Source organism: Schistocerca piceifrons, chromosome 4 (assembly GCF_021461385.2).
Source record: "Schistocerca piceifrons isolate TAMUIC-IGC-003096 chromosome 4, iqSchPice1.1, whole genome shotgun sequence".
NCBI classification, from domain to species: Eukaryota; Metazoa; Arthropoda; class Insecta; order Orthoptera; family Acrididae; genus Schistocerca; species Schistocerca piceifrons.
Window position 1 is genome coordinate 474,195,974 of NC_060141.1, and position 144,179 is coordinate 474,340,152.

The window sequence follows — 144,179 nt, forward strand, 5'->3', positions numbered from 1 at the left end:
TTCTGTCTCTCGGCTAATGAGAGAGAAAGGCTTCGTACAACTGGTCGGTAGTTAGGTTCTCGTACAACTGGGCCGAGTGCTCTCTCGTATCACGAGACCTGCCTTGGTGGTGGCGCTAGGTCTGCGATTACACAGTGGCGACACGCGGGTCCGACATGTACTAAATGGACCGCGGCCGATTTAAGCTACCACCTAGCAAGTGTGGTGTCTGGCGGTGACACCACATTCCTCCCCCGCAAATCGGCGAACGGTCGTGTGATAAGGCTTCCGCCCGCCGTGGGGAGGACCACATGTTGACGTATGCGATGAGGTGGGGAGCCTAACAACAGGCGAGGCTGTGCCACCCGCACCCGGCCATTCGGTCCGAGGGGAGCTAGGAAACGCCTGAAAAACTAGTCCAGGGTGCACGTCAACATGCGGTGTATGCGCCCGTAAAGAGACAGGAGGGACCGAAGGAGCAACCTCCATTGCGTCGGGGTAGCCGACGCGCGATGACGTCATGTGGTCCGGAGCGGGCGGGAGTTCCATGGCGGAGGACAGCTGGTCACGGGAAGCGATCGGCGGCGCGTGACCCTGGGAGGCGCTTGGCGGCTGCAACGAAGCGTCGAATGCGGGCGGCGCCGGCGGGAGAACAAGCGGCGGCGGCGGCGGCGGCTGCTGCTGCTGCAGCGGTGGCGGCGCGTCGCCATGGGGCAAAATGGAAGGCATCGTCGGTAACACCTGGGGATGAGGCAAGCCAGTAGATGGGTCCCCAGGGCGCTGACCGGACGGCACCGTCGCTGAAAGCAGACGGGGAGCGGCAGAACCCGAGCGACGACAGAGGCGCAGCTGATTGAGATGCCGACGCACCTCACCAGAGGCCCCCAAAACCAAATACATCACGCGGCCGAGGCAGCGAAGAATGCGCCCAGCGAGCCAACGCCGTGAACCTCGATAGTTGCGATAAAATACAACGTCGCCTGGAGCAAAAGCAGGAGTCTGCCGCTGCACAGGAACCTGATGCGGCGGATGCAGCAAAGACATCAAGGTGCGATGAGGACGACCGTGGAGCAACTCAGCCGGTGAGCGACCATCTCGGGGCTGAGAGCGATACGAAGACAAAAAGAGCAACAATGCGTCCTCCCGAGAATGCGACTCTTTCAATTTCAACATCTGTGACTTGAAAGTCCGGACCAATCGTTCAGCGGCACCGTTGGACTGAGGCGAAAACGGCGCGGATGTCAGATGTTGAATACCATTGGCCTGGCAGAATGACTGAAATTCTGCGGACATGAATTGTGGGCCATTGTCGGAAACAATAGTCTGCGGAAGACCTTCAATGCAAAAGATAGCAGACAACGCTTGGATGGTGGCGGAGGACGTCGTGGAAGACATCCGGACAACAAAAGGAAAATTACTGAAGGCGTCGACCAGAACCAACCATCGAGCATTCCAGAATGGACCAGCAAAATCAATGTGCAAGCGTTGCCAAGGGGAAGTGGCTTTTGGCCATGCAAAGACTTTCCGCGGCGGTGCGGATTGTTGTTGTTCGGCACACGCCGGGCACGAAGAACACATATTCGTAATCGCAGCATCGATTCCGAACCAAGTACAGTGCTGACGAGCAAGTTGTTTCGTTCGCACTATACCCCAATGTCCTTGGTGAAGAAGCCGTAAAACAGAGGACTGTAACGAACGTGGGACCACGACTCTGGACTGATCATTAACAGAACGCAACAACAAAACACCACGTCGAACAAAAAGTCTCTCCTTGTGAGCAAAAAATCGGCGAACCAACGGATCCTCGATCTGAGACTTTGACAAAGGCCATTGCGTAGCAACAAAACGTAAAACAGTAGCAAGGACAGGGTCAGCAGCTGTGGCTGTAGCGACACGACGAAAATCAATCGGAAACGATTCGACCACTTCATCGGTTTCCGAATCAATGAACATGCAAGCAAGTTCGGAAGAATCGAATGCTTTATCCTCAGCAACAGGCAAACGGGACAACGCATCGGCGTTTCCGTGCTTAGCAGTGGACCGATACAAGATATCATAGTGGTACTGCGAGAGGAAAATAGACCAGCGAATGAATTTCTGCGCTGTACGTGGAGGTACAGGCTTGGTCGGATGAAAAAGCGATGTCAAAGGTTTGTGGTCTGTGATGATGGTAAAGTGACGACCATACAAGAAATCATGGAACTTAGTAACACCAAACACGAGAGCCAAAGCTTCTTTCTCTATCTGAGAATAATTTCTTTGCGCAGACGAGAGCAATTTGGACGCAAAGGCAATAGGGCGATCATGGGAGCCAACTTTGTGCGCAAGCACAGCACCGATCCCGAAATCCGATGCATCTACCATCAACAAAAGGGGTTTCTGGGGATCGAATGGCGTAAGGCAAGTATTAGAAAGCAACGCCGATTTCAACTGGCGAAAGGCGCGTTCGCATTCCGTCGTCCAGACGAACGGAACACCTTTACGGCGTAAGCGATGAAGCGGAGCTGAAATGGAAGAGGCATTGCGCACAAATTTATTGTAATAATTAATTTTACCCAACACACTCTGTAGCTGTTTCACATTTCGAGGGGAAGGCAATTCTTGTATGGCACGGAGGTGCTCTGGACTCGGATGTATGCCTTGGGCATTAATGACATGTCCCAGGTATGGTAAGTCCTTGCAATGTTGCTACCCACTCCCTATTAGTTTGACCGGCCGTACGTTTTGGACGAAAGAACGTATACCGTTTTGCAACCACATTAACTGTTTCTTTGAAATAGGCATCTAATGCAGACAAAATTTCCTCGTAGGACAGAGTTGCTACGTCGCGTCGGGGAAACAATTTCACTATCACACGGTATGTGGACACACCGACACAAGAAAGCAAAAACGGCTGCCGCTCATTACCTTGAATTCTGTAGGCTGCTAGATGAAAGTTGAACTGGCGAGACCACTCGTGCCAGGTCTCATCGGCTGCCACGTATGGTCAAAAGGGAGGTGCAACAGCGTTTAGTGGCAGCGGTAGCGAAGAAGCGGCGGCGGCCGCATCGGTGTGCAGCGCACGTTGACCCTGGACGAGCTGTCCAAGGGCATCCAATAACGCCTGCGTCTGCTGATTCTGCAAGCGATAAAATTCGGACAGTACATCTGGAGAATGTGGCGAAGCCATGACACAATTAAATGTAAGCAATCAGAAAGAACTCTTTTCCCTCGTCGCCAATGTTGTGTCGGTATCTGGGCCGACACCGTGAAGTTGAGATGGCTGAAAAGGCAAGCTAGACTAACGCAGACGGGCGTGAAGTACTGGAACAGGATACGTAATTAATGTTAGGAAGAAAAGTACGGAGCAGGTTTAATACTTAACTTTACTCATTCCTTGTGGTACATCGATCTTGACGATACACAGAAGACTTTAAGTACAATCACTGTATGGCTAATGGCGCCTTGCTAGTTCGTAGCCATTAACTTAGCTGATGGCTATTCTGTCTCTCGGCTAATGAGAGAGAAAGGCTTCGTACAACTGGTCGGTAGTTAGGTTCTCGTACAACTGGGCCGAGTGCTCTCTCGTATCACGAGACCTGCCTTGGTGGTGGCGCTAGGTCTGTGATTACACAGTGGCGACACGCGGGTCCGACATGTACTAAATGGACCGCGGCCGATTTAAGCTACCACCTAGCAAGTGTGGTGTCTGGCGGTGACACCACAGATACACCTATAGTCATTTGCAGATTCTATACCACAAGTAACTTTTTTGCCTCAAAGGAAATGATATGTACAGGTCTGTAGCCTTTTAAAATTATTTCAACCTGACAAATATTATATTAAATGAAGGGTCGAAGGGAGAAGAAGGAAAGGAAAGGAACTATGAATGTCAGCTGCGCCATGTCAGCTGCATCAGGGTATTATGCAGAATCTGCAGTGATGAGTGAAAATGTATGCTGGACCAGGATTTGAATCTGTGCTCTCCTGCTGACTAAGCAGTTGCATTAACCATTGCACTATCCTGACACAGTGTTTATCGCAATCTCGTAGACTATCTCGGCATGCTTCCCAGCTGACCTACATTCCCACCTAGCGCCTTCTATCAGCAGTCCCTGCCCATGTCCTTCGTGCCTGCTATTTTGAGATTCCCACAGGAGCTGGAATGTAATTGTGCACCGCACTGAAGGTGGTGGATTCATTGCTTACTGAGGTGAATCAATTATATGAATTCTTGGTTTCTATTCTTTTGGATATGTCCAAAAGAATGGACACCATGTGTTCATATAACAAATATTACCTGTTTTGCAGGTAGTGTGACTGCATACTGCAAAGTTTATGTCATCTTTGCAATATTAAACTGAGACCAGTACCATTCCATTTTACCCATTATGTTCAAACAAATCCTCAAACCAAAAATTTCCACAGCATTGGACTGAAAAGAGGGTCGACTATCAGGGTCACCCTGTTTCTATGAATTTTTTGTGTTAGGAATTTTTACCGACAGTTGTTTACAGGGTCAGGGCAAGACTGATCAACTATTAACATTTCTACATCACTCCCCCTTTGACATCCTGCACTGTACATGGGTAGGTATGAATTGTTGTCTGGATACTGTGGTGTAACCTGTTGCTTCTATAGAAAACATGTTCCACTTCTAACGAAAGATGTTTGTGCAAACTGGAAACATTGTTTAGGTAGTTGTTAAATGTAAAACATCCCACTGTGCATGCTCTGGTTTGCAATATGTGCAGATTTGGTGTAAAAATTGCCAGGTCGGAACACTGACAAGGTGCAACAGCATTTAATTGTCTCCACCTGCTGTGGAGAACCTCTAATGCTTGGGCTTCGCAACTTGGCAGTGCATTGGAAGTCAAGGAGCAATGGATGGGAGCTATAATGTCAACACCAGAACAACTGAAGAAAACATAAAAAACTGTCATTCTGTAATATCATATCAGTACAAGAATACATGTTCTGATTTATTTCAAGCTACAGGTTAAGAGAGATATGTTCGCCCACAGCTGCAACTGCAGTTGTCTGTTGGAAAGATTGCATTTATGCCACAGAAGAGTTATTGCAAAAGTGACTATGTCATTTTAGTAGCTTGAACAGATGAGAATTCTCTTTCAGCACCCATCCAATGCATAAGGTGTAGTAGTCACACATACTGTATAGTGACACTGCATAGCAGGTTCACTACATCGGATACCGTCAAGAATGGTGACCGCAAGTTATATGTAATGTGAAAGTTCCCACACATATCAGCTGGATAACAGATCATGTGAGGGGTGAAAAACAGAACCACTTCTGTCCCACTCCAGTATCTCCTGAGTAACAGGTGAAATGCATCTGCAGCCATAATCACCACATAGCACAATGACATGTGATATGCCTACAAAATAAAATGTCTTTGGTCTGCTTCATAATTTCTGTGTATAGATAACACAAAAGATTATGCACATTTGATATTAATTTGTACATTACATCATTATCTGTTGCAATTCAGAAATAAAGATCAGTTGTCTAGGAGGTGTAACATCTGCCATGTTTAATTGTCTCATATGCAGTATCTTGCTCAAGAATATCTGAGTGCAGGTATCTGAAACTCATTCTGTAGTTTCTTTCTCTTTGTGTCAATAATAATGGGTGATCTATGTGCAGGTATCTGAAACTAATTCTGTAGTTGCTTTCTCTTTATGCCATTAAAATGAGTGCAAAAATAATCAACTTCAATGTGTTATTTAGAACTGCTCACTTAATTTCTCAAAATAAAATGGTTTAAAATGGTGGAGGAAAGGTAAGGTAATCATGTTGTGCATTTAGAGATGGTCCTGAAAATGTGCACATTGAGGAGAAGCAGGTGTGACGAATTTGTTTTGGAAAACAGTCTCTTGAGAGGCAGTTAGTCAGGTATGGAATTTCTTTAGGAATCACAGATAGTGCTCACACAGAAAGTCAGCTTCTACATGTGTGCATATCAGAGGGAGAACAGTTTTTTTATCATGTCATTATTTGCAACGTAACTTCAAGTTTTTTTAGTTCAGTGTGGAATCCAAACCACATTGTGGTCATTAACATTCACTAAAATAATTCGAGCACAATCTGCACAGAAATTTGAGGGAGCAAAGACTTGTATTGTTGGTGGATTTTGTGGATTTAGAAACACAAGTAATACTTGAAAATGTACTTTCTAGCACTTTCAAAACTTACATGTTCATTCGAAACAGGAAAAATTGAGGTCTAAAATTGTTTTGACTCATGGCCACACACAGCTGCCTGCTTGTCAAGACATTTTGGAATTTTAGAAGGGAAGTTTTGGAAAAGCTTTCTCATTGTACCCAATGACTGTTGTCTCTACCAGCACCAAAAGAAATGACTTACCTCTCAATGTTTTGCAGATAAAATGTGCTGAAACATAACTCCTGAGTGGCAGAAATAGCAAGCTGAGGAATTCAATGCAGGGGGGAAGAAGGAGAGGGGGACTTATTTACTCTACAAAACTACCTGAAAAGTAATTGTGGCAGTAGGACAATATACATATATCATGTGTCTGTGGGTCTCAAAACAATTTTGGTCAGTCCTGTACTGTTACTCACTGAAAGAGCACAGGGGGCAGAAGTTGGCGTCCACTATTGTGATCCTGTGCCAGATTATAAAAGTTGAGATGGTTTGCCCTTACCCTCCTGCAGTCTGTTGTGAAGTGTCAGGTGTCTATATGTATTGTGTGGATGACTGATGGGTTCTTGTTCTGTATAATCATTATGTTGCTGTGTACAAAAAGTCAAGGAAGGGTGAAATCTGAAGTTACCACATAGCCCATATCTCCTGAATAGCACCAAGACTGCTGAACTTTATGTCTTCATGCAGTTGACACATCACCATCAACAATGTTACATGCCCTCACTCTGTAATGGTTCAAACATCAACAGCCAAGACTGCAGCCGACCAACCAAAACCAGGTTGAAGTTACAGGCCAATAGACTAGTAGTTGAGAAGCATCAGTAGATGTGCCTTCTGCAACGGACACTTCCATGTGAGGGACATCACGTGAATCACTATTGTACAGGGTTATTACAAATGATTGAAGCGATTTCACAGCTCTACAATAACTTTATTATTTGAGATATTTTCACAATGCTTTGCACACACATACAAAAACTCAAAAAGTTTTTTTAGGCATTCACAAATGTTCGATATGTGCCCCTTTAGTGATTCGGCAGACATCAAGCCGATAATCAAGTTCCTCCCACACTCAGCGCAGCATGTCCTCATCAATGAGTTCGAAAGCATCGTTGATGCGAGCTCGCAGTTCTGGCACGTTTCTTGGTAGAGGAGGTTTAAACACAATCTTTCACATAACACCACAGAAAGAAATCGCATGGGGTTAAGTCGTGAGAGCGTGGAGGCCATGATATGAATTGCTGATCATGATCTCCACCACGACCGATCCATCGGTTTTCCAATCTCCTGTTTAAGAAATGCCGAACATCATGATGGAAGTGTGGTGGAGCACCATCCTGTTGAAAGATGAAGTTGGCGCTGTCGGTCTCCAGTTGTAGCATGAGCCAATTTTCCAGCATGTCCAGATAAACATGTCCTGTAACGTTTTTTTCGCAGAAGAAAAAGGGGCCGTAAACTTTAAACCGTGAGATTGTACAAAACACGTTAACTTTTGGTGAATTGCGAATTTGTTGCACGAATGCGTGAGGATTCTCTACTGCCCAGATTCGCACATTGTGTCTGTTCACTTCACCATTAAGAAAAAATGTTGCTTCATCACTGAAAACAAGTTTCGCACTGAACGCATCCTCTTCCATGAGCTGTTGCAACCGCGCCGAAAATTCAAAGCGTTTGACTTTGTCATCGGGTGTCAGGGCTTGTAGCAATTGTAAACGGTAAGGCTTCTGCTTTAGCCTTTTCTGTAAGATTTTCCAAACTGTCGGCTGTGGTACATTTAGCTCCCTGCTTGCTTTATTCGTCGACTTCTGCGGGCTACGCGTGAAACTTGCCCGCACGCGTTCAACCATTTCTTCGCTCACTGCAGGCCGACCCACTGATTTCCCCTTACAGAGGCATCCAGAAGCTTTAAGCTTTAAACTGCGCATACCATCGCCAAATGGAGTTAGCAGTTGGTGGATCTTTGTTGAACTTCGTCCTGAAGTGTCCTTGCACTGTTATGACTGACTGATGTGAGTGCATTTCAAGCACGACATACGCTTTCTCGGCTCCTGTCGCCATTTCGTCTCACTGCGCTCTCGAGCGCTCTGGCGGCAGAAACCTGAAGTGCGGCTTCAGCCGAACAAAACTTTATGAGTTTTTCTACGTATCTGTAGTGTGTCGTGACCATATGTCAATGAATGGAGCTACAGTGAATTTATGAAATCGCTTCAATCATTTGTAATAGCCCTGTATGAGTGACTGACCTTTACACTGCCCCAAACCATCGACCCCCCTCCAGATGTTTTGACATGGCCTCAGTGAAGAGTGCCTTTAGCAACTGTCAGCATGTGGAAATTGGATTTAAACTGGCAGGACCAACCCATTAGAAAGTCATCACAGCTGGGTCATCTGATGACACACAGCCTATGTCAGTCATTGCTACTCAAGCACAGAAACATTGCCCCACTGCTACACCATCATCTTGCAGCTGTCAGCCACCATCTGTCATCCATCAGCAGGCTGTGGTAGCTGGGCCATCACTACCATCCACGGGAAACACCTGTGTCGGCATGCTTGAGCAAAAATGGCAATGTTTGCAGATGATACAAGTATTTTGATCAATGGTCCCAACTCTGCAATGCTAGATACAGTTGTAACAGCCACCAACGAAGAGCACAAATGATTCACAGAAAATAACCTAACCCTAAATTTTTCAAAAACTATCATTATACAGTTTCAGACAGTAAATAAAAAGCTCCAAGTTCCCGAAATGGAGATCAACAACCAAAATTTTATGAAACCACAGATACAAAATTCCTAGGCATCTAGATAGACAACCAGCTAAGATGGACAGAGCAAACTGATCACCTGGTCAAAACACGTAGCACAGCATGTTTTGCCCTGAGAGCTATTTCTCACGTTGTTAACAGAGAAATAATGCTTTTGTCAAATTTTGCATATTTCCATTCTATACTCTCCTAAGGTATTATCTTTTGGGAAAATGCTACAGGGGTTGAAAGATTCTTCAAACTACAAAAATGAGCAGTGAGGTTGTTATGTGGGGTCTCTAACAGAACATCCTGCAGAGGTCTCTTTAAGATTCTCAGGATATTTACTGTTAAAAATCAGTATATATACTCACTGATGATGTTTGTAGACAGCAACAATGAATTATTCCACAAAAACTGTGGCGTTCACAAGTGTAACATAATACAGGGGAAAAATTTCCACCAAAGGTCTGCAACTCTGACAAAAGTCCATAGGTTCAGTAATAAAAGTATATAGCAAACTTCCCACCAGTATAAAAAAGGAAACTGATAACATACAGATATTCAAAAGGAAACTAAAAACATTCTTCAGAGAACAAACTTACAAAATGAATGAATTCCTAGAGTAATAAGGCATCCTTTTGAGTAGAAATAGAGGAAAGAAAATCTTTACTTATGTCATGAAGACAAAATTGTGTACTTCTGATATAAATTGTAGTGACAAAGTGTAAATATATTTATATCGTAGTTAAAATGTGTATTACCATTTATTCTTCACTATTAGGTATTCACTTGAATGCACTTATGTGATGAAGATAAAATTTTTGTATTTTAATTTAAATCATAATAAAAAATGTAAATTTCCCTGTTTATTTGTGGCATTGGGATAAAAATGTTTACTTCCATTCATTCAGCTATTTTAAGCATTTACTTGAACTTATACCATTGAAATGCAGGTTGCAATATTGTCCACAATTAATTGTTCATAGAAAATAACTATTTGTATGATAGATGAAATGCTGACACAATTTTTTATTATTTCACGTGACTTGTTCTGTATTACTAGTACACCCTTTATACAATATCTAATCAACAGGACCAAATAAAAAACAACTCAAATCACCTCTTGTTGTCTGCAGCCTGTCTGTTTCAGATGTGCTGAATCATGTGTGGTTGTGCCCATCAATAAAGTGTCCTATCAACTGATTGGCTGTCTCCTTCATCCACTCCATCACCAACCCCCAGCAGAGAACCACTCGCCCACTCTTACCCTGCAGTAAATCCATGCTACAAGTCCATGTGATGCTGTGGAAAGGTCTGATACATAACTTATGATACTGGCTGAAGTATGGTGTTCGGAACTGTATGCCACCACTTCTCCTACCATTGTATCCAAACACTGGCGATGGGACTGCCTTCCCTCTGACTAGGTTTTGGACCAACAGCTCCACTGTTGAGCATCATAACACATGTTTGTGATAATGAGCTACAGTATGTGATGTATATATGTTTATACAGGACGAATCACCCAAGTAGTGCACCTGTTTTATTTTGTAAATTGTTCAAAATATTTAAACGAGATTTTCAGCATTTTTATAGTACACAGAGGGGCACATAAGTTTGTTACATGTTTAATCCACTTAACTCAGTTGTCAGCTGATACATTGAAGCAGTATTTTTTAAAATGGGTTGATATACTTTTTTAATGGCATTCAAAAACTCTTGATAAGATGAGTACAGTAATACTGGTGCTGAAACTTTTCACAAAAATACCCAAAAAATGAAAGATAGAAAGACAAGCTGGTGAGAATTGGCTATTGTGGTGTAAACACTGCCATGTACGGCTCTTTTGTCAGCATGCATTGTTGTCTCAAGCCTTTTGGCTGTTGACTTGTTTCCACAAAATCTGTTCACTGAAACATGTTTGGTGCACATCACACATTTGGAATAGTTTTCCTAAGCCCCTTCTGATGTGTAGAAGCTACCTATCATTTCAGTTGCAACAATCATAAGTGACTTATATCTATTTCATACAAATTAGGGCCAAGAGGAATCATGTTTAATAGTTAGTAGCTTAAGCCTGTCTTTGTGCTGCATATAAAGATGGAGTCTGACATGAGAGCCTCACTTGGCAGTTTATCCTCTTTGCTAGTCATTGGGGTTCAGTTCAAAGCTGGACTCATCACTGAAGACAATTCTACCGCAGTCAATGAGATTCTGCGTAAAAGATGTGTCTGGAGACACCCAGGAGAATGGTGGGATGCTGATCTGACTGGCATCCACCAAACAGTCTGACAACCATCAGTGATGGTCTGAGGTGCCATTTCTTTCATAGCAAGACACCCTCAGTTGTCACCTGCGGCACCCTTAATCACAGTGGTATGTCAACAATAATCTACTTCCCATTTTGTTGCTCTTCATGGCAAGCCATCCTGGGCTTACATTCCAGCAAGACAATGCCCACCTGTACATGGTGAGTGTTTCTACTGATTGTTTTCATGCTTGCCAAACCCTACTTTGACTAACAAGATCTCTAGATCTGTCCCCAACTGAGAACATTTGGAGCATTATGGGGAGGGAGCTTCAATCAGCTCGGGATTCTAACAATCTGATGTGCCAATTGGACAAGATATGATACGATATCACTCAAGAAGCCATCCAGATACTCTAATCAATAACGGTAAGCCAACAAACTTCTTGCTTAAGGGCCAGAGGTGGATAACACATTATTGACTTGTTCAATTTGTGAAGTTCATTCTCTTGAATAAATAACCCAATTTTTCTGAAATTTTAATCATTTGATGTCTGTAGATGTACATCATATCTACCAATTTCGCCGGCCGAAGTGGCCATGTGGTTAAAGGCGCTGCAGTCTGGAACCGCAAGACCGCTACGGTCGCAGGTTCGAATCCTGCCTCGGGCATGGATGTTTGTGATGTCCTTAGGTTAGTTAGGTTTAACTAGTTCAAAGTTCTAGGGGACTAATGACCTCAGCAGTTGAGTCCCATAGTGCTCAGAGCCATTTGAACCATTTTATCTACCAATTTCCTCCCTTTTCAGGTAATTTCTTCATGGTGCATCACTTTATTTCTTTTTCTTTTTGTAGAGTGCATCACATGCCAAAAACCTCGTTTCCATATCTTGAACAGTTCACAAAATTAAAGGACATACAAGCATTAGACTATGCACACTCTAGATTCCACAATAACTGATGTGCATATTTTTAAAGTGGGGCGTAGTGGTGGAGGAATTGGGTGAGAACCACCATAAATATGGTAAATGTTGACCAAGATCTGCTGTCAGATTGGAAATTTACACCTGACGCATAAACACACGGCATTTTTCCTGGCTTGTTGGACACTTAGCATTTTTTCTCACCAAACTTAGAGGCACCGATGTATAGGAATTTATTGACTATTTGTCACTGCAAAATTAGGACCAGATATGGAGTGACAGAGTGCAATTATTTGCATGTGATTCTCAAGACAGGTTAAAAAACCAAAATGACAATGAAGAGCATGCGTTATTGACATAATCATGTAATGAAACAGGAAAATTGGGAAAACCATTTCAAGTTAGAAAGGAAACAGACTTAAAATGCAAACTACTTAGAGATCACACATTGGAATGCAACATAGACAAATCGTTGTTTGGTGTAACACTGTGTTTTTTTTAAAATTTATCATTATTATTTTTAAAAGTAAGAGAAGGAAATGACGTGTTTTGCATTTGACATCTAATTTCATTTGTTTTATTAACAAAACTGGACTAATCACTTTTAGCTACAAAAAACTGAACAAATCATTCATATAATTAAGATAAATATCACTTGTTCATTTTCCTTGTAATACATGTGAAATTCTTATTGTAGGAAAAAACTTTAAACCTTTAGCAACTGTTATAATCCTACTGTTTAATTTCTCTAAATTACATTTGAAAACAGTGCAAACAATATATAATATAGGATAAAAGAAAGAGGAACTAACAATAATTTATGTACTTAAAAAAAAAATGTGCCTGTGGATACAAAACATTCACAGCTATAGTCGACCTTTTTTTTCATAGTCATCATCATCATCATCATCACCATCACCATCATCATCATATTGTTATTATTATTGTTATTACTAATTTCTTGTTTAGTGTAAATAATTTGTAGGCTATACTGATCATGGTTAAGCTATGCATCAACATCTGTAAAAGCATGTAATTCTTGTATTTCAGTTCATAACAGATTAGTTAAAAATGGTAAAACACATGTCTGGAAACCAGAAGGTCATGGGATCCTGGCCAGATGACAGAAACTTTTAGCCTGCCTTCAATCTAGAATTCGCCTCACAATGCCGTGAGTAGGCACCAGGAAAGAAACATAGTTAGGATTCAGCGTGTTACACTACAGGTTCCCTTTACCCAGCTGAATAGCTGGAGTAGATAGGGATACGCAAGTTGTCAAAATGGTGTCCATTTGAAAGACATGCACCTGCCCATTCAGCCACATGAAGTAATTATTATTATTATTATTATTATTGTCTTTTTAAAACTTGTTCTAGTCAGTAAGCCCATTATTGCAAGTGATTCCTCGTATGCTACAGTGGCACTCTAGATAGTGCCAGATTATGAGGGGCAACCAAATAAGAACTGAACACCCACCACAATGGGACCATGGAAGGGTGCCACTCAAAAGTAAGAACCATGCACATTAAGACATTGACCCCACTGAGAGACAAGATGATCAGTTTCTGTGTCATAGAATGCGATTAGCAGCTGGCAGATCCACAATGACTCTTGCATTTTCTCATCTAATTGAAACTGACATCCATGCATGTCTTACTTCAGGTTGCCAACAATGTGGAAATCACATCTGGGCTGTACAGATGTTGCTGCAGTGTTTCGCAACCAGATCAATGAAGTGTAGCCTTCATACAATTGGCAGTGTAAGTGCGACCATTATCGTGCAACAGGCGATTCTGTCTGAGAACATTCCTGGGCGTTTTGACTTCATGGTGCATCACAGTTTCTGCAAAGTGTTTTCATAGTGCTGTGCACTGATTGTGGTTCTGCAGTCGAGGAACTCGGCAACCAGAGGGCCCCGAGAGGTGAGGAAGGAGGTTGTAATGACTTTACTTTGTGCCATCATCTTGAGCCCGAGGGCAAATGGCAAAGCCAGCAGTCTAGACTTTTCACATTTCCCCTGCTAAATAAATCCAAAACTGTTCACACAAGTCCTGGTAAGGTTACAATGATCTACAACTGCAGGGGCCCTGTGCTCATCGAGTACTTTGACTGTGGGACCACGATCGAGGCATAGCGCTATGAAGACAATTACAAAGACTGTGACCTGCCATAAAGTCAAAACGCCCAGGAATGCCATCAGACAGCATCATCGTGTTGCACGATAATTCCGACCCACACATTGCCAATCAGACAAAGGCTACAATTCAGTGATTTGGTTGGGAAACACTGCAGCAGTCTCTGTACAGCCCAGATCGTCCAACGTGTGTTTTTCACATCATTGGCGACCTAAAGAAAGACATGCGTGGATGTCCCGTTTCATTCAGATGAGGAAGTGTAAGAGCAGGTGTGGTCTATCTGTCGGTGGCCAACTGCATGCTACAAAACAGGAACTGATCGTCTTGTCTCTCAGTGGGAATGTCTTAACACGTGTACTGATTACTTTTGAATGGAACCATTCCATGGTCCCATTGTGACTGGTGTTCGGTTTTAATTTGGCAGCCCACTATAGATAATGGGAACAGCAGAGGATACTAAAATAGTTGTATAACAACTTGGAAACTCTGCCTCCTAACGAATCAGTCTCCTCGACTCTGTTCGTATTTCGAGTGATACATAAAATCCATTCACAGTCTGAGGAGGCTGTTAAGTTGTACACGAACTACGGTAAATATTAGGCGTCCACGCTGCCACGGGTGAAGAAGCGGCGGTAGGGCACGCCGGTGCTCGCGCCTTTCCCGTAGCGCCAGCGCCAGAGGCAGGCCAGGGCAGTTACGACGGAGACGATGGCGACGACGCACCAGAGGACGACCAGAAGGCTCGGCGGCCGGCGCAGGCGACTGGCGCGAGCGGCGTCGCACAGCAGTCGGGGCGCCGCCGCGCTGTAGCGCATGCGCTGCCGCAGCTGGCGGCAGTGCGGCCCCGCCGAAGGATTCCCGCGCGTGTCAAGCTCGGCGGACGGAGCCGTGTCCGACAGTACCTCGAGCGCCGCCTCAGGCACCGATGTCAGGCTGCAGTGGCGCACCTACCGGAACAGGGTGCTTGTTTATTTATCGTATGGTGAAAAGGTTTTAAACTGTAAGACATTTCCAGGGGCAGATGTGGACTCTGACCACAATCTATTGGTTATGAACTGTAGATTAAAACTGAAGAAACTGAAAAAAGGTGGGATTTTAAGGAGATGGGACCTGGATGAACTGAAAGAACCAGAGGTTGTACAGTGTTTCAGGGAAGCATAAGGGAACAATTGACAGGAATGGCGGAAAGAAATACAGTAAAAGAAGAATGGGTAGCTTTGAGGAATGAAATAGTGAAGGCAGTAGAGGATCAAGCAGGTAAAAAGACGAGGGCTAGTAGAAATCCTTGGGTAATAGAAGTGATACTGAACTTAATTGATGAAAGGAGAAAATACAAAAATACAGTAAGTGAAGCTGGCAAAAAGGAATACAAACGTCTCAAAAATGAGATCGACAGGAAGCGCAAAATGGCTAAGCAGGGATGGCTAGAGGACAAATGTAAAGATGTAGAGGCTTATCTCACGAGGGGTAAGATAGATACCGCCTACAGGAAAATTAAAGAGACCTTTGGAGAACAGAGAACCACTTGCATGAATATCAAGAGCTCAGATGGAAATCCAGTTCTAAGCAAAGACGGGAAAGCAGAAAGGTGGAAGGAGTATATAGAGGGTCTATACAAGGGCGATGTTCGTGAGGACTATATTATGGAAATGGAAGAGGATGTAGATGAAGATGAAATGGGAGATATGATACTGCGTGAAGAGTTTGACAGAGCACTGAAAGACCTAAGTCTAAACAAGGCCCCGGGAGTAGATAACATTCCATTAGAACTACTGACAGCCTTGGGAGAGTCAGTGCTAACAAAACTCTACCATCTGGTGAGCAAGATGTATGAGACAGGCGAAATTCCCTCAGACTTCAAGAAGAATATAATAATTCCAATCTCACAGGAAGCAGGTGTTGACAGATGTGAAAATTACCGAACTATCAGTTTAATAAGTCACAGATGCAAAATACTAACGCGAATTCTTTACAGACGAATGGAAAAACTTGGAGAAGCCGACGTCGGGGATGATCAGTTTGGATTACATAGAAATGTTGGACACGTGAGGCAATGCTGACCCTACGACTTATCTTAGAAGAAATATTAAGGAAAGGCAAACCTACGTTTCTAGCATTTGTAGACTTAGAGAAAGCTTTTGACAATGTTGACTGGAATACTCTCTTTCAAATTCTGAAGGCGGCAGGAGTAAAATACAGGAAGCGAAAGGCTATTTACAATTTGTACAGAAACCAGATGGCAGTTATAAGAGTCGAGGGACATGAAAGGGAAGCAGTGGTTGGGAAGGGAGTGAGACAGGGTTGTAACCTCTCCCCGATGCTATTCAATTTGTATATTGAGCAAGCAGTAAAGGAAACAAAAGAAAATTTGGAGTAGGTATTAAAATTCATGGAGAAGAAATAAAAACTTTGAGGTTCGCCGATGACATTGTAATTCTGTCAGCGACAGCTAAGGACTTGGAAGAGCAGTTGAACGGAATGGATAGTGTCTTGAAAGGAGGGTATAAGATGAACATCAACAAAAGCAAAACGAGGATAATGGAATGTAGTCGAATTAAGTCGGGTGATGCTGAGGGAATTAGATTAGGAAGTGAGACACTTAAAGTAGTAAAGGAGTTTTGCTATTTGGGGAGCAAAATAACTGATGATGGTCGAAGTAGAGAGGATATAAAATGTAGACTGGCAATGGCAAGGAAAGCGTTTCTGAAGAAGAGAAATTTGTTAACATCGAGTATTGATTTAAGTGTCAGGGAGTCGTTTCTGAAAGTATTTGTATGGAGTGTAGCCATGTATGGAAGTGAAAGATGGACGATAAATAGTTTGGACAAGAAGAGAATAGAAGTTTTCGAAATGTGGTGCTACAGAAGAATGCTGAAGATTAGATGGATAGATCACATAACTAATGAGGAGGTATTGAATAGAATTGAGGAGAAGAGGAGTTTGTGGCACAACATGACTAGAAGAAAGGATCGGTTGGTAGGACATGTTCTGAGGCATCAAGGTATCACCAATTTAGTACTGGAGGGCAGCGTGGAGGGTAAAAATCGTAGAGGGAGACCAAGAGATGAATACCTTAAGCAGATTCAGAAGGATGTAGGCTGCAGAAGGTACTGGGAGATGAAGAAGCTTGCACAGAATAGAGTAGCATGGACAGCTGCATCAAACCAGTCTCAGGACTGAAGACCACAACAACAACAACAACAACAACAACAACACATGGTGAAAAGAATTACAAATAAACAGCATCTGTGGACAAATGTGCACAATCACAAGTGCGTATAATCTTACGTCTCCAGATCTACTTCCACGACCCATTCGATAAGTTGATTCTATGAAGCACGTAGCCAGAATTTTGTCAAAGAGTGGGTCCAATGCAGTATTATACTTGTTTAATACCTCTGATAACGTTTTTAACACCACCTGTAGCAGTTACTGCGTTTAATCCCACGTACACGGCCGCGCTGTGTTCACGGGATCTAGACGTGGTAGAGAAGACCTTAAATAGACTCATGCTTTTCATTTCATTCGAAAACACGTTTATTTATTAATTCCATGTACTTCGACTCAGTCTTCTAATACACTACTGGCCATTAAAATTGCTACACCAAGAAGAAATGCAGATGATAACTCGGTATTCATTGGACAAATATATTATACTAGAACTGACATGTGATTACATTTTCACGCAATATGGGTGCATAGGTCCTGAGAAATCAGTACCCACAAAAACCACCTCTGGCCGTAATAACGGCCTTGATACGCCTGGGCGTTGAGTCAAACAGAGCTTGGATGGCGTGTACAAGTACAGCTGCACATGCAGCTTCAACACAATACCACAGTTCATCAAGAGTAGTGATTGGCGTATTGTGACGAGCCAGTTGCTCGGCCACCATTGACCAGACGTTTTCAATTGGTGAGAGATCTGGAGAATTTACTGGCCAGGGCAGCAGTCGAACATTTTCTGTATCCAGAAAGGCCCTTTCAGGACCTGCAACATGCGGTCGTGCATTATTCTGCAGAAATGTAGTGTTTCGCAGGGATCGAATGAAGGGCAGAGCCACGGGTCGTAGCACATCTGAAATGTAACGTCCACTATTCAAAGTGCTGTCAATGCGAACAAGAGGTGACCGAGACGTGTAACCAGTGGCACCCCATACCATCACGCCGGGTGATACGGCAGTATGGCGATGACGAATACACGCTTCCAATGTGCGTTCACCGCGATGTCGCCAAACACGGATGCGACCATTATGATGCTGTAAAGAGAACCTGGATTCATCCGAAAAAATGACATTTTGCCATTCGTGCACCCAGGTTCGTCGTTGAATACACCATCGCAGGCGCTCCTGTCTGTGATGCAGCGTCAAGAGTAACCGGAGCCATGGTCTCCGAGCTGATAGTCCATGCTGCTGCAAACGTCGTCGAACTGTTCGTGCAGATGGTTGTTGTCTTGCAAACGTCCCCATCTGTTGACTCAGGGATCGAGACGTGGCTGCATGATCCGTTACAGCCATGCGGATAAGATGTCTGTCATCTCGACTGCTAGTGATACGAGGCCGTTGGGATCCAGCACGGCGTTCCCTATTACCCTCCTGAACCCACCGATTCCATATTCTGCTAACAGTCATTGGATCTCGACCAACGCGAGCAGCAATGTCGCGATACGATAAACCGCAATCGCGATAGGCTACAATCGGACCGTTATCAATATCGGAAACGTGATGGTACGCATTTCTCCTTCTTACACGAGGCATCACAACAACGTTTCACCAGGCAACGCCGGTCAGCTGCTGTTTGTGTATGAGAAATCGGTTGGAAACTTTCGTCATGTCACCAACTTGTAGGTGTCGCCACCGGCCTCAACCTTGTGTGAATGCTCTGAAAAGCTAATCATTTGCATATCACAGCATCTTCTTCCTGTCGATTAAATTTCGCGTCTGTAGCACGTCATCTTCGTGGTGTAGCAATTTTAATGGCCAGTAGTGTATAAGTAGAGATATAGGTAGAGGCGACAGCCGACAGTGGTATCGATAGTTCAGGCGTATCGATGGCCTTGTCGACTATCGACAGTGCATATTCCTTTTTCGTTGTACGATTGAAAGTAAGAATATAAGTGCGATCAAAAGTTTCCGTCCGGAGGCCGTACAGTCCAGAACTGGTATGCCACTTAGGAAAAATCACCGTGGGCGTTGAGGCAGTCGTCCGTGAAAACCGTGTCCTGCTGCGTCGGTAAGTCCGTAACTGCTGCTGCACATCCTCTTCCGACAGGAATAGTCGACCCTTCAAGACCTTTTTTAAGGGACCAAAGGCGTGATAATCGTGAGAGGAGCGATGAGGTCAAAAGGACGGCCACTCGACTGTGTTCCACTTGCCGTAACTTTTGCGTTATCACATTAGCGATGTGAGGACGGCATTATCATGAACAGTAGCATTCGACAGACGTGCTGACCCGTACTCATTCCTCGTTCTCCAATTTGAACGCGTTTGTTATAACGCCGCCATAGTTAACGTTTCGGCATTTACTGCACATACGTTGGAAAGGCAGTAATGCCACACTGATCTCTTGCCTTCATGTCGGTGCTCATATACCCACATCGGAGTCACACTACGTTGCATATACGCTGTAGCAACACGCTCAAACGAAAACTCTCCTTATCTTTCAGTTTCACTACACGGCTACTTGGTTATGTGTAATTTCATTTAGATGATACGGGAGCCCCGGACCCCATGCCATTACACCAGGCACAGTTGGGCAACGCTAATCAAAAAGTTAACTTCACTAATCGTTAATCCGTTACCAAAAAATTTAACTTCGTTGAACGTTAAAGTGTTACATTACAGAAGATTTATCCTAAGTTACCGTTAATTTTTAATCATTGACTCGGAATGTTAAACTTTATATTGTGGGTACAGTGAATTGAGCTATGGAATCAAACGCATTACCGTTGCTTAAATAAAAATTTATGGTTGGCAGTCCGCCCCGTTAGCTGAGTGGTCAGCGAGACGGATTGCAGTCCTGTGGGCCCGGGTTCGATTCCCGGCTGGCTCGGGGATTTTATCCGCTCAGAGACTGGGTGTTGTGTTGTCTTCATCATAATTTCATCCCCATCCTGCGCGCAGGTCGCCCAATGTGGCGTCGAATGTGATAAGACCTGCACCAAGGCCACCGGACCTGGCCCATAAGGGGCCTCCCGGCCAATGACACCAAAAGCTCATCTCCATTTTATGGTTGGCAAAGTTTAGATAGAACATCTAAGATAAAAAGAGCAGTTTAATTATTTAATAATTTACTTTTATAATTATTTAGTTATCAACAATAAATCACTGGAGAATCAAAATACGGCAGAATAAGGTAGTATTTGATTCTCGGTGCATATTTCCTTTAATAAGATGTTGCTTTAATCGATTACGCTCACAACGATGCGTCTGCCCAGAATTCTACTCGAAACTGAACTTCAGTTATCAGTCTCAAATGACTTCGATTGCTGGCCGGAGTGGCCGAACGGTTCTAGGCGCTGCAGTCTGGAACCGCGCGACCGCTACGTCGCAAGTTCGAATCCTGCCTCGGGAATGGATGTGTGTTGTCCTTAGGTTACTTAGGTTTAAGTAGTTCTAAGTTCTAGGGGACTGATGACCTCAGAAGTTAAGTCCCATAGTGCTCAGAGCCATTTGAACCATTTTTTTGCTCACAGCGATTTGAACCATTTGACTTCGATTCTGCGACTTGTGAAAGAACAAAGTCTACTATACATTGGTCCACACTAGCTTGGGACACACCGCTGCCATTGCTGCAACGCCAAAAGACTCTCCTGTTTCTCTGTCGTATTCTTTTAACTGGCTCCGCTGTAGATATCTGAATGTCCAACACTGATGTATCTTTTGAGTTTCCTCGACCGGACCCCGCATTCACTGTTTCTTCAAACGTACTGTGATTTTTATGTTCTCGTTATGTGTTGCTTCAAGTTGTTAAGGCTGGAAATGTGAGTCCCGTCTGTTGATTATTTAGGCAAGCACAGACTACAATCGCAAAGTATTTGTTCTCCCGATATGGTTACAAAGTTAACGTAATCTTTTAAGTGCGGCGAAGGATTTTCATTGGTTGTAGAGCTAGAATCCGATTCTATGATTTAGTTTCCACAGTCAGTGCATTGACAAAAATTAGTTTTAATCCCGCACTCAGTTAACAAACAACAATAAACAGCCAACACCTATAATTATTCCCATTCGCGGTGGCGCATCCAGGATTTTGTTTTGGGAGGGGCTTGACCAAACTGAGCGTAATCTTTCTGAAGGTAAAGATAATAGTCTAAAAAACACACTTTTTTTGCTAATTTAACGCATAACGAGTCTCCTCGGATAACGCTTTGCAAATTCTTCAATGACTTCGACAGGTTGTAGGCAGGCTTGACCCAACTGCCAGATATATCTCGGTGAATTTTCCACAAAATACCGCCTTATTACGTTTTATAGCTGCAGTATATTTTGTTCTACGTGTTTTAAGTTTTCTGGTAATATTAATGTCTGTGAATTTACTCTTGCACAAATCAGTTAAGTGATGACATGACGTGATCGATGGACACAAATAATGCAAGGGAGCCCTCAGCTTCATTCACTTCTAAATATTCTTTCACGGTTTTGAAAGGTATTTTCGTTTGTTGACAATGGTGCTGCCGCTGCCCTGTGTTTTTTTTTACGTCACTGTGGCTTATTATTGCGCAGAACACGCTGACAGAATATTATGGCAAAATTTACAACATGCTCTTGTGTCATCGCCTTGAATTCTTTCTAGCCAGCCTGCAAATTTACTATCGCGTAGCGACTCTGTATGAAATTTTTGGGCCTACTGTCCCATTACTTTACATATGTTTAGCACTAATACAACAGCAACTCATTTAAGAACACCACATTACCTTCGGCACTACAGATATGCACTGTGCATGAAATTGCTGATTTATTAATACTAGAGGACATAACAAAACGGGTGCATACGAATACGGCCACAAAACAACACGGGAACGAAGACAAAATACTATATATTAGAAATGTTTAGGTGATATATATTTAAGAGCTATTAGACTTTAGCAAATTAAGTAGAGCTATTTGCTGTATCTAGAATCGAGCAACTGATTTTAAAAATAATTTTACCATGAACCAATCCAATCTTTTTAAAGTCCACCATAATTCACAGCAGTCAGTAGATGCAAAATCTGCACACTAGACAGATACTGAAAAACACCAAATATATTGTGAAAAACCAATAACTTCGCAATACTGATCCAGAGTCCAGTCCACAGCCACCAACACCACACCGACCAAAAGATCAACGAACGCAACCTCATAAAAAGTCACAAATTCGACTAATCGTGTTTGTATGTATTTCATTAAGTACGTACAAAATAATCGGAAAGATGTACCTGCTGGACGTTGAGTCGACAATGATAAGTCACCGACATTGTTTCCAGGTAATACTGGCTCATTTTCTCTCGATTCTACCTCTTCTTTCTTCCTTTTCAGTAAAGAAAAACGAACGAAGATGTCCTTGTCTACGTTTCGATGAAAACTAGTCACATAAGCACGTTCTTAAAGAAATGCAAAATTTGAAAACATACTACGCCTACTTTAAATGGATTACGTAATTAGTGATGGAAATTGTACTGTAGGTAGTATAGTACTAAGACAGTAGGATAGTATCAAGTTTAATTTGAGATTTGTCATGGGTGGACCCAGATGCTTTTTTTGGGGGGGGGGGGGGGGGGCGGGAGGGGGCGGACTGAGCCTCTTAGCCCCCCCCTCCCCGCCCCCTCCCCGCCACACTGAATCCGCTACTGCTCACTCGCACTCGATTGTTTACATTGATCGCGCACACTCCGTCGTAGTCACACTCCTACATGACACGGACTTGTCAGAACATGATTTTCGCGGGCGGTGCTGCGTCATTTTTGCCATAAATAGTAGATATCTGATTCGCGATTAACGGACTATGAGAAATTTAACAGAAATTAAAGAGTGAGTTAACGTTTTTCAAAATTAATTTAAAGGTTTAAAAGTTCAGCTATGATACCACGTCTGACCAAAGAGCACGCCGGACGCTGCTAGAGCTGCACTGTCGCCTTGCCGGACGCCAAGCAGTTTGCCAACAGTACTACTTGCGTTAAATTAGATTTATATTCTACATTGGGAGTACTAAGGTGTCTACGCACTTGTCCATAAAGGAAAAAGTGGAGAATCACTCGTTCAATTCCGAATGTACTTTTACTACCTTTAAAAGACAAGCAAAGGGCCTAATATACCTTCGCTCTATTATGAGCCGGTACAACATTTACTGGAACGTCATTACAACACCAGCTACAAAGACAATACGATGAATTTGTTTTTTGTAGAAAGACGGTGAACGCAGCCATTAGAGAATAAAACTGAGTTCAGGGTAAGTAGAGTAGTGAAAAAAATCTTTTATTATTGGCCTCACAAATTATTTGAATTCTTTAGGTACCTTAATGCAAGAGGAGAATCATTTGGTAACGCATGTGACGGACAAGATATATGCAATCAAACAAAAAATAATCTTGTGGAAAAATCACCTTCAAGTTCCTGATGTGAAACACTTCCCGTAACTCAAGATAGTCATATGTGGATCGGGCATGACCGAATATTTTTCAATAATTGAAATACACTGCATAGCCAAGGAAACTGGTACACCTACCTAACGTCGTGTGCGGGCCCCGCGAGCACGTAGAAGTGCCACAAGACGACATGGAATGGACTCGACTAATGTCTGAAGGGAACTGACACCATGAAACATGCAGGGTTGTCGTTAAATCCGTAAGAGTACGAGGGATGGAGATCTCTTCTGAACAGCACTTTGCAAGGCATAGCAGATAGCTCAACAATGTTCATGTCTGGGGGGTTTAGTAGCCAGCAGAAGAAGTGTTTAAACTGAGAAGAGTGTTCCTGGAGCCACTCTGTTGCAGTTCTGGACGTGGGGTGTCGCATTGTACTGCTGGAATTGCCCATGTCCGTCGGAATGCACAATGAATATGAATGGATGCAGGTGATCAGATAGGATGCTTACGTGCCTGTCACCTGTCAGAGTCGTATCTAGGTGTATCAGGGGTCCCATATCACTCCAACCGCATACGCCGCACACCATTACAGACCCCCCACCAGCTTGAACAGGCCCCTATGCTGACATGCAGGGTCCATGGATTTATGAGGTTGTCTCCATACCCGTACACGTTCATCCGCTCAATACGATTTGAAATGAGACTCATCCGACGAGGCAACATGTTTCTGTCTTCAGTAGCCCAATGTCGGTGTTAACGCGGCCAGGCGAGGCGTAACGCTTTGTGTCGTGCAGTCATTAAGGGTAAACGAGTGGGCCTTCGGCTCCGAAAGCCCATATCAATGATGTTTCGTAGAAAGCTTCGCCCGCTGATACTTGTTGGTGGCCGAGCATAGAAATCTACAGCAATTTGCGGAAGGGTTGCACTTACGTCACGTTGAACGATTCTCTTCAGTCGTGGTTGGTCCCGTTCTTGCAGGATCTTTTTCCGGCCGCAACGATGTCGGATTTGATATTTTACCGGATTCCTGATATTCACGATACACTCGTGAAATGGTCGTACGGGAAAATCCCCACTTCATCGCTACTTCAGAGATGCTGCGTCCCATCGCTCGTGCGCCGACTATAACACCACGTTCAAACTCACTTGAATATTGATAACCAGCCGTTGTAGCAGTAGTAACCGATCTAACAACTGCGGCAGACACTTGTCTTATATATGCGCTGCCGACCGCAGCGCCGTATTCTGCCTGTTTACGTATCTCTGTATTTGAATAGCATGCCTGCACCAGTTTCTTTGGCGCTTCAGTGTATTTCATCAAGAGTTCTCAAAGAAATTCCAAAACATTGCGCGCAAAAAACAAATTTCGATTTATTAGCAAGAAAATTTTCTCTTTTCGCTGCTCATGTACATAGTTTCTTCTGACTTGAGGTGATGGACGTACGGTCGAGCACCCAGCTAAACAACCTGCTTGTCCAATTGAGGAATTTACAAGACTTTTATAAAATGTTACTCCACGAGCCACATGCTCGGCTGCACAGACAAGCCACTAAAGTTAATTCGGTATTTGATGAAGTGCCGGAAACAATTTAATCTGCGTAACTCATGTGTTCAACTGTTTCATGAACGATATTTCCGGACATATTACATATTCTAAAATCGAAATATGTATAAGTTTGTAAACATCACAACGTAATGTTAAATTCCTATCTGTAAAGCTTTTTATAGTCCTGCTATTGGCACTACTTATTATTTTTATTTAATCGAGTAATAACAGTTATTGCTTTGGCAGAAAAATAGAAAGTGGAAAGTAGACAGATATGATAAAATCCTGCTTATAAAAGTGTGCTGTGATATTCACCTCTGAGAAGTAGCTGCACCGAGTTGCAAACACCTCTTGCTAAGGTTCCCGCGTGTGTAGCCTTCAGTGTGTAGCCGTTACACTCACAGCTTCTCGGAATAGCGCAGTGGTGGGGGAGGCGCCAGCCGGTGTGGCCGAGCGGTTCTAGGCCCTACAGTCTGGAACCGTGTGACCGCTTCGGTCGCAGGTTCGAGTCCTGCCTCGGGCATGGATGTGAGTGATGTCATTAGGTTAGTTAGGTTTAAGTAGTTCTAAGTTCTAGGGGACTGATGCCCTCAGAAGTTAAGTCCCATAGTGCTGAGAGCCATTTTTGGTGGGGGAAGCCGAAAAGCTGAGCAGACTCGATCGCACTTGGGGAGCGCTCTGGGAGCGCACATGTTGCCCAGGCGTGCTTTATACGTCAAAGAGGACACCCAGTAACGATATGGTGGACTGACTGTAAGGAGGCACCTCTGTCGCAATTTTCAGAACTAACTTAACCCCATTTGTCAAGTAGATAACCACATGTGCATTGACAGGTTCCAGTCCAGATCAAGGTCCTCCATTGACTTCTGGGGAAATCGAATCCTTGTATCTATATGGAAGGATCCTCAACTGATGTTTCTTGACTATTGATGATTGCTGTTACTGGATTCTCCATGAATGGTTGACACTGAAAGTGGACCCAACAAGGTTGTTTGCTGTGCGCCACGACATTACCTTGTAGTCAAGTGTTGGTATTCTGCTTGTGCAAATCCCGACGAAAGGGTAGCTGAGGGCTGAGGATTCTTCTAAATTTTGTTGTGAACCTTCAGCGTAACTTCTGATGATCTTTGAGCTGGAGGTGGGATATTGCTGAGACCAAGAAGTCATAGGGTATTTGTACTCTGAGAATATCCCGTAAGAATTTGGATTGCTTGATTGAATTGCACAGTAATGTACTTAGTGCGACCACTATTGATGCAGATCAAACAGCAGCATTCAGCAACAGAGTATGATAGGACTAAGGTTGTCGATCATAAAACATGAACATTATCTCACAACGAGGTACGTTGCTTCACATCCGTAGGGATGGGCGTGTGCAGAAATTTCTGCCAGAGGGAGCAAAATTCTAAAACTGACACTTTTTATATGACTAATTAGAATAGTGTGAAAAACGTGACGTCCCACAAGAATTATAGCTGAGAATAAGAACATAAAACGTATTGTATCTCAAATAATTGACAGTCGTCCCCTTAGTACACTGACGGCAAAAAATCGCAACACCAAAAAGTAATGTACAGTAATGAAATTTCTGGAATACGTTTGCCTAGGTAACATTTATTAACATTGCAAGACCACAGGTTAATCTAAATGCGAGATAAGCCATTGTAAATGTGAAATGCTGGTGCATTAATAATCGGTGTAACGGCCAAAATGTTGAAAGTAATCATGCAAATGTGCATGCATTGTGTTGTGAACGCGCTGGATTTCAGTTTGCAGAATGGATTTCAATGCCTGTTGCACTTGGTCGGTCAATACAGGGACTGTTAATGATGTTTGTGGATAACGCTTCAGTTTTCATCCGATGACGTCTTATATGTGATCGACAGGAGACAGGAATGCTGATCGAACGGCAACATGTCGACACTCTAGGGCATGTTGGGTCACAACAGCGCTACATGTGAGCGAGCGTTATCCACTTGTAAAACGCCCCATGAATGCTGTTCATGAGTGACAGTGCAACAGGATGAGTGACCAAAGTGACGTGGTATAACGACGAGAATGCTCCTGCTGTCACATGAAATTGCTCCCCAAATCATAACTCCAGGTTACGTTCAGTGTATCTGGCTTGCAGACAGGTAGGTTGCAGACCCTCAGCTAGCTTCCTTCTAACCAACACTCGACCATCACTGGCACCGAGCAGAACCAGCTTTTATCAGAAAACACAACAGATCTCCACACTGCCCTCGCTTGACACCACTGAGGTCGCAGATATGCTGTGATATTTGGAGAGTCAGTGGAATGCACGCTACAGGGCGTCTGTCTCGGAGCTATTCTTGAAGTAAACGATTTGTAACAGTTCGTTGTGCCAACTACTACTCAGATTGCTGCTGCAGGTGCTGTACGATGCGCCAGAGCCATACCTTGAACGTGATGGTCCTTCCTGTAAGTAATGCCACCTGGCCGTTCGCAGCCCGTTCTTCTTGCGACCGTACATTTTGTTGACTACTGCTGCCAAAGTCATGTGCAGTGGCTACATTCCTGCCAAGTCTTTCTGCAGTGCCGTACGAGGAACATCCAGCTTCTCGTAGCCCGATTACACGACTTCGTTCAAATTCAGTGAGGTGTTGATAAAGGCACCTTTGTCACCTTAAAGGCATTCTTGATCGACATCCCATAAGTGACTAAAGGTCACGATAGTCACTTCTTGTATTTAACGCAAACCTGATTTGCATCCTCGTAGTGGTCCTACTAGCGCCACTCTTATGCGGCTATGGAGATCATCATCAGATGTAGAAACACGCCTACCAACTTAGTTCATGTCACACAACTCCTTCTTGGTGTTAAGATTTTTTGCGTCAGTGTATGTACGCTAGGAATTTTCACGCAGTGGTTTTGGGCCAACTCCTTTCTCCAGCTTGGAAAGTGCTGTAGGAGCAAGTGACAGAGAGAAGACTGAGGACACTATTTTGATACGGTTCTGTAAAGGTTCGCAACCACACTGGATGCGAAAGAGCATCCAAACCGCCGTTGTACCAAGGAATCAGCAAAATTTCGTGTGGACAATGTGGCTACCAAAAAGCCCAAGGGTGTACACTTATTGATAAAGTCACAGTATTTCTTGTGTTACTCAATATTGTTAGACTTGCTCTCCAGTAGAGTCGCAGGCAGTCATTAGTCTAAGTTCCTGAGAATAAAACACCTATACTCAATAATTTTGATGGTTTATTAACAGCAATATCGATTTTCGATCACATAATGATGATCTTCAGTGCTTTAGCGTACAAATTAAAGCTCGTGTCTAGTTAATAGCAGTAACAGAAGCTATGATCGTTTCATAGCTTCTGTTACTGCTAATAGCTAGACACCAGTGCCTACAAACTTTAATTTGTACGCTAAAGCACTGAAGATGATCATTATGTGATGGAAAATCGATTTTGCTGTTAATAAATCATCAAAATTACGGCCAATGCTGACCTTCCTTCTAATTTTATTTATCATATGGTCGTTGTGCACACAGCACTCTATGGAGTCGCCAATCAACCTATACTCAAATCACTGACCTCTTGCCGATAGTTGCGGACACTTAGGTCAGTAGGTATGATCTTTAATTACCTGCACAGGATCTACGGCTGGTGCTAAGAAAGCAACAATGGTGAGACCGAACTGTCTGAAAAGACCTCTCGGCCATAGGACATACAAGAAGACAGAAGATCCTTTTCCAGGCCCAGAAGTTATCATAATTGGACCATCTCTGCACATCAGAAGGGATAAGCGAGCGAAGTGTGAACAGGATGCTTAGTAACAGGGTGTGGGGGAACGTGGTGGTTTCTGCAAAACAGGAAAATAAATTACTAAAAAGTTATAAAACTGAAAAATAGAGCAATAGACATGGACGGTGAATAGTCTGTTATCGTAGCACTACGTACTAAACATACTACCAGATCAAGCAAGCGGCGCCGCCTCATGTTTCCGGCAACTGTTTATAGGTAAATGTTTGAGGGCAGGATGGCAGTTGGTGCTGTTGGGATGGGATAAGAGAGCTGCAACAGCCAGTTTGATCGAATGATGTTTAGACCTCATATTACTGTGGTGAAAGCGTAGTGGCAGATTGGAGGTAGGCACAAAATATTAAACGAACTACTGAACGAAACAAAGGGATATGCTATTCACACATTTACTTCTTTTCTTTTTGCGAACAAATCGCATCGGTACGAATTGTTTCGTTGTTGTTGTAAGTCCTCCTGCGTACACCCATCCAATAAAAAATACACCACGTACGTAGAGCTTGTTGGGCTCCTCGATATGCTGTAGTTCTCCTTTTCAAAGAAGAAAGATGACAGTAAGCTGGAACATAAATTTTATGAACATAGAATCAATTGTATGTTTCTTTTAAGTAATCCCATCAGTGATTACCCTTTTGCAACATTGCGTCTTAGTTTTGTAGCGCACAAAAGACCTATGAAAACAGAGACATCGAAAGCTGGAAACGAACGAGAGGGGGGTGGGTAGCTGAAAAGGCTCTAGCCTAGAGTGCCACACTCTGTAGATCTGGTCCTGAATTTAGGTGAAACACTGAGATTGATGATGGTAGTTAAAAGCTTGTCCTTCTATTGTTTATAGACCATGGCAACTGCCACGAAACACAGCTCTGTAGATCTGGTGTCTATTTAGATCTGTGGAAACGGCGGTTACCGGTGTCGTTTTATTGACGTTTAAAGACATTTATTTTATTTAACAGCATTAGCGTAGTTTTAAATTCTGTACATGTTTTTTATTCGGTGCTTGTTATTTGCTTTGTGCTCCACACCTACCATTTTTCATGCGTCGTTAACAGTGACACAGGGAAAACAGTGTCCAAAGTTTACAAAAGTTTATTGACGAAAGAGAGAAACGTCTGCTTCGATGATAATAACAAAATCATGATTACAGTGTCTGACAGGTATGAAGTCTTGACAGTATGGTGATTCCAGAGTCTGACAAAGTAACACAATTAGCATCTCTATAGGCAAATACACTTGTACGGAAAATATTCTAAGTCGGAATATGCTGTAAATAGTCTTCACGGGTTTGCCGCCGGATCACGCTGTGCAAATTCCACTTTATATTTTCTCGGAGCAACTGTCCGACTTCTTCAAGTGGTTCAACCTTGCTGGTGGCTAGGTACGACTGACGGTATCCGCACGTCGACTACCAGTTTCTAGAACACGCACGCGAAGAATGCGCAGCCGCGGAAATCGCGCATGCGCAATGATTTGCCATATACAAACTCCCTCTGAGGAAAATCGCAGAGCGGCTCTCCTGCGCGTGCGCTGTACACTGCGTTTGTCAACAGTACTGCCGGACGTTACTCACCAACGGCCGTACCAGGCCAATATTATGACAGGCCCGTTATCGAAGAACCTTAATTTTCGCGTCGTGATTTAATAGCAGCCAATGCAGGGAGGCTGTGCTCAGTTGAAATCCCGTATCCTTGTTCATGAGATTATGGGCTGTACGGCTATATATTGCTTCCTTAATGAAGCAGTCCCAGAAAGATGAAGCCAAGGATAAAACTTCTGTCTCTTCATAAATCATACTATGTCCTGTATTCAGACAGTGTTCCGCAGTTGTCGTCTTTTCCGGTTGAAGAAGGCGTTTATGACGCTGATGTTCATCGCAGCGTTCTTGTACTGTGTGGCATGTCTGCCCTATATACGCTGCCTCACACTGAGAAGGAATCTTGTACACACCACATTTCCTCGGGCCAAGGTCATCCTTAACCGAACCCAACAGGTTTCTCAGTTTTGCAGATGGTTGAAAAACACACTTAATTCCGTATCTTCCGAGAACTCTTCCGATTCTTGACGACATGGCACCAAAATATGGCAAAAAGGCCAAAGTTGTGGGTCTCTTCTGCTCCATAGATTGAACTCGCCTGGGCCTGAATGCATTACGTATCTGTCTCTCAGAATAACCGTTTTGTCTTAAAATGTTGTATTTCTCTTGATAGGCTCTCAGGATCAGATACCGCATGTGCTGTATGAACTAACGTACGTCGGCCGGCGTGGCCGAGCGGTTCTAGGCGCTACAGTCTGGAACCGCGCGACCGCTGCGGTCGCAGGTTCGAATCCTGCCTCGGGCATGGATGTGTGTGATGTCCTTAGGTTAGTTAGGTTTCAGTAGTTCTAAGTTCTAGGGGACTGATGACCTCAGAAGTTAAGTCCCATGGTGCTCAGAGCCATTTGAGCCGAACTAACGTATGTAATGCACTACCGCATTGTGCAGGATGATGGCAGCTTGTGGCCTGCAGATATAGATCTGTATGTGTTGGCTTGAGGTAGACACTGTGTTCCAAGGTTCCATCTGCTTTCCTTCGAAACAAGACATCAATAAAAGGTAAAGTGCCATCTTTTTCCACTCCCATTGCGAAGTTTATATTCGGATGGAGCGAATTCAGATTCTGAAGAAACGTAGGTAGAGTATCAAATCCACGTGGCCCCATCACAAATGTATCATCCACATACTGCAGAAAACAAGAGGGTTTGAGAGTGGCTGACTGTAGTGGATTTCTTCGAAGTCCTCCATAAAATAATTGGCCACCACAGGAGACAGAGGGCTTCCCATGGCGACACCGTCCACTTGTTCGAAATATTGTGCATGAAATAAGAAGTATGTTGAAGTAAGCACGTGTTTAAATAATTCTACTATGTCCTCTTCAAACTTGTTGCTAGTGAGCTCCAAAGAGTCCTGCTAGGGCAAACCCTTGAAGACTATTTTCAACACATCCGTCGGGAAAGCTTGAAGAGTCACATCCGAATATGCTGTTCTAAATAACAACAGCATATGAGCAGGAAAGTTTATCCTGGATACAGTGTGATTACGCCAAGGGAACAACAGTGAATACTGAATACAACGGCATCGGTCCCTACAATGGGCTTCGAGGGCGGCCTAAGACGATGGGCTGTGTAGCACCTGCCCGGAGGCTAGGAGAGGCTCTCGAAGCCGGAAGAACTAATTTCTATAGCTTTGGTGCCAATGTTTGTAGCGACCGGCGGTGGAGTACTCGCGGCAATATTCTCTGGTCACGTGTGCGGCGGATGCGAATAGGTTCCTTGGAAGTGGCAGCCTCTGTTAGCGCTCGTACCGCCGCCGTGTTTCCCCCGTTTCTGCGACAGTGCGAGTCCGCCATTCTGAGGCATGCAGGGGCCTTGTAGGCTGCACGCGTGTCCGAAGTGTCCGAAGGATTGCCGATCGCTTTTACGAAGATCGTCGGTATAGCATTTTTTTCCTTATTTTTCATGTTATGCCGAACGTCACTAAAAGGGTGTTCCAATAAAGAGTTAATGTTCACCCAAATCTCCTGTGCTCTGCGTGAACACCTGGGTAGATTATGGTCCTAATCACACAATGTTTAGACCGTATACGGGGTGGTCCATTTATCGTGACCGGGCCAAATAACTCACGAAATAAGCGTGAAACGAAAAAACAACAAAGTACGAAACTTGTATAACTCGAAGGGGGAAACCAGATGGCGCTATGGTTGGCCCTCTAGATGGCGCTGCCATAGATCAAACGGATATCAACTGCGTTTTTAAAAATAGGAACCCCCATTTTGTGTTACATATTCGTGTAGTACGTAAAGAAATAAGAATGTTTTAGTTGGACCACATTTTTCGCTTTGTGATAGATGGCGCTATAATAGTCACAGACATAGGGCTCACAATTTTAGACGAACAGTTGGTAACAGGCAGGTTTTTTAAATTAAAATACAGAACGTAGGTACATTTGAACATTATATTTCGGTTGTTCCAATGTGATACATGTACCTTTGTGAACTTATCATTTCTGAGGACGTATGCTGTTACAGCGTGATTACCTGTAAATACCACGTTAATGCAATAAATGCTCAAAATTATGCCCGTCAACCTCAATGCATTTGGCAATACGCGTAACGACATTCCTCTCAACAGCGAGTAGTTCGCCTTCCGTAATATTCGCACGTGCATTGACAATGAGCTGACGCATGTTGTCAGGCGTCGTCGGTGGATCACGATAGCAAATATCCTTCAACTTTCCCCACAGAAAGAAATCCGGGGACGTCAGATCCGGTGAATGTGCGGGCCATGGTATGGTGCTTCGACGACCAATCCACCTGTCATGAAATATGCTGTTCAATACCACTTCAACCGCACGCGAACTATGTGCCGGACATCCATCATGTTGGAAGTACATCGCCATTCTGCCATGCAGTGAAACATGTTGTAGTAACATCGGTAGAACATTACGTAGGAAATCAGCATACATTGAACCATTTAGATTGCCATCGATAAAATGGGGGTCAATTATCCTTCCTCCCATAATTCCGCACCATACATTAACCCGCCAAGGTCGCTGATGTTTCACTTGTCGCAGCCATCGTGGATTTTCCGTTGCCAAATACTGCATATTATGCCGGTTTACGTTACCGCTGTTGGTGAAGGACGCTTCGTCGCGAAATAGAACGCGTGCAAAAAATCTGTCATCGTCCCGTAATTTCTCTTGTGCCCAGTGGCAGAACTGTACACGACGTTCAAAGTCGTCGCCTTGCAATTCCTGGTGCATAGAAATATGGTACGGCTGCAATCGATGTTGATGTAGCATTCTCAACACCAACGCTTTTGAGATTCCCTATTCTCGCGCAATTTGTCTGCTACTGATGCGCGGATTAGCCGCGACAGCAGCTAAAACACCTACTTGGGCATCATAATTTGTTGCAGGTCGTGGTTGACGTTTCACATGTGGCTGAATGCTTCCTGTCTCCATAAATAACATAGCTATCCGGCGAACGATCCGGATGCTTGGATGATGTCGTCCAGGATACCGAGCAGCATACATAGCACACGCCCGTTGGGCATTTTGACCACAAAAGCCATACATCAACACGATATCGACCTTTTCCGCAATTGTTAAACGGTTCATTTTAACACGGGTAATGTATCACGAAGCAAATACTGTCCGCACTGGCGGATTGTTACGTGATACCACGTACTTATACGTTTGTGACTATTACTGCGCAATCTATCACGAAGCGAAAAAAGTGGTCCAACTAAAACATTTATATTTATTTACGTACTACACGAATATGTAATAAAAATGGGGGTTCCTATTCAAAGAAAACGCAGTTGATATCCGTTTGATCTATGGCAGCGCCATCTAGCGGGCCAACCATAGCGCCATCTGGTTTCCCCCTTCAAGTTAGACAAGTTTCGTTATTTGTAGATTTTTCGTTTGATGCTTATTTAGTGAGATATTTGGCCCAGTCACGATCAATGGACCACCCTGTATAGACTCTGATTTTTAAAATCAAAGTAAGTTTTATTTTTTTCGTAATTGGTGATAAAAGTATTTTTTCGGTGACGACAGAGAAGCGGATTCAGTAAGGTTCATAAACAGCTGCCATCGTGAAGGAAAACTAACTGCAACACATGAATTTACAAAGCGTTTGCTTGAGAAATGTTGCAGAGGCATTTGACGTTGTTGAAGGTAGGTTTAGAAAACAAAAGAGCTCCTTGGCAGGCTGTGAAGGCCCAAGGGATTATTACCGGCCGCCGTGTTATCCTCTGCCTTACAAATTCATGCAGATGCAGTATGGATGGGTGTGTGGTCAGTACACCACTCTCCCGGTCGTTTTACAGACTTTCCCGACCATTTTCTACGTCAAGTAGCTCCTCAGTTGGTACCATGAGGCTGAGTGCACCCCGTGCGTTGCCTCATCATAGAAAAAAACTTAGGCAGTACCAGGAATCGAACCCAGGTGCACCCCCTGGCAGCCATGTACGCTAACAACTCAGCTCTGTAGGCGGATTGGAGGTATGTTACTGAAACCAAATGAATTTGCAGAAGACGCAGGTCCAGCTGAAAAATCTGGGCACCACGTTGCTTTGGAAGCATTTCTCAAGATCTGTAATAATGTATTACTTGTTTTGATGACAAATGCGAGTGTGACCAGGCCGAATTTAAAAAACAGCTAATGCGATTTGCTTCTGCCTCAGAAATTAGGATAAAATGGCACAGATTTCTTGTTGATGCTTCTGAAGCTAAAATGTGTGACCTGTGTTTCAGTTTTTTGTCATGATATTGTTACCAACATATCTAACCTGAAAACTGCACGGAATTATTTGGAGCAAAAAATGAGGGGTGGCGCTATGAATAATTCTGAATTACCTGATTTATTTTACTCTGAAAGATTCTAAGGAGCTTACTAAAGGAATCTTTTCCATTTAAATCCAACTGGATCCTTACGTCTAAAAGTGATAGAACAATTGATCATCCGACACCACAGCTTATGAATGGGCTTTATGAAATAAAAGAAATAGAATATACATATGAAGAAACACTTACGTTAGGCTCGAAAGAGCGGAAGAAATATCTACAGAGTTGAAGCAGGAGAAGAAAATAATCTGAAATTATTACAAAAAGCCAAATCATATATTCAAATAATATGGAAAGTGTAACCTTTTTGCCAGTACCTACTGTTGCTACTGCAGATGGAACTACTGTTGAAGAAGCTGTAAAGGAAGTATGGATATAGAAGTAGCAGTAAGTGGGTTGCAGAAACTGGCATTGGGAGACGTATGGGAACTCAAAGGAATTTATCTTCTGTTCTTGCAGCACAGGATAAAAATTGAAATAGCAAATTTATTTCATCAGTAAAAAAAATGTAGTCTTAAAACTGTGAAACCGCTTATCAAAATTACAAACTTTGTGTTAATAACAGAGACAATTTCAAAAATATGTTGGAAGAACATCCGAAATACATAAACAAAAAAAAGTGTTTTTTAACTGACGACACAGCACGTGTTATTCAAAGATCACTACTACTGATCAGTCAACCGTTGAATTCATGACGAAATCGATCACCATTTATCTGTGAAAGAGAGAAGATATTTTTTGTTGAATAGAGGTAGCTGTGAAGAGGTGAAGATGAACTGAATAAGAGATTTCATAATTAAGTAGGTCATGTATTTACGCAGTTATAATATAAATGACTCAGATAAATGCATTTGAAATCAAAAGAAAAGAAATACACTCTACGGGGTCAATGCTGGTAATTTGATGCATTTTTCGGTCGTTTGACATAACATGGAAAAGAGGGTCAAAAGTTGTCTATAACACTAGTCTAAACATAAAGTTTTAAAAATAACGACGATCTCTCTTTACAAAGAATCATTTCATGGTGTACCTCTTCGAACTCCAGGGCCTATCCAGCCTGTAAGATGGATGGCGAAAGCTATTGTTGCTTGAAATGTTCACGAAACTGATAAATTTTAACAAGAAGAGAATGCAGTTTATCAATTTAGTTTTTCTTACCACTGCGTACGTCGAAGGCCTTTCTAAAATCTCTGTGGTCCTTCAGAACTCAGGGCGCTGTATTTCGATTTCAGTATGCTTTTAAAGCTTTGTAAATACCAAGTTGTCTCTCTCATGTAGTCTTAGAGAAATTGAAAAATCGTTTGTGGTTCTTACCTCCTGTTCTAGAGTCTTTACGATATTTGATACTAATTAACCTCCTGAATAAAATAAATGAAAATGGCCACCGCACTGCATCATAAGAAAAATGTTAAAATGATTCAAGAAGGAATCAATTAAATCCAAAAATGATTGATAATTAGGTCAAAAAGCTTGTTTCCAATAAATTAATAGTATTTTTAACTAGATTTCAATTTTTTCTTTCTTCACTGTAAGGGATAGATGGAGCTGTTGGAGAGCTGTCCCATTATACAGCCACGGTTCAAAACCAAAAAAAAAAAAAAAAAAAAAAGGTTCAAATGGTTCTGAGCACTATGGGACTTAACTTCTGAGGTATCAGTCCCCTAGAACTTAGAACTACTTAAACCTAACTAACCTAAGGACATCACACACACCCACACCTGTTGCAGGATTCGAACCTGCGACCGTAGCGATCGCGTGGTTCCAGACTGTAGCGCCTAGAAGCGCTCGGCCACGCCGGCCGGCAGCCTCGGTTCCTTCAAGGCAAATACCAGGCATAGTGTTACCATTTGGGAGTAAACGGGAGCGGATTACCCAGCTCCGCTATTTGCGTTACAACGAAGGAAAACCTGATAACCCTAAACGACATGCCCCTTGAGAAAGATCCTCCGCAATGGGTTATTAAACTGAGAGTTGCAAATGATCCAACTGAGAAAGGTATCAGGCTAATGAAGGACTACACGAAATAATACTCAATAGACGAGCAACGAAATCAGAATGTGTTCCATGTTGTGTCTGAGAATCGCCTAAGTTTCCAGGGCCTAAAGAGAGAGCTTATGAAAAGAATAAGAATTTTGAAAAGGAAATTCGAATTTTTCGTCATACTTGTCTTACAAGCATTGTGTACAGTAATTCCACGTATAGCATTACTAAATTTAATTTAGAAATATTAATAATTAAATGCAAAGAAATGAAGTTTTTCATTAAAAAGCTAGTTCTGAACAATGTTTTTTGAAATATAAATAAGTAGTTTATGTCTCGATATTTTATACATGTCTGGGACAATGCGTAGCCCTTCCCATTTCCTGTTGGCTTCAAACTACACACAAATGATTTTTTTGTGCGGTGGTACCAAATTGAAGGTGAGGGGGTGGGGGGCGGTGTTTAAAATGTGTGATCAATTTCTGTCTGCAGAGATATGGAATGTGATGGAAACGATAGGCCGCAGGAGTTTGGAAGTTGGAAGGGAGTGAAGGCTAATGGTGGAAAGTTCAAATGGTTAGTGAAACAAGACGACGACAGCGACGGGCGAGAGCCTGTCTGCCGGCAACTGACGGCCAATGAGGAGGAGGGAATCGTGATCAATGAGCAATGGTGACGAACCTGTTACATTTGATAAGAAACAAAGCAGTCTGAATGGAAGGAATTTAGTGCTAGATGTTCCGTCTGCGAGGGTGTCATAGAGACGGATCTGAACCTCAGATAGGAGAAGGATGGGGAACGAAATCGACCAACTCTTTTTCTCCCGTTGTTTGTTTTAAAACTTCGGACGGAACATCCGTCTGACAGGCGGATACGGTTTACATTTGTTCCTCTACAGGCGCTGAAAATCGCCCTTTGGTTGTAGCCAGTCGCAAGAGCCTCGGTTGGTATTTGGTCGTAGTGCAGTGAAGGTCATGTGCATCGTCGTGCTGATTTACTGAACAAAAATTCTTTCCATTTCAGAGCCACCTCCTCACAGGCGGATGTTCCAGGTAAGAGCAAAATTCACCCGCCCCACAGACTGGTGTTCATGAACCTGCACTATTCTGCTTCACAGACAGGTAATTCAACTTATTCTTTAAGTTCTTTTACATAACATTTATAAAATCGCAACTACCAAATTTTTTTTTTTAGTGTGGCTCACTTTTTTTATAATTCACAATATTACTCGTTTGAAATATTTTCTGTACAAAGGCATGTATTTTACAATCTATAAATTTTGATTTATTTATTATGGCTCATTCATTTTACCATTGTTTCTTGGTTGTTTGCTAGTTTATTAAGATAGGCAGGTTCTCTTCTTAAACTCTTTTTCATTAATTACAGCCAACAAGGAAGTCCCAGCATATATTAATTCCTAAATCAGGCTGTCTGTTTAGAGTGCAATGGCTGGAAAAATACCTGCAAATGTCTCTAACAGAAACAGCTGAATTACGCTATCTGTCAACTGTAGGACACGACACAGACTCAGAAATCTCCGAAAATGAACTGGATCAGAATATTTTATATGAAGAGAAAGCAACTATTACTACTAAAATCAGCACGACCGAGCTGAAAGAGAATGAGCAATCTCAATTCTGATCATAATGTGCCAGATATGACAAACTCGGAAAGTGAATGACCCTCCAAATCCACCACGTGTTCCAACTTCCTCTGTCGAAGTGACTGTTCGTTATTTCTGTATAGCTAAAATATTATACATGATTTACAAAACTTTGTTTGAGACTGATTGATTTTCTTTCTGAAATTGAATAAAAAAATAAAATCTTTACATTTCAACATTTAATTTATTTTAAATTTACAGGTAAATCCCAGTGGTCAACAAAGGCTTAACATACGTCAGAAAAAAGCGATGCCGCGCGGGATTAGCCGAGCGGTCTGGGGCACTGCAGTCATGGACTGTGCAGGTGGTCCCGGCGGAGGTTCGAGTCCTCCCTCGGGCATGGGTGTGTGTGTTTGTCCTTAGGATAATTTAGGTTAAGTAGTGTGTAAGCTTAGGGACTGATGACCTTAGCAGTTAAGTCCCATAATATTTCACACACACACACACAAAAGCGATATTCGCCCCACAGGCGGACATAACAATTCCCTATCTGCCTCTCAGGCGGGTGTTCGTCAGAACGCGCTGTAAAACGACGTTCCTGTCTAAGTGTTGGCCCGACGGGAATGTGAACTACTGCCTTCCCTAGTCCGATGTCTTACCACTCTGCCGTACCCCTCATTGAAGCAATCTGTTTGAAAGCGAGTTCAGCGGAATTTTTTCGGATCCAAAAAACACGAACAATGTGTATTAACAAAACTGATGGCGTATTTGTTCATAAAAGTGTGATAGGTTAATAAGCTTGGGGGCAGATGTTGAGTCGATGAGTTTTTGTGATAAAAGTTTGTTAAAAAGTTGGGAAACACGTACACTCATGAACCAAAACGTTATGATCACTTCCTGCTAAACAGCGTGTTGGTCCGCCTTCCAAACGCAATACAGCAGCGTTTCTGTGCGGCCTGGAATCACGAAGTGCTTGGTAGGTTTTGGAGGTATGTGGCACCAGGTACCTACGCACAGATTACTTAATTACCTAAATTATGGGTCGGTGGTTGTGCGCGCGGAGCTGGCTGGCGCCCGGTGGCGTCCCATATGTATTCTGTTCGTTCATTTTGGTGACCAAGACATCAACATGAGTTCATGATTATGCTTCTCAAACCACTGTAGCACGGCTCTGGCCTCGGTACACGAACAGTTATCCTGCTGCAAGAAGTCATCGATGTAGGGGAACACATCAAGCATGAAGGGATGCAGATGCTCCGCAATTATGTTTACGTAGTCCACAGCTGTTACAGTGCTTTTGACTAATACTGTCATGGAAAGACAGGTGAATGTTTCCCATAGCATTATACTGCCCCCACTGACCGGCATCCGTGGTGCGGTGCATTTTAAAGCAACCGTTCGCCAGCAGAACGCCATATCTGGACGCGACCATCGATCTGGTGTAACAATAAATGTTATTCATCCGATTAGCTACAAGTTTCCGTTGAACCACGATCCAGTCTCGGTCATCCCATGTCCACTGAACTCGTAATCGCCTATATCATTGGGTCAACATGGAAACACGTGGGGGTCATCTGCCGTGGCGCCCTATGTTCATCAATGAGCGCTGAACAGCGCGCCCCGAAATGTGGCTAAATCATCATTACCGTCAGATCTGCCACAAGTGCTGTTTTACACAGCGGGAGAGCTCCAAAATTCAACATTCAGTGCTGAGGTGTGGACGTCCTATACCACGTTGACTACTCGTTTCACCATCTTTGAACCACTTTGCAAAGATACACATAACAGTAGCACGTGAACACCTGATAAGCTTTGCTATTTCCGTGATATTCGTACTGAGATTCCTGGCCATAACGATCTGCCCTTTGTCAAAGTCCAATAAGTTAGTGGTTTCCCCATTTGGGGCCCATATTGTTGATGGAATGATTTCCCTTTGTCTCCTTCCTAACCATACCACATGCTAACATACTAAAGTGTAGATTGACGGGTTTTCTGGATAGCTTAGGATCAACGATCTAAAATATGGTCGTGTGCAACATGTCTATGAATTTGCAGTGTATATGAACCTACGAACTTCTGACAAATCCGGTAAGAACAAAGTAAAACGTCCATTCAGAGTAGCGAGCAAATTGGAGTGTAGACGCTACCTGTAGGTGGCTGAGCTGTGTCAGCGGCAGCAGGAAGGCCCAGTCATGAGGCAGCGGCATGGCCAGCGACAGCAGATGGTTGTGGGACAGCACGAGCGTCTCCAGCTGCGGACTGCCAACCAGCGCCCCAGCCTCCAGCCGCTCCAGCCGATTGTGCGACAGGTCCAGAGTGAGCAGCCCCGGCAGTCCCACCGTCGCATTCTCCAGCACCGTCCGGATCTGAAACAGCAGAGATAGTTTCTGCGCTGTTGGAGTCTACTATGCACCATCAGCTCAAAACTGTGTGAGCACCTAGCAGTGGAGTTTAATACTGGGTGCATTCAAACTTAGCCTTTATGACGACTTGAACTCTGCTGGGGACACTTTTACTGACGTGTCTGAATGTCTATGGAGAAATGGCAAACCATTTCTCCTCAAGAGCAGAAACGATAGAAGGTAGTGATGTTGGACACTGCGGTCTGATGTCGATGTTCGATAGTTAACGACTAAGGTGTTCCACGTCAGCACTCTGGACATGCCATTCCATTTCAGGGATGTTATTGTCAACAGACCATTGCTTCACAGATGCTGCTTTATGACAGGGTGCGTTGTCATCCTGATATGAACAATCGTCATCTCCGAATTGCAAAATCGGTTCATATCCTTCTGCATTTAGCCTTTTCTTAAGCGCAATAAGGGTCCACACTCTAACTTCGAAAAAAAAAAGAAACATACATAACACCACCTTCTGTACTTCACTGTTGGCACTACACATGATGGCAGGTAACGTACCCCAGGCATTCGCCAAACCCAAACCATTCCATCGGAATGCCACAGAGCATACCGTGATTCATGTCTCCAAATCACTAGTTTCCAATCATCCACTGTCCAGTGGCATCGCTTGTTATACCACTTCAAGGGTAGCGTAGCGTTGATTGCAGAGGTAAGCACTGCTCGCTCAGTGTGCTCCATTCCTTTTAACTCCTTACGCTTACTTTTGAACTCGAGTTCCTTTCTTCCACTGATTTCATTTGAATTTTTGCAGGCATCCACCTCAATGCTCGACGGTTCCTATTTGTCAGTACATGAGGACTGCTAAGTGTTGGTTTAGCTCTGGTTGTTCCTTGGCGTTTCCAGTTCACAATAACAGCGCCAAAATCGACTTTGGCGGCCTTAGAAGACTTGAAATGTCTGCAATGAATGTTTTACGGAGGCGTCAGCCAATGACCAGTCCACGTTCAAAGTCGCTGAACTCTCCTGACCGACGTATTCTGCTGTCACTGCCTCTCTACTGACCACATAATACTCCACGCCTCTTTTTATACTAACGGGTCACCCTCTCTTAGCTATCCGTTGTGACCGAGCGGTTCTAGGCACTTCAGTCCGGAACCGCGTTGCTGCTACAGTCGCAGGTTCGAATCCTGCCGCGGACACAAATGTGTGTGATATCCTTAGGTTGGTTAGGTTTATGTAGTCCTTAGTCTAGGGGATGGATGACCTCAGATGTTAAGTTCAAAAAATGAAATGTATGTGAAGTCTTATGGGACTTAGCTGCTAAGGTCATCAGTCCCTAAGCTTACACACTACTTAACCTAAATTATCCAAAGAACAAACACACACATCCATGCTCGAGGGAGAACTCGAACCTCTGCCGGGACCAACCGCACATTAAGTCCCATAGTGCTTAGAGCCATCCACCTCTCTTAGCATCTAGTGGTGAATTCCACATTACGTATGGATGTTCGGATACTTTTCAAATGGTTCTAATGGCTCTGAGCACTATGGGACTTAACATCTGAGGTCATCACTGCCCTAGAACTTAGAACTACTTAAACCTAACTAACCTGAGGACATCACACACATCCATGCCCGAGGCAGGATTCGATCCTGAGACCGTAGCGGTAGCGCGGTTCCAGACTGAAGCGCTTAGAACCGCTCGGGCACACCGGCCGGGTCGGATACTTTTGATCAGATAGGTAGTGTATGTACAGTCAGCTCTTGCTAATGCGAACCTTGATAAATCGGATTTGTCGACAAATCAATATTGTTGTCCGGCCCCTCTCGAGAAATTTAAAAAATCCTATGCGTTTTGTTATACGTTATAGGACTCGACTGTCGTGACAAACCGTCACAAAATCCTCTATAATTCGAAGTTAGCGCCTATCTAGCACTCGATAACTCTGTTTGCTCAGTGGATTGCTTAATTATTTAGTCATTCAGATATTTACGGCATTCCTTTGTTTGCTAAACGATATATAATGCTCTAGGGTACGTAAATTAGTGTTACAAATGACTTCAAAGAAGAACAAATACTAGATTCTCGCATAAAAGGAGCAACTCTGATGATTTCGTACATTTTGTTGATCATGTGAAAGCCTGTCTTGGTCTGACTGTCTATGAAATTTTAGCTGTTCGGTATGACAAGAACAAAGACAATGACGAAGAATAAGGAGAAGCAGAGCCGTTTCTATCTGTGACTACAAAAGAAGAGGAGGCATCTGTGGAAACTTTGCGTGAGTACATCTCTAGAAACGAAGTAGGCGATGATTTCTTTTCGGCTATGGTCACAATAGAAAATCCACTTGACTAAGAACGCTGGACGTGGCTATCACAGAAAAAAGTTCAGCGATGTCGTTGCAAAATACAACTGAATTTCACCTAGCTATTTACGGAAATTTGTCTGTGCTCTTAGCCTGAAATGTTACATTGGTAAAAATTAATGAAATCTGTAAAAAAGAAAGCTTCAGTCTCTGTTCTTGTTGTCGCTTTCTAAAGAAATACGAGTGTTATTGAAAGGTTCGTATCACACTTTAGTTTAGTTTTTGATGTTCTTCGATTTTTTTTTGTTTTCTCCATGATTAGCCAGTCTTTCGATAAATCTAACTCTTAATTATTGGAAATTTTCCTTAGCTTCCTTGAGCTTCAAACTGTCGATCGTCGACTGTATTTGGTTTGGCCCATTAAATTACTTTTCAGCACATTATTTGTGCATGTGATACAGGACAGCTCACCTTTAATACAATTAATTTATAATTATAGTAGTTAATAAGATAAATTAAACGCTCAACACAGGCAAAGTAAATAATAAGCGTAATATTAAGGGATGTAACGTTCTCTGGCAGCACGCATCCAAAGTGAAAGTTAAAGGGACATTTCGATGTATAATGTTCACTGTAACAAATAATTTATATGTATTTCTGTTAATTGAATTTCAAAAGGACACTTAATTTTGTGAGGAAAAGTATAATTACGAATTTTGCTATTCTAAATGATTATTCAAAGAGTGTGAAATACTATCTGTGGCGGAGGATGTGAAAACCGCCACAGAAGAAACGATATGTAATGAGAATGACAAAGACTGTAGAAGAATTAGTTAAGATATAAATAGGCAATATATTGTGGTAGAATCGCTTGTCTTCTGCACGGACTGAATGGAAGAGGAACCCGTGACGTTGCATTAGGCTCTTAAGTAGTCTTCATTTGTCATAAGTCGATGATCGACGCCATTTGTAGCTGGGATTGTAAAAGGTGTGTAAAGATTTTAATTCTTTCTGTTAAAATATATTTATCTAATAAAATCTGTTTGTCACAATTACTGCAAAGTTCGTACCGGACATTACCCATTTTATTTAAGAAATTTCAGCATTTTATTGGATATCGCTGGCGGTGTGGAGCTGCGCCGCGAGCGAGCAGCCTGCAGCAGCGGCAGATTTAAATATACGATCGCAATAACGACCACATCCTAAAAAGGGTACAGGTAGAGATGAACGAAAATAATAAAGTGTTTCTTTTCACACCATTCCAGACGCAAAATAAAAGGAGATAGTAGATTTTATCATGTGCATTCACAGGTGGATACAGGCTGCAGCTATTGTAAATTTTCATTCAAAAAGTGATAACCTCTGAACATATCGTAAAGTGTATTTAAAAGTGGATAATTTTTCAGTAGAGCTTAGCAATATATATAAAAAAAACATTTTCATATAGTAAAGATAGTCTTATGCTTCAAAGCTAGTCGGGGTATATTCAGTTAACAAAAATCCACTGCACCGTGAAAATGTTTGCTAAGTTCATTCTCGCACAAACAGCTTTAGTACTTGAATAAAAGTAAAACTTGAATCATTAATCTACATAGAAGTACACAGAAATGCAAACGTCTCCGGCCATCCTGATTTAGGTTTTCCGTGATTTCCCTAAATCGTTTCAGGCAAATGCCGGGATGGTTCCTTTGAAAGGGCACGGCCGATTTCCTTCCCAATCCTTCCCTAACCCGAGCTTGCGCTCCGTCTCTAATGACCTCGTTGTCGACGGGACGTTAAACACTAACTACCACTACTACCACTTGAATCATTATTTTGGGGATATTCAAAGAAATTCATTTTTATTAATCTGCAACAGAATATGTCATACATAAAGTAATAATCACAGATGAAAAATTTATTGCAACCTTTCATTTCTCATGTCCATCCATATATATGTTAAGTTCAATCACAACGGTTTCCAAAGCAATTTAAACGCGAAAAGCAAAGAAAGTTTAAAACTAGACGGTCAACTCCCGAATAATTAAAACAGACAGAATCGCATTGAAGGGAACATAACACAACGTGACAATATCATTAACAGATTTAATAAATTAGATTTACTCTTCTTGCTTCTCCAAAAATTCAGAATCATAGTAGGAGCAGTGAGCAAGCAAGAGCACTCCCAGCTTCACATACAATGTATTTGACGTCATTATGTATATTAAGTAAGCAGGCTTGTGCCTGTGTAACATTAACACCAGTATGATATACTCATCTTTTGGATATATTTATTCTTGTCGCTTTTATTTTGTAGGCTAAGCTTCTAGTTTCACATGAGTGAAAACCATTCTTATGTTTTAAAACATTTGTTTTCTAAGACACCCCTTATTGTACAAAAAAAGCTTTTCATCTAGCTTCCCAGAGTATATCTTCCCTCAGGTTCTTCTGAAAATGTAAGCCTAAAGGTGTTGTACCACTCACATATAAAACGTTTTCACGCTCAATAATAAAGAAACATTTTGCAGGATGGAGATTTTGTGTTATGTGATAGGTAACTACCATTGTTTTCTTTCGAATTTTGATGATGGAGTTAGTTCTGAACCACAATTTACATTGCCAGTGATGCAGTTACTAGCAAATTTTCTTCATTGTGTGACCTAGTTAAAAAGTTACGTCATTTGCAAAGAATGAGATGGTTCCATCATTTTTTGCCAGGTTATTAATAAAGAGCAGAAATAAGAAAGGTCACAGGAGTGACCCTTGAGACGATCCATGCCTTTTTTTGGTACATGAACTAGAAATTCTGTGTGTTTCCCTGTCTTTGTTTGTTATTTTTGTAACCTGCAAGCGATCGTCGAAGTGTGATTGTATCAACCTTTCAGACAGGCCTCTAATTCCGCAATTACCTAAATAATACAAGAGACTGTCACTATCAATAACATAGGCGGAAAATCTGATATCCCAAAGAAGCAGCGTATAAGACTGTAATGTGCAGGATGCGCCAGAGCACTGTCCTGGAGCGAGAACACCCCCGGGACCATTTCTCACAACACTTCCTCTTGACAGCTTCCTGTACCCTCATCAGGAGATTTAGATAATATTAGTTCTACCATTCTGTGACGGTCTAATGTTAAATTTGCCAAAATTAATACCTGAAAACAAAAAATATTGGCTTGACAAAATTAAATTTTAATAGGATTTCTTTTTCGAGAAACTCGATCCAAGATGGCAAACGTGGCCATAAAGTACAAAGTTGCAAAAATGATTTCTCTTAAATAAATAAAAAATCCAAAGCTCCATTAGAAAAATTTTAGATGAGAAAGTTGTAGGATGTAAAAAGATCTGCTGGATAGTCTTCGAAAGTATCGACTGCTTTTCCAAGTTTCGAGATATATCGAAAAAACCGCAAAAATTGAGTTCTCTAGAACCCTCATTATTCACGTCTGCATCCTAGCTATTTCCTGTAAGAGCAGCCAGCGGTAAGTCAAAAAAGTACTTGTTTAAAAAAAATTAAATAAAATTAAAAATAAGGCTCTCGTTAACTGGCTAGATATTCTCTGCGAACGGTCCTACAGTAACGGTTTTAGGCTTATTTTGTCCGCAAAGAGTTGTGCTACCATGCTATTAAATAATTTTTACTATTGTATTAATTGTAATTATCAAATAATAACTTCGAAAATCTTGCTCTTTTTTGTACGTCTTTTTTACTATTATAATTTTTATTTTATGAAAAGAATTTTTAAAGAAAGAAACTACTGACATTGTTCCCTAAATTAAAAAAAAGTCTTTGGCTTTCTGGAGCTGAGATAACTTTTTTTTTGTAGTGGACGCAGTTAATATTTTACAGTGATGCGCTTGGTGGAGGCTAATATTGAATACTTATATTTTCGAGAAAAAATACTTGGTGTATTTAATTGATTTTTAGTTTTAGTAACTGAGTTGGAGCACGCGCCGAATCACGACGCCCCTCCAGCTCATGCACTCCGCACTTGCAAACTTCATTTTATTACTCAATTACTAATATTAAAAATCAGTGAAACACATCCAATCATTTTCTTGAAAATATAGTTACTCGGTATTAACCTCCATCAAGTGCATCGTTCTAAAATGTTAACTGCGTCCACTAGATCCATAAAAATGTTACCTCATCTCCAGAAAATCCTAGATTCTTTTTTTTAAATTCGTGAAAAAGTGAAAGCAATTTTTTTCTTTAAAAGTTATTTTAATGAAATATTATCGATAGCGCCTTTTTATTTAAAAATCGATATATCTCGGAAAATAATTAAATTCTTTAATTTTTTTCAAAAAGTACTTTTTGACTTACCACGCTCTTTATTTATAGTAAATAGCAATGTTAACGAGTTACACTGAACACGGTTTTTAATGGATTTTCTATTTATCGAAATGTAACAAAGCAGTGGATACTTATAGACAGTAATCGATAAGTATTTTTACGACCTACAACTTCCCCATTTAACATTTTTCGATCAGAGCTATAGCTTTTTTACTTATTTAAGGATAACCGTATTTTGCACCTTACTGTTTTTTCGGCCATGTTCGCCATCTTGGATCAAGTTTAATGAAAAAGGAACTATTTAAAATTTAATTATCTATATGCTCATCTCTTTGTTTTCAGATAATAATTTTCACTTCTCACAATATCCACATGTCCTTACTTTGTGCCATCGTTTTAGGGTCATAGTGACTCAACTAGCACTCGTCTTGGTGATTAGGTGGCTAAAGAAGTCATCTGGATTGTTCTGACAGAGCAGCATCATTTCCGCTGCTGCTGCGGCTGGTTTGGCATGTTGGATGGGTGTGAGCCTTCGCGGAGCCCAATGGCGGCGCCCTACTTGTGTTCATATCGTGCGAGATTTTGAAAACTGGTCCACGAGTGATTTTTCACTCTTTCCACTGTCGCCTCGATTTTGGTGAACCAGTCTTCATGCGCCAGGAGCTCCATTACGCTTGCGATGTCCTTTTCTTCACAGAAACATTGCCTGCCACTTCATTCTTCGTCCTTTAGACTTCATTGACCACACTGGAAGTACTTACGTCAACTAACCGCTGTATCATATGATGGGGCATTGTTGCTGTATGCTTCCATCAATTCAGCATGAATTGTTGCGGTGTTGTTTCCCTTGAAATGTAGAAAATGAATTACCGCACTATACTACATTTTATCAATGGATTGCGTCAATTTTTTCGGCTTATCTAGCGGTGTGCTGCGGTACTGTGACGCGGGAATTTGAATGTGTTCCAGGACTGCAGGCATATACCTGGAAATACAAAAAAATTGATTACGGAACCTTGTTTGGCGGCCATAATCGAAACTTTATGACTATCTCTCATATTTTGCCTTTGTAATCCAACTATAAAGCGTTCAACAACTTTTTCACTGCAGAATTTGTTACATTTAGTTACACTACCGAATTCCATATTGTCTCGGACATATATACGGCAAGCCCCTTGACTAGATCTTTTCCTAAGAAACATGCTTGACGGTTTAAACAATGAGGACTGCATCAACTCAAACATATCTTGATTAAGGCATAGACCAGACATACTACTGTGACCCTTGCTTACTGTACAGCGGCTGAAAATTCTGACGAGTTATTTAACCTCTCTGGCGGGAGAAATATAGCTGGAAGTGAGATTACGCCTTCCTTCTGTTCAGATGTTTCCACTCAGAGTACACTTGGCTAGCTACAATCCTCGAGAACATAGACTATGAGGATCTCCTCACCACGAATTACTGAAACAAAAAGTTAATCTAATCTAATCATAGTCTAAGATAAACCCCCCTAACTGGCTTCTAACGGATGCATTCACTTCTGTTTAGCTTTGTATCCATCCTCAGGGTGTGCCATTTCATTTGCAGTTTTCATTATGGCCTGATGAAGCAGTTGCATTTTTGAAGGCCATTGTTTCTACACATTAGTTGATTGAGCTGATAAGTGTTCAAAAAGGAAGTTCAGCATGGTCTCGCCGTAAAGCAGATTCTCTTAAAATTCGGATACGAATGCTTCATGACGAAAAGTCTTCATAGAAACTTCCTCCTCAAACAACGTATAGGAAAAAAAGGGACACTGTAATACGGACAGTGAAAGATATTTATTCACAAAATACAGGGTGATTACAATTAAACTTCCGCTAATTGAGAGGGCACTACAATTTGTGGCACATTAGCCGTCCGCCTCTCCCAGCAGTAATTCCCAAATCGCCAGTTAATTCTAACTTCCGAATCGTATTCTCCAATCCCTGTGCGGAAAGAGGACTTCTCGGTATGCTTTTACTGCATCGATACTCGCAAAGAGCTGCATTATTATTCCTCTTGTTTTGATAAAAAAATCTTTTCGAATAAAGTGGTTATATGTCTCCTTGAGTGGCGCCCGCTCCTCGTAGCTTCATCAGGCTCAAATGGAGTAAGCGGTATGATGATAAATAGAACAGTGGTCGACACCGGTTACCAGTAAATACATAAACATCTTTATGCAGTTGGGATTGTTTTGTTACTGAAAAATTAACATTTGTTATAAACGTTGACATCCCAATAGAAACAAGGTAAAATGGTTCAAAAAACTTTTATGAGTAAACCCCTGTGCACCTTGTCCAGATCCATGTTGACTGTCTGCAACTCTAAGCAAATCCTTGCAGTGCACAGTGTGAACATCATTTTTATATATTTGGTTTACTCTGGCTCAAGTAGCGAAATATTAATTATAACTACCCTATATATTCCTTCCACTGTTTCCATCGGCCAACGGAAACCATTACGAATTCGTTAAAAAGGGAAAAAAAGCTTATGATCACTTGAAATTCTGAGATGGTTTAAGACTGTCACATGTTATATAATTTCCACGTTGTTCGATAATATACATAATTTCATTGTTACTCTCATTTGAACCTTGCCGAGTCCATTTCCCATTTGTTTTCTTTTTTCCTGGAAGACTGTTAAGCAAAATCAAGCTGGTCCTCTCGGAAAATTACATTAATACATGACCTCTGTCATTTCTAGAATAGCACTCAAAAGTTTTCATTTGAAGCACTCAAAAAATGGCTCTGAGCACTATGGGACTTAACTTCTGTGGTCATCAGTCCCCTAGAACTTAGAATTACTTAAACCTAACTAACCTAAGGACATCACACACATCCATGCCCGAGGCAGGATTCGAGCCTGCGACCGTAGCGGTCGCACGGTTCCAGACTGTAGCGCCTAGAACCGCTCGGCCACTCCGGCCGGCCATTATCCACTTTTCACTAAAATGTTTGTTATTACCTTTTAGTGTAATAATAATAGAAATTTAGAATTACTCTTATTATTGTACTAAAATATAAATAGTAATAATAATAACACTAAAATTTACGTGCATAATGATTGTGGATAACGGAAGTGTTGTCCAAGTCCAGTCAGTAGCTACAGAAACCATCCCAGCATCCGCCTGGGATGCTTTGTGATTGGCATGGAATATCTGTATTAGAACAGCTGGAAAGGGTAAACTAGCTTATAATTCCTCTGTATAAATAGTTTCACACTCTCCATTCCTTCGAGTTTCATTCATTTTTGTAACAGATATAACAACACAATCAAGTGGTTACCAAGTTTTCATAACCATTAGGAGGATCTAAAATATTTTGAAAGAAATAGAAGCAGATAGCCAGCGAAAGGGAAGCAAAGGACCATAATGCTAATGGATAATTTTATGGATTTCAAAAATTAATTTAAAAAGTTTCTTTTTGGCAACATCTTATCCTCCATTAAAAATGTAAATGTCGTATGACATTGTTGGTGGGGTGGGTTGAGCCGCCTGTCGGAGAAGTTCTTCCTCCGCGCCCTTTCCTTATGGATATGTGAGAGTTGTGACTAACGCATGTCTATAGAGAGTAAAGTAAAGTCGTATGGCATGAGGTTGGGATAACCTGAACAGCAAGTTCAGCTGTTTAACTGGAAAGGAATCTTCCTATTTCTGGGGCCAGAAGCACCTTTCCTTATTGAAGTATGAGAACTGTACATGCAACTGTATTTGTTGAGTGTAGGGACTCCAACGTCGCCACATGGCTTACTCCTCCCGTTAATAGCAAGGGGACCGCTGAACTTAACGTCATCAACAATGTCACATGGGCTCACTTTATGAAGCACTGTGGAGAGGTTTGAAACTGAATCCAAGGCGCTGGCGAAAAGAGACGTGATCAGGAACTTAGTGTCATCACCTCATAGGGACCGATGACCTCAGCAGTTTGGTCCTATATTCCTTACCACAAATTTTCCAATTTCATCACCTCTCCTCTCTTTGCCGGTCAAATACTGGCAGTGAAAATCTCATCCTCCACCAGGATTCGAACCAGCTTACCTCCGACTAGAGGGCACTACACAGACGTGCGTTAGTGACATCGGTTACTGAGGTGGGTTCTGCTCCATTGGAGAGGAACTCCATTGAAACTCTTAAACTTAATGTAGTACGCCATATTTCACGTATAATTAATATTCACCCTGCGTTATAATATTATTTTTTTATGTTGTATTGAACTTGAGTGAAATGTACATCCATGGCTTCCTTCCACATTCCAGAAACGTCTGTCTGGAATACGACTGATGTAGCAAATTTTTGTATTGAGGGTATCCACAGTTGTAGAATTGTATCATGGTGAAAAGGACCATCTCAGCTGAGTGATAAATGTTTATTTATGATCCAACTAATTTCATGGCGTTAGAGCCACGTTCTAAGGGATACATCTGCATAGAAACAATAGCAAAATGTATAAAGATCTGTTTCGTTTAATATGTAGTTGAACTATACACGGAATTATATAGGTATATTATGTATTCACATTTATTTCATAGCTCAGGTCAAGAGATAATCAATAGATGACCCAACACTATCTGCCAGCTGTGATAAAAAATTCAGCCTTCAAGAGGTCGGTAGTCCAAGTTAAAATGCGGCAGAATGCACGGAACATCATCCCGATACAGGAAATCTTAACTGAGGATAATGTGGTAACCCAAATGAATGTAAAAGAATAAAACAAATGATACGTGTAGGTGATGAAACCTACGTTCACCTGGTAAGGTAAAATAAATCTCATAAAACAGAGATTGTATGGTCCTGTGACAGGTAACGAAAGTCAAGTTCAGATAAAATTCTGCTTACGAAATAGACCCTCTTGATAAGAGAAGGACTGGGGAAAGGCATAACGCAAGGAACATCACTCCGATACAGGATATCTAGAATAAGGATAAAGTGCTAAACAAAACGGATATAAAAGTATAAAACAGATGATATGTGTAGGTTATGAAACCTAAGTTCACCTGGTAAGATAAAGTAAATCAAAGCAGAGCTTGTACACGTATCATTGTACGACAGGTAACGTAGGTGAAGTCCAGGTAACATGCTGCTTACAAAATAGATCGTCATCTGGATAAAAGAAGCACCGGAGAAAGGGAAAATTAAGATATTATATAAACATACCAAAGACGTAACATCGTCGTGATAACACAACGCAGGCAGTGACCGCCAAGACTGGAAATGACAAGGGGAAGGCCTCAGACACGGCCAACCGATTCGGCTCAAATGTGGCAGGTCGCTTGTGTACAGCCTAAAACGAAGGACTCTACGATATTTTAGCTCAACACCCTCCCGTTTTTCAGAAAATCACCCCTAAACGTTATGACGAGCAATCGACTCAAAATTGGTGGGATCGATAGATAATTGTAAATAGAGTATTTTTCATCATCAGGTATGGGGTCCACAAATGCATACTTTTCCAGAAATCGAGGAAAGAAACTTTTACAAGTGCCCACATGGTAAACGCTTTTCGCGAACGCCGATAGCGCAATGGCCAAGGTAACGCCGGCACGGTAGCTCAACGTATTCGGTCAGAGGATTAGTTCCCCTCTATAATAAAAAAAGAACTGAGTGAATGAATCTACAATGAACTTCAAGGGGTGTCATGGGACGTCAGCTCCGAACAAATGCAACGAACTATAACCAACAAAATGAGATTAAAAACAAAATGTAAATGGCTGAGAAGAGGAGATACTGGGTTCGAATCTCGAGGAAACCTAGCGGATGCTATTCTTCTCGTTCTTATTTTTCCATATCTCAATTGATAGGAGTAGGAGGGTTAATAAGGTAAGTAAATCAATAAGGAATGGTAAAAAGGTAGGCAAATAAATTTCTCAAACCTCTTGGGATAGTAAATAACTGAAATGTTACTCCTGGTCATTTTACAATGGCTCTTCCGGTCACTGTCACGTGTCCTCACTTTTCTTCGAACAGCTAGGTGGATGGTACTTGTCACACAAACATTCGAAATAAGCGCACTCGCCCCACCAAGAACATTTAATGAAGGCAATCTTTCGACAGCTACACTGTTCCTTGCGAAAAGTCGGCGGAAAACAAACTTGGTTTACATTTTAAAATATGCCTTTTTCGGGAATTAATTTTGATGCGTACCACGCATAAGATATTTTTGCCGCAAAAATCGGCTCTGAAAGTTGGTTAAGAATTATGCTGTGAATAGCTATTTCATCCGTGCGGTTGTGCAATTCCCGCTGGGTTTCCAGAAGCACACTGCAATTCTGAAGCCTCGAAATAAAGTTTTTAACCTGGCGATAGAAATAAACATCACACGGCTGCAACACAGGTGTGCAGTTTGGCGGTATTACTTTTGTCATACTCGTCGGTTGACTCTCGTCATCGATAGACATTAGAGTATTACTTTGTCCACCCCAGGAATCCAATATTAGGCAAAATTTGTTTTCAGCAACGTATGGTTTTAAAACATTCTCAGGAAATGCTCTGTAAATCGCATTTGACAATTTTCCGGATTTGGAGCAAGTAATGTAAACGTTTTTCGAGTCGGCTAAGTGATTGACTTCTTCTATAAACCGAAGATCAAATGTAACATTCGTTTCCTATAAACACAGAGGCTGTGGTGGCATATTGCTCCGTGTACGAATGTGTTAGTTGTTTTTTTTACTACCAGCTGCGACAAAGATTCATTTTTTCTCCTTTATGCTATAACATGCGTCGAATGCCCACACGATATTCGCATGCTGTTTGATCGGTGTTGATCGCATAATCACGATGCCCAAGAAAATAATGCAGCAAACGTAAAATCCTTGTTGGTCGTATATAGAAGCGCTGCACCTCCAGCCCACTCCTGGAGCATTCTCGTTGTTACATTCTCGTTACGACAACGAGATTCGACAAATCGGTCGTACGTCCACTTATTTATCGCCTGGTATGTATCGCATGTTGTCCCTCCTTTAACAATATCGTTTTCCCACAATTTTAGGTTCTTCTTCCTTTTCAGGTCTGTTGTTGCTCCACTCTTTTGCAGTGTTTCTAGGTTCCAATTTGGATGATTCCTGGCTAGCGTTACCGACTTTACTTCAAGAGGTATAGCGCCGTAGTTCAATCGTTTAGTAACCGGTTCGTAATACTCATCGGGAACAGATGAAGTACAGATTGCCTGCGACGTGAACATTGCCAAAGTGTTATGACCATTTTGCGATTCACTAGTCGTGACATATTCCACTGAATCACCTTCTATTTCGCCTTCATGGTATAGTTCTTCAGTACAACAAAAGTCATTTCGTTCGTCGGCTCCAAAAATCGCTCGACAATAGCCGCTACTGCCAATCTGGAACACCGAGAAACAGAACTGCCTGCTTCCGGTAATGGACTGATAATACGTCCGTCTTGCAACACTTTCACAAATCAAAACACAGTGTCGGTAACTTCCCGCTTGCCATCGTCTGTGACAGGCTCCCAACTATATATTTCAGCGCTGTTCAAAGGGTGTACATCCTCCATTATGCAGATTATGCAACTGAAAGATATGACACAACAAACAATAACTAGTTAGTATGGGATAAACAAAAAAGCTAATTACTACAAACTGTATACAGTACAAGTCATATCTTACTTACGGAAGATCACTGTGTTTTTTCACAAAGAATATTTTATTCGGTGGATTAACGATGAAAAATCATTACATGTATTCTCGAGGTTCGCGGCAGCCTAATGACGGAAAACAACTCTTTCCGATTGACTTCTATAAGTTTCGTGCTGGACACCCTCACTCTTCGAGGTTCACAGCTATGATGTGACGAACAGGCAACCGGGACAACATAACTCTTCCCGCGTGCACTCTGTCCCGTGCCTCGATGTAAACAAGCGTCGTGCGGTTGGCTATCTGTGGTCCCTCGTGAGGAATTCGCAGCACTCTTACTCGGAGTTGTTTCCATGTGACAAGGCTTAAAAGTTTAATTCTTAACTAATTCACGTCGTTTGCGAAATTAGTTTGCCTACCTTATTACTATTATCATTCCGCGTTGAGTTGCGTACCTTCCTATCCTACGAATTCTGATACGAAAAATTGCAATTCAAAAAAATGAAAACCGTACAGTTTCCTCGAGATTCCATCCCGGGTTATCCACTTCCCAGCCAGTTAACTTGGCCGTTGGTGTCTTTTTTTTTTTTTTTTTTTTTGTTCGTCATCGCTCGTTGTAATTGGTCGTAGCGGACGTCACATGACATCCGTTGAAGTTCCTTGCTGACCCCTCAGTCAGTTCTTTTTATTACAGAGACCAGCTAGCTCTCTGACCGAACTCGTTGAGCTACCGTTCCGGTGTTATTGCCGCGCACGGCGAAAAGCGTTTACCACGTGGGTACATCAGCGGCAGCTGTAAAAGTTTCTTTCCTGGATTTCTGGAAAAGTATGCGTTTGCGGACTCCATACCTGATGATGAAAAATGCTCTATTTACAGTTATCTATCGATCCCGCAAATTTCGAGTCGATTGCTCATCATAGCTTTAGGGTTGATTTTCACAAAAACGGGAGGGTGTTGAGCCAAAATATCTTAGAGTTCTTCGTTTTAGGTTGTTCACAAGCGACCTGCCACATTTGAGCCGAATCGGTTGGCCTTGTCTGAGGCCTTGTGGGCTAAACCGGGGCCGGCGCCGATACGGAAAACGAGCGCATGCGCGAAGGAACGTATGCGACGAGAGGCGACAAAGCAACAGAATCACAAACAGTGGCAGAAAAAGTTGAGTAGCATAGTTACAAATAATTTTACAAATGAAAGGCGGAAGAACCTAAGAAACAATTGTTACTTTATCTTCAAAGCAAGGGGCAGGAGGGCGGGCAACCATGCCTAGTGGAACGCAATTGCAAAATAAAAGGGATTATATAGGAATTTATTGATAAACTTCTTTAAGAATAGAAAATATTAGGATGTTGCATAAGTTCATAGCGTTTTTGTTTTATAGTTTGGCATTCCTTTTGCTGTGGATTTGTTTATAAAAAAAAATGTGTGTGAAATCTTATGGGACTTAACTGCTAAGGTCATCAGTCCCTAAGCTTACACACTACTTAACCTAAATTATCCTAAGGACAAACACACACACCCATGCCCGAGGGAGGACTCGAACCTCCGCCGGGACCAGCCGCGCAGGGTCAGTTGAGTAAGGTGGGCGCGGAATGACTTCGCAAGCCAACTCCTGTATAGTGTTCTTTGTCAGTGTGGTAGATTGCGGCTGGGCGTTATTGTGGAGTGCCATCACTTCACGCAGTCTTCCTGGTCGTTGTTCTTGAACTGAGTCTGCAAACGTCTCAGTTATTGACAATGAATGTCAGCAGTGATGGTTACGCGTTGTGGAAGTAATTTGTAGTACACCGCAATGTCGCTGTTGCACCAAATGCAGAACATGATTTTTTGTGGATGCGCGCATGTCTTTGTAAGGGGGGTTGCTGCTTTGTGTAGGTTCAACCATTCCTTTCTTTTCCTTATGTTAGCATAAAAACACCATTTCTCGTCACCAGTAATGCTACAGGATAGGAATGGCCGGTTTTGTTCACGGGCCAACTGATGACGAGTAAGAAGAGATGCACATATAGCAAGCCGCTGATTTTTGTGATTTTGGCTTAGAGGATGTGGAACCAATACACTCGATTTTGAAATTTACCCATTGCATGCAGATTCCACACGATGGTGGAATGATCACAGTTCATCATATTTGTAAGTTCTCGAGTACACTGACGTGGATCGGTGTGGGTTATTGCGTTCAAACGGTCTTCATCAAGCTATGAAGATTCTGGTGTGGAGAGTGACTTCAAACGAGAAAACCATTTTCTTGCCGTGCTCTGTTCAGTGGCATTATCCCCATTCACAGGGCAAATGTTTCTTCCTACCTCCGCTGCTGTTGCTCATCTACTGAAGTCTAACAGAAGAATATCTTGGAAATGTTCCCATTTCTCTACTTAGCACTCCATTTTCTAGCACCCATTCACTATCGCCAAATGACAAAATGACAATACGTAGCCGGCCGAGGTGGCCGAGCGGTTCTACGCGCTACAGTCTGGAACCGTGCGACCGCTACGGTCGCAGGTTCGAATCCTGCCTTGTGCATGGATGTGTGTGATGTCCTTAGGTTAGTTAGGTTTAAGTAGTTCTAAGTTCTAGGGGACTGATGACCTCAGAAGTTGAGTCCCATAGTGCCTCAGCTGACCAAATGGAGTCCCATAGTGAGGACCCTTTCAAACACTGTCAGGAGCTGGTAATGCTGTCTCGCACTTGTAAGCGGCATCCCCGTGTGCTTCACAATGATCACACAACGTCTGACGCTGGTCACGCCCCGTCTATACAAGGTCTCGTTACAATACAAAACACTAACAGCACTAATGCACTCTAATAGCCGTTGAACCTCTCACAGAGAATTTCAAGTCTAATCATTTACCCTCGAATATTGTGTACATACGAAGCTACACTGACATCCGGCTATGTCTTCAGGATGCTTCACTCTATTTGCCAGGCAATATACACACATAAAAAAACTTTTGCATCACCTCGGTTCCGAGAGTTCCTGAACCTGTACAGAAAATTAGAGTAGAGATCAAGGTAAACATAATTTACGCACTTTTTATTGCTCATGAATACCACACGCTGCATATTGTACCACCAAACAGCGAGACCTTCAGAGGTGGTCGCCCATATTGCTGTACACACCGGTACCTCTAATACCCAGTAGCACATCCTGTTGCATTGATGCATACCTGTATTCATCGTGGCATACTACCCAAGAGTTCATCAAGGCACTCTTGGTCCAAATTTTCCCACTCTTCAACGGCGATTCGACATAGATCCCTCAGAGTGGTTTGTGGGTCACGTCGTCCATAAACAGCCTTTTTCTATCTATCCCAGGCATGTTCGATAGGGTTCATGTCTGGAGAACATGCTGGCCACTCTAGTAAAGGGATGTCGTTGTCCTGAAGGAAGTCATTCACAAGACGTGCACGATGGGGGCGCAAATTGTCGTCCATGAAGTCGAAGGCCTCGCCAATATGCTGCCGATATGGTTGCACTGACGGTCGGAGGATGGCATTCACGTATCGTACAGCCGTTACGGCGCCTTCCATGACCACCAGCGGCGTACTTCGGCCCTACATAATGCCATCCCAAAACAGCAGGGAACCTACACCTTGCTGCAATCGCTGGACAATGTATCTAAGGCGTTCAGCCTGACCGGGTTGCCTCTAAACACGTCTCCGACGATTGTCTGGTTGAAGGCATGTGCGACACTCATCGGTGAAGAGAACGTGATGGCAAAGCTGAGCGGCCCATTCGGCATGTTGTTGGGTCCATCTGTATCGCGCCGCATGGTGTCGTGGTTGCAAAGATGGACCTCGCCATGGACGTCGGGAATGAAGTTGCGCATCATGTAGCCGATTGCGCACAGTTTGAGTCGTAACACGACGTCCTGTGGCTGCACGAAAAGCATTATACAACATGGTGGCGTTGCTGTCAGAGTCCCTCCGAGACACAATCCGTAGGTTGCTGTCAGAGTCCCTCCGAGACACAATCCGTAGGTAGTGGTCATCCACTGTAGTAGTAGCCCTTGGGCGGCCTGAGCGAGGCATGTCATCGACAGTTCCTGTCTCTCTGTATCTCCTCCATGTCCGAACAACATCGTTTTGTTTCACTCCGAGACGCCTGGACACTTTCCTTGTTGAGAGCCCTTCCCGGCACAAAGTAACAATGCGGACGCGGTCGAACCGCGGTATTGACCGTCTAGACATGGTTTAACTACAGACAACACGAGCCGTGTACCTCCTTCCTGGTGGAATGACTGGTTGCTGTTGGACCCCTTCCGTCTAATAGGCGCTGCTCATGCCTGGTTGTTTACATCTTTGGGCGGGTTTAGTGACATCTCTGAACAGTCAAAGGGACTGTGTCTGTGATACAATATCAACAGTCAACGTCTATCTTCAGTAGTTCTGGGAACCAGGGTGAAGCAAAACTTTTTTTGATATGTGAATATCTACAGAGTGTCCCTCCTAATAGCCAGTACTCCAGCAGCAACTGAGCAGCGCTGTTGCATGGTGGTAGCAGTCAACGCGGCCAGGGCGGTGCAGTCGCTATAGGAGTACTGGTTTCTCTTCGTGTTCTGCTGTCGCATTAGATAAATCTGGGAAATGTCTATCGAAGGGGAACGTAAAATCACGCTTTGAAAATCGTTTTGTTCGCAACGTTAAACAAACCGACGCTTTCCGTCAGCACTTGGCGTCACATGAGAGACGTGATGAGCAGTATTTGTTTGGGATGATTCCAGCAACTCACTGCAAAAACAAATTGCAAATAGCTGCTGAAAAACAAGAGGAAATGCACCCGATGACTCTTACGAAACCGGCCGGAGTGGCCGTGCGGTTCTAGGCGATACAGTGTGGAACCGAGCGACCGCTACGGTCGCAGGTTCGAATCCTGCCTCGGGCATGGATGTGTGTGATGTCCTTAGGTTAGTTAGGTTTAATTAGTTCTAAGTTCTAGGCGACTGATGACCTCAGAAGTTAAGTCGCATAGTGCTCAGAGCCATTTGAACCATTTTGAACTCTTACGAATATACAATGTCCAGTCACATTAATGTGACCACCTGTTACAAGTGTCTAAATAACGATGTTTCGCAACGCGAGACGTTCAGGAAGAGAGTCAATGAGGTTGTGGAAGGTATCGATTGGAATGTGGAGCTATGCCGACTCCAGTTCCGTGACTAGCTACACTACGTTTCTCGGCTGAGGATCCACGGTGCGAACAGACCGATCGAGTGGTCCCACAGAGTCTGACTGGAGTAAGGTTTAATGACCAGGGGAGTACGGTAAACTCATCCCGGTGTTCTTCGAACCACACACCCACAATGCGAGTTGTATGACACATTGCATCGTCCTGCTGGTACATGACACTGTATTGGGGTAAAACAAACAGCATGCTGGGGTGGACATGGTCCCGAAGGATAGATGCATACTTGTGTTGATCCGTTCTGCCTTCCAGAATGTCGAGATCAACTAGGGAATGCCTTCTTGCCTGGACCCTTCCGAAGACTGTTGCAGGGTATTTGCTTTCAGATGTTTCACGCCGTACAAGTCCATTGCCATCTGCCTGATGGAGCATAGAAGATGATTCATCTCGAAAGGCCACCTGTCGCCACTCAGTAGACGTACTGGCGTGTAAATTACATCCTCCGTTGCCGACGGACAGGAGTCAGCATTGGTGCAAGAACCAGGCACCTGCTGCGGAGTACAGTCGCAGCAATGTTCACTGAACGGAAGGGGAGGTGACACTGTTGGTTCATCTGGGCGGTCAGTTGTTCAATAGTTCAAAATTGTTAAGGCTTCGTGGCCACTTGTTGACAAATTGCCTATTGGCTTCTGTCTCGGGTTCTTCGGCCGAAATTTATCTAATGATTTTTCTGACGTTTCGCCAGCACGAGTGGCTGGCATTGTCAAAGCTTCACCCTCCATTGCCGGTGGTGAACTGGAGCCGAGCTCGCGGCCGCAGACTATATGTACCTGGCGCGCCAACGTCCGCGGGTTTCTCCGCGGTCATTTCCGGTGCGGTTCTCCTCTTGCTACCTGCGACGGTCGTTCGCTGCAGTACGGGAAGCCAGGATCCGTTTACCTTAAGGCTTTCCTCTTTCTTGTTCAAACTGTTCGCGTGTTTTTGTATTTCTACAGCTTCTCTGAACATGCGCGTGTGATAGTGCTTCTCTACAGCCAGAACTTCCGTATCAGCGAATTTTATTACGTGGTCGGTCTCATTCAGTGCGTGCTCTGCCACTGCCGATTTCTCCACCTGCCCCAACCTGCAATGTCGCTTATTCTCTTTGATCCTGGTGTTAATGGATCGTCCAGTCATTCCGACATAAACTTTTCCGCATGTGCATGGTATACGGTATATTCCCGACATTGCAAGTGGGTCTCTTTTCTCTTTCGCCGATGTAAGACACTCTTTGATCTTCCTTGTCGGTTTGAAAATCGTCTTTACGCCATGTTTGTGCAATATACGGCCGATTCTGTCCGTCACTCTGGGAATGTATGGCAGAAAGGCCGTACCCGACATTTCTTTTTCTGGTTCCTTACTTCGCCGAGTGTTTGGCTCTGTTACACTTCTAATATAATTTGTGGAGTACCCATTGCTCCTCAGGACAGTTTCCAGGTGTTGCATTTCTCGTTTGAGGTGTTGCGGCTCACATATTCGTCCTGTTCTCGTTACGAGCGTACTGATCATGCCTCTTTTCTGGCTCGGGTGGTGGTTTGACAGTTTGTGCAGGTATCGGTCCGTGTGTGTCGGTTTTCGATACACGCTGTGTCCCAGGTTTTCGGCGTCCCTTGTGACCAGCACATCTAGAAATGGCAGTTTCTTGTCCCTTTCTACTTCCATGGTAAATGTTATGTTGGCATGGAGGCTGTTCAAGGGAATTTCGCTATCATCCCGAGAACTATACCTATGGAGGACATCATTGCCAACACAACACCGAAGCAGCCATTCGGACCCTTCCTTGTGAAAGGGCAGAGGAAATACGCACTGAAACAGCCAGGATACTGCGCCGAGCAAAACCACCAGCTTGCAACCTGAAGAAAGAAGAGGTACAAGCCATTAAGAATCTCAACGCCGACAAGAGTATACTGGTACTGCCTGCCGATAAGGGGAACGCGACCGTCGTAATGAAGAGCGAAGATTATGAGCAAAAGATCCGAGACCTATTAGATCCGACGACGTACCGAAAACTAAGCGCAGATCCGACGCAGCGTATCACTCGGAATACGAATCGATTAATCAAGGCGTCTTCTCTGCCGGCGGACATACAGAGAAACCTGCGCAACACAGAAGCCCTACCACCTCGGCTGTATGGATTACCCAAGATCCATAAGAACAACGTTCCACTGAGACCGATCGTTAGCGCTCCTGGCTCACCGACATATAACTGGCAAAACACTTGGCCTCTCTGCTCCAGCCACACGTGGGGAAGACCGACACATACATTAAGGACTCAGGACATTTCATTGAGAAGCCGAAGAAACTGAAACTTGCACCAAACGACATCCTGGTCAGCTTTGATGTTGTTTCGTTATTTACGAAAGTGCCACTCAGTGACACTCTGGAGCACATCGGTTCCATTTTCCCGCAAGACATCAGAAAGCTCTTCCATGCATGTCTCACCACGAGCTATTTCACGTGGAATGGCGATTTCTACGAACAGCTGGAAGGCGTCGCCATGGTTAGTCCTCTCAGTCCAGTGGTGGCCAACTTCTTCATGGAACAATTCGAAGCACAGGCACTGGACTCGGCGACTTGCAAACCTAAGGTGTGGTACAGGTACGTCGATGATACTTTCGTGGTGTGGAGCCATGGTGAAGAACAGCTCGGTGACTTCCTAAGACACTTGAACAGCCTCCATGCCAACATAACATTTACCGTGAAAGTAGAAAAGGACAAGAAACTGCCATTTCTAGATGTGCTGGTCACAAGGGACGCCGAAAACCTGGGACACAGCGTGTATCGAAAACCGACACACACTGACCGATAACTGCACAAACTATCGAACCACCACCGAGGCCAAAAAAAGAGGCATGATTAATACGCTCGTAACGCGAGCAGGACGAATATGTGAGCCGCAACACCTCAAACGAGAAATGCAACACCTGGAAACTGTCCTGAGGAGCAATGGGTACACCAAAAATTATATTAGATGTGTATCAGAGCCAAAGACTCGGCGAAGTAAGGAACCAGAAAAAGAAATGTCGGGTACGGCCTTTCTGCCATACGTTCCCAGAGTGACGGTCATAATCGGCCGTATATTGCACAAACATGGCGTAAAGACGATTTTCAAACCGACAAGGAAGATCAAAGAGTGTCTTACATCGGCGAAGGAGAAAAGAGACCCACTTGCAATGTCGGGAATATACCGTATACCATGCACATGCGGAAAATTTATGTCGGAATGACTGGACGATCCATTAACACCAGGATCAAAGAGAATAAGCGACATTGCAGGTTGGGGCAGGTGGAGAAATCGGCAGTGGCAGAGCACGCACTGAATGAGACCGACCACGTAATAAAATTCGCTGATACGGAAGTTCTGGCTGTAGAGAAGCACTATCACACGCGCATGTTCAGAGAAGCTGTAGAAATACAAAAACACGCGAACAGTTTGAACAAGAAAGAGGAAAGCCTTAAGGTAAACGGATCCTGGCTTCCCGTACTGCAGCGAACGACCGTCGCAGGTAGCAAGAGGAGAACCGCACCCGAAATGACCGCGGAGAAACCCGCGGACGTTGGCGCGCCAGGTACATACAGTCTGCGGCCGCGAGCTCGGCTCCAGTTCACCACCGGCAATGGAGGGTGAAGCTTTGACAATGCCAGCCACTTGTGCTGGCGAAACGTCAGAAAAATCATTAGATGAACGTCACCGAAGAACCCGAGACAGAACCCAATAGGCAGTTTGTTCAATAGTTGCATCCGTTCGCCCATGCAGATCTCCGCAGCCTTCATTCACCCCTGACATCTATGGGCCGTGGTGCACCACAATTGCCCCGGTTTCGGTTTTGAATAGCTCCATGTACAGTATATTTTATCCATGCGGCACGCGAAAAGTTTACAGACTTAGCCATTTCGGGAACGCTTCCACCCTTGGCCCGAAAGCAAGTGATCATGCCGTTTTGGACGTCAGATATATCACCCAGTTTCCGTATTACGACAAAGACTGCAGTGTGTTTCGCGAACCGCCGATGCGGTTTATACGCTACTGGCAATTAAAAATGCTACACCACGAAGATGACGTGCTACAGACGCGAAATTTATCCGACAGGAAGAAGTTGCTGTGATTTGCAATTGATTAGGTTTTCAGAGCATTCACACAAGGTTGGCGCCGGTGGCGACACCTACAACGTGCTGACATGAGGAAAGTTTCCAACCGATTTCTCATACACAAACAGCAGTTGACCGGCGTTGCCCGGTGAAACATTGTTGTGATGCCTCGTGTAAGAAGGAGAAACGCGTACCATCACGTTTCCGACTTTGATAAAGGTCGGATTGTAGCCTATCGCGATTGCGGTTTATCTTATCCCGACATTGCTGCTCGCGTTGGTCGAGACCTAATGACGGTTAGCAGAACATGGAATCGGTGGGTTCAGGAGGGTAATAGGGAACGCCGTGCTGGATCCCAACGGCCTCGTATCACTAGCAGTCGAGATGACAGACATCTTATCGGCATGGCTGTAACGGATCGTGCAGCCACGTCTCGATCCCTGAGTCAACAGATGGGGACGTTTGCAAGACAACAACCATCTGCACGAACAGTTCGACGACGTTTGCAGCAGCATGGACTATCAGCTCGGAGACCATAGCTCCGGTTACTCTTGACGCTGCATCACAGACAGGAGCGCCTGCGATGGTGTATTCAACGACGAACCTGGGTGCACAAATGGCAAAATGTCATTTTTTCGGATGAACCCAGCTTCTTTTTACAGCATCATGATGGTCCCATCCGTGTTTGGCGACATCGCGGTGAACGCACATTGGAAGCGTGTATTCGTCATCGCCATACTGGCGTATCACCCGACGTGATGGTATGGGGTGCGATTGGTTACACGTCTCGGTCACCTCTTGTTCGCATTGACGGCACTTTGAACAGTGGACGTTACATTTCAGATGTGTTACGACCCGTGGCTCTACCCTTCACTCGATCCCTACGAAACCCTACATTTCAACAGGATAGTGCACGAACTCGTGTTTTAGGTCCTGTACGGGCCTTTCTGGATACAGAAAATGTTCGACTGTTGCCCTGGCCAGCACATTCTCCAGATCTCTCACCAATTGAAAACGTTTGGTCAATGGCGGCCGAGCAACTGGCTCGTCACAATACGCCAGTCACTACTCTTCATGAACTGTGGCTCAAATGGCTCTGAGCACTATGGGACTCAACATCTTAGGTCATAAGTCCCCTAGAACCTAGAACTACTCAAACCTAACCAACCTAAGGACATCACACACACCCATGCCCGAGGCAGGACTCGAACCTGCGGCCGTAGCAGTCCCGCGGTTCCGGACTGCAGCGCCAACACCGCTAGACCACCGCGGCCGGCCATGAACTGTGGCATCCTGTTGAAGCTGCATGGGCAGCTGTACCTGTACACGCCATCCAAGCTCTGTTTGACTCATTGCCCAGGCGTATCAAGGCCGTTATTACGGCCAGAGATGGTTGTTCTGGCTACTGATTTCTCAGGATCTATGCACCCAAATTGTGTGCAAATGTAATCTGATGTTAGTTCTAGTATAATATATTTGTCGTATGAATACCCGTTTATCGTCTGCATTTCTTCTTGGTGTAGCAATTTTAATGACCAGTAGTGTATGCCCTTCACTGCTAGTGCTGCCACCTGCTGTCAGTGCACGTTGACGTCGAACGTAGGCGGTGGTCACATTAATGTGACTGGAACTTGTTGGTGCACATAAAATGCTTAACTTCTTGAAGAGGTTCCTACAATTTTGTGTAATCTATATTTTTTTTCTAAGTGGTGATTTTCCCCAGTGGGCGGACAAGCTACGTTTTTGACCTGCAGAGAACATATGTATTGAAATGTGTCCTTGCGAATTACATTTATACAGAGGTGACAAAAGTCGTGGGTCAGCGATATGAACATGTACAGATGGCGGTAGTATCGTACACACAAGGTATAAAAGGACAGTACACCCGCGCATCTGTCATTTGTACTCAGGTGATTTATGTGAAAAGTTTTCCTATGTGATTGTGGCCGCACAAAAGGAATTAACAGGCTCTGACTGCGGAATTGTAGTTGGAGCTAGACGCATGGGACATTTCAGTGAGGGAATCGCTGGGGAATTAAATATTCCAAGAACCACAGAGTCAAGAGTGTGCCGAGAATACCAGATTTCTGGCATTACCTCTCAGCACGGACAACACAGTGGCCAAATCGATGGCATTCACTACGACCGAGAGCAGCGGCCTTTGCGTAGGGTTGCCAGTGCTAACAGACAAGCAACACTGCGTGAAATAGCTGCATAAATCAATGTGGGAGATACGACGAACGTATCTGTTAGAACACTGCGGTAAAATTAGACGTTAATGGACTGTGGCAGCAGTAGACCAACGCGAGTGCCTTTGCTAACAGCACGACATCGTCTGTAGCCCCTCTCCTGGGCTCGTGACCATATCGGTAGGACCTTAGACGACCGGAAAACCGTGGCCTGCTTAGATGAGTCCCGATATCAGTTGGTAAGAGTTGATGGTAGGGTTAGAGCGTGGATCAGTTCCCACGAAGTCACAGACCCAAGTTAACACTGCGCTGTGCAGGCTGATGGTGGCTCCATGATGTCGGACTATGTTTACGTGGAATGGATGGGTCCTCTCGTCCAAGTGAACCTATCACTGACAGGAAATGGTTATGTTCAGCCGCTTTGATACCATTTCCAGCCTTTCAAGGACTTCATGTTCCCAAACAACTATGAAATTTTTATGGATGACACTGAACCATGTCAACAGATCGCAGTTGTTCGCGATTGGTCTGAAGGATATTATGTACAATTCGAGTGAATGATCTGGCCACGCAGAGCGTCTGACATGAATCCCAAAATGGTTCAAATGGCTCTAACCACTATGGGACTTAACGGCTGAGGTCACCAGTCCCCTAGACTTAGAACTACTTAAACTACTTAAACCTAACTAACCTAAGAACATCACACACATCCATGCCCCTGGCAGGATTCGAACCTGCGATCGTAGCAGCAGCGCGGTTCCAGACTGAAGCACCTAGAATTGCTCGACATGAATCCCATCAAACATTTATGGAACATAATCGAGAGGTCAGTTCGTGCAGAAAATCCTGCACGTGCAACACTTCCGCAGTTATGGACAGATGTAGAAGCAGAATGGCTCAATATTTCTACAAGGGACTTTCAGTGATTTGTTAAGTCCATGCCATGTCGTGCTGCTGCACTTCGCCAGGCAAGAGGAGGTCTGACAAGGTATTGGGAGGTGTTCCACGAGTTTTGTCACTTCAGTATACAGGGTCAGTTTCGAAGAGGACGTACCTGGTTGTGGGGCAGATACAGGTGCGTCAGCTGCGGCAGGACGTGTCCGGCCAGGAAGTCCGGGCCCAGCTGCGGCAGCTGCAGGCCGCGCACCTCGACGCCGCTGGTGGCCGTGGTCAGGTTGGTCCAGTCCGGCGCGACGCCGTCGCAGTGCACAGTGACGTCACCTTCTCGAGCCGCCAGACCCTGGCACGCCGCCTCTGCCCGCCACCCGCAAGCCACCACCAGCAGGGACCAGGCCGCCAGGCGCACACCCTGCAACACGTGACTGTTGCAGCTGACTGCAGTGGAAGTCAAGGCTCAACTAGCCTTCATGATGCAAGAAATTTGTTTTGGATTGACATCAGAATTTCAGCGGGTCGACATTTGTCTCTTGTACTCGTTATGTTTTATCAGTCTCGTCAATACAGTACACCTGCTACAACCGATTTCATCCAGCACTTTGTGATTCACGTGAAAATTTCTAATGTACATATTGCAGTTATTATTAATTCATTTGACCCCTTAAAGAGCAGCCACAATCACTAGTTAGCTTTAGTTTTCCTGTTTCATCTTCCCAAATCATTTTGTTCTACACTCCTGGAAATGGAAAAAAGAACACATTGACACCGGTGTGTCAGACCCACCATACTTGCTCCGGACACTGCGAGAGGGCTGTACAAGCAATGATCACACGCACGGCACAGCGGACACACCAGGAACCGCGGTGTTGGCCGTCGAATGGCGCTAGCTGCGCAGCATTTGTGCACCGCCGCCGTCAGTGTCAGCCAGTTTGCCGTGGCATACGGAGCTCCATCGCAGTCTTTAACACTGGTAGCATGCCGCGACAGCGTGGACGTGAACCGTATGTGCAGTTGACGGACTTTGAGCGAGGGCGTATAGTGGGCATGCGGGAGGCCGGGTGGACGTACCGCCGAATTGCTCAACACGTGGGGCGTGAGGTCTCCACAGTACATCGATGTTGTCGCCAGTGGTCGGCGGAAGGTGCACGTGCCCGTCGACCAGGGACCGGACCGCAGCGACGCACGGATGCACGCCAAGACCGTAGGATCCTACGCAGTGCCGTAGGGGACCGCACCGCCATTTCCCAGCAAATTAGGGACACTGTTGCTCCTGGGGTATCGGCGAGGACCATTTGCAACCGTCTCCATGAAGCTGGGCTACGGTCCCGCACACCGTTAGGCCGTCTTCCGCTCACGCCCCAACATCGTGCAGCCCGCCTCCAGTGGTGTCGCGACAGGCGTGAATGGAGGGACGAATGGAGACGTGTCGTCTTCAGCGATGAGAGTCGCTTCTGCCTTGGTGCCAGTGATGGTCGTATGCGTGTTTGGCGCCGTGCAGGTGAGCGCCACAATCAGGACTGCATACGACCGAGGCACACAGGGCCAACACCCGGCATCATGGTGTGGGGAGCGATCTCCTACACTGGCCGTACACCACTGGTGATCGTCGAGGGGACACTGAATAGTGCACGGTACATCCAAACCGTCATCGAACCCATCGTTCTACCATTCCTAGACCGGCAAGGGAACTTGCTGTTCCAACAGGACAATGCACGTCCGCATGTATCCCGTGCCACCCAACGTGCTCTAGAAGGTGTAAGTCAATTACCCTGGCCAGCAAGATCTCCGGATCTGTCCCCCATTGAGCATGTTTGGGACTGGATGAAGCGTCGTCTCATGCGGTCTGCACGTCCAGCACGAACGCTGGTCCAACTGAGGCGCCAGGTGGAAATGGCATGGCAAGCCGTTCCACAGGACTACATCCAGCATCTCTACGATCGTCTCCATGGGAGAATAGCAGCCTGCATTGCTGCGAAAGGTGGATATACACTGTACTAGTGCCGACATTGTGCATGCTCTGTTGCCTGTGTCTATGTGCCTGTGGTTCTGTCAGTGTGATCATGTGATGTATCTGACCCCAGGAATGTGTCAATAAAGTTTCCCCTTCCTGGGACAATGAATTCACGGTGCTCTTATTTCAATTTCCAGGAGTGTATTTTACTTATACTCATTTGCCTGCAAATGCGGCAACGCTTCGCAATTGATAAATATGTATGGGAATTATGCGTGGGGAAGTCAAAAAGTGATGGGAATTTTGACAAAAGGAGTATTTATTCTAATGATAGAAACCTGAAACATATATTTTCTACGTAATCTCCGTGCACTTCAACGCAATTTGTCCCAACTTTTACAAAATTTTTGATTCCGTTGGAAAAAATGTTTGGTTGCACTTATAACAAAATTTGCATCGCATCAATGACTTCTGCATCAGCTGCGAATCTTCTTCCCCTGAGCGCTTCCTTCAATGGTTCAAACATTTGGAAAAAGCAAGGGTTGGACTGTGTGGTGGTTGTGTCAGCATTTTGAATCCCAACTCCTTTATTGCTTCGGCCGCACATTTGGTAAAATATGGCCCAGCGTTATCTTGCTGCAAGATGACACCCTTTCGCAATTTTCCGCGACATTTGGGTTTGACTACAGGTTTCAGTTTAGTTCGCAACTCATCACAATAGTTCTTACTGTTCACAGTTCCGCCCCTTGAGGTGAAATGAACGGCTACCACACATTATATGTCACAAAATAGTGTTAGCATAATCTTACCAGCTGATAGCTAACGTCTAAATTTCTTAACTTCTGGTGATGACGGGTGTTTCCAAACCATGCTCGCAGCCTTACTTTCCAGTTCGTGATGACGCAGCTACGTTTCGTCTACAGCAACGATTTGCTGTAAAAATCCATCTCCCTCGCGATGATAAGGAGTAACTGTTTACGAGAGACCTCTACCCTCTGCGTATTATGGTGCGGTAACAATTCTTTCCGTACCCACTTTGCACATACTTTTCAAAAATTTAGCCTGTCGTGTAGGGCGGAATACGCTGAACCATGGCTGATATGTAAAGCATTGGCGATTTCGTCCACTGTAATTCGTCTGTTTTCCATCATCATACCTCAACCACTTCTAAATTGTCCTCAGTTGTTGACATCGATGGCCTGCCCGATCTCTCCTCGTACCATAGAGAAGTTCTTCCTGGTTTGAAGCTCTCTATCCATTGAAACTTTGAAACTTCTCTATCCATTCATAGCTTTTGCATCGTGGTAAACAGCTGTCACCACATTGCGCTTGCATTCGACTAATAATTTCCGCAGGTTTAACACCTTCCGCAAAAAAAAGTGAATCATTGCCCTCATTTCCTCCTTGGTGTAGGTAGACAATGGAGTTGTCAGTTTCACGGTCTACTGCGGGGATAAGAGTGACACGTTGTATAGAATTGTTGCAGACGACAATACTTCAGCCCTGGATACTAACTGTGTTACGAAGCACTATGGAGAGCAATTTCAACACTCCCTTTACTTTTTGACTTCCCCTCATATGTACCTTCTGACCTCCTCCTTTCTCTCTCTCCCTCTCTGTCCATCTCCTTCTCCCCCACTCTTTACCCATCTCCTTGTGTTCCCACCCGCTTTTTGACCTCCACCTCCCCTCTCTCACCGTAGATTTCAGTCGCCCCCTAGATTTCACGATGTCCTCCACAGCCCTTCTCTGTCCATCTTCTCCTTCCCCTTCTCCCCTCTTCCCCTCCCCCTCTTTGACCATCTCCTCTTGGCCCCCTCCTTTTGACCTTCAGCCTTGTTTATTGTTACTGCAAACGGATCCTCGATTAGGAAATGGAATCACTTATAATGAATGGGTAAAGCTGTTGAGATCATTAATATAAGGGTGTGATTTACAACTCCACAACAGGCCACAGCAGTTCACCCACACCACCGCCGCCCCCCACTGGACCAAAAACTCAGGGTTATTTTGCGGTTCGGCCCCTAGTGGACCCCCCCCCCCCAAGGAAAGTCTCATACCAGACGAGTGTAGCCCCTAGTATTTGCGTGGTAGAGTAATTACGGTGCATGTGTACATGGAGACAGTGGCTGTGCGGCAATCACACCGACATAGTGTAACTGAGGGAATATTTAGTGTGAAGGGGCAAAAGGCTGATGCAAAATATGGATCACTGTGAACGAAGCTCAGCAACTACAAAGGGATTGGGGGCTCATAGCGGGGTAAAAAACCATGGGTCAACCTAATACAGTCAATACGAAGGCAGATGATGGTAGATCCTCGCCAGGAGAGGCAGGGGGAAGAATGCCTAATGGTGGGAGACTCCTCTATAGCACTGGTTTATTAGACAGGAGGGTAGTGTCCGAAGAGTCAGCCCACAACTGAGCATAGAGGGATTTTACGTAAAGTCGTAAATCCACCCCCAGAGGGGTCATGGAGAACAGGGGTAGGTGGTGCCCCCCCCTCCCAGCCTGATGATCAGCAAGTTCATTACCCTGGACACCTATGTGGACAGGAACATAAAGGAAATCAACCAAACAAGCAGCGTCACCAAGATCAGTGAGAAGGTTGTGGATGGCAGAGAGCGAGGGATGGCAGGAATAACACTAAGCGATAGTCTGAAGGCAACTCATTGAGTCCATACATAATAAACTTGGGTGAGGGAATACTGTTTAATAAAGCAGAGGGACTGATAGATGGCCATCAGTTCAGCAGTAAGCATCCCACATGTGGCAGGCAAGAGATGGTGTTCCACCAATAGAAGATGTGAAGATATATCCAACATTGGCGGATATAGAGCCATCAGTGTAAAAAAATAATGGCACTCTGAAACTCTTGTAAGAGCGTTTGCAACAAAAAACGGAACACTGTTGGAGCAATGGAGAGTTTCGGGCCCCAGAAGAGATCCATCTGTGGTCGAGGAACTAACCTGGGAGTGGGGGGGGGGGGGTAGGCGGGAGAGAACGTGGGGAAAAGGACAAGGAGGGGAGATGGAACTCACAGCAGAGAGAAGCGAGACGGAATTCAGCTGGTAAATCCACCCAAGGGCAGACAGCAGCTGGGCGATGGACCAAAGCCGCAAAAAGAATAGAACAGGAAGAGTGAGCAGGGGAAGAGCAGATAGTGGTGGCATAGGAAATCAGAAGCTGGGACTGCCGAATAGAAAGGAAAGGGATCCCAGTGTCAGCCAAGACTATCGACAGAGCTAGTGCAAACGGCACAAGTGGCTAATGAATATTGTGATGATGAACTGGGTCCAAAAGGAGCTGTGTGGAAGGGGCAGCTTATCCATAAACTTGACAACCATAGTCTAGATGGGACAGAACTAACACCTGATAAAGATGGAGAAGTGTCGAACTATCCATGCCCCAAGGGGTGTGGGTAAGGAAGCAAAGATCATTGAGTTTATGTAAACAGCTAACCTTTAGATGATGGATATGGGGCAACCAAGTATGTTGTCAAAAAGAGGACACAAGAAACGGAACGCCGCGCGGGATTAGCTGAGCGGTCTAGGGCGCTGCAGACTGTGCGGCTGATCCTGGCGGAGGTTCGAGTACTCCCTCAGGAATGGGTGTTTGTTTGTCCTTAGGATAATTTAGGTTAAGTATTGTGTAAGCTTAGGGACTGATGACCTTAGCAGTTAAGTCCCATAAGATTTCACAAACATTTGAACATTTGAACAAGAAACGGAGCTGGGGGATCACAGTCAGGTGCTGGGCATCAAGGTAGAGCTCCCAATCTGGATGGACGGCAGTAAAGCGACAGAAATTCACCATCTCGACTTAAAGGGGAAAAAATCGAAAGTGTCGATGTTGAAGCACGGATGGCAACTTGGAGCTGTCACTCCACAGAGGCCACCGAGTGGGAGTTAGTCCAGATATGGAAATCATCCATATACAGAACACGAGTGACCAATCAATAGTCTGGTAGAGATCACAAGGCCATTAACCATTAATAGTGATCAGAAAGGACACTTAATACAGAGGCCTGTGGAACACCATTCTCCTGGGTCCCTGGAGAGCTGAGAACAGTACCAACCCGCATTCTTAATGACTGTGGGACATGAACTGGGCCAGAAGAAGCTCCCATTCAGTACAAGGTTCATTGAAGGATTCCACCTGACAATGGGTAAAACGTGAGTGGGAAGCTTCAGTCCGCTGATTCCAGAGGAGGAAGGCAGCTGGATAGGAGGCTGACGCTGTTGCTGTCGCAAAATGGGTCGTGTGGTGTTACATGAGAACTGATCGATCTGTACAAAGGGCACTTGGAAGGGCAAGGCCCTAAATGGTAGACTGCCACTGACTATCTTGAAGGATGTGGAGTGTAGCCCTCACCCATGATGAAGGCACATAAGTACCTAGAGAGCAGACAAAGCATTCCCAAAATACCCATTTGTTCCATCTGATTAAGTAATGGGCTTTGGCGTGGAAACATTTACAGGTAATAAGACCGATGGAGGATGTGCCAATTCAGATGTTGCAAGGTGTGACGACTATCTCGGATAGCAGTGGCAATAGTCTTGCTCCAACATGGAACTGACCAATGATGACTGGGGCCTGTCATGCATGGAGTGGCAATGCTGGCAGTGTGGATTATCTTACTGACAGATCATGGACAACTTTATGAATACAACCTGAGAAAGAAGGTGAAAACACATCCTGGGAGATATAAAGAGGCCAATAAGCATGATGGAAAGCCTAGTGGGGAAACCTGATAAGCCGGAGGTGGGAAGGGAACGAGAGAATCAACAGGAAGCGATCATTATCAGAGTCATCATGTGGCGGCCAGTTTAAGGAAAGAAGAAGGGGAGGATAAGAGAGCGAAAGTTCAATGGCAGAGAAAGTGCCATCATTAAGAAGAAATTGGTCAATTAGGAACCCCCAAATAGATGAAGAAGCACTGCCCCATAAAGAGTGATGGCCATTAAAATCCTAAAGGAGGAGGAAGGGAGGAAGGTAGTTAGGGCAACAGATATAGGTGGCCTGTCAGGAGGGAGATAGAGATTGCGCACAGTGATGGCAGAGACCAAGTGGAGCCAAACGGCAACCACTTCCAATGTGGTACAAAGATCAATGTCCTAGCAATACCCATACAGATCAACATGCAGACACGACTGGAAGCCCTCAAAGGTCTGACCTGGTTCCGACAGAAAGCACAGAACCCATGAAGAGTCGATGAGTGAGCATCAGTAAAATGAGATCCCTGGACGGATGACTCAAGTTGCTGAGTAAAAGACAATAAGGGATGGGAGGTGACAGAAATATCCAATATAGTTCCATTTAATAATCACAGAGTGGGTATCCAACTAAGAAGCAAATCAATCACACTGCTGGGTCACCACCTGTCACTAAAGATGACGAGGTGACTTCCATAAATAAGATGTCAGACTCAGCTTGTTAGGGGGGTATATGGCACCTCCAGAGGCACTGGCGAGGTCTTCTTCTTCTCTTTCATAGGTTGAGGAGGGCAGAGCACAGAGGAAGAGCAGGCTTCTGCAAGATATGAAACTGAAAGAGAGTGGGGACCTTGTGGCATACAGCCTGTGTGCCCAGTGAGTTGTGGTAGCAGGCCTCCAGCCTGAGAGACGCCAGGGGAGGGGATGGCGTCTCAGAAGAGACTGTGGTAAGGAGGAGGGAGGAGGGGGAAAGAAATAACAGAGGCAAAAGTAGAAGTCATCGACACAGCGTGGAATTTGTCACATTTTTGACGAGCCTCAGTGTAAGATGGACCACCCAGGGGCATATACTCTTGTATCTTCTTCTCTTTCTTGTAAGCTGGGCAATCTGGTGAGTGTGGAAAGTGACGGCTGTAGCAATTTACACACAAAGGTGGCAGAACACGATGACTCCACACGTGGTGTAGGTGTCACAGTCACCATATGGAGGGTCCACTGTACATAAGGAAAATATGTGCCAGAAACACAAGCACTGGAAGTACCTCATTCGTGGTAGGACGTATGGCTTCAGGTCGCACCGATAACACATGACCTTGACCTTCTCTGGGAGGAGGGTATCTCCCTCGAAAGCCAGAGTAAAGACAGCAATATTGGTGCGGCTGTCCTTACGACCCTTCTATACGCATTGGACGAAATGAACGTCCCGTCGTTCCAGATTAGCCCGGAGTTCCTCATCAGTTTCGAGGATGAGATCCCAACGAAAAATGAGTCCCTGGACCATTTTCAGAGGTTGGTGAGATGTAACAGACACTGGGACGTCGCCAAGACGGTGACGGACACGGAGAGCTGCAGACTGGGCGGCACAAGAAGCTTTATCAACAGGGAACTCGATCACATTTTACTGAGATTGCACTTCGTCATACTTGTATTCGATATTTTCCACAAAAAATGGCTTTATGGTTGTGAATGTGTCTTCGTCTGTCATAGTGCAGACTAGATAGTGGGGAAAGTGTTTCACTCCTTGCTGGCGAGCCTGCCCCTCCTCCCAGGGTATGGCCAGGGTAGGGAAGGTCACAGGGTTGTATGAAGCAGCATCCAATGATCTGATACCATTCAAAGATACAGCCATAGAGAATGGCCAGATTTTTGGATCTTAATGCGCTTCATGTGCAAAGCATCTGCCATGATGCCACCCACTGCGATCAGGAGCTCTTGCCATGGGCGCCACCTAGCCACAGCAAGAGCCGTCTGTCATGTGGCCATTTATAGGAGTTCCGATGCTCCAGAATGACAAGTAACAGACAGCTCCCAGGCACGTATGGGAAGGCAACAGCTCAAGTATCAGAAGTGTAATCCCTGTGTTGTAAGGGGCTCAGCCAGATGGGTACATAACAGCTCCACCACACAAACTGGCTACAGATGGTGGTGACCTAGCAGGGCAGAGTTGAACTACAGCAAGGAAGGAAAAGTGGAAGGAAGGGAGGGGAGGAATCCACGCCGTAGACACAGAGGGTGGGGGGGGGGGAGTTCTTCCCCAACTGGCTCACACTACAGACAGAAAATTTAGAAGTGGAGGTCAAACCACAATGAGTGACCAAAAACGACAAGAAGGATGAAAGAAAAAAGGATAGGGAAATAAAACCACAAGGAATACAGGAAATGATTTAGACAGCCAGGTCGACATTAGTAAGTATACCGAGAGAGGGGGAGGAGGGGGCAGTGAGGAAGGAGCAAGGATGAGAAAGGAGGGGCACGGCGAATGAAATGGAGCTCGGGCAGGAAGAATGGGCTGCAATAGCTTGGGGCCCTGTGGGCCCCCTAGCGGACTCATTCATCTTGTCTACTCTGTCGATATATTGCTGTTGTGACCTGTGATTACTCCCTGGGTGAGCATGCTGATTTCTGGAGTCACAGTAAATGTGGACTTATTGTTGACCACGGCTCATTCTCCTTTCTTGATGGTTTTCAATGCCTTTTTGAATACAGTATGTCTAGATACATTTTTGGGTCTACTGTCAGGCTGACAAGTTACTTTGGAATTGTACTCGAATAGTAGTCCTGTATTGTCCTGACGAGTAGCACACACTCGTAGTGTTCGAGAACATGTTGGCTGTAGTTGACAACATGCTACCCTGTGCAAGCTCGTTAACCCCTGTTCTGAACTGTCAGCATCCATATCGTGGGTAGCCTTGAAGGCTAAAACCCTGTCACAGTGCCACAATATAGACTGCAACGTACTAATTGGCAGCTGAATTACTAGCGTGCGTAGTATAGCTATGGTAACAATAACTGTCCGGTTCCGTACTGGATACATAGAAGATGGTAGAAGAGTAACACTGGGCAGTAAGCGTTCTGTGCTGCCATTGGCTGACGTTATGAGGTCAATAAGGAACAGCGTCCCCCTCAGGAGCAGTATTATAACATCTAGACTGCGCATTTACACAATTTATTTCTACTCGTAGTATGTTTTAGTTTCTACTGAAATGAGTAGTTGTAAATTTCTATTCTGTTGTTGCTAGAACGTTAGAGCTCCATACTGTAACTTGTCCAGATTTAAACAGACAAAGTTGATTAAAAAAAGAAAACACATGAAATTTTCAGCATTTACAGCGTCTTTTCTACAACATTTCAATAGCGAGATCTTTTGCAGACTTTAATCGCCAGGGAAAGCATGAAGTACTACATCAGTCCCATTATTCTAGCGATTGTGAGAATTACAGCCAACAACAACACAATTTGGCATTGCTTGTCCACACTGAAAACACTTTCACTTGCAGTTCATCTGCTACCGGTACACAAAAGTGACTAAACGAAACGAGAACACTCACGAAATCATACAGCCTCTAACATACACAGCATAAGCGTGAAGTGTTCCTCTGACGTCATGCGCACAGTGGCAGAAACGCATATGCTTCTGCGGCCGCCTGAACACATCCCAGCGCTCCCCGTTAATGTCTTGTTTTGGTTCAGTTCGTCCTGTAGAATCGTAGGTCTTGTTACTTTTCGGAGCTGCAGACTCTGTTGCGTAAAATAAACACAACAGAGAAACAAGTGACACATCGGACACGAATCACAATTGAATTACTAACCACAACGGATGTCCACAATATAATTTGGTAACTGATACCCGAGGTAGCAGAGTGATGACAATGGTAAAAAGAACGGAAGGCGAAACCAAATCCATTTCCTGACTGATGATTGGTGGGGTAGCCGTCCTGTAAACAATTAGCTGTCAGTCATTTTGTCATTCTGATTTCGGTATAGAGTCAATCAGGAGTGAACCCTGAGGAACAGAATTTGGTATAATGCACATGCCCACTACGCCACTAGGTGTGTTGCTAAGAAAAACTGTGCGTCAATAGGGTGAACAGGTTGCGGGCCCGTTTGAGAAACTTCGTAGCCCGGCGCGCAAAGCGTCCTATTTCCGACAGATGGGTGATAAGAGAAACGAGCCGCAGTGAAAGTTGCGCAACGTTCGTGACTCAAGGGGCGGCGAGAAGTGCCGAGGAACGGGCACGGAACAAAGCAACGCTCACGTGATGTCCGCCGGCGGGTATCAGCGCCTGCCCCAACGATCTCGCAGCGCAGAGGTCATCTGCATTGCAAGCGAGCCTTGGCGCAAACTTAACAGCGACTACAAATGAGGCTAGTTCATCAAGGCGCGAGGGATTCGCAGGCAATCCGTCTATAGTGCCGCTCTGTGCGGTTTCCCACACTGCTTCTCGTGGCTGACGAAGGCGAATTACTTGCTTCCGTTTCAGCAAAGCATTTATGTGGTGAAAACTGATATTAACGTCCTTCGTATAATAGATTCGAAATACTGAGGCAAGTGTTAGCGAGAGAACAGTAGATAAATACTCGACTCACATGTATGCGATGCTCACTCTGACAGCTGTTTTACGAGGGTTTCCCAAAAGTAATGCACCACATTTTCCTTCTCCGACAATTCTCTATTGAACATAATGCGAATCACAAACACAAAAAAATAGTGTTTGATACACACCCTATTTTTCCACGTAATATCCATCCAGTTCTATGGCCTTCTCCAGCGCGAAACAAGGGCGTGTATGCCCTGTCCTGGTGGCGGAGCCAGTGCTTCACTGTATAAATGCCGCGCTGGATTAGCCGAGCGGTCTTAGGCGCTGCAATCATGGACTGTGCGGCTGGTCCCGGCGGAGGTTCGAGTGCTCCCTCGGGCATGGGTGTGTGTGTTTGTCCTTAGGATAATTTATGTTAAGTAGTGTGTAAGCTTAGGGACTGATGACCACAGCAGTTAAGTCCCATAAGATTTCACACACGTATGAACATCACTGCGTGAATCACCTCTTCATCATCCTCAAAATGTCTTCCACGAATGGCTTCCTTTAATGGCCCAAACAAGTGGAAGCTAGCTGCATAGTGACAGGTATGACAGCTGTGGATGGTCCTTCTGACCGCTGCAAATCGTGGAGCGCCGCCGAACCGTCTTCTGATAACCTCACCCTCCGTGCCCAGTGAGTAACTGTGCTTCCGGCGACAGCAGACGCTCCATAGATTTTGCACAAGCGTTTGTGAATATTCCCATAGTTTCTTTCTCTGCAGCGAGAGATTCAATGCTTGTAACGTACTTCACCTACAGACGCCATTTTGAGACCTGCAGCAACGCTATCTGTCGGAAGAGACGGAAACTTGGCGCGCTCACTCAGGAGACTTCAAATAAACCACGCGTAATGTTTCGCATTCGTAGTATTGTTTTCGACTGAGGAAAAAAAAAGTGGTGCTTTACTTTCTGGGCAGCCCTCGTAGATGCAACAAGTAGTTAATGTAATTTTTGCTTCCCAAAACCCAATGACCGATTACTGGAATCCACTTAGCGGGTTAGTGCAAGAAGGACTCCGACCTGAAGAGCTGAAACACGTAATTTATCGTCTTAATATGGTTTCACTGCCATTGATTAGTTTCTTTCTCTGTACCGAGAGAATGTTACTATTTAATTATGTCATTTCTCAACAGGTAAGTACACATGCTGTAATCTACAGCAATGAAAAACGCGTTTATATTTACAATATTTACTGGCTAGCAAATGTTAACAAAACTTAAGTCACCAGACGTTTATAGCCGGTAAAATTAATGTCATCGGGAAAGTAATCGAAACAGCACAGCCAGCCGAAGTGGCCGTGCGGTTAAAGGCGATGCAGTCTGGAACCGCAAGACCGCTACGGTCGCAGGTTCGAATCCTGCCTCGGGCATGGATGTTTGTGATGTCCTTAGGTTAGTTAGGTTTAACTAGTTCTAAGTTCTAGGGGACTAATGACCTCAGCAGTTGAGTCCCATAGTGCTCAGAGCCATTTGAACCATTTTTGAAACAGCACAATTGATGCTTGAAGTTACAGAAGTTTAGCGTCTATCAGATGACACAATCAGTGACACGTGACAATAACGCGAGAAAGCTCAAAATCTTCCACACATCATAGATCATGGTATCACAGATTCCAGAGGAAATGTTGCCGGAAGTCGAGCAATGCTGGCACAGGTCAAATAACGTACGGGAATGCAGCCGAGTGACGTCATCGACAACCGTCGAGATTTCGACAGGAGATTACCCTGTCATTTTCAAGCCACAACTGCAGCAAGAAAACGCTGTACTAAGAAAACTGAAATCTCAGTTTGCAGAACAATTCAAGATAACACACATAAACACTGTAAACACTAGCGCCACCACACTATCCGAAGATGATCGACGCCAGAAGTTATCGATAGTGAAAATTACTGAACAACTCGTGAGGTAGCATTAACTCTGTCCCTCCATTTTTGATGAAGGAGAGAGAGCAGGATTCCTAGCAAAATCTAAGCAGTAAGGTTACTTGATAATTTAATTTCAACTGCTTGCTTTACAAAACCCCACGAACGTCAACTGCTCAGTTGATGTTCGTGGAGCCATATCACCTGCTCCGTTCACAACCACTGCCTGCCATCATGGTATTAAGGGTCTGAAGACGTCCACATTCTAACCGAAACAGTTAACCGCTGTAAATAAATATTTTATTTTTTAATCCAAAAAAATAGCCGATAAGCTCTTCTGTTGTAAACGTGTGTGACGTTTATGCTCAGTACCTAGGTCCCCAACGTCTTGATATCCTGACAAATATACGAAACGGCGCAGCTGCAAGGAATACGATAGACACCCACCTTTCGCAAACCAAGATCATTCCTAACGGAACCTAAAAGGACCCTAATCTTAGATGAAGGTCGTAAAACACAGTTCACATTATATTTTCGCAAAATACGACCAGTCTTATAGGAAATGCTCCCCGTGTAAGGCAGGAAGGCCGCAATCCTCACTGTAAGCTCGGTATTAACTTCAGCCACCCGGTGCACAGTTGGTCGATAGTGCAAAATGGAGGTTTTCACTTAAATTCAGCCCGAAGTCCTACTGTCTGTCTTGACAAAAAACAGAGGGACACAGTTAACGCTATCTAACTCGGCCGGCCGGAGTGGCCGTGCGGTTCTAGGCGCTGCAGTCTGGAACCGCGAGACCGCTACGGTCGCAGATTCGAATCCTGCCTCGGGCATGGATATGTGTGATGTCCTTAAGTTAGTTAGGTTTAACTAGTTCTAAGTTCTAGGGGACTAATAACCTCAGAAGTTGAGTCCCATAGTGCTCAGAGCCATTCGAACCATTTATCTAACTTGTTTCTCAGTAATTTCCGCTATCTATAACTTCTGGTTTTGGTAATCTTTCGTTGGTGTGGTGGCGCTAGTGTTTAGTTTTTGTGTGTGTTAGCTTTGCGGAATTGCTCTGCAAAGCTAGGTTTTAAATTTCCTTGCCAGAACTTTCCTGCTGCACTTTTGCCTTGAAAATGACGTTGCTGTCACCAGTCGAAATATCGGCCATTATTTGACGATGTCACCCGGCTGCATTCCCTTAAGTTATTTGAACATTGTGAACGCCGGGAGAAACTCAGGTATCACAGTGCTGACAAAGGTTTGCGGCAGTACGATGGTTAAGGCGACAACTCGCGTAAAGGGGGGAATCCGGGTTCGAGCCCCGGTCCGGCACAGTTTTTCATTTTCGTCATTGTATTATACAGCTGATGTTTGCCCCAATAAATATTACTGCGGGTTATGATATCATGATTTTTTGTAGGGATCTCACACTTGTCGATTATCATCTCTGGCCGGATATTCGCGTGCTCTTGTCCGCTGCTCGTGGTCTCGCGGTAGCGTTCTCGCTTCCCCAGCATGGGGTCCCGGGTTCGATTCCCAGAGGGGTCAGGGATTTTCCCTGCCTCGAGATGACTGGGTGTTGTTGTGTCGTCTTCCTCATCATCATTCATCCCAATTACGGTCGGAGGAAGGCAATGGCAAACCACTTCCACTAGGACCCTGCCTAGTACGGCGGTGCGGGGTCTCTCGCATCGTTCCCTTACGCTCTGTTATAGAGTATGGGACTTCATCATCATCTTGTCGAGAGTGTCTATGGAAACTATTTGAAGGACGGCGAAACCGCGAGTGGGTGACAAGACTAGGACGTTCATGCCTCATCATCCCAGTTCATCAAATTTGCCAGTTCTAGACCACACTGACGTGGATCATTGTGATTAATGAGTTTAAACTTTCTTCATCCAACTACGAATTCATTATGAACGGGGAGAGTCAGTAATGTGAAAATGATCCTTCTTAAAACGATTTCTTGTCGTTCCCTGTCCTGTGTCAATATCCCCATGGGGGCCAAATGTTTATGGCTGCCTCTGCTTCTGTCACCCCTCTATTGATATCTAACAGAAGAATATGTTGGAAATGTTCCGATTTGTCGACTTAGCACTCCACTTTCTAGCGTCCACAGCTCCACTCACTATCTCTAAATGACAACATGTAAACTCAAATAGTAACTGTGAATTACAAGTAAAAAACGACAATCGATAAATAAGCCCATAGCAGTCGGAGTACCAACATGCAAAACAAAAACGTTACGAACTTATGCACCAGACTAATGTTTGCGTCAATCTACGTACAGTGCAGGAATGAAACAAACTCACTAGTCAGCTAACCACAAATGTGGATTATCAGAATGTATTTAATACGAGAGAGGAATACAAGACCAAATTAGATATCAAGTTCACAAAATTATAGGACAGAAATTATACAGCTGTAAAGAAAAGAGACAATATTTGAAAAAAAGTACTATGGTAAAGAGAGAAAGGTGTTGCACAAACGAAGAAAGCAAAACCTAGTAAACCCCTACATGATAATTATTATGTTATCCTTCATTCAGTGATCAGTTTGATTTTTCACGTTTATTCACAATCACAAGCACCAGGATACCATCACCAACGCATGATCTTTGTGTAAACGACCCCGTCGAAGTAATAATCGGTGGAGGAATACCCTAGCTTGAAGTAAAGATAAATAAAAGAATTTTTCACAACATACAAGAATCTACGTACAGTTACATAAAGCGAAAGAAAATCAGACAAAAAACGTGAAGTTGTCGTAGCTGCTAAACAAATGCAGTAAGCCAGGAGCAGGCTTTACTGACACGTAAAGGAGGCACTGGAGGAAGCATTACAAACGAAGCATGCAACAGGTTGCAAACTGAGCTTACAAGTTATCTATATCGTAGTTACTGTTTCCTGATATCGTAGCAAGGAGTGCAACCTTGTCACTTGTTTTAGTGCTTGTTATATCTAGTAGATCTTTTGATATCGATGTTACAGGTATTCTCGCTCATTTTTGTGACATAACTGGTTGCAGTTCAAGGCCACTGTAGCAAACAACGAATGAAGAGAAATAAATACAGTTGTCAGTTACATTTTACTTTTGTTTTACGTAGCTTCCTAACAGTGGTTTAAAATCCATTTGTCTCATCTTCAGACGCAATCGCATATTTGGTGGAGCGCATCCAATTCATTTTCGTGGAACACAGTGGTTCGTATTGATATCTAACGTTCGTATATCTTCGCCATCGATAGAGAATGACATATCGATGGCACCGACTGTGGACACGGTTGGTTTAGCGAATCTGATGCACCATATGATCACCAGGCATGCAAATCGGCTGTGTGAGGAACTAAAAAATGACCATATAACAAGAGGAAGTCAGTTCTCTTTGGATAGTCGCCTCAAGCACACCAACACGTGCTACCCTACGCCAGCGTCTTCTCGCCTCCAGTACCGCTCCAATACGCTGGACTCCACCAAATCCGTCTCCTCGTCATCCGTCCAGGCGACACGTTTCCTCTGATCCACGGACCAATCTTCTCGATGATCCCGTGATCACTGCGTTCGTAACTGACAATGTCGTTGGGTAAACACAAGTACACGTTCGGGATCGTCTGCTGTGGAACACATGATTAGTTTAGTACTTGTTCCAGAGATCATGAATACGACACTTCGTAATGATGTGGAACGTGTCAGGTTAATAAAAGGTGTCTATACAAGATATTACATTACACAAAATATTACATGACACTTAATATTTTTAATTTTTTTGTGGAGGTTGGGGAAACTACCCAATTACTATAACCAAAAATTCATCTAATATGTAGAAGGAGTTTCCATAAGAAATTCTTTTAATTTCCTTTTAAATGCTATATGCCTAACTGTCAGACTTTTTATGGTATTAGGTAAGTGACCAAAGACTTTTGTGGCAGCATAATTTACCCCCTTCTGAGCCAAAGTTACACTACTGGCCATTAAAATTGCTACTCCACTATGATGACGTGCTACAGACGCGAAATTTAACCGACAGGAAGAGGATGCTGTGATATGCAAATTGTTAGCTTATAAGAGCATTCACAGAAGGTTGGCGCCGGTGGCGTCACTTACAACGTACTGACATGAGGAAAGTTTCCAATCCATTTCTCATACACAAGCAGCAGTTGACCGGCGTTGTCTGGTGAAACGTTGTTGTGATGCCTCGTGTATGGAGGAGAAATGCGTACCATCACGTCTCCGACTTTGATAAAGGTCAGATTGTAGCGTATCGCGATTGCGGTTTATCGTATCGCGACATTCGTGCTCGCGTTGGTCGAGATTCAGTGGCTGTTAGCAGAATATGGAATAAATGGGTTCAGGAGGGTAATACGGAACGCCTTGCTGCATCCCAACGGCCTCGTATCACTAGCAGTCGAGATGACAGGCATCTTATCTGCATAGCTATAACGGATCGCGCAGCCACGTCTCGATCCCTGAGTCAACAGATGGGGACGTTTGCAAGACAACAACCATCTGCACGAACAGTTCGACGACGTTTGCAGCAGCATGGACTACCAGCTCGGAGACCATGGCTGTGGTTACCGTTGACGTTGCATCACAGACAGGAGCGCCTGCGATGGTGTACTCGACGACGAACCTGGGTGCACGAATGGCAAAACGTCATTTTTTCGGATGAATCCAGGTTCTGTTTACAGCATCACGATGGTCGCATCCGTGTTTGGTGACATCGCGGTGAACGCACATTGGAAGCGTGTATTTGCCATCGCCATACCGGCGTATCACCCGGCGTGATGGTATTGGGTGCCATTGCTTACACATCTGGGTCACCTCTTGCTCGCATTGACGGCACTTTCAACGGTGGACGTTACATTTTAGATGTGTTACGACCCGTGGCTCTACCCTTCTTTCGATCCCTGCGAAACCCTACATTTCAGCAGGATAATGCACGACTGCATGTCGCAGGTCCTGTACGGGCCTTTCTGGATACAAAAAATGTTCGACTGCTGCCCTGGCCAGCACATTCTCCAGACCTCTCACCCTTTGAAAACGTCTGGTCAATGGTGGTCGAGCAACTGGCTCGTCGCAATACGCCAGTCACTACTCTTGATGAACTGTGGTATCGCGTTGAAGCTGTATGTGCAGCTGTACCTGTAGACACCATCCAAGCTCTGTCTGACTCAATGCCCAGGCGTATCAAGGCCGTTATTACGGCCAGAGGTGGTTGTTCTGGGTACTGATTTCTTAGGATCTATGCACCCCAATTGCCTGAAAATGTAATCACATGTCAGTTGTAGTATACCATATTTGTCCGATGAATACCCGTTTATAATCTGCATTTCTTCTTGGTGTAGCAATTTTAATGGCCAGTAGTGTAGATTTAATCTTGAGTAGTGAAGATCATCCTTTCTCCTAGTGTTGTAGCCATGTACACTGCTATTACTTTTGAATTCGTTCTGATTGAACTCAAAAACGTTTCAGCAGATCTTCAGCGTGTTTTTTCCAGTTCAACTCCCTCATCAATGTATACACCTGGAAATTTTGAATATTCTACCGTAGCTACCGATTTCTCATCAAAGTCTATATTTATTAATGGTGTCATTGCATTTGCTGTGTGGAACTGAATGTACTGTGCTTTGTCAAAGCTTAATGAGAGCCCATTTGCAGAGAACCACTTAATGATTTTCTGAAAAACATCGTTTACAATTTTACCAGTTAATTCTTGTCTGTTGGGTGTGATAGCTGTACTTGTATCATCGGCAATAAGTACCAGCTTTGCGTCTTCGTGAATTTGGAATGGCAAGTCATTAATATATATTAACAACAGCAGAGGACCCAAGACCGAACCTTCCGGCACCCCATTCTTGATTGTTCCCCAGTTTGAGAAATCACCAGTTTCTTGCATATTATGTGAACAGCCTATTTCAACTTTCTGCACTCTTTCAGTTAGGTATGACTTAAACCACTTGAGCGCTGTGCACTGTTCAACGAGGGGCCCTGAACGGTGTGCTCCGAAACACTTGTACTTGCACCAGTATTGTACTCTGTAATCACGTCTGCCACAGATTCTCACCTGTCCTGATTTAGAGAGTGGCGAAGCCTCGGAGTTTGCTGAAGATCGTTTAAACTCATTAATCACTACGATCCACATCAGTGCAATCTAGAACTAGAAAATTTGATGAACTGGGATGATGAGGCATGGACATCCTAGTCTTGTCGCCCACTCGTGGTTTCGTCGTCCTTCAAATAGTTTTGATAGGTACTCAGGACAAGAATACGCGTGTATCCGACCAGAGATGATAATCTACAAGTATGAGATCCCTAGAAAAAATCATGACATCATAGGCCGCAATAATCTTTATTGGGGCGAACATAATATGTATAATAGAATGACGACAATGAAAATCTGTAGCCCATTGGGGCTCGAGCCCGGATTTCCCGCTTTATGCGAATGGTCGTCCTAACTGTACTGGCTACGTGTCCACGAGCCACGGCTAAACCCTAAATTCCATACGCCGTCGTTCTTGCGTCACAGCCAGCTGTCGTACACGTTATGTAATTCGCATACAGGAGGAGGACATTTTAATCGAAAGTCGCTGCCTAGCAGCAGTGGATAAATACGGTACTGCAGTGCCTATGTTGTTAAGAAGTACGATTGTACTTCTTAATAACACAGGCACTGCAGTATCATATATTCTCTATCAGTGGAGCCAGTTTGTTGAAAATGATTCTGTTTATCAAGATTATCAACATAAAACTGTGTGGAGTGTGACACTACGCTTTTTTTAAATTCTTTACTGTGAAACAGTGTAGTTAGTTTGGTTAGTATTTCTATTTAGCCCTTGCCGTATTTGCTTTCTTTTGAATTAATTTATTATGGGCAAACTTACTCTTTTCAAAAAAATTTTACTAACATGCTGTCATTTCTGTACCCAAAATGTCAAACTGAAGAATCATTCTGTAGTTTAAATTCTTATTTAGTATTAAAAAATCCCATTATCATTTGTGGGATTTGCTTGCCATTTAACGGTTGACGTACCGGTACAGCTTGGTAATGGTTTTCTTCCACTTCATTGTCAGGCGTGATGGTCTTGGCCTAAGGCATGTGCCTGGAAATTAAACTGTCACGGAATCGAATCCCAGTTTCGGACCACGGAAAGTTTCAGTCTGTTTTTAAACTATCCTTCAATTCCCAGTGATGTAAAGATTCGGCAATAACGAGACGTGATTCTAATTCCACGGTTAATTTGAAGGTTCCCGTTCGCCGGTATGATTCTTGGGATACTGTAGCAATAATCAAGTCGCCAAAGTGGGGTTCAACGAAGGACTAATATGAGGCCGTTGAGCCACTGAGAAGTACGAGTATTACAACTCTTCATTAGTGTATGACTATGCAGCGTAGATTTGTATGTTGAGTGTTTAAAGAGAAATTTCCTGATCTTTCAATTTTTCATTACTCGCAGTGTAAAGATAACCTAATATTAACGCTGATGTATCTGCTAAATTAAATAAATGTCCACATTTTTATCGATTATAAATTGGCATTTTCCGGTGTGACCAGGGCCTCACCGAAGAGAAGAGTTTTCAGTGAAATACGTTATTTATCTGATACTTAATTATTTAGCTACTGCATTTTTTCAACTAACGTATTTGAACACAGACTTAACGCAACAGGTAACCAACAGTATTGACATCAGATACGACATTAACCCTTCGATGAATTATGGGGGCCTTTCAGGCCCAAGAGTGAATTAATTATCCCTTTAATCCTATATCCTTAAAAATACGTCTAGGTTTTAGAACCGTGACAAAATTGTGTTTAATATTGGAAAGATTTTATGGAAACAGTCATTTCCTAATACTATGCACATAATGCAAGAAGGGGGTTTTCAGGCCTATTTTAATCTAATGCTTTAGCGAGAGCTTTTCTTACAGCCTATGAAAATGGGTATCTGTGATATTTTTATAATGGCAATTGTTGCTCCTGCTAGACTGTAGCAAAAACAATAATGGACTTCCTGCTCAGTGTTGAAGTTGACCTCAGAAGGGAAAAGTGTTGCTCTCATAGCTGATGTAAGTAATTATGTTTGTTATTCTCTCTGTTTTTCTTTCTATTCTTTCTATGTTATAAAGTAACTATTTAGACTTTCTTTGTAACCCAGGAACGTTCGTTTCTTGCAGTATGGAATCATCTACAACTACTCGAAAAAGACAACCTACTTATTCTATAAATGTAGATGATTCAAACGCTTCAACGATTATTTATGAATGGTTGGACGAATGTGAATCTAATATTGCTTCCGAACATGAGATTGATCCTACAAATAGAGCTTGTCATACTGTTCATAATCTGAAGAAAGTAGTGACGAATCTTAGGATGTAAATGATGCAGACTTACCAAGATGCCTGGCCTGCTAATACAGCGCAGCCTGCAGGTTCAAATAATGTAGCAAATACACCCCAGACTGCAAATACAAATAATATACTAAGCACAACCCAGCCTAAAAATGCAAATAATGTAGCAAATCCAGCGCAGCCTGCAAATTTTTTTATCGGACGCGACGGAGATCAAACGAGCAAAACACTACCTCCTTCTAGCGGAATGCTTACAAGTAATATAATGAAGGTTCTCCAGGTCTTGTTAGGTGAACGGATATGCAAACGCTAAGAGATGCTTGGAGTTGCTTCATCACAGATAATGTTGTGGATGAAATAGTTCATTGCACAAATCTGGAAGGATGACGCTCAGCAGCCATAAAAGATCAGACATGAACTAACGTCACAAACGAGGAAATCAAACCATTTTTGGAATTCTCCTATTAGTTGACAGTCACAAAACGATTGTACTGGTAACTCCTCTAATAGGGTATCTTTATCTATTGTTTGTATGGTATCTTTATTTATAAACGGGTTTGAAGAAATATGGTGAGCCATAGGGTTCCACGATAGACCATCCGAAAAGCAAGGAGCCAAGATGATAATGTGTGTGAGCTACTCATAAACAACTGCAGACAAAGATATCATCCATGAGGGAACTTCACAACAGATGAACAGCTAGTTTCTTTCAAGTGACGTTGCAGATTTTTACAATTTATTCCAAATAAGCCAGGAAAATGTGGAATAAAGATACTTTACCTCTACGACTCTTTGACGTCATACGCTATAGATGGGCTGCTGTACTCAGGAAAAAACGCGAATCATTCTTGTCAACTTAATGTTGTATGTCGTGTGGTAAAGACAATTAGAGGAAGCTCAACCAATACCACGATGGACAGTTACTTCGCCAGTATCTGGCTATTTCAACAGTCGGTACTCTTCACCGTAACAAAGCACGAATTCCCGCTGAAATGAAACCGTGTAAGACACGAGGGGTTCTGTCTTCAACATCTGGATTCAGAGGTGATTTGATTATTGTGTGTTACGTACCAAAGTAGTACAAGAGTGTGGTGCTATTAAGTTCCATGCATCCCGACGCCACAGTTGATGGGACTCAGAGCGATAAGAAACCAGAAATGATTGTATTTTAAAACAAAACAAAATCAGACGTGGATTCTTTTGACCGAAAGGTACTTACTTACATTTGCGAAAGACAGACAAGAAGATAGCCGTTTGTCTTATGGGCTAAAGTAATGGGTGTTGTAACTATAAATGTTTTCAGTTTATTCGCAGATCAACATCCAGAGTATCACAATGGAAAATCACATAAAAGAGGATTTTCTTGAGAGACTTGGCCGTAGGAGTTATTCATCCACATATGGAGTCCAGAGCCAAAACTTCAAATTTGCAATGAAACATCCTACGAGCACTGGCTAGATGTGGTGTCAAAAGGGTCTACAAAATGGATTTCGTCAACTGAAGAAAAATTTCCAGAAGGTGCGTTTTGTGTCCACTTGAACTGGAAAGGAAAATTGATCAGTGTTGTCCAAAAGTTTCTAAAAATACGTACAATGAACGTAGTGTGTTTCTTTGTGAATGTTTCCTGTAATGTGTAGACCTTTGCGGCGAACAGTTTGTTCTTTATTTGGATAAAATGGTGTGTAGCTTAATTTTTGCTGTGCCTATGTAATGTGCAACTTAGCCATTTTGTACCTGGATGCTTAATGCATATTGATTTGCGTAGCGCCTCACCAGTGTGCAATTTCTAGTTTATATAAATGCTAATATACCTTATTAATTGTCAAAATAATAAAATTACTAAAGATTACATTGATATTTATTCCATTGCAATTGATGTCTAGTCTTCTTATTTAATATCTTCCCAATATAAACGAATTACAGATATGTTTTGTAAGACTGTATTCACTCGTTTATGAAAGTAGTTTTCATAAGAAATGTAACAAGGCTGAAAAACAACGATATTTGCAGAAATCTCAAGTGGGGCTTCTGAAGCCCCCATCATGCATTAACGTCAGTCCAAACGCTCATGGATCCAAACGTTAAGGTTGCATACCTTCATCATCTTACACTATCATTAAGCTAACGATGTTCCTATAAATGTTGTTGACGATGTGCGGGAAGTGTTCATTTCAGCTCTATTGAGCTTTTTTGTTTCGTCGCTATTTTATTTTTAATATCTAATGATTACACTTCGTTAATATTCGTACTGAGATATTAAAATTTAGTTTCTTGTTTGTTTTAATGTATTTATAATCAATTTCCATTTTATTATTATTTATATCCTATAAGAACTTGTGCGTGATGGAAAACTGGTCTTTCCGCGGGATGAAACTCTTGTCCAGAAATGCATTCCTTGGACATGGCGCTGTGGAGCGTGCTAATTAGTTAGGTAACCTACTAGACTAGCAAAAATTGGATTCAGGGATTGCATATGTTCTATATTTCCTCATAGACCTTTGTTCTCGTCATTATTGGGTAGCTGCGTTGTGTGCCAATGCAGTAACGTTGACGGCATTACGTCTATCAGTTCACAAGTAATAGAATGATTGATAATGAGGCATAGTTGATGGCAGAGCTACTAGATGATTGTTTGCAGAAAAATTTCTCAACTGGAAGAAGAATTTCGAATCACTGGATGCGTTTGGAATGGTTGAAGTGTCTCTGATGGATCTATAACTCAGATGACAGCCAATGACTAGTCTACATTGGAAATCACTGAGTTCTCCTGAGCTACTCATTCTGCGTAATAGCAAGCACGATACTCCCCACCTCCTCCTCTTATACTGCATGTCTTCCGTTTCACCTTAATTGTGTTGATAATTACTTAATTATTCGTATGAGTTCTAGCTTTGTATGCTAGCAGCAATGAAGTGCACTACGCAGGCAAAAACAGTTTGAAATAACTCTTTGCTGAAGTCCGCTTGTCTGTGCCAATACACTCCGAGCATACACCGTACATGTTGCTTGTTAAGGCATCGTATTAAAATTGCGCGGTATGAAACAACGCTACGGAGAGAGTCGATTAAAACACCTAAGTAGCTGTATTGTTCCAATGTTAATAAAAATCTTCATTTCTGACTTGATTTTATAAAAATTATTTTCATTTTTTCAAGGAAGAGACTACCTCAACTGATACAGCTAGAGCTCTGAAATATATCATCTGTTAAATCTAAACTATAATTAGTCTGGCTTTAATTCAATGAACTTCAAAAATGCGGTAAACCCAGTTATAACTATTTTCTGTAATTATACTGCCAGGAAAAGCCCCTAAATAATTAATGTTTTCAGTCTTTACGTAATGGCTGCCCGTGCGCCATTACAACAAAAGAAAGGCAGATGGCCTAAAGAATAACTGTACCAATCATTTTATATTACTAAGTTCTTAATTACTTCACATGGAGAGGTAAGAAATAAGGAAAAACACAGTTACATTTCATACGTGTATTATAAATTAACGCTTATATTCATGAGCTGTGCAGAAATTACGTCTGTAGCTTCGCTTCCAGAACAAGAGGGTAAAGCATTCTCCTTTTCATAAAAGATTTAGAGTTTTGTCAAGGAGGTTCTAAGACATGGCTTCTACGGACTGTCACAACACATAGCTAACACACAACTACCTTTATTTTTTTGATACATTGTTAGCTAAATTCAGCTTTCCTTGGCCCCTTGCAGATTCAAATTAGTTTACATCGATGGGAATCAGAGTTTACAGATTAACACGCACTTTTTCTGCACAAGAAATATATTTTCTGAATCAGTGCTGCCTATGTGTCAATAGATAATTTTTTTAGAGGTAAATCATAATGTTCGAATACAGTATATGTTCTTTCGTAATGACGCCGCAAATTGACGTCAGTGATATGAGCCTGTAATTCAATGGATTACTCTTACTTCCTTTTTGAGTATTGGTGTGACCTATGTAACTTTCTATTCTTAGCTACAGATCTTTCCTCGAACGAGCGATTGTCTATCATTGCTAAATATGGAGCTTCTGCATCAGCGTACCCTGAAAGGACGCCAATTGGTATGAAGTCTGGACCGAAACACTTGCCTTTACAAAATAATTTGAGTTTCTTCGATATGCCAAGGATATCTCTTGATTCGAATTCTGGAATTTTTGCTTTGTCTTCTTTGCTGAAGAAATTTCGGAAAACTGTTTTTAATAACATTACCTTGTTTACCGCGCAGTGTGTTCTTCTGCTGATGTATTTTACATACGATCAGAGTTTCTTTGCATTTTCCGACATTTTTCTAGACAGAGTTCTGTTGTGGGAACTATTAAAAACATCTCGTATTTAAATCCGCGCTAAATTTCGAGACTGCAAAACATCGTCAGACTTCGGTATTTTGTGTGTTTTAAATTTGACATGCTTTCTTCGTTACTTCTACAACAGTGTTCTGACCTACTCTGTATAACATGGAGGATCAGCTGCACCTCTTATTAATTAATCTCTCTATTGCTGTCGACACTATTTCTTTGAATTCTAGCCACATCTGGTCTACTCTTACATAGTTATTTCGAAAGGACTGGAGAGTGTCTCTTAGGAAGGCATAAAGCGAATTTTTATCTGTATTTTTAAATAAATATGTGTTGCGCTTATTTTAGTTTGGTTTGAATGTTACGGTATTGGATCTCGTTACAACAGTCCTGTGGTCACTTAATCGGTGTATCGTTTATGATGCTCTCTGTTTGCTCGGAATTATTTGTTGCTAACAAGGGAACCTCCCCATAGCACCCCCCTCAGATTTAGTTATAAGTTGGCACAGTGGATAGGCCTTGAAAAACTGGACACAGATCAATCGAGAAAACCGGAAGAAGTTGTGTGGAACTATGAAAAAAATTAGTAAAATATACAAACTGAGTAGTCCATGCGCAACATATGCAACATCAAGGATAAGTAAGGGGAGAAGCGTCGTGGTCCCGTGGTTAGCCAGAGCAGCTGCGGAACGAGAAGTTCTGGGTTCAAGTCTTGCCTCGACTGAAAATTTTACTTTCTTTATTTTCGCAAAGTTATGACCTGTCGGTTCGTTCATTGACGTCTCTGTTCACTGTAATAAGTTTAGTGTCTGTGTTTTGCGACCGCACCGCAAAACCGTGCGATTAGTACACGAAAGGACGTGCCTCTCCAATGGGAACCGAAAACATTTGATCGCAAGGTCATACTTCAACCGATTCCTCCACAGGAAAACATCTGATATATTCTATACGACACTGGTGACGGCATGTGCGTCACATAACAGGAATATGTTGTCGACCGACCTAACTTGTACACTTAGCGAATGGTAAAAAGATTCTTCTACCTTGCCCGATTTAGGTTTTCTTGTGGATGTGATAATCACTCCGAAAAAAGTGATGAAAACATAAGAGTTTGTCACATAAACTGAAAATAAAAATTTAAACTTTTCACTCGAGGGAAGACTTGAACCTAGGACCTCCCGTTTGGTAGCTGCTCTCGCTAACCACGGGACCACTGCGCTCCGTGTAACGCATTGTCCTTGATGTTGCCTATCTTCGCATGGACTACTCAGTTTGTATATTTTACTAATTTTTTTCATAGTTCCATACAACTTCTTCCGGTTTTCTCGATTGATCTGTGTCCAGTTTTTCAAGGCCTATTCACTGTGTCAACTTATGACTAAATCTGAGGGGGGTGCGATGGGGAGGTTCCCTTGTAAGAGGTCAAGTATTTTTTCGCAACCATTTATTCTTTGAGTGGCCTCCTGAACTAATTGCTCAAAATAGTTTTCGGGAAAAGCGTTTAGTACTATTTTTTACAGTGTTTTATAACCAACACCGGCTCTGAACATGTATTTTCGTCAACATATCCAGCGTAGATTGAAGTTACCACCAATTATAAGAGTATGGGTAAGGTACCTATTTGAGATTATACTGAAATTTTCATTGAACCTTTCAGAAATTGAGTCAGGGGGTCGGTAAAAGGTACCAACCATTAATTCATTCTGATCGTTCAGTTTAACCTTTATCCGTACTACCCCACTGGAACTATCTACGTCAGTTTCGCGACAAGCGTTTTGCATGAGAGAATTAGGTTTCTAATTGTTTCTATTTTCTGAAAAACCGTGTTACTGTTTCTCCTGTGGTAATGCAATCATAGTTACAGCCTTCCAGTTGCATTTACTATTTTTTCAGAAAGTTGAAGACACACGTAATATTTCGTAATTTTACACAGCTGTATGTTGAATATGTTGTGTATTTCCATCCCTGAAGCTGCGAACCATGTGCAACGATCCTTCCGTACGTAGAAGTAGCTGTATACGACGTACCTCCAATTTCGTGTGTCGAATGACTCAACGGTCGTTATTCAAGCCTGCTGTTGCTGGGACAACAGTGTATTTAGTCAAATGTGAACAGAAAGTGAATTTTGTAAAAATAGAGTCTCGCAAGATAAAACGTCCAGCATCCACAAGAGTTGTTGAGTACGCATTGTAATAAGTCAGCGATATTTTCTTTCCAAAACTGGGCGGAAAATGTTCATAGATTACTGTGCTTTGCTGTCTCCGATGCACGCGCTGGTGCAGTATGAAGGAACTGAACAGTAATAATGCTTCTTTAAATAAGAGAAACGCTTGAGAATACAAAACACAAATGCTTTACGTTATCTATTACTAGCATATGACCAAGTAACGATTTATGGAGGTGAAAAATAGTTACTTTGGGACAGTGTCTTATCAAAAGAGTACTTGTTAGCTGCTTCCTTAAATAATGAAAAGCAATTATTGAAATAATAACTTTATCTCATCAGCTGTTTCATCGTCATCGGAGTATGTATGTTTTCAAATTTATAGAGCTTCCACGCGATTTCTTATGTTGCAATTGTTTATATTATTGAACGGCGTCGTTTCTTGGAAGGATACTTTCTAAAGTTCTTGTACCAGAGATTTGACAGACAAATATAATTCTTGCTGTAGATCGTTAAAATCATGGCTATCAAAATCACGCGGTAAGTAAGAGAATTCTGTGCGTATCCTGGCTGCAGTACCAAACGCCAGATTACTCACCATTCTGAATGCAGGCGGTGAGCTTCTCCCCGCGACCGTCCCCTGCCAACTGAACACCTCTGACACTGTTATCTTATCCGAGCGACAGCACTGATAACGGTTTGATGGCTTCGCCTAGCGTTCGTGAGCCATTTATGACAGGATAATCTGCGTGCTTACTCATTCCAGCCAAACGACCGTTAGCGATGTAATGAAGTCAGGCAGAGGTGTAAATATGGGTAAAATCCCTTCCATTTGCTTGGCTACTATATATATCACGGTGAAATATGGATCGCATCAGAAATCTGCACATGGATCTGTAAGTGATACTTAAACAATGAATCACGACGTCAGTTTCGAAGTTCACGAGACTATTTACTCAATGGATAGATTAAATAGCGATTTCGGCTGAACGAGTTGCAAATGGGGTGACTAGGGTAATGGTGATGCTGTAACATTTCGCACGTCAAAACTCTCAGTTTTTTCAATATCACACTCGTGGGCGTTTAGATTGCTTTTTGAAACAATGATTTTTTTTTCAGTCCCATCCTCCTCTCACGTGTTGTTTTAGTCGAATTGGGCCATAATATTTGACTTGTGTTCGCCACGTAAATTGTGCCCTATACAAAATAAGGAAGGGGTAGTAAGCTATTTGTTCAGTTTCATAAACAGTCCTGTTATTTGTGTAGTATTTTATCAGTTATGACCGTTATTGTTGCATTCACAGTCCATTTTGTGAGAAATCGTTGATTTTAACAAGCTTCTGATATTTTGCTTACATCAATCAGGGTAATTTTTTATCAGTTAGGGTATTTCGTAGCATTTACTACTTTTGTTTCAAATAGCTGCTGCGCTACCTGCTTGCATTACTTTGTACTGAAACTAACAGTTTTATTACCTTTGTTATTTATTGTCAATATTTTAGCTTCTTTCCGAATTCCTTTAAGGCTTGTGATCATCCTTGAATTGCGTTGGCTGTGAGGAGAGATTCTGACGACAGTGATTTAAAGTTGAACAGTACCAGGTCGATACGGATACCTTGATATTTCATAGTAAATGTGCAGTATTGAATTAACATTCCCTGTTTTCACTTCCTATTAACACCTGATTTACTTCTGGTGCGATCTAATTTACCAAGAGCATACGATGTATGAAAAATTCCTTGTTTTTAAAACTGTTCCAAAATTATCGTGAATGGCAGTGTAATCTTGTACCAGCATTAAAACTGAAATTTTATTCTAATAAGGATAGGTAGTATACAGTTTTCCTCTTCCCAGCTCTCAGTGACTATAGATGTAAAATGTTACAATGTCTGTTGCAATTTGTAATTTATTTTGCGTCCACAGTTTTCAAGAACGGTAAAAATGGTACAAAGTTACCCTGATTGACTGTACCTCTGTCCTGATGAATAGCGAGTCGACCCAGTCTTGTTCGATCGTATACCATCCTTCACTCTCTTGATTACTATCTTCTTCTTTTTCCATATCTAGGGGTGGGTGCTGGCCTGTTCTGAAACCAAGAGAATTCAACAGAACTGTTGTTCCCATCTCTTCATTGGCTGTCCTAGATCCCGTCTTCCAGTGTCATTAAAATGTAATGCTTTCCATAGCAGCCGCTCAGGTGGCGTATCTTTGATGTGGTCATACCATCGACTTTTTTCTTTTCTATTTGGAGTTCCGTGTCTCAGTCTTTAAAAATAGAACCGTTATAGAATCGCTTTCTTATCCGTCTATCGGTCTGTCTGTCCGATTGTTAAGAACCCTTTTTATTAGAAACGAGTAGACGTATCAAATACAAATGTTCGTCACATATTGAGATCGATGGTCCCTTGGCGATGTAAAGCTTCTAAGCTTCTAAGTCAATTCAATGAAAAGATACAGCCATTTATGTCATATATTTTGATACTGGAAAATTCAGCAAACTTACACGGTACTTCCCGTTGACCTAGAATCATGACATTTGGCAAGACGCACAGTATTACAGTACAACGGAAAATTATTAATTTGCAATTAAATCACAGGAAAAAATATTTCTTTTGTCATTCGTTATCCGACTTCACACTTTAAATTAAAACATTCTCGGAAGTCTTGGAATTCCTTGCCTATATCAATGTCGATAACATGCAAAAGTCGTTAATATCCTCGATTCCCGGGATGGATATACTGTCTCTATCCATAATTAAGTTTGTGCAAAACCCTCAGTGCGTGAGTCCTCCTCGCACCTGGAAAATATTTTTTTTTTTGATTAATTTCTTCGGTTATCGATGTTTTCATGTCCAGTTGCTGCCTTATGTCTTCACTTTGCTCTCTGTCTCTTAATGTTAACCCAAGAAGTGACATCAGAAACATCATCTAAGAGGTTTCAATTCTTTGTTCCTCTCCGTGTCTCAGAATTCAGATTTCACTACCATATACTAGAGCAGGCTTAGCGACCACGTTGGACAATCTTACTGTTCTCTCTTTCCTCAAATGTCTTCTAAAGTATCGTTTATACAACCATTTGTAGCAATATGTTTCTGTTTATATTGAACCACATCTGAATTTGTTCTGTTTATTAATGTCTGTCCCGAGATACTTAAACGAATTTATCTGTCCTATTGTCTTATTGTTTCTAACTATTTTTGCCCTTCTTGCTGCCCTCCCATTGCCGTTAGTTTTGATTCATTTACAAGTATAGCCACTCGATGAGATAGTGGAACATTACTCAATTTAACCCCATTTTTTTGTAAAGCGCTTTCACTGTGTGCTGTTAGATCCTGGCCGTCCGCAAATAAAGGAGTTTTGTTCCTTTCCAGGTCAGTCCTCTGTGGCACTTAGAATTCCATTCTTCTGAAACTTTGTTGATGTATACATCAAAAGAATTGGCCAGAACCCACAATCTTATTATCGTCCCTTGGTTACAGTCAATAACTCATCGTTTATACTAATTTTTGAGTTATCTTGCGGTGATTTAAAGGTATCGAATAACTTCATAGACACACTGTAATCAGCAGGTATTTCCCGTAATTTCATCCTTCCTGCATTATCGTAGGCGTTCTCGCAGTCTAGGAACAACAGAAATCGTGGCTTGTTGAACTCTCATCTCTTTTCTATCAGCTGTTATAAAGCAGATGTCTCCTCTGCACAGAACGTGCTTTTACGAAAGGTACTTTGCTCCCAAGCTGAACTATTTCTGGCATTGTCTGGAGTTTCCTTTTAATGGTAGACGAATAGATTTTATAAGTAGCATTTAAAATGGATGCACCCCTATACCTTGAGCATCGTTTTTATCTCTTTTTCTTGTATATAAACGTAATTATTGCTACCTTACATTCCTCTAGAATTTTTCCCAAGCACAAAATATTATTCAGAAACTGCAAAAATCTCTTTTTCCATTTAATACTGGCATATTTCATGAGTTCCAGATTTGTTCCATCTCTGCCTGCAGCTTTCCTATTTCTGGTCTTCTTTAAAATACTTCCCAGTTATGTCAGTCTGATTGCATTATACTCTGTAACATTCACAGTATTTGTATATTCTGACTGAACTTCCTTACCTAATAGCTGTTTGTAATACTGAACCACTCCTTTAGAGGCATTATATCCATCTTTGCTTTGTCGCTGATTTCATTACGCAAGTTTGTGAATACTTTGAATCGCCGTGCGGCTCTAGGCGCTACAATCTGGAGCCGAGCGACCGCTACGGTCGCAGGTTCGAATCCTGCCTCGAGCATGGATGTGTGTGATGTCCTTAGGTTAGTTAGGTTTAATTAGTTCTAAGTTCTAGGCGAATGATGACCCCAGAAGCTAAGTCGCATAGTGCTCAGAGCCAATACTTTGAATCCAAACTTTTGAGCTCGAGTTAAATCACATTTTAGTCTTTTAGAAATTCTTTCCCAGCTGTTTCTGTTCGCTTGTCTAGTAAGTAATTTGCGAACTATTGCTCTTTGCTTTTTATACTGTACCAGGGCTTCCACTTTCTGCCCGTTAATCCAAATCGTATACAGATTCCTTTTTTCCATTACAGCTTGCCTGAGGCCATCATTCCGTAATTTCAACCGATCCGGTTTCTGTTGTTTTTTGTGTCCCAACTATTTCACTAGCAGCTGCAATTGAGATTTCTTTTAACTTATCCAGTCGTTTCCTATATCCTCTGTTCTGTCTGGAAATAAATATCACTATAAAGAATTACATTGGGAGTGACTTTCCGAATTTTACGTTTACAGCGTTTTGCAGAGAACCATTGCACACATTTTACAGCTCCACATTACACATCCACTACAAGTGGTACGGTGGAAGAAAATGGAAATGTATTGCTCTCTGTCCACTAACATGTGCCAACAGTACTTTTCGTTACACAATGAGTAAAAGTCAGTACCATTACATTTTTTTCAAATGTGACACCTGTTTTGTAGCATGTTGTATAGTGCAATTTTGTTCAATCCTTTGTAATACGCTAAATTAAGAGTCAGTACAAAAGTCTGTAAGAATGATGTTTACTTTTTATTAAAAACTACTGTTGTTGTTGTTGTGGTCTTCAGTCCAGAGACTGGTTTGATGCAGCTCTCCATGCTACCCTATCCTGTGCAAGCTTCTTCATCTCCCAGTACCTACTGCAACCTACATCCTTCTGAATTTGTTTAGTGTATTCATCCCTTGGTCTCCCTCTACGATTTTTACCCTCCACGCTGCCCTGCAATACTAAATTGGTGATCCCTTGATACTTCAGAATACGTCCTACCAAGCGATTCCTTCTTCTAGTCAAGTTGTGGCACAAACTCCTCTTCTCCCCAATTCTATTCAGTACCTCCTCACTAGTTATGTGATCTATCCATTTAATCTTCAGCATTCTTCTGTAGCACCACATTTCGAAAGCTTCTATTTTCTTGTCTATACTATTTATCGGCTGCGTTTCACTTACATACATGGCTACACTCCATACAAATACTTTCAGAAACGACTTCCTGACGCTTAAATATATACTCGGTATTAACAAATTTCTCTTCTTCAGAAACACTTTCCTTGCCATTGCCAGGCTACAATTTATATCCTCTCTACTTCGACCATCATGAGTTATTTTGCTCCCCATATAGCAAAACTCATTTACTACTTTAAGCGTCTCACTTCCTAATCTAATTCCCTCAGCATCACCCGATTTCATTCTACTATATTCCATTATCCTCGTTTTGGTTTTGTTGATGTTCATCTTATATCCTCCTTTCAAGACACTGTCCATTCCGTTCAGCTGCTCTTCCAAGTCCTTTGCTGTCTCTGACAGAATTACAATGTCATCGGCGAACCTCAAAGTTTTTGTTTCTTCTCCATGGATTTTAATTCCTATTACGAATTTTTCTTTTGTTTCTTTTACTGCTAGCTCAATATACAGATTTATTAACATCGGGGATAGGCTACAACCCTGTCTCACTCCCTTTCCAACCACTGCTTCCCTTTCATGTCCCTCGACTCTTATAACTGCCATCTGCTTTCTGTACAAATTGTAAATAGCCTTTCTCTCCCTGTTTTTTTACCCCTGCCGCCTTCAGAATTTGAAAGAGAGTATTCCAGTCAACATCGTCAAAAGCTTTTTCTAAGTCTACAAATGCTAGAAACGTAGGTATGCCTTTCCTTAATCTATTTTCTAAGATAAGTCGTAGGGTCAGTATTGCCCCACGTGTTCCAACATTTCTGCGGAATCCAAACTGATCTTCCCCGAGGTCGGCTTCTGCCAGTTTTTCCATTTGTCTGTAAAGAATTCGTGTTGGTATTTTGCAGCCGTGGCTTATTAAACTGATAGTTCGGTAATTTTCACATCTGTTAACACCTGCTTTCTTTAGGAAAGTAATTATTATATTCTTTATGAAGTCTGAGGGTATTTGGCCTGTCTCATACACCTTGCTCACCAGATGGTAGAGTTTTGTCAGGGCTGGCTCTCCCAAGGCTGTCAGTAGTTCTAATGGAACGTTGTCTACTCCCGGGGCCTTGCTTCGACTTTCAGTGCTCTGTCAAACTCTTCACGCAGTATCATATCTCCCATTTCGTCTTCATCTACCTTCTCTTCCATTTCTACAATATTATCCCGAAGCACATCGACCTTGTATAGACCCTTTATATACTTCTTCCACCTTTCTGCTTTCCCTTCTTTGCTTAGAACTGGGCTTCCATCTGAGCTCTTGATATTCATGCAAGTGGTTCTCCTTTCTCCAAAGGTTTCTTTAATTTTCCTGTAGGCAATATCTATCTTACCCCTAGTGATATACGCCTCTACATCCTTACATTTGTTCTCTAGCCATCCCTGCTTAGCCATTTTGCACTTCCTGTCTGTCTCATTTTTGAGACGTTTGTATTCCTTTTTGCCTACTTCATTTACTGTATTTTTTATTTTCTCCTTTCATCAATTAAATTCAATATCGCTTCTGTTACCCAGGGATTTCTATTAGCCCTCGTCTTTTTACCTACTTGATCCTCGCTGTTTTCACTATTTCGTCTCTCAAACCTACCCATTCTTCTACTTCTACTGTATTTCTTTCCCCCATTCTTGTCAATCGTTCCCTAATGCTCTCCCTGAATGTCTCTACAACCTCTGGTTCTTTCAACGTATTACTACTATTTGACACAAATTTAGCTTTCGATATTAATGTAGAACAATGAAACACACTTTGTTAAAGCTTGCGTCGAGGCAAATGTCACTCTCAATCTTAAAGGCGTCTTCTTCGACGTGAATGCCTTTTATACAGCGCATTCATGCCCGCTAAGACGCACTGTAATATTCACTTGCTAACTTTGAAGTTTTACAGTCCCCTACGTATAAGCTAGTGCAGTGTATGTCTGGGTAGAATCTCCAAGGTATATCTCGATGGGACGAGCCAACTTTGGCAGGCTCCGGCCAGTCAGAGTGAGGCGACGTATTTCGGTCTGGAATCTCTCGTGGCCGCAAACAAAGCTGTACTTCTGATCCTGCTGTCGTGACGACTGATCGTGCCGATATTTTTTGAAGGGTAGACACTTCGTCTTGTGATCTAAAAATGGCCACATTAAGCTAACTTCATTCTGGACTGTGGTGAGATTGTTGCTGACTTGCACTGCAGTTACTTGATAGGAAATTACGTGGCCTTTCACAATAGGCAGAATTATTGGGTTTCTTTTCGCGATACATTTTGCAGTCGTACGAAGGGCGTTCAATAAGTAGTGCGACATATTATTTTCTCTGCCTATTTCGCATGAAAAAAATTGGGAATTTATTGTGAAGCATCGTGGAATATTCTCGATTCATTCCCTAAAGTTTCATGAAGTATACGTAACCTTCAAAAAGGCGTCTGTAACAGAAGTGCTTTCCAGGCGGATAGCTGTCATTGAGTTTCTTTTGGAGGAAAACCAGAGCATCGCAGACATTCGTAGACACTTGCTGAATGTCTACGCAGACCTGGCAGTGAACAAAAGTACGGTGTGCCGGCCGGCCGCACACAGCTGTGGCTACTGAGGTGGTGGAACGTTCGGACCCTAACATTCTAGGTGATCGGCGGATCACAGTCACTCGACTTTTCTGTTGGTAATGAAGACACAATCGTTTTCCAGTTGGGGTACTCAAAGGTGAGTACCCACTGGGTTCCTCAGCACTTAACATAAGACCATAAAGTGCAACTTCCGGGGGAAGCAGTACATGGATGCTGCGGAGGTTATAATGTGCAGCAAGGTGTTGGCTCTGGCGTCGACCGCCAGAGTGGTACCATGTGGGCGTACAGGCGCTCCCAGTGAGGTGGCGCAAGGCCGTTGCATTGAACGGAGATTCTGTTGAAAATAGGACCTGTAGCCAAAAGAGTAGGAAATAATATTGTGTATTGGAATCCTGAATAAAACCAACTTGCCAAAAACATCTGTTGCATTACTTACTGAACGCCTCTCGTATACGGCGTGCCTATGTTAGGTAATTATTGACGTTTTTAACTACTTTAGAACACGAGGAAATCAGTATCCATTTCTAACTTACCCATCCAAAGTTTTAAGTGGCTTATCTCAATGCTCTTCCACTTGTAAGACGATGCTTCGGAAATTAATACACTACTGGCCATTAAAATTGCTACACCACGAAGATGACGTGCTACAGACGTGACATTTTACCGACGGGAAGAAGATACTGTGATATGCAAATGATTAGCTTTTCAGGGCATTCACACAAGGTTGGCGCCGGTGACGACACCTACAACGTGCTGACATGAGGAAAGTTTCCAACCGATTTCTCATACACAAACAGCGGCTGACCGGCGTTGCCTGATGAAACGTTGTTGTGATGCCTCGTGTAAGGAGGAGAAATGCGTACCATCACGTTTTTGACTCTGATAAAGGACGGACTGTAGCCTATCGCGATTGCGGTTTATCGTATCGTGACATTGCTGCTCGCGTAGGTCGAGATCCAATGACTGTTAGCAGTATATGGAATCGGAGGGTTCAGGAGGGTAATACGGAACGCCGTGCTGGATCCCAACGGCCTCGTATCACTAGCAGTCGAGATGACAGGCATCTTATCTGTATGGCTGTAACGAATCGAGCAGCCACGTCTCGATCCCTGAGTCAACAGATGGAGACGTTTGCAAGACAACAAGCATCTGCACGAACAGTTCGACGACGTTTGCAGCTGCATGGACTATCAGCTTGGAGACCACGGCTGCGGTTACCCTTGACGCTGCATCACAGACAAGAGCCCCTGCGATGCTGTACTTAACGACGAACCTGGGTGCACGAATGGCAAAACGTCATTTTTTCGGATGGATCCAGGTTCTGTTTACAGCATCATGATGGTCGCATCCGTGTTTGGCAACGTAGCGGTGAACGCACATTGGAAGCGTGTATTTGTCATCGCCATACTGGCGTATCACCCGGCGTGATGGTATAGGGTGCCATTGGTTACGCGTCTCGGTCACCTCTTGTTCGCACTGACGGCACTTTGAACAGTGGATGTTACATTTCAGATGTGTTAAGACCCGTGGCTCTACCCTTCATTCGATCCCTTCGAAACCCTACATTTTAGCAGGATAATGCACGACCGCATGTTGCAGGTCCTGTACGGGCCTTTCTGGATACAGAAAATATTCGACTGCTGCCCTGGCCAGCACATTCTCCAGATCTCTCATCAATTGAAAACGTTTGGTCAATGGTGGCCGAGCAACTGGCTCGTCACAATACGCCAGTCGCTACTCTTGATGAACTGTGGTATCGTGTTGAAGCTGCATGGGCAGCTGTACCTGTACACACCATCCAAGTTCTGTTTGACTCAATGCCCAGGCGTATCAAGGCCGTTATTACGGCCAGAGGTGGTGGTTCTGGGTACTGATTTCTCAGGATCTATGCACCCCAATTGCCTGAAAATGTAATCACATGTCAGTTCTAGTATAATATATTTGTTCAATGAATACCCGTTTATTATCGGCATTTATTCTTGATGTAGCAATTTTAATGGCTGGTAGTGTAATAATATCTCGTAATTTTCTTTTGTCTTTCATATTCTGTGAAGATGTAAAGCGAATGATCAGTTGAATCGTCTCTATCTATGAAGCACATTATCCTCTGTCTGATCATTATACTGAGTTTGAGTACCGTTGGGATTTTGCGAATTCATTATCTTCCTCCCTTTGTGTGGTATCGTAGCCAGTCTACACCATGCAGGGGGCAGTCTTTGAGGTTCAGAGCTTGGCACTCGACAAGGTAGCGAGAGCGACCGACGCCATCCAACCACTAGCTGCACGAGTGCCACGCCCCCTTAGCTGAGCCGCCACCGGCACCATGGGTCACGAGTATAAAGTAACCGCCTCACTGAAGTTGTTCCCTGTTCTTAAAGTGTGGTAGGTGAGTTCTTGATGAGATGTTGTGTACCTCCAGTCTAGGTCAGTGTAGTATTGACATAGTGTATTTGCAACTTTCTTTACGAAAGTAATACTTCAGGATTGGCCTCAAAAATTATGTTTATGTCTTCATTGTGAACACCTGAAGTGTTTGATTCACCCCGGCTTTGTCAAGGTCTTGTATCTGAAATTTATCAAAAAGTCGTAGTATTGAAGTTAAGTAGAATACAATAATTTCTCAGAGTTTGCGTTCTCTCATTCCTTTAATGCTGCCTCAGAACCCAAGCACCGTCCCATCGGCGCACGAGTACTTTTGGCAACGAGATCACCTGGTCACCTCATATTGTTCGATGAATCTTTCCAGATGTTCCAAACCTTCACATGTGCCCACTCGACGATTATGTTCTCGAAACATACCCCATTCATTTTAATTGTGTAAAGCTGAGATGAAACGGCCTGAATTATCTAATGCTTACAATTATGTGATATAATAATTGTATCCGTCGGGGCCAGTAACCGCTACTGCTGCCTAGGAGCCGTCTTAGTGTGTGTCAGGAGGGATTTGACCCTCAACTGGGGCCTTCTGGGTTCTTTCGACGGTTTCGGAGACGGGTGTGACATTGAGGGAAGCTGCAGACAAACAGCTGCTGAACACAAACAGGTAAATGCAACCGTGATAAAGAGATAGCGTCTTTGCTTAGTAATCAAAATGTCCTCCGTCCCTTGTTCGAACCTCTCTACTGCTTAAATTTTGTATAAAAATATTCAGCAATGGCGGCCGAAGACTTCGGGCATAAGAAGTCATCGTTATTCTGCCAATGGCCTTGTCAAAGAGGTTCGAAGGAACGGACAGTGGTTCAGGGCCCAAGCCCTTGGGATGCGAAACTACCCCTGAAGGTGTATCAGAAATGTTCAACTGCCTGAGGATGCAGAAGCCAACGGAAACTACTGCATTAAAGACACGTAATGTGTATACACAGGAATGTGGCCTGTAATTGAAGAAGCGTCATGATGATCACTCCATCGGCAAAATATTGACTAGCCCCCTAATCGGATCTCCGGTGGGGTACTGCCAAGAGGGACGTGACCATGATAAAAAGACCGAATAACCAACGAAAGGATAACGTCCTACGAGTCGAGCTGTGGAATGTCATAAGTTTGATCGCGGCAGGGAGGCTAGAAAATCTGAAAGGGAAATGCAAAGGCTCAATTTAGTTATAGTTTGGGTTAGTAAACTGAAATGTAAGGAATACAAGGATTTCTGGTCAGATGAGTATAGGGGAATATCAACAGCAGGGAAAAATGGTATAGGAAGGTAGGTTACTGTGAACAGTGCAGTGATACGGTTGTTTTCATCAGGATCGACAGCAATCCAGCACCAGCAACGCTAGTTCAGGTATACATGCTGATGTCGCATGCGGAAGATAAAGATATAGGGAAAGTATATGAGGACGCTGAATCGATAATTTGGTATGTAAAGGGAGATGAATATCTAATAGGAAATGAAATGCTGTTGTGGAGGCAGGAGTAGAAGAAGGGTTACGGGAGAATATGAACTTGGTAGTAGGAATGAGAGGAGAAAGGCTAACTGAGTTCAGCAATAAATTTCAGCTAGTAATAGCGAGTACTCTGTTAAAGAATCACAAGCGGAGGAGATGTACTTGGAAAAGATCGGGAGAAACGGGAAGATTTCAGTTAGATTACTTGATGGTAAAGCAGAGATTTCGAAATCAGATATTGGATTGTAAGGCTTACCCAGGGGCAGATATAAGCTCAGATCACAATTTAGTATGATGAAGAATAGGCTGGTGTTTAAGAGAATAGTCAGAAAGAAAAAAAAAATGTGCAAAGATGTGGGATACGAAAATACTGAGGAATGAAGAGATAAGCTTTAAGTTCTCTGAGGCTATAGATACTATGATAATGAATAACTCAGTAGGTAGATGAGTTGAAGAGGAATGGAAATCTTTAAAATGGGCGATCACAGATACTGGAAAGAAAAACGTAGGTACAAGGAAAGTAACTGCGAAGAAACCATGGCAACAAAAGAAATACTTCAGGTTGTCGACAAAAGAAGGAAGTACAAAAATGGTCAGGTAAATTCAGGAATACAGAGATACAAATCATTCAGGAATGAAAGAAATAGGAAGTGCAGGGAAGCTAAGCCGAAATGGCTGCATGAAAAATATGAGGAAATTGCTCGTATGGTTGTCGGAAGGACTGGTTCAGAATACACGAAAGTCAATACAACCTTCCGTGGAATTAAAAGCAAGGACGGTAACGTTAAGACTGCAATATGAATTCCACTTTTAAGTCCAGAGGAGGGCGCGGATAAGTGGAAAGAATACACTGAAGCCCTCTGTGAGAGGGAGGACTTGAATGGCAGAGGAAGAAACAGGATTCAATTTTAGAGAGCTTTGGAGGGCTTAAAATCAAATAAGATTGAAAGGACGGATAACACTACATGGAAATTTTTAAAATGATGGGAGGAAGTGGCAACAAATCAACTACTTACGTCAGTGTGCAGAATGTATGAGACGGCGATATACCATCAGCTTTCAGGAGAAACATCATCCTCACCATTTGGAAGATAGCAAAAGCCGACAAGTGTCGGGATTATCAAGCATTCAGCTTAACAGTTCATGCATCCGAGTTACTGACAAGAATGACTTGCAGAGGAATGGAAAAGAAAATTGAAAATGTGTTAGATGACGATCGGTTTGGCTTTAGGAAAGGTAAGGGCACAAGAGAAGCAGTTCTGACGTTGCGGCTGATAATGGAAGCAAGACTGAGGAAAAGCGTCCGAAATGTAAAATGGTATAAGATGTTTGATGTTCTGAGAAAAACAGGGGTAAGCTATAGGGAAAGACAGGTAATACATAATACCTGCAAGAACCAAGAGGGAACAACAAGAATGGGAGACCAAGAACGAAGTGCTCGACTTAAAAAGGGTGTAAGAAGTAGATTTTGTCTTTTGCCACCACTGTTCAATCTATAATCGAAGAAGCAATGGCGGAAATCAAAAGCCGGCCGTTGTGGCCGAGCGGTTCTAGGCGCTTCAGTCCGGAACCGCACTGCTGCTACGGTCACAGGTTCGAATCCTGCCTCGGGCATGGATGTGTGTGATGTCATTAGGTTAGTTAGGTTTAAGTAGTTCTAAGTATAGGGGACTGATGACCTCAGATGTTAAGTCCCATAGTGCTTAGAGCCATCTGAACCATTTTGAACGGAAATCAAAGAAAGATTTAAGTGCGCGATTAAAATTCGAGGTGAAAGGATATCAGTGATAAGATTCGCTGAAGACATTGCTATCATGAGTGAAATGGAACAAGAATCACAGGATCTCCTGAATGGAATGAACAGTCTAATGGGTATAGAATATGGATTGAGAGTAAACAGAAGAAAGGCGAAAGTAATGAGAAGTAGCAGAAATGAGAACAGCGAGAATCATAACATCAGAATCGGGGATTACGAAGTAGACGAAGTCAGGGAATTCTGCTATCTAGGCAACAAAATAACCCATGACGGACGGAACACAGAGGACAAATAAAGCAGCCTAGCATTGGCAAAAAGGGCATTCCTGAACAAGAGAAGTCTACTAGTATCAAACATAGGCATTAATTTGAGGAAGAAATTTTTGAGAATGTACGTTTGGAGCACAGCACTGTCTAGTAATGAACAGAAAAAAACCGAAGCATTTGAGATGTGGTGCTACAGAAGAATGTTGAAAATTAGGTGCAATGATAAGATAAGGAATGAGAAGGTTCTCCGCAGAATCGGAGAGGAAAGGAATATATGGAAAACACTGACAAGAAGAAGGGACGGGATGATACGATATTTGTTAAGACAACGGGGAATAAATTCCAAGGTATTAGAGGGATCTGTAGAAGCTAAAAACTGTAGCGGAAGACAGAGATTCGAATAATTTAAAACGCAGGTAGCAAGTGCTTGTCTGCTATGAAAATGTTGGCACAGGAGAGGAATTTGTGGCGGGCCGCGTCAAACCAGTCAGAAGATTGATGACTCAAAAACGTTTGTTTATCTAATCCATTAAACTTGTGAAGCAGTGAGTTTGTCAAGCACATAACGGACGTGGCGAAATCACAGTGTCCTTCCAGATCAGTCCCCACCACAAAGGAAGAGAGGGTAGTAAAATTGGTCCTTTAATTCTGATCACAGATTCGGACTTCCAAGAAAATTCAGAGTAAAGTGATAGCACACTTATAAACGTTGGTTATTTAATTAGTAGGTCGTCAACCTTAATCATTCATTTTATACTACTAAACTAATTTTTTCCATAGAGGATCTTCGACTGGAAAGGGCAGGATAATTCTGGCATTCCCCGTTAATTTAATAATATACTATAGAGAACACCCGAGATAGCGAAATCTAACTTGGTTTCTTCGTCTCATTTCGAATCGTTGTTGAAGCCAGACCTGGACGGAGGCGTCCTCAGTTCTCCCGTGTTCTGCGAATTCGCACCAGTTCGAGCACTCAACTTGAAGGCAGAAACTTGGCCACTCCAGTCGGCCTGAACAGCACAAACGGTTACACTTCCAATGTCAGTTTGTTGGCTACAAGGGCTTTTTCGTATGACGCGGAGGTGCACTGTAGTTAGTCGGCCGAGTCTTTAAGTAACCTGGAGACGAGCTCCAACCCCCTCCCCGCCCCCACCGTACCCACACACACACGCACACCATTTCCTTCTAAAGGAGTGAACATCACAAGGTTCATAGTGCAGAAGTTACCGCCATTTTGTGGCAAGTGTTGTTTTCCATTATGCTGGCAGCAGCCTTGTGTTAGCCACCCGCGTAGCGCTCGTGATGTTTAGAGTCACGAAGCACGTCGCAAGTACAATAGTTGTGACTGTGCTGTCGCTATGTTCATATCGCGAGATATCGGCATCGCAAATCGACATGCAGCGTGGTCAGCTCTATTGCCTGACCCCCGTAGCTCTGATGGTATTCATGAGCTCTTCTTCTTCTGTGGAATAACCCATTTGAAGGGTACGATGAATCAACTTTGGCTACTCTTCATTGTATTAGATTTCTTTAGTTTCCAAATTTCCTTCATCCGTTTAGAGTGTTGTTCCCTTTCTTCTTGAGCCCACTTTCGTCTAGTTGTTTTCTTTCTCTCCTGAAATTCTGCCTTTTGAACTGCCTTTCTGAAATGTGTTCTGTTTTCTATTGTCTCTATTGTAATTCCAGCGTTTTCCATGCCCTTTTCAGTCTCTATGAACCATGCGGGCTTGGATTTGTAGCTATTGAGTAATGTGAATATCCGCTTGGTTAGTCTGTTGTTATCCATTCTGAATATATGTCCAAAAACTGTAGTCTTCTATTTCTCATTACATCAGTTAGTTTTTCAGTTTTCAAGTATAGCTCTCTGTTTGATCGTAACCTGTATTCAACATTCTCGTTTCTTTTAGCTCCCACTATTTTCCTTAAAATTCTTCTTTCGACATTCTCTAGTTTCTCAAGATCTCCATTTCTTGTTAGTTTCTTTCTGCCGCATACAGAGCTTCAGGTCTGGTCACTGTTTGATAGTGTCTTAATTTCGTGTTCCAAATGGTTCAAATGATTCTGAGCACTATGGGACTTAACATCTGAGGTTATCAGTCCCCTAGAACTTAGAACTGCTTAAATCTAACTAACCGAAGGACATCACACACATCCATGTCCGAGGCAGGATTCGAACCTGCGACCGTAGCGGTAGCGTGGTTCCAGACTGAAGCGCCTAGAACCGCTCAGCTACTGCGGCCGGGTCGTGTTCCAGGACAAGGATTTTTTGTTATAAACATTTTTGGTCATATAAAAGACTCTTTCCATTTTGTGCACTCTAGTTTCTATAGCTGTCTTTTCTTTTGCATTTTATGTAATCCACTCACCTAGGTGTTTAAAGGAATCTGTTTTTTGTACTGTATTGTTGTCAACTGCAATATTTTGAGGAGCATCACAGATGTTTGTCATGAACTTTGTTTTTTTTTTCAAAGGATATTTGTAGTCCTACTTTGGCTGCTTGTTTTTGTAGTTCCCTTATTTGTTCTTGGGCATTATCTAGCGAATCTATAATCAATGCCACGTCATATGCGAAGGCTAAACAGTCGACAGTGATCTTGTTTGGATTTCTCCCTAGTTGAATCCCTTTAGTATTGAGGGCCTTCCTCCATTCTCGAACTACCTTCTCTAACACACAATTGAAAAGCAGAGATGACAAACCATCTCCCTGTCGGACACCTGACTTTATTTCAAACGATTTTGAGAGCTCTCCCCTAAATTTTACTTTCGATTTTGTATTTATCACAGTTGCCTTAATTATTTCAGTTGTTTCAGTATCGAGTCCCAATTCTTTTAAGATATCAAACAATATATTTCTGTCAATTGAATCATAAGCTTTTTTAAAATCCACAATTACATATTTTAAGTTCCTGATTTTCCTCATTTCTATTATGTTCTTTAAATTATACTTGTTCTGCACTTGACCTTCGCTTCCTAAATCCAGTCTGATACTCTCCTAGTTGTTTGTCAAGTATTTCTTCTGCTCTTTTTAAAAGCGCCTTAGACAAGATCTTATAGGTCACTGGTAACAGGGAGATTCCCCTATAATTGCTAGGGTCCGTTTTCTTCCCTTTTTATGTGGTGGATGTATTAGTGCAGATGTTCATTCTGGTGGTAATCTGTGTTTTGTCCAGATTTCTTTGAGTATTTCTGATAGAAATTGTATCATGTTGTCACTGGAGTACTTCCATAATTCAGCAACTATATTATCCTCTCCAGGTGCTTTATTATTTTTAAGGTCTTTTATGATTTCTTTTATTTCTTCTGTGGTTGGCGGCTTTGAGACCGGTGACATTGGGTTTACAATATCGAAATTAAATTTTTCTTTCGGTGGATCACAGTTATGTAGTTCTTCAAAGTATTCGGCAAGTATTCTACAATTGTCTATGCTATTGTATGCAGTTTTCTGCGTTTTTGGGTCCGTGAAAAATACGTGGAGCGCATTTCCTTAAGTTACTTTTGAAAGTTTTGTAAAAGTCCCTAGCATTGTTCTGTTTGAAGTTGGAGTCTACTGATGCTAGTTGGTCTTTCAGGTATTGCACTTTGATTTTTTGAGGCCTTTTGATGCTTGCTTCCGGGCTTCTTTTAGGGAGTTCCTATTTTTATAATTTTTATTTGCATTCCATATGTGTGGTGTCACCGCCAGACACCACACTTGCTAGGTGGTAGCCTTTAAATCGGCCGCGGTCCATTAGTATACGCCGGACCCGCGTGTCGCCACTGTCAGTGATAGCAGACCGAGCGCCACCACACGGCAGATCTAGAGAGACGTACTGGCACTCGCCCCAGTTGTACAGCCGACGTTCACAGCAATGGTTCACTGACAAATACGCTCTCATTTGCCGAGACGATAGTTAGCATAGCCTTCAGCTACATTTGCTACGACCTAGCAAGGCGCCGTATTCAACTGATAATTAATATTATGAAGCATGTATCATCAAGAGCGATGTTCTACAAATGTGGATTAAAGTTAAGTATTACAGCAACTGCGTCCATTTTCTAAGTTCTCATTTCCTTTTTAACTGTTCCAGACCTCACGCCAATCTGCGTGAGCTTAACGCGTGCCTTTCGGCTTCCTCTCGTTGTGACTTGGCTGTCTTGCTTAGTCACAACAATATGTTCCAAGCTCGTTGTCTTGTTAGGATCAGTTCGTCACACTCATCATTCCACCAGGCATGTTTCCATATTTTGTTAAGGAGAATGGGGTCTTTTTGAAGTTGTTCCCATGCTTTAGGTGTTCTCTTTTCCAAAAGTGTCCTGAAATTATCTTTCTTAGTTAATTTCTGTGTGTCAAACTGTTTAGGTTGATATTGGCTCCTTCTTTTGTACATTGGCCTAATTTTGAATTTAACGACAGATAGATAGTGATCTGAATCTAAACCTGCACTCTTAGTAACTTTTACATTGAGTATCTCTGATATAGACTGACTGCTTATAGCAACATGGTCAAGTCGTTTCTCCCCACAGACTGGATTAGGGGATACCAAAGCAGTTTGTTTCCTAGTGAGTTTTTTGAAAAATGTAGACTGTAGCTTCTTTCGTTATAGTGATTCATTTTAATTCATTTCTGCGCTCTCTGTAGGGACCTGTCTTTATTCTGAAGACGTTATTGTCCGTGTGAACTTTTGTTCTTTTGACTTACCCTACAGTAAGCCTATTGCTCTCCCAATGGGTGTGTTACTGTGAATGGCAGTTTAGAAAACTTGTGACGTGACTATCTCTCATTTACGGGTCCATTTCCAAATAGATGTATTACTAGATTGTACAGATTTTTATTAGACTGGAGCTTCCCTGATGTCCCTTTTATTAATTAATTTTTTTAGCAGGCGGTGAAACATCTGCTGTGAGAAACGAAATTCAACGCCTGGGACAGAAGATCATCTGGTAAGTGATTTGTTAGGCAACAGTGATGGTTGGTACATTTCCCAAAGGTAATTTCTTCCATCTTTCGATAACCTGCATCAATTCAGGCCCTTAAGAGGAGAGACGACAGAGAGCCTAGCCACTGCTGTCGCTCTTCGCCCAGAAAACAGGCTACAAAGCGAATAGTCACCTCTTGTCTCTGTTAGGGTTTGGTGTCAGATTGCAATATTTCCACTCAGAATGGCATCAGCTCGTAATGTTTCCACTCAACATGGGAGGCGGATTGCTAATTTGATGTAGCTGGCACAGTGGGTCTTGAATCGCGGCTCTGCCACGGGTAAGGGACAGCCAGCGGTGTATTCTGAACGCCACTGTCGTCCAGAGATAAACTCTGGACCGATGGGTGAAGAATAGCGGAGATTGGTTGGTGGACTCCGGCGGCACGGAGCTGGGTTGGTGTTCATTCGCGCCTCAAACGAGGAGGTGTTGGCAGATACGATGGCGAGGAGTTCCTTAGAGGTGCCTGCCAAGGGTCTCTGCACGCAGGTACCAGTCGTCTTTTCGGAGCCCGGGAGTGGCGTTGGCGGCTTCTATATGTTTACGGAGTAGACTCCAAGGCTGTATCTGTACAACTCATGGTGACAAATGCCACAAGACAGGTGCCATGCGTGGCCCTGATGAGCCGATCATCTTCTCGGCTGGGCTGCGGGTTATTTAAACCACTGTCCACGGCCGACTTTGCGGAAGGGCCTGCGGTTTTGTGTCACACGGAAATGTCTCGAACATGGCCAACGACCGAGGTCCAACTTTTGTGACGAGGCAGTGGGTCGCACTACAGGAGCTTACTGAAGCTGATCTGGGTCTCAGTTTACTGATACGCGGAAATTCACCAGTAGGGAAATGGCTGCTTCAGCAGACTTGCTGAAGAGGCAGGGCGTCGCCCAGTTGCAGTGAACGCTTGGGACCCAGCGCTCTGTCTAAGGCACTGATTGTGTCTATTTCAACACTACTCTGTTCCCCGAAGAAATATAATTTACAACTTGTAACACCCCAATTACAAAACCCTAATAAGCAACCCTTTGTGGTAAAAGAAGTAGGAAAACTAGTCATCCTGACAGTGACGACAGTTACTGACGACGAAATTTACAATTGTGATAATTTGATCAACAAGAATGTCATGTGAATAATAATATTTATAATGGAATAGAGAGTGAATGAAAGAATATGATAGGATACGCAACGAAAACATCAAAGAAAGAATTGCAAAATAATTAACAACGAAGGTTAAAGCCCAGACGGTAAATTGGACAAAGATAGCATTTACCATAGAAGAAAGTTGTAGCCGCATCGAAAAGGAAGTTCGATGTGACTACAATGTTATTCGGAAATAGGAATGTTAGCTTCAGTTGCTGTCTAGTCGCTCTCTAGTACTATTGCGATCGTAGCATGCATGTGAGCGCTACTAGATTGTTTTAAGCTAATCGGAAGTTTGAAACTTTTGCGATATAGACTGAAGCATTATGCAGAAGTCATACTAAAGCAAAGTCATCTTTACCGAGCAAGATAACGGGATACGGAGATTCGCGACGAGATTAAATCGTGTGAGATTTGTGATGGGACTTAGCCTTCGTGATACTGAATAAACACGAATATTCAAGGACATTGAAAAGGAAGGATCGCTGACAGAAAAACAATTATTAGTCTCGAGTAGGTAACAGACAAATGCAAACATGAAGAACGTACAATTGCGCCGAGTTTTCAGAAGTTGTCGTCAACAACAGGATTACTGATGCAAAGGGAAGCAATTCCATGAGTGAGAAATCGGTGTGCGTGCTCAGCGTACGGACAATTAATTACAAGGAACAATAAAACTGGATTCAAATTTTTAGTTCTTCGTGTCGCCTACATAATTGAATAGATATTATCATGTGTATTTGTGAAAAATAATTGACTATTAGAATATTATGAAGTGAAAAGTGAATTCATGATTATTTAACAGTGAACAGTCATCGATTTGTCCCAAGATTACGACGCATTCTGAACATTGCTTAAGTATATGTTATCTCTGGAATTACGTCGTGTAGTTATTGAACACGTGACGTAGCGACGTCCTGACAGCGGAATAATAACTTATCAACTTAACATCCTCGCAATTCCATAATGTGGCCACAACTTGGGTGATCGACTGAAGATTCAAGACTTTATATTATTAATATTCAACATCCATTATCTAACCGGGCATAACAAAAGGAAGAACTACAGTTAGCCAGTTCGCGCAAGCTGAAAAGTCGCGGACTCACAACAAAAGAAAGTTGGTGGTCATCATTTTAGGTCATCGTGTCATCGAGTGGTGCAATTGCCGCGTTTATCAGCGAAGAAGCAAGAGCGGCTTATACATTCTGATGCGCTGCTCTATCGAAATATTGACATTAATCACGAAAGACGGTATCTGAAATATGACCAAACCACGCGAGGAGTTTGTGTTTTTCTACTAGTTACAGGGTGGCGTCGTCGTGAGCGACCGACGCCGTTCCACGTCATACCGACTGGGACAACCATCACCATCGAGTCGTGTCAACTCTAAGGAGACGCAGACGCCACAAACTGCTAACTATAGGAACCTCAACCCCTGCTGTCTGCTTCATTTTACCCATAATAGGCGTTGCTTACTATTAATTCAATTGGAGAGCTTGGCAACTTCCATCCCTGCCAACCTTCAGCCTGCAGGTTCATACCATTAAAACAGTCTCAACGAGGAACAGTGTGGTAGAGGACAGAATCAGTAATGAACTACATATTCCATGTGTGAGTGCTAGTGAAGTCGCAAGAAATGTGTAAATAGTGTAAAGGAACAAGTGCCACTGTGAGTGAAGTAGTGGACTCATATTGTAAATACGCTGCCGGAAAAAATTATCATATCCTTTTAAAGGTTTCCAATTCACTCAAGATTTACTGTTGCAACAATGCAAATGGCGCACAGAAATGATTACATTTACAGATCAATAGCACGAGCGGTGCTGAGGAGCTAGCTATCGACCCACGCTACAACATCCATATTAGTACATGCCACAGCCTCCACAGGCAACAATGCAGGCACTGACTCTGGCATCCAGTCGATCGTATTGATGGCGAATGCGATTCTTGAATACATTGTGCCCACACCTGTTCGACCTGTTTAAGTAGCTCTGCGAGAGTTGTTGGCTGCCGAGTCGCACGAGTCACATCTCGTCTTATCATATTCCACACGTGCTTGATAGGAGACAAGATCGGAGGTCGTGCTGGCCAGGGAAGTTGCTGTATATCTTGCTGAGCACGTTGAGTTTCATGGCAATGTGTGGGGGAACATTATACTGTTCCAACAACACATCACGTTGCAAGAACAGCAAGCGAACGGGTCTAACAACATTCTGCACGTATCGAGCGCTGGTTAACGTCCCCTCCACAAACACCAAAGGAGTACGAGAGTATACCCGCCGCTCGGAGTGGCCGCGCGGTTAGAGGCGCCATGCCACGGACTGCGTGGCCCCTCCCGTCGGAGGTTCGAGTCCTCCGTCGGGCATGGGTGTGTCTGTTGTTCATAGCATAAGTTACTTTAAGTAGTGTGTAAGTCTAGGGATCGACGACCTCAGCAGTTTGGTCTCTTAGGAACTCACACACATTTGAACATTTTTGAGAGTATACCCCAGACCATAGGGCCTGGGAGTGGGGGAGGGGGGGCAGTGTGTCTTGGACGAATGCCGTATACGAGACAGTGTTCACCAGGTCTACACCGTACGTGCAGACAACCAACACTTGCGTGCAGGCAGAATGTAGTACATTCATCGCTGAAGACCACGGCGCGCCATTCCATCTTCCAAGTGATCCTCTGACAGCACCAGTCGAGCCGTGGACGTCGATGCTGTGGCGTGAGTGGAAGACGGGCTAGAGGTATGAGTGCCTGTTGTTCCATTGCAGATAATAGGCTTGCAACAGTCCGTGTTGACACGTCCGGGCTCACAAACCCTCTTATCTGTGCTGTGATAGCTGCGCGATCTGCTCTGCTGCCCGTACAGTACGACGATCCTGGTGGGCATCTGTGCTGTTATGTCCGCTCCCGGTAGCTGAATGGCAGCCGGCGCGGTAGCTCAGCGTGTTCGGTCAGAGGGCTGCGTGCTCTCTGTAATAAAAAACCTGAGTCAAAGAATCAACAATCAACTTGAACGGATGTCTTGTAATAAAAAACCTGAGTCAAGGAATCAACGATCAACTTGAAGGAATGACTTGTGACGTCCACCCAGATCAAACGCAACGAACTATGTCGAAAAAAAAAAAAAGTGGTCAGCGTGACAGAATCTCAATCCTAAGTGCCCGGGCTTCGATTCCCGGCTGGGTAGGAGTTTTTCTCCGCTAAAGGACTGGATGTTGTATTGTCCTAATAATCATCATTTCATCCCCATCGACGCGCAAGTCCCCGAACTGGCGTCAAAGCGAAAGACTTGCAGCCGGCGAACGGTCTATCCGAGGGGAGGCCCTAGTCACACGACATTTACATTTACATCTGTGCTGTATGGACGCCCAGAATCTCGTCTATTGGTGTGAGAATATTCACGTGGTCACTGACATCACTGGGTGTTGTGTGATTCCTTAGGTTAATTAGGTTTAAGTAGTTGTAAGTTCTAGGGGACTGATGACCATAGATGTTAAGTCCCATAGTGCTCAGAGCCATTTGAACCATTTGAACCACTGACATCAGTATCATTACACGACTGATGCAGCACGTCCATTTTGCGTGGTAGTTCTCCAAAGGACTATTTCCACACTCGGAAGCCACAGTTTAATCCTTTTCAAACTCGCTCATTTGGCTGTAGGGAGCATGAGAGCGTGTCCACGGCATGGTTACTTGCTTGCTACACACGTTTGCACACATATTGAGCCTTCTGGCTGAGAACATTCACTATTAAAGGGTAGGCACAGACGGCGCCTTTGTAGTTATGCTAATACGCTATCGGGTTGGTGGGCGTAATTCAAACCATTATCAGTTTATCTACTATTACCCAGGTGGCATATGCCGTCATCGGATCAAAATCGACGTCGTCTTTCTAGGTGTACTAATTTTTTTTGTCGGCAGTGTACTCGTAAATGATCAGAATTTATATTACAGCCAGTTTTCAACAGCAATATGGAGCCCCAGATTTTTGGTATGGTGTGAAGAAATGCAACGAGATGGACTATGGCAGTGCTCAGAGCCGAAGACAGAGTGCTAGGACCCGGATATTGGCCACCATCGAACGACACACTGCCAGTTCAACCACTCAGCAACAGTGAGCTGCTTCCATACCACTGTTTCTGAAAGTCAATGACCTGGTGGCGTACCCATACTTCTGCCTCCAGAAGTCAACGACCTGATAGTGAACCAGTCTTCAGCAAGCTTTTGCTGTTTGACCGACTACTGAGTGATAACAGTCGAACATCAGACATTGGACTCTGTTCCAGACATTCTCGCGTGACACACAAACACGGCCCCTTCCGCAAAGTCAGGAGAAGCAGCTGCATTAAAATCCACCTAGATCAACTCGTCGTGGTCGAACAGATGGGCAATAATATGAGGTCCAAAATGTGTTGATCAGCGCCGTGACGATGATGCTGTCCATCGTCGCCCGACGACAAATTTCCGTCTGCCACCTTAACACCTGGACACTCGGACAGCTCTGCGCTATCGCGTTCTCGGAACTGCGATGTGGGAGATCCAGTCGTCCCCTCCCATGCCGATGCATCGACGGAGAACATCGTTGCCTTGTGCCGCTGGGGGCGAGACATAGCCCAGCATATTCACAGCGACAGCCGTTTATGCGGGGCTGACCACGCTGTGAACCACCGCCAACGCAAGATTTATCTCACACAGTTCTAGCAGTGGCACACTGTCAGAGACGCAGTAATGATGTATTTGCCGCGTTAGTCATCAACACTAACCGCATCAAAGTCAAATGAACGTGAGCAAACAGCAATAAAGGATTTATTCTTGTATCTGAAAGCTGCCTTTCCTTCTGTACTACCACCAAACTTCGTCCACATCTAGCCATCCTAACACCACTTTAAACATTGAAGATCCAAAGAAGCTGGTACACCTGCCTAACATTGTGTAAGGGCCTCACGAGCACGCAGAAGTACCGCAACACGACGTGGCATGGACTCGACTAATATCTGAAGTAGTGATGGAGGGAACTGACACCATGAATCCTGCAGGGCTGTCTATAGATCCGTAAAAGTACGAGGGGTGGAGATCTTTTCTGAACAACACGTTTGCAAGGCACCCCAAATATGCTCAATAACATTCATGTCTGGGGAATTTGGTGACCAACGGAAGTGTTTAAACTCAGAAGAGTGTTCCTGGAGCCACTCTGTAGAAATTCTGGACGTTTGGGGTGTTGCAGTGTTCTACTGGAATTGCCCAATTCTGTCTGAATGCTCAATGGACATGAATGGATGCAGGCGATCAGACTATATTCTTACGTACGTGTCACCTGTCAGAGTCGTATCCAGACGTATCAGGGGTTCCATATAGCTCCAACTGCACATGTCCCATACCATTACAGAGACTCCACCAGCTTGAACAGTCCCCTGCTGACATGCAGGGTCCATGGATTCATGAGGTTGTACACGTCCATCCACTCGATACAATTTCAAACGAGACTCGTCTGACCAGGCCACATGTTTCCAGTCTTCAACAGTTCAGTGTCAGTGTAAACGGGCCCAGGCGAGGCGTAAAGCTTTGCGTCGCTATCGTGCATTCATCAATGGTACACGAGTGGGCCTTTGGCTACGAAAGCCCATATCAACGATGTTTCGTTGAATGGTTCGCACGCTGACACTCGTTGATGGCCCAGCATTGCAATCTGCAGCACTTTGCGGAAGGGCTGTACTTCTGTCACACTGAACGATTCTCTTCAGTCGTCGATGGTCCCAACTAGCAGGATCTTTTCTCGGCCGCAGCGATGTCGGAGATTTAATGTTTTACCGGATTCCTGATATTCACGGTACACTTGTGAAATGGTCGTACGGAAAATCACCACTTTATCGCTTCCTCGGAGATGCTGTGTCTCATCGCTAGTGCGCCGTCTATAAAACCACATTCAAACTCACTTAAATCATGATAAGCTGCGATTATAGCACCCGTAACCGACCTAACAACTGCGCCAGTCTTGTCTTATGTAGGCGTTGTCGACCGCAGCGCAGTATTCTGCCTGTTTACATATCTCTGTATTTGTGTACACATGCCTATACCAGTTTCTTTCGCGCTTCAGTGTAGAATTTTCAGCTACATAGATAAGTCTAAAACGCTGTCGAGCTCCTACTACCAAGCTCAGGATATTTCAGATTATTTGGTGGAAGATGGCACAGATTGTATGAATAAGATAGAATTTCTTTACATACACAGTCCGAAGAAGTATGATATCTGTAGTGAGAATTCCAATTTCAGTTTTATCTTCATTAACTCTAGCTAACCCCTCGCCCTCCCTCCCGTTCTTCCGTTACGTTTTGAGAAAGATGTTGCCACTACGAAACTTTATCCAGCACAATCAGATTGCGTTTACTTACTTGTCGGTCAGATTTAATATATAGAAGGAAGATTAGAGTTTAACATCCTGTTGATGGCACGGGAATGAGAGACGGAGCAAAAGCTTGGCTAACGAAAGGACAAGGAAGGAAATCGGCCGTGCTTTTTTCAAGGTAACCATACCTGTATTTGCCTGGAGCGATTTCATGAAACAATGGAAAACCTAAGTCTTGACAGGCAGACGGGGATTTGCACCGTCGTCCTCCCGAATGATAGTGCGGTGCACTAACCACTGCATAAAATAATTGTCATAGTCTCATACAGAGCCCCATGTTAAAGCTAAATATAGGAGCACATAAATCTTCTACGTGTACAACCTACGCATGGTTAAAAAAAATTTTGTAGTGAAATCTAAAAAATTGCAGAGTCCGCTTGTAACTGATAATCGTTTATTGCGGAACCAGGAACCTTGATTGCACAATAACTGAGAATTAACAGCTAAAAGCGGATTACACAATTTTTTACAAGATTTTACTACAAAAATTAAAAACAAAATTGAGCCAAATAAAGGAGGGGAGGCTCCATCTAGTAAAATACCGGATTCAAACACACTGAAAGCGGTGCCATTGTAACGCGGTCAGAAGAAAACAACACATAAATTATAGTTCACGTAATGGTCTCTGCAAGATTAAACTCACCATCGGCCATTGCATCCTTGCGGTATATTGTTCTCTGTTAACTGAGACTAAAGATTGTAAAAATCACTACTCGTAACATTCCATTCTGATACAGCTTGTACCCTTTCTCTCCATAACAGTTTAAAATCTATCAGACTTAATTCTTGTTTTCATTCCCCAGGAAACTGATGGTACGCGATCATAAAACGCATTGCAAAATCCTACAACAAACCAACGTCAGAGATATAGGCCAGTAGTTTTGCGATTGTGTAAGACAAGACCCGTCTTGGGAACGGGAATGATCTCCGTCACAATATGTCTGGACAAATGGCTTCGATCGGTTTACTGATTTAATGCAGGGTGTTTCCGTAACAGCGTCCAAAAATGTAACAAGGCATAGAGAATGCTCCACTGAACAATTAGAGACAGGGAACCTGTGGTCGGAGATGCCAGCTTAAGGAGATATGGAACTCTTGTTGTCTACCGCTTTGTCTAACATTACTCGTTTTCAGCTTATTTACAATTAACATCCATGAACGTTTACATGAACTGTGCTGTGTATTTACATGTACATTGTTTATTTCCGGCAAGGAAACAAGGAGGACGGAGCCTGATAACTAGGAAGCCATGATGCAGGTTTTGTTTAATTTACTTGTCCATAAGGTGGCCCTGTTGTATCGTTTATACATTGTCCCATGACAGAAGGTGTTATGAATCAACGACAGACCCATTCATTACTCAGTGCTATTCAGAGACGTATAGTACAATACGATGGAGCAGCTCCGGTACAGTTTCGTAGAGCTCATTGACTCGGACCTTGTGTATGGGAAAGAAAGTTGCAATGCCCTCGTTGCTGAAATACTGTACAGGGAACGATTTCCAGACATCATCCATCACGACGAGTGTTTACTTCTCTCGATCGACGAATGCGGGAATCTGGTTCATTGGAAAGAAGAAACGACGGACCTGGCAACATGAGAACCACTCGCATTCCCGGTTTTGAAGAATAAGTGCTGGAGCTGGAACGTGTTACAGCGGACCCCCACGACAAGTACTCGTCCTATTGCTCTTGAAACGGGCGCTACAAAAATGTTTCAAATGGCTCTGAGCACTATGGGACTTAACATCTATGGTCATCAGTCCCCTAGAACTTAGAATTACTTAAACCTAACTAACCTAAGGACAGCACACAACACCCAGTCATCACGAGGCAGTGAAAATCCCTGACCCCGCCGGGAATCGAACCCGAGAACCCGGGCGTGGGAAGCGAGAACGCTACCGAACGACCACGAGCTGCGGACTGGGCGCTACACACACTACATACAGCGAGTACTCCATGAATAACAAAAAATGGTTCAGATGGCTCTAAGCACTATGGGACTTAACATCTGAGGTCTTCAGTCCCCTAAACTTAGAACTACTAAAACCTAACTAACCTAAGGACATCACACACATCCATGCCCGAGGCAGGATTCGAACCTGCGGCCGCAGCAGCAGCGCCGTTCCGGACTGAAGCGCCTAGAACCGCTTAACCACAGCGGCCGGCCACGAACAACCATTATATCCGAATCACCCACAACGAGTCCATGTAATGCTTGTGACTGACTTTGCACCAAGGGTCTCATTAAGCTAGTGGTTGCCCCAACAATGGATTGATCGACCAGATTTCCTCCAAATCGTGCTGTTTACTAACGAGGCCTCATTTGATCGTGATGGTATTTCGAACAGCAGGAATACCCTTGTGTGGGATGAGGATAACCCTCACGCTGTAGTAGAGGCATACCATCAAGTACGTTTTGCTGCGAACATCTTGGCCGGAATTGTAGGCGACAGTCTCATTGGGCCATATCTTCTAACTGGCCATCTGAACGGCCATCTGTACATGACGTTCGTGAGTTGTTGGAGAACGTACCCGTGGCTGTTCGTCAGAGGATGTGGATACAACATGACGGTTCACCGCCTCACTTCAGTATGGACAAAAAAATGGCTCTGAGCACTATGGGACTCAACTGCTGGGGTCATAAGTCCCCTAGAACTTAGAACCACTTAAACCTAACTAACCTAAGGACATCACACACATCCATGCCCGAGGCAGGATTCGAACCTGCGGCCGCAGCGGTCGTGCGGTTCCAGACTGTAGCGCCTTTAACCGCTCGGTCACTCCGGCCGGCTCAGTATGGACATCCGCAGCTATCTCAATGCTGTATTTCCTAGTCTCTGGACTGGAAGGGGAGGTCCTATTCCATGGCCTGCGAGGTTATCTGACCTGAATCCCCTTGATTACTTCCTGTGGGAATATCTAAAGTCACTTGTCAGTGAGAACCCAGTGAACACGGAAATGGAATTAGTTGCCAGAATTGTAGCTGCCTGTGATATGATTCGAAACACTCCAGGTATATTTGTCAGGGTGCGCCAGAATCTTGTCCGCCGATGTCATGCTTACATTGAGGTTGATGGTCGTCAGTTTCGACACGTTTTATAAGATACAGCACAAATGGTACCTTCATTGTGTCAAAGATAGTATTTACAGTTAACTGTAACTAATGTAAAAAAAAGTAAAACGTGATCTTACTCCTATTATCTCCTTAAGCTGGCTTCTCCTACCCCAGGTTCGCTACCTCAAATTGTTCATTGGAGCATCCTCTATGTCCTGCACGCCCTTACGGAAACACCCAGTAGAAGACCAAAGCTTCTTAGGATTTTCAGTCAACTCCTTAGTTCTCATTGAAAGCTTCAGGCATGGCTCTCCTCGTTGAAATTTTGATATCGCTCACTTTTTCTCCTTGAGGCTTTGGCTACACTGCAGCAGGATATTTTCATGAAATTTCCATCACCAACTTGCTCCTCAACTTTGTTGATGCCCACCTACAGAGGGAGAAATGATCATCATAATAAAGTAAGGTAAATCAGAGCTCTCACGGAAAGAACTGAGTATAATTTTTTTTCAGTGCGCAGTTCGAGAGTGGAACAGTAGAGAAACAGCCTGAAGGTCGTTCGATGAATCCTCTTCCAGACACTTAATTGCTAATTGCCAAGTAATCACGTAGGTGTAGATGTACATGAAATAATCTCCAAGTTTCCCGTCAACTATTCGCAACTACTGCTTCTGAGGCAGACGCTCTATAAAAGCATTTGATGAGCTTAATGATCCATCATTCAGTTTCACAAAATAAATTACTGACTGCGGTGGTATGCCTGTACTTTCCCACCCTCTAACCCTTTCCCCCCTCCTCCTGCTTCTAGGGTCTGTACTTCTGCCGTAGCAATGTGTTCATATCAAGCATCAGATTAAAGAGATGTCTGTCACGTTTCTGCGGTGTTACCTGCTAGATGGACTAGTACTGATTTCTGCTGGACTCTGATGGGTTGTCGCTTAGTCAGCTTGACCTTCATTCATAACTAGATACATCCGAAGCTACCAGGCACATCTGAAGCGAAATGTTACAGCACCAACTGGAAACGTTATGACAACCCATATACTAGTTCGTTTTTGCACGTTGTTAGCCTATTTAATTGCTGAAACAAGATCGAAGATGTCCCATTTTCCATGTTCAGGTCACGAAATTCGTCAGAATTACGAGAGGTTCTGCAGAAAATATATCAGACGAATTTTTGAACAGAGAAATTAAACAGAATTCACCGCGCTCATCGCACAACTGAACCACGATTATAGTGTTTTGGTGCGTATAAATGCCTTCTCAGCGAATGACATATTTCGTAAAGAAGAAAGCACCCCTATAAGGGAATCTGACAACAGTTATATTCACGTACTCCACAGATTTCGTGAGACTCTGTGCAAAGAACCAAAGTTAATATGGATTCCCCACTGAATGCAGTACGGCCACCATTCGTCTACTTCTATCCCGCAACGTATGTTGATAAGACGTTTCCTCAGAAAACGGCTAATCTTGATAGTACCATAGAAGTTAGGTGAACATCGTCATGGAACACCGCTACTGAAAAAAACTCTTCTATATAATCACTAACTGCTTCCTCATACTCTGCAATGGACCCGTATTTAGAAGAAGAGTGTTCAAATCACTGCCTAGCCTTCCAGATTTAGATTTTACTTAGTTTCACTTTATTTAGAATGTTGGGCTGGATTCCTTGCAAAGGATATGGTCAGTTGCTTTCTCCATTGCCATCTCCAATAAGTTTCCTGTTGACAGCATGCTAATCTAACCTTTTCGCTTTCCATTCACTGCTAGTGTCGTTATTCAATAAACAGTGTGATTCTTCTTTTCAGAAAACTTGTTTATTTGGTGTCAAAAATGGTTCAAATGGCTCTGAGCACTATGGGACTTAACATCTGAGGTCATCAGTCCCGTAGAACTTAGAAGTAATTAAACCTAACTAACCTAAGGACATCACACACATCCATGCCTGAGGCAGGATTCGAACCTGCGACCGTAGCGGTCGCGCGGTTCCAGACTGAAGCTCCTAGAACCTCTCGGCCACAACGGCCTGCTATTTGGTGTCCACCAATAATACGAGTACCAGGCACTGCTCATAGAGACCTCAGCCCTTGAGAGGGCATCTCACTGCAGACTGGTACGTCACTGTGGACCCAGCAGCAGTCAACACGTACGATACAGAACAACACTCATCTATTCGGCTCGTTGAGGCCAACTGCCACCAATTTGTTCGCCACGTGACAGTGCTGTGAATACTGAGCACTCACCAGATGAGTCTCGTGGTTGACGATGATTGGGGCAGTCGTGAAGTTTCCATCCGCAGAGGTTGTCGGAACGGTGGTATCTGAGAGATCTTCTGAGCTGCGCCAAAACCCGTGGGCAGACTTCGTGGCATTCAACCCTAAGGCTATCGGTTCTTGAATACTCATGCCTCACATGTGAGTAACAGTTATACGGTGATAATATAAATGTAATGTTATGGTGACACGCAAGTGTCCTTGTCGAAAAGTCCTCGATGCAATAAGTGATATGTAACACTCGTCAACACGAGCACAGCAGGTTGTCGGTTTATGTCGAGGCCGTTTTTGGAGTATTGGCATTTGCTCCTATCTGTGACCTCTATGGGGTAACGACAGAGTTATTGGACAGTTTACATCGTGTTTATTACTCGCATTGTGTGAGGACACATTCATCCTTCGTATGATGATAATGGACTTACATTTGCAAAGTACAATATAACTAATGTGTAAGTATCTTCCACAACAAGTCGTATAACGTGAGAAGATTAAAATCATCCACAGGAATCCTCTAGTACGAATACCCCAACTTTCATGGGAACTGGAAGAGAATCTGGATTAACCTGAGCTGGCCAAATCGGACCCTGAATACTGAAGGCATAAATATTGCGGAATCATTGCCTCCACGTGGTTCACAATGAATATTCGTCGGTGGATTTCACTGTTGGCTGGTGTTTAAGTGTCTGGCCCATTAATAAGTTAATTTTCCTTGGGTAGTTACTAAGGCGAGCGCAGAACCGACAGTAGGTACCGTCAGACTTCGCAACAGACAGACTGATTGATTCTCAACTGACAGAAGACTCTTCCTGATTATGGACTTTGATGTGCTTCCCACGACAGTTAAATTAAGTTGTACTACACATAAAAGAAGTTAAAAAGCTACAACGAGAGGAGGAGGTGACAAAATCTTCGCGTATTGAGAGATTATACGGTTTTATTTCAGTAACTACAAAATCAAGTTGAATGAACAACTAAATTGACAGCAGGAGCACACTGCTGGTGCCTTGTCAGTGAGAAGCTGAATCCTGTTTAACCTCCATACATGCTGATTTGGCTGGGAAGAGTATAGTTCTGCCATTGTGTCCTCTCCTGTGATAAATTAGACAAATGTTGAACAACTAGTGATGGAATTGATGTCAATGCTACAAAAGTTCTATTGGGGACAGATCAGATGATCTCACTGCTACAACAGAGAAGCATTTCAAGTTTTAATACGAGCGTTATCCTCTTGAAAAATGGTACGATGTTGCTACCTCATGAGATTACACATGATGGAACAGGCTGTCTTTGGTGAACTGTTGTGATGTCAGAGTTCACTGAACCACTACGAAAGTGACCTGAAGTCATATTCAATGGCTCGTCATTCAGCTACACTAGGGGTACTAACAGAGTGTCTTTCAAAACACTGGAAAATGTATCCTCTCCTATTGGCTCCGTCACACTCATAGACAGTGGTCGTCCAAGGTAGTGTAGGACTGAGAATCGTGGTCGAAAATAATGTGCAGCCACTTGACAGCAGTTCATGCTTCCCAAATAAGGCACACTCCGAAGGAATTCACCCACGTTTTAAACAACGGACTTCGAATTCGTTGTACGACAATTCAGTAGCCGATTTCTGCTAGTCCCCGCCAGTGCTGCAGGATGTCAGGCGTGTTGTAGCGAGTACTTCAGTTGTGCCCGGATGGCAGGTGCAAGTGAGAAAAAACGTCACGATCTGCTTGGTACACAATAGGAGAATGCTTCCTCTGTGTGGTCAGATATAGTTGACCAGAACGTAGACGCCGTGGGTGTTCCCTCATGTTCCTGTTCAGTTAAAAATTGGGCCAACCACTTTCAAAGGTCTCTCATAACTGGATATTGGACAGTTTATCAGCCGGCTACGTGCAGAACCACAGTGATGCCCTTTCAAACTGTTTCAAGTGCACGTAACGTTGCCTCCCACAAGTACGCGAAACTGCGATCTTCCTCAATGGTTACAAAGCATCTGGGGCATTGCGAGCGCATTATACAGTTTGTTAACGATAACTGTTTAGAGTGTACCACCGTGGTGTAGGGTCAGTGGAGAAGAACAATTTGCCATAGAACTTTTGCAGTCCATCTAGCCGAGAAGTAACCTCAAATTGGCTTACAAAAGCCACCCACAAAGTAGGCTATATTTCGTATGAAATTTGACTGTTAATTATTTGGTACACTCTGGAAAATGACGGCTGTTACAGAGACATAAAGTATCGAAAGGCAGTTGTCGGTACGATTTTATTTTGTTCATTCCTGATTTCAATAGTACGAGGGTTGGAACCTTAATAGTGGCAACTATGTATTTGCAGCTCGTACAAAATAGATATGTGTTTCAAAATTTTACTGACCTTCAAAGTAGTCACCAGCGTTGTGTATAACCCGTTGCCAGCGATGTGGAAGTCGTAGGATACTCTTAGCAGTGCCAGTTGTGTTGACTGTTCGAGCGGCGCGATCTATTGCCCGACAAATTTGTAGCAGTTCTGAAGCGAAAGCCGCGAAGTGTTTCCTTCAGTTTAGAAATCGAGTTGAACTTGCGTGGGCTTAAGTCAGGGGAGTGCAGTAGGTGGTATAGTACTTAGCAGCCCCATCAGTCAAATAAATCAGTAACAGCTTGCGCTGTATATGCTTGAGCATTGTCCTGCAAAATGATGGTCAGGTCCTGCAGAAAGTGTCATCACTTCTGTCTCTATGCTGTTCATTTTTGGAACACAACCTACGACCAGTTTAGAGACAGAAGTGATGACACTTTCTGCAGGACCTGACCATCATTTTGCAGGACAATGCTCAAGCACGTACAGCGCAAGCTGTTACTGATTTATTTGACTGATGGGGCTGCTAAGTGCTATACCACCTATTGCACTCCCCTGACTTAAGCCCTCGCAAGTTCAACTCGATTTCTAAACTGAAGGAAACACTGCACGGCACTCGCTTCAGAACTGCTACAAATTCGTCGGGCAATAGACCGCGCCGCTCTAACAGTCAACACAGCTGGCACTGCTAAGAGTATCCTACGACTTCCACATCTCTGGTAAAGGGTTATACGCAATTCTGGTGACTACTCTGAAGGTCAGTAAAACTTTGAAACACGTTTCCATTTTGTACGAGCTGTAAATAAATAGTTGCCACTATTAAAGTTCCAACCCTCGTATTTTAATTTTTTTGTGAAACAAAGAACGCCTTCATAGGAGGTCCAGAAAAGCAATTCCTACTCTCACTTTCTCAAAGATATAAATGCTCTCTGAAGGCGGCAGAAATTGATACCAGTAATCAAAAGAAAAGAGTGGATTAAAGTGCAAGGAACTGGCCTGTTTAGGTCTGACAAATGTGGGGTTTCTGACTGTAAGACGTACTTTTGTCATACTTCTTGAAGTATTACCACTCTGTAACACTCCAAATACATTATATAGTGTGATTCTTAAACAGTCGGTCGCAGGTTCGAATCCTCCCTCGGGCATGGATGTTTGTGATGTCCTTAGGTTAGTTAGGTTTAACTAGTTCTAAGTTCTAGGGGACTAATGACCTCAGCAGTTGAGTCCCATAGTGCTCAGAGCCATTTGAACCATTTTTTCTTAAACAGTTTTTATTACAGTAAATAACAGAAATAGACAACTTTCAACAATCTTGTCTCTTCACATCGTAAAAGGAAGTATGTTTTACGTTAGTAAACTAAAAGATAGTAATATTTATTTTTACTTGTGTCATTTTGTCTCTCACACAAAGCCATGCATCAGATATAATACACAGTGTACAAATATATGTAAGCGCCAGGAAAACGTCATTTATAACTATGTTATCATTAGTGGATGTAACCAAACAATGAAGCTCCCTCGCTTCAGTTTACTGCATAAATGTGGCTTCAGGGCTGTAGACGTAACTGGTCGTCAGACTCCATCCTTTATCTAACTCACTGATTGCAAAGGACAAAGAACAATAACAAATTACTTCTCTATAAATGAGAAATCCATTAAATCTATTTCGCCATTGTGACTAATAAACTACTTTTGTATGGTTTTCTTGTCAGCATCAGCGCAAAACTCTTTATTTTCGGGAAAATAGTTTTACTTGGATTACCTCTTTTCGTTTCACAACACCATTTGTGCCGAACCACTAGGGGAACTCTCTCATCTGCTGGGGAGTGTCTCGTTAAACGGTAAACGTGCAAGATTAGCTCGTCAAGTTGCCACCTACCTAATAATGGAATGTAGAGGCTGGGGAAGCTCTCCGGGTATCTTCCTAGTAATTGGAAAAGTTAGATTAAATAGACAGGAAGGCTACATCTGTTAACAGTTTAGAGGATGTGAAGCAATCCAGGCACCCAGGAAGACAAGGGAAGGCAGAAGAAGAAAAAGGAAACAGAGAAGGTGGCTAAGTTACGCGAAGAAAATGACAGATTCGTTGTAAGAAATAGGCTACCACCTGAAATTGCATGTCAGATGATGGTCTATCCGGACTGACGTTGTTGAGGTATGGTGCGTCGTTTAATAAACTCCGAGTGCCAAATCTAAACGTTGAAAAGAACTTCTCTGTGAAAGAAATTGATAGTTAGCTCTTTTATAATCTAAACATTATAAAGAATATCTCTGCGAAAGAAACTGCTAGTGAGCTCTTTTGTAAATGTAACGAAAAACGATGCAACGATACACTTTGACAGTACCTAGTCAAGTGTTCTACGTGTCCAACAGTCAAGGCAGATGTACAGAGACTCAGTCAGACTTTGTGGAAACGGCTGCTATTTCTTAATTTTTTCTCATAACACCAAACGTACAGGAGGATCCATAGATAATAAAGATCCACAGACAATAAAGAAAATATAAAAGTCGTGTAGGGAAAGCGACTATGACAACTAATTCTAGGTCCCGGTCTCGAGCCCAGTCACTACTTAAATTCTGAATAAAAGTTATCTGCAATGACGGCTGAAGACTTCCGCCAAAAGAGTCACCCTCGTTCTGCCAACGGTTTTATCAAAGAGCGAGAGAGCGGACAAGTGTTCAGGGAAATCTCTTGCCTTTAGGGTTGGAAACTGCAGTTCAAAAACGGAACGATCACCAATGATCGGAGGCATCAGGATGCGGAAGCCAATGAGACCTACTGCATCAAAGACATGCAATGTGTATCCAGAAGATATGTAAATGAAAAGGTGTTATGATGTTCTCTCCGTTGCAATAGAATCAGTATTAGTCCCATATTTAGCAATGGCAGAATTTGATCTAAAGGGAGTAGACATGTAGGTAAGAAGGTGAGTTACTTTAAACAGCTCAGTGATGGGGCTGTTCTCATTAGAACCGACAGTAAACCATCGCTAACAGGCGTACATGCCGACGTCACAAGCGGAAGATGAAGAGGTAGAGAAACTACAGAATATGAGGATACTGAACGGTTAACTTAGTATGTAAAGGGATATGATATTGTAATTATCGGGTGGGAATGGAACGCTCTAGATGGGGAAGGAATAGAAGACAGAGTTCAGTAGTGGGTATGAGAGAGGAAAAGACTAATTGAGTTCTGAAATAAATTTCAGGTAATAAAAGCGAATACACTGTTAAAAATTCATTAGAGGAGGAGATATATCTGGAAAAGGCCCAGAGACACGGGAAGGTTCCAGCTGGATATTGAAGCACTCAGGAATGACGAGACACATTTGAAATTATCTATGGCTGAAGATGCTGCAATGATGAATACCACATACGCAGTTGATTTGAACAGGAAAAACATCTATAAAAAGAGCAGCAACAGAAGTTGGACAGACAAATATAGGTACAAGAAAGGCAATTGCGAAGAAAACTTGGGTAAAAGAAGAAATACTTCAACTGTCCGACGTAAGAAGCAAGTGCAAATATGTTCAAGGATATACAGCAATATAGGTCGTTTTTAAATGAGTAGGAAGTGCAGAGAAGCTAAGACGAAATGATCTCAGGTAAAATGAGAAGAAATCGATAAGGAACTTATCGTCGAAAGGACAGATTCAGCTTATACAAAAGTCAGAAAGACCTTCTGCGAAATTAAAACGAAGGCCTCCTTATTAAAAGTGTGATAGGAATTCCACTGTTAAAAGCATAGGAGCAAATGAATAGCTGGAAAGATTATAATGAAGACACCTAGGAGGGAGAGGACTTATCTGATGACATGACAGAAGAAAAAATAGTAGACGATATGGTAGACGTAGGGTATCCAATGTTCGAGTGAGAGTGTAACAGAGCTTTGGAAGATTTGCACTCAAATAAGGGGGAGGAAAAGGATATTAATGTTTAACATCCCGTCGACAACGAGGTCACTAGAGACGGAGCACAAGCTCAATTAGATAAGGTTGGTGAAGGAAATCGGCCGTATCCTTTCAAAGAAACCATCCCGGCATTTGCCTGAAGCGATTTAGGGAAATAACGGAGAACCTAAATCAGGACGGCCGGACGCGGGTTTGAACCGTCCCACTCCCGAATGCGAGGCCAGTCTGGAAACCACCGCTCCATCTCGCTCAGTCAAATAATGTAGATGAGATAGAAGATTCCTCCGGAATTTCTAAAATCTTGTTGGAAGTGTCACCCAATCGATTGTTCAAGTTGTGTGTAGAATTTACGAGACTGGTGACATATCATCGAACTTAACAGAAACATCATCCCTACAAACCAAGGGATAGCACAGCTAGATAAATACTAAAACTATCGCACAATCAGCTCAGCAGCTCATGCATCCAAGTTAGTGACAAGAATCATATACAGAAGAAAGGAAAAAAATAGAGAACCATTTAGAAGGCAATCAGTTCGCCAGAGTTCCAGTTCTGACGTTGCGGTTGGTAGTAGAAGCACGACGGAAGAAAAATCAAGACACTTTCATGGAATTTGACAACCTGAAAAAAGCGTTCGACAACATCAAATGGTGCAAGGCGTTCGAAATTCTGAGAAAAATGGCCACAGGGGAAGACAGGTGATATAGACCTACAATATGTCCAAGAACCAAGAGGGAAAAATAAGACTGGAAGACCAAGAATGAAGTTATCGGATTAAAAACAGTGTAAGAAAAAAATGCAGTCTTCCACCCCTGCTGTTCAAGCTGTTGTTGTTGTTGCGGTATTCAGTCCTGAGACTGGTTTGATGCAGCTCTCCGTGCTACTCTATCCTGTGCAAGCTTCTTCATCTCCCAGTACCTACTGCAACCTACATCCTTCTGAATCTGCTTAGTGTATTCATCTCTTGGTCTCCCTCTACGATTTTTACTCTCCACACTGCCCTCCAATACTAAATTGGTGATCCCCTGATGCCTCAGAACATCTCCTACCAACCGATCCCTTCTTCTAGTCAAGTTGTGCCACAAACTTCTCTTCTCCCCAATTCTGTTCAATACTTCCTCATTAGTTATGTGATCTACCCATCTAATCTTCAGCATTCTTCTGTAGCACCACATTTCGAAAGCTTCTATTCTCTTCTTGTTTAAACTATTTATCGTCCATGTTTCACTTCCATACATGGCTACACTCCATACAAATACTTTTAGAAACGACTTCCTAACACTTAAATCTATACTCGATGTTAACAAATTTCTCTTCTTTAGAAACGCTTTCCTTGCCATTGGCAGTCTACATTATATATCATCTCTACTTCGACCATCATCAGTTACTTTTCTCCCCAAATAGAAAAACTCATCTACTACTTTAAGCGTCTCATTTCCTAATCTAATACCCTCAGCATCATCCGACTTAATTCGACTACATTCCATTATCCTCGTTTTGCTTTTGTTGATGTTCATCTTATATCCTCCTTTCAAGACACTGTCCATTCCATTCAACTGCTCTTCCAAATCATTTGCTGTCTCTGATAGAATTACAATGTCATCGGCGAACCTCAAAGTTTTTTTTCTTCTCCATGGATTTTAATACCTACTCCGAATTTTTCTTTTGTTTCCTTCACTGCTGGGTCAATATAGAGATTGAATAACATCGGGGAGAGGCTACAACCCTGCCTCACTCCCTTCCCAACCACGGCTTCCCTTTCATGTTCCTCGACTCTTATAACAGCCATCTGGTTTCTGTACAAATTGTAAACAGCCTTTCGCTCCCTGTATTTTACCCTTGCCACCTTCAGAATTTGAAAGAGAGTATCCCAGTCAAAATTGTCAAAAGCTTTCTCTAAGTCTACAAATGGTAGAAGCGTAGGTTTGCCTTTCCTTAATCTACCTTATAAGATAAGCCGTAGGGTCAGTATTGCCTCACGTGTTCCAATGTTTCTACGGAATCCAAACTGATCTTACCCGAAATCGGCTTCTACCAGTTTTTCCATTCGTCTGTAAAGAATTCGCGTTAGTATTTTGCAGCCGTGACTTATTAAACTGATAGTTCGGTAATTTTCAAATCTCTCAATTCCTGCTTTCTTTGGTACTGGAATTATTATACTCTTCTTGAAGTCTGAGGGTATTTCACCTGTCTCATACATCTTGCTTACCAGATGGTAGAGTTTTGTCAGGACTGGCTCTCCCAAGGCTGTCAGCAGTTCTAATGGAATGTTGTTTACTCCCGGGGCCTCGTTTCGACTTAGAGCTTTCAGTGCTCTGTCAAACTCTTCATGCAGTACTGTATCTCCCATTTCACCTTCATCTACGTCCTCTTTAATTTCCATAATATTGTCCTCAAGTACATCGCCCTTGTATAGACCCTCTATATACTCCTTCCACCTTTCTGCTTTCCCTTCTTTGCTTAGAACTGGTCTTCCATCTGAGCTCTTGATATTCATACAAGTGGTCCTCTTTTCTCCAAAGGTCTCTCTAATTTTCCTGTAAGCAGTATCTACCTTACCCCTAGTGAGATAAGCCTCTACGTCCTTACATTTGTCGTCTAGCCACCCTTGCTTAGCCATTTTGCACTTCCTGTCGATCTCATTTTTGAGACGTTTGTATTCCTTTTTGTCTGCTTCATTTACTACATTTTTATATTTTCTCCTTTCATCAATTAAATTCAATATTTCTTCTGTTACCCAAGGATTTCTACTAACCCTCGTCTTTTTACCTACTTGATCCTCTGCTGCCTTCACTACTTCATCCCTCAAAGCCACCCATTCTTCTTCTACTGTTTTTCTTTCTCCCATTCCTGTCAATTGTTCCCTTATGCTCACCCTGAAACTCTGTACAACCTCTGGTTTAGTCAGTTTATCCAGGTCCCATCTCCTTAAATTCCCACCTTTTTGCATTCTTCAGTTTTAATCTACAGTTCATAACCTATAGATTGTGGTCAGAGTCCATATCTGCCCCTGGAAATGTCTCACAATTTAAAACCTGGTTCATAAATCTCTGTCTTAATGGCTCTGAGCACTATGGGACTTAACTTCTGAGGTCATAAGTCCCCTAGAACTTAGAACTACTTAAACCTAACTAACCTAAGGACATCACACACATCCATGCGCGAGGCAGGATTCGAACCTGCGACCGTAACGGTCGCGCGGTTCCAGACTGTAGCGCCTAGAACCGCTTGGTCACCCCGGCCGGCTATCTCTGTCTTACCATTATATAATCTATCTGATACCTTCTAGTATCTTCAGGTTTCTTCCATGTATACAACCTTCTTTCATGATTCTTGAACCAAGTGTTGGCTATGATTAAAGTTATGCTCTGTGCAAAGTTCTAAAAGACGGCTTCCTCTTTCATTTCTTACCCTAATCCATATTCACCTACTACGTTTCCTTCTCTTCCTTTTCCTACTATCGAATTCCAGTCACCCATGACTATTAAATTTTCGTCTCCATTCACTATATGAATAATTTCTTTTATTCCATCATACATTTCATCAATTTCTTCGTCATCAGCAGAGCTAGTTGGCGTCTAAACTTGTACTACTGTAGTAGGCGTGGGCTTTGTGTCTATCTTGGCCACAGTAATGCGTTCATTATGCTGTTTGTAGTAGCTTACCCGCACTCCTATTTTTTATTCATTATTAAACCTACTCCTGCATTACCCCTATTTGATTTTGTATTTATAACCCAGTATTCGCCTGACGAAAAGTCTTGTTCCTCCTGCCACCGAACGTCACTAATTCCCATTATATCTAACTTTAACCCATCCTTTTCCCTTTTTAAATTTTCTAACCTACCTGCCCGAATGAGGGATCTGACATTCCACGCTCCGATCCGTAGAATGCCAGTTTTCTTACTCCTGATAACCACGTCCTCTTGAGTAGTCCCCGCCCGGAGATCCGAATGGGGGACTATTCTACCTCCGGAATATTTTGCCCAAGAGGACGCCATGAGCATTTAACCATACAGTAAAGCTGCATGCCCTCGGGAAAAATTACGGCTGTAGTTTCCCCTTGCTTTCAGCCGTTCGCAGTACCAGCTGTTCAATCTATACCTAAAAAGCAATAACAGGAATAAAAGAATAGCGGCATTAAAATTCAGGATGAAAGGACACCAATGATAAACTTCTTTGATGACATTGCTACCCTTAATGAAAGTGAGGAAGAGCTGCAGGACATTCTGAATGGAATGAATAATCTGATGGGTGTAAAATAATGGCTGGTAGTAAACCGAAGGTAAACGGAAATAATTAGGTATTGCAGAAATGAGATTGTTAAAATTGTTCGGTTATTTACGTCCAGTAGCCGAAGCTATCGTTTTTTAGCTCTTCTTCTCCACTTATATAAGTGTCACATTCAACATCTATAAAACCTGAATATTCATAGCTTCAGTACCTTTGTCGTCCAACTGTTTTGATTGTGGTTATTGCATTATATTTGGTGACCAGGTAGCAGATGAAGTGAAGGAATTCTGCTAACTTAGAAGCAAAATAACTAATTGCAGGCGAGGCAAGGACGGAAATGCAGGGTACCAATGCCTGACAGGGCACTTCTAGATAAGAGAAGCCTGCCGGTATCAAATATTGTCCTTAATCGGAGGAAAAAGTTTCAGAGAATGTACGTTTGGAGCACAGCACAGTACGCTACTAAATCATGGACTGTGGGAAAACTAGAACCGGAGAGAATCGAAGCATTTGAGATGTGGTGCTACAGACGAATATTGAAAATTAGGCAGTCTGGTAAGATAAGCAATGGGGAGGATCTCCGCAGTGTCGGAAAGGAAAGGAATATATGAATAACGTTGACAAGAAGACGGGACAGGATGTCAGGGCGCGTGTTAAGACATCAGAGGATAACTTCCATGGTACTAGAGGATAAAAACTGTAAATGAAGATAAAGATTGGACTATATCCATCAAATACTAACGGCATAGGGTGCAAGTGCTACTCTGAGATGAAGAGGTTGGCTCGCCTCTTAGGTTTCGGTAAAAAATTAATTACGTGGTTGAATAGTAATAATTTTGTGTGGCGCAATGGCCTGGTGTAACTCTTTCTATTGGAGACCAATTCGGTGGCTTGCATTCTCCAAATCTACCACAATTATTCAGTCGGAAAAAGGGGCCTACGGTTTAACGTAGAATCTGAACTACGTGTTGTTTCTCGTTACTCCTCACACCGTTGAGGTGAAGGCTAGGTTAAAACGAAGATTGAAAAACCCTTGGTCCGACCGGGATTCGATGGCGCAACCTCGCTGTTTACAGACACTCACTTTAACACTTTTTAATTTTTATTTTGTTTTTGTTCCCCATTCACCCATCCACTAGACCACGAGACTTATCAAGTATATAGATATTAGGTTGGTGCATAATTTCGCAGCATTTTTGTTTTGCATGTTGGTATTCCGGTTGCTATGGGTTTGTTTATCGACTGTCGTTTTTTATTTGCAGTTCACTGTTGCTGTTTGAGTCTACACATTGTCATTTTGTCATTTGGAGATCATGAATGGAGCTGTGGACGTTAGGAAATGGAATGACACTTGGAGAAATAGGAACATTCCCGACATATTCTTGCGTTTCACTTCAGTAGACAGATGAAGGCAGCGGATGCAGCCAGAAACATTTGCGGCGTGCATGGGGAAAATGCTATTGGACAGAGCACGGTAAGAGAACGGTTTTTTCGTTTTAAGGAGGATGGTTTTGAGATTAGCGAGCCTCCACTTTCGGGAAGACCTTCGGGGTTTGATGAAGCTTGGTTCAACGCATTAATCTACAATGATCCACGTCAGTGTTCTCGAGAACTGGCAAAAGTGATGAACTCTCATCATTCCACGATCGTTCGACATTTGCAAGCAGTGGGGAAGGTAAAAAAATCGAGTTTATGGGTACAGCAAGCTCTAAATCAAAATCATAAAAGTCAGCATGAGGCCCCATGTGCATCTCTGATTGCTCGTCATCAATTGGCTCGCGAACAACACCGATCGTTATCATCCTGCATTGTTACTGGTGACGAAAACTGTGTCTTTATGCTAACATAAGGAAAATGGAATGATTGAGCTCAAACAAAGCAGCAACTTCCCATACAAAGACCTGAGTGAATCCACAAAATACAGTGTTATGCATTTGGTGGAACAGCGACGATGTGGTGTACTGTGAATTGCTTTCCCCAGTCGTAACCATCACTGTTGACATTTACTGTCAACAGCTGAGACGTCCCGTAAACGCAGTCCAGGAGCAACGTACAGGAAGACCGCGTGAAGTGGCGATACTCCACGATAACACCAGCCCGCATCCTTCTAGACAGAAGAAAAAAAAAAATCCTATGCAAGATTTGAGTTAGGAAGTCATTCCGCACCCACCTTATTCACCTAATATTGCGCCCTCAGATTTTCGCCTTTTCCTTTCTCTATCGTACAAACTTCAAGAAATTTCCTTTTCATATGAAAATGCGGTTCAAACACGGCTCGACTAGTTCTCCGCCAAAAAACCACATGATTTCTACAGTCGCGGAATCGATAAGCTATCCCAGCTTTGGCAGAATGTTGTAAATAGTAAAGGAGAATATATTATTGATGAATAAAATCTCTTTTAAGTGTATCTGTTGTGATTATTAAGCTTTTGGAAAAACCTTACAAACTTATGCATCAGTTCAATAGTTCATCTATAGATTTGAATGAGTGAGTTTGAGAGTACCAAAATATGTGAGATATGTGTCCGTATTTTTGGACTACATTGAGTAAGAAGTTTAAATTTTTGTACATCGTCAAGGGACAGTAACCTTAATACCAGAGATAAATTTCAACTTGGTAGCCTACCCGTTCCTGAGAAACAGGGGTTTTAACAGCCGGAAAGAAAGATGGACAGACAGAAAACAACATTGTATTATAAATCAATAGTTTTCGGATGTTTTGATTTATTTGTACTTTGAAACCTTGTTTCTTGCCCAATTGTGTGATACTGTGTCAACGGGAAGTATCCTATAGATCTTCATACCTGACATAAATTTCAGCTCGGTACCTCCACCCGTTCCTGAGAAAAAGTCGTCTTAACAGACGGGCAGATTGACCATAGTCAAACAGTGCATGCATTACAATAACATGAAACATTTTACCGCACTCTCTCAAATATCCCACTTTGCTGCACACTCAAACAGGCAAGTAGTATTCTTTCAACCATTTCCTGTTCGGTTTTGTGTAGGGCTTCATATAACAATGACGTCATGTAGGTCCACTAGATGATATAGGGGAATCCTCCCTATCTGGTGATAACACCGTTTTTGAGGTTATACTTGATCGGAAATACTGGACTTCTGAATTACTTTGTTTCTGCGTCCTGATGTCGTTCCTGTTGCCAGATCATAAATACCGTAAAGGGCATACCAAATGGCTGCAAAACAAGTAATTATTTTACTGTGTTTATTTTCATGGTTTAAATATTTGGCTTGTTTTGGTGTCCACAGCGTATACTGATTTGATGAAGCTGTCCATGCTAATCTCTCCAGTGCAAACTTCTTCATCCCTGCATCACTGCTATAACCTACAACCATTTGAATTGCTTACAGTGTTAACTCCTTGGTCCCAAGCTATAATATTCACCCTTCACAATTCCCTTCATTACAGAATTATCAGGTACACCGTACCGATTCCCACTGTAGAGTTCCACTCTCTAATCATAATTAAATTTTGCCCTCTTTTAATGTAGTTGTAAGGTGGCTATAATTTCGCACCTTACAAGCACTCATCTACATACTTTGCCGTGATTTACAACCGGAATTAGGTATCATTTAATAGGTTGTACATCGTATATATGAATATTTAAAGAAGACACATTGTCACGTACACCTTACAAATAGTTGTCCACGCTTGAAAGGTGATGGAGTGTCTTTATTATCAAAACGGAATAATGAATGATTGCCTATACTAGTAGAGGTTGGAACGCTAGTAGAAATGAAATTGCAGGCGTAACTCAGGCCCTGGTTGGAAAAGCCCACACAGGTGTGTTGGTCCTGCTGGGCTGGCAGGATAACCGGAAACTCTGAAAATCTTAGGTGCAGCAAAGAGGAACAAGGAAGCATTACTTCGGAAATCACGCAGTCTGGGTTACTTCTGAAGATTTTTACTCTGAGAAGCGTACCATTGTATGAATTCCTAATTAACGGGGATAGGCATTTCCTCGCAAACTTTCCGCGCTGGACGACAAAAGAATAAGTATTGAGAATGAGATTTTCACTCTGCAGCGGAGTGTGCGCTGATATGAAACTTCCTGGCAGATTAAAACTGTGTACCGGACCGAGACTCGAAATCGGGACCTTTGCCTTTCACGGGCAAGTGCTCTCCAACTGAGCTACCCAAGCACGACTCACACCCCGTCCTCACAGCTTTACTTCTACCAGTACCTCGTCTCCTACCTTCCAAACTTTACAGAAGCTCTCCTACGAACCTTGCAGAACTAGCACTCCTGAAAGAAAGGATATTGCGGAGACATAGCTTAGCCACAGCTTGGGGGATGTTTCCAGAATGAGATTTTCACTCCGCAGCGGAGTGTGCGCTGATACGAAACTTCTGTAAAGTTTGGAAGGTAGGAGACGAGGTACTGGCAGAAGTAAAGCTGTGAGGACGGGGCGTGAGTCGTGCTTGGGTAGCTCAGTTTGGAGTCGGCTTTTGGCGGCCGTGGTGTGCGGACCTCCGGCGTGTGCTGTGCGCTGCGGTCTGCTGCGCTCCGCTCGGTAAGTCAAGCGCCCGTTGCAGTAGTTAGCTGCGTTATTTGAGACTCTTGATGGATTCATATTAGAAGGAGAGATGGATCAGCCTAATAGAAGAGACACATTGAAATTTGTTTTTGATCAGAAAGGGCAGAGACCGAATTCGTTCGAAATTGAGACATGGTTAGAGGAAGTTGTGAAAATTTCGTTTGAGGATATCATAGGTATTCACCTTTCAATTGTGAGTAGCATTGTGTATGTCAAACTTAAAAACACGGAATTGTGTGACAAAATTGTTGAATCTAGTGGCGGAACATTTAAGTTCAAACATCACGATGGCAATGTTAATGAAGTTCGTGTTACGCATGTTGGCTTTGGATTAAGGACTGTCCGTATCTTTGAGCTACCATTTGAAGTCACCGCTGAGCAGATCAATTCCGTGATAGCTCCTTATGGGAGAATAATTAGCAATTTTGCAGAAAAGTGGTCTCCTGCTCACAAGTTCCCCGTCTTGAATGGTATCAGGCAACTGCGAGTTGATTTACACAAGCACATACCCTCGTATATAAATGTTTGTAGTTATCGGGCTATAGTAATATATGATGGGCAGCCAAGAACCTGTGCGTCTTGCGGCGGTACAGGCCATGTCCGCTCGCAGTGTATACAACGCCGAGTGGCCCAGCTACCTGCGGGCGAAGCAGTGAGACCCCGGCCATGTCAACGTTGCCTTTAACTTACGTAGCGGCAGCCGCAGGACAACTCAATACGCGTGACGCTCCTGACGCTACTCGGGACGCTACTCAGGATGTTGCAGCTCGCGACAAGGAAGTGATAATGGAAGTTAGCGACTCGACGGTGACGACACAGCCAAAGAGTCAAGAAAAAGAACCAAATATCTCTGTTCAAATAGAACAAACTCCTGAACCGGTTATAGTCCTTCAGAATGAGCGGTCTCCAGAAAACCACAAGAAAACCAACCAATCACTTGCCAGCGAACAGGACCGAGCGCAAGAAACCAAAGAGTGCAATGGAAAATGATGAAAGCTCCCCAAGAGTCAGTCCTCCAAGGAAACATAAAAAGAGGAGTCTAGCTCATAAGGGCGCTGAACAACTGGCACTGCCTTTGCGAGAAAAAGCAAAGCAGATTAGCAACAAACTGCATGAAGAACAACATAGTAATCCGGTTCTGAGTATGCAGGCACCTGACCCCTTGCAGCCGGCCGAAGTGGCCGTGCGGTTAAAGGCGCTGCAGTCTGGAACCGCAAGACCGCTACGGTCGCAGGTTCGAATCCTGCCTCGGGCATGGATGTTTGTGATGTCCTTAGGTTAGTTAGGTTTAACTAGTTCTAAGTTCTAGGAGACTAATGACCTCAGCAGTTGAGTCCCATAGTGCTCAGAGCCATTTGATTTTGATCCCTTGCAAGCCAAATCAAATACACTATGCCCCATATCAACGGACTATTCGTCACACGAGAGGTTGAAGCTGCTAGCAAATTTCGATGCAGACAAGGTTTTCCCTGATACTAGAAATGCAGAAAAAGAGAGATCGAAAGCTAATCAACACAAAACCTGGGCCGATGAATCGGATGAAATGAATCAAGATGAAGAATTCAATGAAACTGGAGGAACGGAACAGAC

The 144,179-nt window shown here is 43.2% G+C and overlaps 1 protein-coding gene across 1 annotated transcript; it reads right to left on the reverse strand.

Moving 5' to 3' along the window:
* Nucleotides 1-12,718: 12,718 nt before the first annotated feature.
* On the reverse strand, nt 12,719-96,555 carry LOC124795147 (chondroadherin-like protein). The gene is made up of 4 exons (XM_047259027.1): nt 96,432-96,555; nt 68,093-68,347; nt 41,204-41,422; nt 12,719-15,144 (listed from the first exon to the last, which is right to left on the reverse strand). Exons 1-4 carry the CDS (start codon nt 96,432-96,434, stop codon nt 14,794-14,796), a joined length of 828 nt encoding a protein of 275 aa, XP_047114983.1. The 5' UTR covers nt 96,435-96,555; the 3' UTR covers nt 12,719-14,793.
* Between the last annotated feature and the right edge of the window lie 47,624 nt (nt 96,556-144,179).

Bases quoted from the DNA above. Each gene is read 5' to 3' on its own strand.
- LOC124795147 (XM_047259027.1), bottom strand. The intron at 41,423-68,092 runs GTACGTCCTCTT...CTGCTGTTTCAG, and splicing joins TGTATCTGCCCCACAACCAG to ATCCGGACGGTGCTGGAGAA. The intron at 15,145-41,203 runs GTAGCGTCTACA...CTGTTCCGGTAG, and splicing joins CACAGCTCAGCCACCTACAG to GTGCGCCACTGCAGCCTGAC.